The sequence below is a fragment of the Rhinoderma darwinii genome, chromosome 2 (genome assembly GCF_050947455.1).
Source record: "Rhinoderma darwinii isolate aRhiDar2 chromosome 2, aRhiDar2.hap1, whole genome shotgun sequence".
NCBI lineage: Eukaryota > Metazoa > Chordata > Amphibia > Anura > Rhinodermatidae > Rhinoderma > Rhinoderma darwinii.
Window position 1 is genome coordinate 84,508,146 of NC_134688.1, and position 121,193 is coordinate 84,629,338.

A 121,193-nucleotide genomic window follows, 5' to 3' on the forward strand; every position below is an offset into this window, starting at 1 on the left:
AATGCAAATTTTTCCAAAGTAGCGAAGAGAAAGGACCAATTCAGTCGGTCAAATGCTTTTTCAGCGACTAAACTAAGGAGAAAGCTCAATGAATCAGTTCTAGTAAGAACATCGACAAGGTCAACCGTATGTCTAGTGTTGTCCCCAGCTTGTCTATGCATTACAAATCCAACCTGATCTTTGTGTATTAAACTAGGAAGAAGTGAGCCAAGCCTATTGGCCAATATCTTGGTAAATATTTTGAGGTCATCTAAGATATCAGCCGATAGCTGGCACATTTAGACTGGTGTTTCCCAGGTTTAGGGATGACCGTGATTAAAGAATGAAGCATAGGAGGGGATCGGGGCTCCTAACAGGAAAGATTTAAACAGATCCAGCATGTGAGTTGATAATGAGTCCTGAAAGACTTTATAATAAAGATACGGAAACCCATTAGGACCTGGGGATTTACCATTATGAAGCTCTTTAAGCGCCAAAAAACCTCTAAAATCGTCTCCCATTGATTTCAATGGGAGGCAGAGGCATTAATTTATCAAGAGTGGAAAAAACGCTCAAGGGAAAAAGAAGCATTATGCTCTTCAGGCGTTCCGTCTTTGACCACCCATTGAGATTAATGGGAGGCAGAGAAAGCGGTTTTCGCTGCGTTTTTTTTTGCCTGTGGCGCCCAATTGCCCTTATCCCTGTGGTTGAACAGAGGCCAGGGAGATTTCCAATTGATATTGTTTAGCCGTCGGATTAGAGATTCGCCATAAATCATATAAATTATATTTACAAACGAGTCGACAAAATGTTGCTGTACGTCTACGTAGGTCTAATGGCGGGGAAATCGTACGGAGGGATTGTCTATCTAAATTATCGGATAGAGGAAGGTTAAAGTTACCTCCTACAAATAAAGTGGTAGATGGTAGGTGAGAAATTTTAGCCAAATCCCTCTCTAAGTAGGGAATTTGTGATTTGTGTATTTGGGGCATATATATTACATAAAGTGATCAAAGTACTTTTCAGAGTCCCTGCGAGAATGATATACCTTCCTTGTGGGTCAGAGACTTTCTTAGTGACTTGCAATGGGCAATGTGAGTGGCTGTATAAATAACAGGAAAGTGATGTAGAGCAAATCTGTCATGACACGTGTCTTGGAAAAAGGCAATATCACCCTAAGATTTTTAATTTCCCCGAGTGCCAGATGGCGTTTAACATTGGAATTAAAGGGGTTATCCGGGGACCAAAAATTGCATTGCATTAATATTTTTATGTGAAAATAAGTCACTTACTAAGGTACTTTAATTTAAAATTCGGTACTAATTCCTGCAGTTCAAACCCGGTGAATTGTTCCCGGAAGTCCTGTAGCTTTTCTAATATCGATTACGCGCCAACACGGCCCCACGTGACTGAGGGCTTGCTTCCTGTACTGTTCGTGTCGGCGTGTTATCAAGCTCATGACCGCAAGGGGCTGTCACCTTGCCTATTGCTGGAGTCCCCAAGCAGAGTATCAGCTAGCGTTTTGCTCGGGACTCCAGCGCTGCTGCCGACATCCCTGTCCATATTTGGTCAGTGACTTCAGGGGTTTCCTATTGCTGGAGTTCCTGAGCACAGCAATAGCTGATGCTCTATACGGGGACGCCAGTACTGCGGCCAACGTCACTCTCCATATATGGACAGTGATAGTGACTTTGGCAGCAGTGATGGAGTCCCTGGGCAGAGCATCAGCTCATGCTCTGCTCGGAAACTCCAGCTATAGGAAATCCCTGAAGTTACTGACCATGTATGGACAGTGACGTCGGGAGCAGTACTGAAACCCCCATTCTCTGCCCGGGGACTCCAGCACTGCTCCCGACGTCACTGTCTATATATGGAAAGTGACAGTGACGTTGACAGCAGTGTTGGAGTCCCAGGCAGAACATGAGCTGAAGCTCTGCTCGGAGACTTTAGTACTGCTGCCAACATCACTGTCCATATATGATGATCAGCTGAAGCTCTGCTCGTAAACTCCAGCGATAGGAAACCCCGGAATATGGACAGTGACATCGGAAGCAGTGCTGGAGTCCCGAGCAAAGCACTAGCAATGTGACAGCCACTTGCAGTCATGAGCTTTATAACACGCCAACACGAACAGCACAGGAAGAAAGTCCTCAGTCACGTGGGGCTGTGTTGGCGCGTCATCAATATTACAAAAGCTACAGGACTTCCAGGAACAATTCACCGGTTTTGAGCTGCACGATTTATTATCGAATTTTAAAATAAAGTACATTAGTAAGTGACTTCTTTTCACATAAAAATGTTAATGCAAAGCAATTTTTGGTCCCCGTATAACCCCTTTAAGTCCTTTAACATTCAATGATACTATACTGTTACAGCTGCAGGCGCGGACCGCAACCGCTCAACTCCGTTGGAGGTCCACAACCGCAGACTCCTGGCCGCATGCCAGCATCTCCCTCCTACTAGACACGAGCTCATGCGGCCGTCCTGCCCTGCACTGTCCGATAGGGTGCACGCTTGCGCTCGTACCTGGCCTAAAAATTCCCTATCCAATCCCCAGATCACCCTGGATTATTAAAATGGCTCCGTCTTTCATTCCTTGCCTGAGCATTGTTGTTATCTACCCATGTTCGTATTGCAAATGATCCCTTAGCTGTATCCTGCTCCCAGTGTTGCCGTATCTCGTATTTAATTAACCAATGTACCATCCATTTTAGACTGCATGCTCATCTATTCCTCTCTGATGAGGCCAATGTAGCATTCATCATCTCCCTTCTAGCTGACAAGGCCATGGCATTGGCGAACCCCATCTTTGAACGGGAGAGCTCGGAATTCTTGGACTTAGCATTATTCTTAGAGACTTTTCATACTATGTTCGGGGAACAGGGTCAAACATCCTCTGTGGTGGCCACTCTGCTAACTCTCAAGCAAAGAGGGTCCACGGTAGGGGAGTATGCTATCTCTTTCCATACACTGACAGCGGAGTTGGAACAATGAGGCGTTGGTGGCGACCTTTTGGCAGGGACTGTCCACGCACACATTAAAAACGAGCTAGCAGCCCGCGATCTTCCTTCTACCCTGGATGCTCTTATCCTGTTGGCTACCCGGGTCGACATGAGTATTCAGGAAAGTGCTCAGGAGGTTCGGCAGGAGAGATGTTTTCACAGGCTGGCACCCTCGTTCCAGAGACCCCTATTGACTCCTCCTGTTGTTTTACCTGAAGAACCTATACAGGTAGACAGAACCAAGTTGTCCGAGCAGGAGAAACAGCGCAGACGCTCTTCAGGTCTGTGTCTGTATTGTGGCTTTAAAAGCCATACTGTGCGCCAATGTCCACAAAAGCCAGGAAACTCCAGCACCTAGGGATAGTTGGGGAGACACCTCTAGGTGGGATGACGCCAAACATCAAAGCCTCTCCCAAGTTATCTATTCCTGTGACCATCATCTATGGAGAGACATCTCAGTCCTCCTCTGCCTATCTGGATTCCAGAGAAGCTGCAAATTTCATCCAGCAGGAGCTAGTGGATTGCCTACATCTACTCACAGTTCTCCTAGAGAGACCCCTGGCTGTTGCCTCTGTGAGTGGACTACCTTGCCCGATCCTATTGTTTCCGTCACTAAACCACTGACGCTACAAATCGGAGTTCTTCACTCGGAACAGATAATTTTCCTGCCTAAAGCTACCAACTCTATTCTGCTTGGCTTCATCTACACGCTCCTCGCTCTCGACTGGAGTTCCAGAGAAGTCCTTCAATGGGGGTCCAAATGCCTTCACCGCTGCCTGATACAAGTCACTCTCCCATCTACCCTCACATTATGCTAGTTTTGTGGATGTCTTCAGTAAGAAGGAAGCTGAGACTCTTCCTCCTCATCGCATCTATGAGTTACTTCCAGATGCCTTACCACTTTGAGGGCGAGTTTATCCTCTCTCCCTGCCAGAGACCCTAGCCATGACTGCCTACATTAAGGGGGACCTTGAGAGAGGGCTCATATGTCAGTCTTCCTCCCCGACCAGAGCTGGATTGTTCTTCGTAAAGAAGGACGGATCTCTTCGTCCATGTATGGACAACCGGGGTCTGAACCAAATCATGGTCAAGAATAAGTACCCCCTGCCGCTCATCTCTAAACTTTTCGATAGAATTCATGGGGCCAAGGTGTTCACAAAGCTGGATATACGCAGAGCTTATAACTTGATCCGTATGTTCAAAGGTGATGAGTGGAAAACCGCATTTAACACTGAGACGAACATTACGAATATCTTGTGATGCCCTTTGGACTATGTAACGCTCCAGCTGTGTTCCAGGAGTTTGAAAATTACATTTTCCGAGACCTGCTGTATGTCTGTGTGGTGGTCTATTTGGACGACATCCCGATCTACTCACCTGATTTGATGACACATCGGAAGCATGTTCGACCAAGTTCTGTCGCGGTTAAGGGGGAATCGCCTATATGCTAAACATCATATCTGACCATGGACTCAAGATGGACCCAGAGAAGGTGAAATGCGTTTTAGAGTGGCCACGTCCACAGGGAAATCATACGATTTCTGTGATTCGCAAACTTCTATTGGCAATCTATCCCGAACTTCTCATCTCTTACTGCTCCAAACTTGGCCCTCAGCAAGAAGGGGGTGAACGCCAAGGTTTGGCCTCTGGTGGCAGAATCAGTATTTACTAACCTCAAGAGCGCTTTCACCTCAGCCTCCGTTCTCCATCACCCTGATGCTTCTCGGCAGTTCTTTCTGGAGGTGGAGAATCTTCTGTTGGTGGTGGAGCACTACTATGCCAAAAGAACTCTAAAGGCAAGAAGGTGGCTCGTTGCTTCTTTTCAAAATTATTCTCTCCAGCAGAACGCAACTATTCCATCAAGGATCGAGAGTTGCTGGCAGTCAAGTTGGCCTTAGAAGAGAGGAGACACTTGCTGGAGGGTGCTATCCATCCTATTATCATCTATACAGGTCACAATGACTAAATCCTCGCAAAGCCAGATGGTCGCTAATCTTCGCCGATTGCAATTCCTGCTTCACTTCCGTTCTGCAGACAAGAACTTGAAGGCTGATGCTCTGTCTCGATCGTCTGAAACCAATGACTCTGAGGAAACTCCTCAATATAGCATAGATCTTTCTAGGATTATTGCTGCTAACCCTCTGCAAATTAGAGACATTCCTCCTAGAAAAACTTTTGTTCGTCTTGCAGACAGGAAGAGAATTCTCCGCTGGGGACGCAACTCTAAACTGGCTGGGCACTCTGGCGTCCGTAAGACACAGGACTTGATAGCTCGGTACTATTGGTGGCCCACTCTTGCCCACAGATGTTGCAGACTATGTCTCCCCATGTATGAACTGTGCCTCAAACAAGTCTACCCGCTCCAAACCTGCTGGTCTGCTACTACTCCTGCCTGTCCCTGATACCCCTTGGCAGCATATCGCTATGGACTTTATTACTGACCTACCCCCTTCAGCTGGATGTACTACGATCTGGGTAGTAGTGGATCGTTTCACTAAAACGGCCCATTTTATTCAGTTGACTGGGCTCCCGTCTGCTCATCACCTGGCAAATTTGTTTATTCTACACATCTTCTGTTTGCACGGACTTCCTCTGCATATTGTCTTGGACTGGGGTGTTCAGTTTACATCCAAGTTTTGGAGAGCCCTGTGCAACCTGCTAGACGTAAAGCTGGACTTCTCTTCTGCCTATCACCCACACTCCAATGGTCAAGTGGAGAGGACCAATCAAATTTTGGAGAATTATCTTCATCATTTCGTTTCCGCCCAACATAACAATTGGGTGGAATTCTCTTACAACAATCACACAAGTGAGTCTAAGGCTTCGTCTCCTTTCTACATTGTGTACAGCCAGCATCCTTGAGTTCCTCTTCCTGTACCAGCCGTGACTCAAGTACCAGCAGCAAATTCTTCATTTGGGACTTTTATTCACATCTGGCAGCAAACTAATTCTGCAATCCTCCAGGCAGTGGACCGCATGAAAAAGCATGCCGATAAAAAAAGTTAAAAGTTCCTCCGAAGGTCTCTCAGTTCTCTCCTGGCGTAACTAGGAAAGACTGGGCCCCATAGCAAACTTTTGACTGGGGCCCCCCCTCCCCTGGGTATCCCCTTGTAGATAGTGCCTTTTTTACAGCCCCCCCTGTAGATAGCGCCATACAGCCCCCCTGTAGATAACGCCATACAGCCCTCCTGTAGATAGCGCCATACAGCCCCCCCTGTAGATAACGCCATACAGCTCCCTCTGTAGATAACCTCTTACAGCCCCCCTGTAGGTAACGCCATGCAGCCCCCTGTAGATAACTCCATACAGCCCTCCTGTAGGTAACGCTATACAGCCCCCCTGTAGGTAACGCTATACAGCCCCCCCTGTAGGTAACGCTATACAGCCCCCACTGTAGGTAACGCTATACAGCCCCCCCTGTAGGTAACGCTATACAGCCCCCCCTGTAGTTAACGCTATACAGCCCCCCCTGTAGGTAATGCTATACAGCCCCCCCTGTAGGTAATGCTATACAGCCCCCCCTGTAGGTAACGCCATACAGCCCCCTGTAGGTAATGCCATACAGCCCCCTGTAGGTAACGCCATACAGCCCCCCTGTAGGTAACGCCATACAGCCCCCCTGTAGGTAACGCTATACAGCCCCCTGTAAGTTACGCTATACAGACCCCCCTGTAGGTAATGCTATACAGCCCGCCCTGTAGGTAACGCCATACAGCCCCCTGTAGGTAACGCCATGCAGCCCCAACCCCCCAAAAAAATCCGACCTACAGTGTGTCCTACAAAAGACATGTATCCCCTCTCCACAGGACAGGGGATACATGTGTGATCGCTGGCAGCGATAGGGAGAAAGGGGGACTGAAAGTACCCTGATGTTCTCCATGACTAACCTCGGACTTCCGGCGTCTGCGCAGCTCAATAAAAATGAAAGGAGAGCTGGTCACGCATGCGCACAAGCACGACCGGCGCTCCATTCATTTCTACGAAGCTGCCGACACAGACCCCGGAAGTCCGAGGTTTGTGATGGAGAACTTCAGGGGACTTTCAGTCCCCCGTTCTCCCTATCAATGCCAGCGATCACACATGTATCCCCTGTCCTGTGGATAGGGGATACATGTCTTTTGTTTAATGGCAGAGCGGGGAGATACCTCCCTGCTCTGCCGTAGTGTTCAGTGGCGTCGCGCTGTAGCAGCCATAGCGGCAGCTAGCGGAGCCTCCGGCCATGGTGGGGGCCTGTGCCGGCGGGCGACACGGGCCCCCTCATGCCGTGGGCCCCATAGCAGCCGCTACGGCTGCTACAGCGGTAGTTACGCCACTGGCTGCTACGTACATGTACGTGGCATGTTGTTAGGGTGTTAAAGGGGTCCTTTGGACATTTCTTATTGATGGTCTATCTTTATGATAGGTTATCAATATTAGATCGGCGGGGGTCCAACTCCCGGAACTCCCGCCGATCAGCTTTTTTGAAGGGGCCGTAGTACTTGTCGCCTTGGCCTCTTCAGTGTTTACCAGGCACAACGCCGTACACATCGGTAGCAGCTGCACCTGGGATTGCAGCTCAGTCCCGTTCACTTGAATGCAATCCCAGGCACAGTCGCCCCGTGTGTGTATGGTGTTGTGCTTGTTAACTGGGAAAAGTCCGACGAACGCTATGGTCCCATCAATCACGGACCCCCACTGATCTGATATTGATGGTCTATCCTAAGGATGGGCCATCAATATAAAATGCCCAGAGGACCCCTTTCTTTAATGTAATGTGTGTGAAGTTTGAAGTTATATAACGTGGCAGAGGGCAGGCATCAGTATATGTGTTAGGGGGAATTCACACTGAGTTTTTCAGCATGCTTTTTGACGCAGAAAAACGTGTAAAAAAACAGACGAAAACTGATGCGTTTTTTCCAGCGAGCGCTAAAACTGCTCACGGGAACAAGCGACTTGCTCCTATCTTCGTGCGTTTACGTCTCTGACCTCCCCTTGACAATAAGAGGCAGAGAAATTTGCCTGCGGCGCTCAATGTCCGCAGCCAAAAAACGCAGCAAAAAACACAGCAAACGGCGTGCAGGCATGTGAAAATCTGCCTCAAAATTACAGAAGGAATTTTGAGGCAGATTTTTCTGCCTGCAAAAAACTCTGTGTGAACAGGACCTGCTGTGTTCACACAGAGTTTTTTGCAGGAGGAAAATTCCTCTTGCAAAAACTGCTCCAGACGGTTTTTGCACAGAGGTTTGACAAAAAGTCGTCAAACACACTCGTCGAGGCGTTTTTTTCCTCTTTCTGACTGATTGAAATGGGGTTTTCGAGGCGGAAACCGCCTCAAGATGGGTCATGGCGTGACGCGTTTTTTTTACTCGCGGTAAAAAAACTCGTCCAACTCCCATTGAAATCAATGGGAGGCATTTTCAGGCGGTTTTTGAGGAGTTTTGCGGCGCAGTTTCTGCGTCAAAAAACTCGTCAAAAAACTCAGTGTGAATAGGGCCTAAGGCTTCAGTATAGGTGTTAGGGGGAGTTCACACTGAGTATTTTGACGCGGAAATCGTGGCAAAAAACGTCCGAAAGTGCCTCCCATTGAAATCCATGAAATTTTTCCTGCGAGCAGTAAAAAACGCCTGCGGGAAAAAGAAGCGTAAGGCTATGTTCACACTGAGTTTTTTGCAGGAGGAATATCTGCCTCAAAATTCCGTTTGGAAGTTGAGCGCCGCGGGCATAAAACACCGCGAAATACGCTTTCTCTGCCTCCCATTGAAGTCAATGGGAGGTCAGAGGCGTAAACGTCCGAAGATAGGGCATGTCGCTACTTTTTCCCGCGAGGCAGTTTTACTGCTCCCGGGAAAACGACACGGCGACGCCTCCCATTGAAATCAATGGGAGGCATTTTCGGGCCGTTTTTGACAAGTTTTGCGACGCGGTTTCCGCGTCAAAAAACTACGTGTGAACATAGCCTAAGGCCCTTTCTTCGGGCGTTTCTGTCTCCGACTTCCCATTGACAACAATGGCAGGCAGAAAATGCGTTTTTTTCTGCGTTTTTCTGCCCACGGCCCGATGGCTGAAAAGCGTCACAAAAAAACGCAACGAAAAACACGGGAAGTGTTCAAAATATGCCTCAAAATTCTGGAAGGAATTATGAGGCAGATTTTTGTACCTAAAAACTTTTCCCTTCTCCCATGAAGTTTTTAACTTCATGTATCTGCAGTCTGCACGCCCTCCACCCGTCCTGTGAGATACCTAGTACTCCGGCAGTCCTGACTGTACTGTCCTCCGCCCGAAATCTCGCGTCGTTCGTTCCCTTTAGCTCCGCCCCTGTCCTCTCCCCTGCCTGAGCGCTCCTCCTACCACCTATCGCCGTCCTATTCAACTGTGTGGCAGACTATCAGTGTGCAGAGCAGCGGCTATCACCCGGCCCCCGGACCCCCCCCCCCCGCGGCTATCACCCGGACCCCCCCCCCGCGGCTATCACCCGGCCCCTGGACCCCCCACCGCGGCTATCACCAGGCCCCCGCCCCCCCCCCCGGGATGCCTAGTGTAACGTTAGTGATGCTACTACTAGGCATTAGGGGGCCCGTGCCTCCAGGCCTGGCACATAATGTAATGTGCCTGTCAGGGCGACACGGGCCCCCCATGCCGTGGGCCCCGTAGCAGCTACTACGGCTGCTATGCTACTGTGGTAGTTACGCCACTGATGCACACGTCTGTAGCTGTGGGCACGGTCTGTGATTTTTGGCACGAATCGGCCGTCCACAATCACAGATTGTGCACACACAAAATGTGCATTGATTTCAATGAGCCCGGACCGCAAATGTGGACCGTATAATGACTTGTCCAACTTATTTTGCGTTCTGGGCTCCGAGCAATACACGGACCGTGGAAACCAGGGTCATGTGCTTTGGCCCATGACATGTTTTTTATACTATCCGCAATTACTGCTCCACAATTGCGGATAGTATACAGACGCAAATACACGGTCGTGTGTATGAGGCCTTAGGGGAAAATTTATTAGGACTGACATTGCCTACACATCTCTGGCATTTCATATGCATCTAGGCGCATCTCTGGTCATCTGTGCATCTGAAAGGGAAATCTACTCCTTCTTTGAGCTGGTGTAGATTTATGCTATAATTTATATTATACAAATTATATTAAATTTGTTGTTGGGCCACAACAGGCCACATCCCCTTTCATTAAGCCCCAATAACATTTTCGTAAGTCACAAACTGTTTGCGCAATACTTAGTTTTTCTGCAAATTCAAACTTTTCTATGCCAAAAATCTGGCGTAGAGTGCTTAAAAAATTCCCCCATAGTACTTTTGGCTAAGGCCCCCCTGCACAAGGTAGTCGCCGTGTGCACGGCCCTTGATTACAGGCACGGCCGGCCGCGAACAGTCACCCGTATTTGCGGGCCATCCTCCCTCTATAAAGTATAGGAGCACGGTCCGTAAAATCCAAAAATAGGACATGTATTATTTTTTACGGATGCTTTCTACGGCCCGGACACCTTCCGGTAAATATACGGGAAGGTGTCCGTTGGCCATAGAAATGAATGGATCAGTATCTTGATCAGCAATTACGGTCAGTCATTGCGGATCAAAATTATGGTTGTGTGCATGGGGCCTTAGGAAAGTGATTCTGCCATTATAATCTTTCTGTGCAAGCATGACAGAGCTTGGTTTGAATAACGATAGCTTCCGATAAACACACTGCACATTTCCTGTTATTGGTCTTAGCTTACTTAGCAGCCTTTTCCTTAGTGAGCCTGAAGAAATCATATGGTAAGAAAATAACAATGGGGGAAAGGATTTATTTTTTTAATTAAATCAATGTGTTGTGTTTTTAATTAACTTTAAAATTACATTTTTATTATCCTGTATACATAGAAGCTGTATCGTTCTCTCTCAGGCGAATCCGTAATTTCAGCTGAACTGACGGCTCGGCTAAGAGCACGTCCTGCTTCTCTCTGACACACAGGACCCAGCTAATACGATCACATCTAAGTTCATAACTGAAGTGACAGACTCGACTAAGACAAAACGAAACAGATTATATGTATACAGGATTCATAGAAGCTGTATTGTAAAAAGTTATTGTAAAAGTCAATTTGAAAATTGCTTAAAAACACATACCACATTGAGTTAATAAAAAAAATAAAATAAATTCCTTTCAAAGGTAAACATAGCCTTTAAGCAAAAAACTTGCCACGGGCTAGTGGACCAACAATCTTGTAGAACCAGTTCCACAAATAGTACCCAAATGTAAAACCATCACACATATTACAAATGGACACTTCTGCACCATAGACACCTATGGTTACTGTACACACCTTTCCCCTTTGACTATAACAAATATTATATCAGGGAACATGGCGGACGTCTTCTTGCCAGGCTCCGCACCTCGTGAAGGCATATATACCGCTAACAGCAGGCATTGGACCCCATACACGACGGGAGAAGTAGCTCGGATGCCCGGACACTCACCTATCGCCAGAGGGAGCGGCAGACGGGGTAAGCAAACCCAGGCACAGAGATCCGTGGCAGACATGCTAATGGCGGCGCCGAACATGGCGGAGCTGGGGCAGCAGCAGCAGGAGACACAGGCACAGCCCGGCCCATCGGCGCTTTCACAGGACTATCCTGTACTCCTCAGGGAGCAACAGAGCGCGGTGCCATCACCGGCACCGGGGGGGTTCGAAGGCAGAGGGCCCGATCCTGGACCTGGGAGCACCACAATCCTCGCCCCCTCATGTGGTACAGTACTCGCTTCAGCCGGCGGCCATTACTTCCGTCCTGTTAGAGGACGCCATTTTTTCCTGCATCTCTAGAGCCATGCAAGCTCAGATGGGAGAGATCAGCTCCAAAATTGCTGCAGTCCACCATGATCTTCACAAAGTGGGTGCTCATATGGAGGCCATAGAAACCAAATTGATCTCCACAACGACAAGGGTTAACCAGAATACTAGATTTCTGGAGGATCTGCAGGATGAGGCGAATACTAGAATCGAGGACCCGGAAAATAGGTCTCGATGCTATAACTTCAGGATCAGAGGTGTCCCGGAATCTCAAACGGATGTGCCGACGGTGGTTCGTATGCTACTCACTACCTTAATACCCGATATATCAGACTCTCATATGGAAATTGACCGAGCCCACAGAGCCTTGACGGCGATGAGACGGGATGGACTTGCTAGAGATATTATAGTGAAACTCCAGTATTATTCGGTTAATGAGAAGGTGATGCAAAGGGCTCGGAAACTTCCGGTGATCACCATTTGTAACACCACGATCCAGATATTTGCAGATTTGGCTCCCCAAACCATACAAAAAAGGCGGATACTGCGCCCTGTTCTGCAGACCCTCAAACATCATGCTATTCCATATAGGTGGGCATTCCCATTTCGCCTTCTCTTTATGCGTAATAACAGGCAATATGGCTTTTCCACGCTACATGAAGGAGAAGATCTTCTGAGGGACTTAAATATCTTATCTTCGCCAGAAACATCCAACCCATCTCTCTTATCTACGCGAGATCCACCGTTGTCACCGCTTTGGCGTACACAGAGAGCTCGACAGGACGCACCCCGGGAACAGCGAGTGTACTCTCGCCGCCTACAGCCTAACCCTCCTTGAAGTGTGGAGAGCCACAGATGGATCCTCCGTTTTGGATTATAACATCTTCAGAAAGTGTCGACGTTGAGTTAAATCTCTGTGCCCCACAGTTATTGTCTGTTGCGGTCCTCAGGTTGATGGTCCGCTTTGCGAATCTCCACATATGTTCTCGGACCATGTTTGTCTGTTGGCCCGGGCGCTACATTGATGGAATTTGATATGCAGGGGTCGCAGTGATTTGGTAATCCGGTAATATATATGCACAGTACCGGGTGTGATGTCTACTTTACTTTCAGTATGTGAATGCATATTATTTGTTTATGTTTGCCCATTTCCCATGTCATCACTCTCATTTAGTCTCTGTTTTGGGGGCAGAATGTGTGGTACTTGGGGGGGAATCCACTCGAGGTATAGTTGGGTGTATGGGAAGTCTTCTCCTTCAAGCACGCTCAGGGACGCTATGTGTTACTGGTCCAAATGTCTATATTTGCAATTATGGATATGCTTTGCCTTCTCGACGGTCTGCTGCCCCCATTTTACAGTCCTTCTTGACTGTCTAGTCAGTAGACTATGTCCAGTACTACTAGTTTCTTGTGTCTGTTCTGTTTTTGTTTTGTTTTCTACTCCCTTTCCCTCCCCTTTTTTCCTATTCTTGACCTTCGTCTCTATGGATGGCTCTTAATAACCGCATGGATCGATCTCCTGCTCTATGATGGCGGCCACAGAATCAACTAATGCTTACAGTATACTTACCCACAATGTGCAGGTCCTTAACTCTCCGATCAAACGTCGAAAAGCCTTTCTGTATTATAAATCTACTCACGTTGATATACTATTCTTACAGGAAACGCATTTGTCAACCTCCTCTGTTCCATCTTACTTTCATAGACATTACTCACAAAACTTTTTGGCTAGTGCCTCTACTTAGCGCAGGGGGGTCGGCGTATGGATGGCTCGGTCTGTTCCTTCACATCTCATAAGACAATCTCTGATCCGGATGGCAGGTACATCTTGGTCACAGGTTTGTTACATGACTCTCCGATAACTTTTATCACCTACTATGCTCCGAATTCCAACCAACCGGCGTTCTTCCACCGAATGTGGCGTAAGCTCCACTCATGGATAGAGGGCCCGATAATAATGGGGGGGATTCTAATATTGCTTTGGACGCGTCCATGGAAAAATCCCATGCATCCCGGGTGCGATATATTACTCCTACGTCAACTAGCACACAGGTAGCACGCTTCTTTCAATCTGCGGATGTTATAGATGTCTGGCGGGATTTCAATCCCACAGCGAAGGATTATACCTTTTTCTCCTCAGCTCATAATATCCACACTCGCATTGATCATGTTCTGCTTTCTACTAGTTTGTTCCCTAAGGTCACTGATGCTAGAATTTTGGCTACCCCCTGGTCTGATCATGATCCGATTGTGGTTAGGTTGTCTGATTTTTGTGGGAGACCTCCCATCTCATCTTGGAGATTGAATGAGTCGTTGTTATTAGACCAGGAGGTAGTCAAAGAAATTCAACAGGAATTGGACACATATTTCTTACTTAATAAGACACAGGACACTTCGGTGATATCCAATTTGGCGGCTCATAAGGCCGTGATCAGGGGAAAGCTTATTCAGATAGCCTCGCGAAATAAGAAACGGTCTAAAGGGATATTAGCATCAAAGGAAAAAAGTTTGCGGACCTGTCTAGTCTATTTAAAAAGGATCCATTGGCCGCTATAAAAGCTCAACTTGCGGAAGCTCGACCTGAACTGAATCTGTGTCTGACGAGCTGGGCGCAAAAAAGTCTACGATGGTCACAACATAAGTTTTTTTCACAGGGAGACAAGTCAGGGACTTTACTCTCCAGACGCCTTACGCCTAGATTTGCCACCTCCACACCGCCGAAATTGCGCTTGGCAGATGGATCTCTTTCGCAGAATCCCACAAAGGTTTTGAAAGCCTTTCATGCTTTTTATACAGCATTGTATTCGGCACCATCTCAGTTTGATGCTAATAAAGCTAGAGCACTTCTGGAAACAGCTAGCCCTACTAAACTTTCCCAACGGGATAGAGAGGTATTGGATGCTGAATTTAGTTTGGAGGAAGTGCTGGATGTTGTTAAAAATCTGAAGGCTCACAAAGCTCCAGGACCAGATGGGTTTTCTTCAGGCTACTATAAACAATTTAGGGAGGTCCTGGCCCCACATATGGTGGAATTGTTTAACGCCTATCGGGGAGGCAATAGCTTGCCTCCTTTCTCAAATCTAGCTTATATACATCTTATTCCCAAACCTCATAAGAACCATACAGATCAGGCCAATTACCATCCAATATCCCTTCTTGATGTGGATCTTACGATTATGACAAAAATATTGGCGATTCGATTGAATTCTTTCCTCCCTTCCTAGATCCAAAAGGATCAAGCGGGTTTTATCCCCTTTCCCCAGGCGGAGGACCAGACGAGACGGGCTGTAGATATTATCTCAGCAGTCCGCTCGGGATGGGATGGTACTTCTGGACGTCAAAGTATGTTATTAAGCCTTGACCTTCAGAAAGCTTTTGATTAGTTATACTGGGAATATTTGTTCTTTGTCCTTGATAGGATGGATTTCGGTTCCAGCTTTTTGTCTATTCTTAAGATCTTATATCGCCTACCTACAGCAAAAATAAACTCTAGAGGATATTTGACAGGAGCTTTTCCTATACACAGAGGAACGCGTCAGGGATGCCCGCTCTCGCCCTCCCTGTTTGCGCTGGCTATTGAGCCATTGGCCAATCTCATCAGGAATTCTCCCGACATTCGGGGAGTGAAGGTGGTGGGAGTTGAACATAAATGTGCATTATTTGCAGATGACATTCTATTATTTGTGTCGACTCCCCTTACCTCCTTGCCGAATCTTTTTTATATCCTTGACCAGTTTGACACGTTATCTGGGCTTAAGGTTAACCGTACCAAGTCGGTGGCAATGAATCTTACATTACCGGATAGGGTAGTTAAACTACTACAACTTAATTTTGATTTTCATTGGGATGCGCGTAGATTGGCGTATTTAGGTATCAAATTAACACCCACTATAGAGTCCCTCTACAATGACAATTTCCCACCACTGTTCAAACAAATAGCTACAGATCTAACTAGATGGTCCCCTCGTAATCTCTCATGGTTTGGTCGCATTGCCTCAATTAAAATGACGATTCTGCCCAGATTGCTGTACTATTTTCGCACGCTCCCTAGAAGTCCCACAGAAGTCACTTAGAATGATCCAAGCACTCATTATGTCTTTCATTTGGGGTTCTAAACGTCCGAGAATACAGAGGAAAACTTTATTCACTCCAAAAATAGCGGGGGCCTGGGTGTTCCTAATATTCAGCATTATTACCATGCGGCGCGACTGGCGCAATTTACAGATATATATGTGCGGCCCTACTGCCCTCAATGGACACAAATAGAAACAATGGCATGTGTTTTTTTCCCAATAGAAACGTTATTGTGGAGGGAGTCATCGGATAGGCCTCCGGTTCTCTGCCCTGTTCTTTCTCAGATGTTACAGCTATGGGACTCGCTTAGAAAGAAATTACATATCAAATCACCCCATAATCCTCTTATGACTGTCACGGGTAATCCTGCCTTTCCTCCAGGTCTGCGCAGTATAGAATTTCGCTGGTGGCTTAATAAGGGGTTTTACAGGATCAAAGATTTCTTTGTAGGGGGGGGGATATTAGAACTTTGGATTACTTTAAGGACTCACACTCGATGACCCCATCGTAGCATTTTAGATATATGCAGATACACCATTTCTTGTTCGCCTGGAAATCCAAGTTGGGGGAAATCAGTACATTGACCACCTTTGAAAGGCTTTGTTGGCTCCCTGGTACAAGGCGGAAGATATCTACGATATATTCTGATCTTGTCACTCCAGTAGGTAAACTCCCTTACATGACCCGATGGGAGCATGATTTAGACTCTGTGATGGACTTGGAGCAGTGGAGGGAGATGGCGTGTTTGACCTCGAAATTATCTATTAACACATCCCTGGTTGAGGCGGGTTATAAGGTATTGATGAGATGGTATATGGTTCCCACTCGTATAGCTCGATTTAATTCGTCTGCTGATTCGCATTGCTTTCGGTAGTGTGGTGCGGAGGGCACGCTAATGCATATCCTATGGGAATGTCCAATTTCTGTCGCCTTTTGGAACCAGGTCTACCAGCTTATTAACACGGTTGTTCAAGTCAAACCACCCAATGATGTAACTACGGCACTGTTGTGTGGTCCCATCCCAGCAGTTCGTGTCTGCACACGTAAATTTGTCCAATATGTATTTTTAGCAGCTAAAATTACTATCGCCAGGGCTTGGCGATCATCTACATTGTCTATGGATAAGATCGCTAAAATCTCATGGATAATGGTCAATGACCGCCTATCACATATATTATCTGGTACGTTAGACAAATTTGATGCCATTTGGGCCCCCTGGAGGAATTGTACACTTTTGTAATACATAGAGATGGTTACGACCCCCTTCTTTCCTGTGCCTCCCCCCCCCCCCTCCATCTATTTGTTATTATGTGTTTTTCTTTTCCAAAGATCATATAATGGGCCTCTATAAAGCAATGTGATGTCAATGATAGTTAGCTATGTTTGCTACAATTACATTTATATGATCTACATTTTATAGGAGTTTTGACATCAGGACAGCCATGTAATGTGGGTTTGAACACGGGCCATGTTGGTCTAAGGCCTCATTCACACGACAGGGTCCGAGTGTCGGCCGGGAAAATCGGCCGTTTTTCCCGGCCGGTTTGCATCCGTTCCGATTCCGTTCCGTGTTGCCGTTTTTACCGGCCGATTTGCATCCGTTTTTTCCCCTGACCGTTTTTTAATCGGATGAATTTTTTGCACTTTACTATTTTTTTATTACTATGGTCTGTCCCTCAAAAGGTCAAAAAAGACCTTTTTGGAACTTTTAATATTTTTTTTCTTTCTTTTACACCATGTTTTTCCACTGTAACTGGAGCTACACAGCAGCCCCAGTTACAGGGGAAATCAGCCCTCTCATAGTGACGATTGTCACTAACTGGGCTGTGCTGGGTCTTGTAAGACCCAGCAGCAGTCTGTCAGTAACGGCACCCGGCGATCATGTGACCAGTCACATGATCACCGGGAGGAATAGAGACAGTGCCGCTGCTGCTGTCTCTATTCCTATACACAGCGCTCATTGAGCGCTGTGTAAAAAGACATCGGAGAAGACAGAAGCAGTGAAAGCTGCTTCTATCTTCTCCTCAGGGTCCCCGGCAGTCACGGACAGCCGGAGACCCGACATTCAGCTGCCCGATCGCGCGGGCAGCAAGTTAAAACCCGAGCCGTAAAAAATCTATGGCTCGGGTTTTAAGGACCCTGACCGCTGGCCGTAAAAATACAGCCAGCGGTCGGGAACCGTAGCAAGCAGGGGAAGCGAGCCAGCGCAGCGCTCCCTTCCACCTGCTGTACACCCCGGCCCTGCCACACAGTATCTCCAGCGTAGCCATTCGTCCAAATGGCATCAACTCCTCCTCCTCACATGCACTCTGCGCTGTGAGGAGGAGAGAGTGCGCGAGCGACGGTAGACCCCGGCCATCAGTCGGGACACATTCCAGTGATGGCCGTGTATTACCCGGCCCCATAGACTTATATGGGGGCCGGGTACCCGGCCGAAAATAGGACATGTCCCATTTTTTGACGGCCGGTCTTCCCGGCCCGTCAAAAAATCGGTCGTGTGAATAGCCCCATTAGGGGTCTATTATTCCTAATGCAGCCGGGTGCCGGCCGATTTATCAACGGCCGGCACCTGGCCGGGAAACCCTGTCGTGTGAATCCCGCCTAATAATTTCTTTGATTGTATTGCAGTTATTCAAATGCTGAGACTCTGCGAGTCTGTGTTATTGCTATATTACAAAAATGTTCAATAAAAAAAACTATTGAAAACAAATATCAGGATGTCTTATTATGAGGATTTTTTGGTTGTGAACACTGCATGTTTGAGGCTTTGGTGAATCCTATCAAGCATTACTTCATTCACTTTCAGGGTATGTTCACACGGCGGGGGTCCGTAACGGCTGAAATTACAGGGATGTTTCAGCCTGAAAACATCCCCGTAATTTCAGCCGTACCGGCATGTGCAGGCGCTTGAACGCCGCGTCAATTACGGCCGTAATTAGCGCTGCTATTCATTGGAGTCAATGAATAGCGGCTCCAATTACGGCCAAAGAAGTGACAGGTCACTTCTTCTACGCGGGCGTCTATTTACGCGCCGTCATTTGACAGCGGCGCGTAAATATACGCCTCGTGTGAACAGACAAACGTCTGCCCATTGCTTTCAATGGGCAGATGTTTGTCAGCGCTATTGAGGCGCTATTTTCGGGCGTAATTCGGGGCAAAAACGCCCGATTTACGTCCGTAAATAGGCTGTGTGAACATACCCTCATTGAATCGTGATACTGAACAGCCCCCGGTCGATACCAAATATGTATAGTTTTTTTTTTTTAATGTTTTACTACGTTTGCACAATAAAAACCCTTTAAAAATGCACATTCCCAGAGCCGTAACTTACTTATTTTTCTGTCGATGTAGCCATATGTGGGCTTGTTTTATGTGGCATGAGGTGTAGTTTTCATTGGTACTATTTTGGGGTACATAGGACCCATCAATTAACTATTTTTTATATTTTTTTTGGGGGGGGGGGGGGGGAATATAAAAAAAAAAAAAGGAATTTTGCTCTTATTTTCTGCACGCCATTCAATTAATTTGTTATATTGATTGTTCGGGGCGTTACGATCGCGGCAATGACATATATGTGTGTTTTTATTATCTTTTTACACTTTTACTAAATAAAACCAGCAAAAAGGTAGTTTTATTTTTACTGCAATCTGATTTTTTTTCTTTTGTCATAAACTTTAACAGTTTTTTTTTTTTTTAATGCTTTGGTATATTTAGCCCTATTTCCTGTCAGTGTAAAACTGACAGGTAATCTAGTAGGCCTTACCTCTAGCAAGGCCCTATAGGCAATTACTGATGGCAGACCTGGGGGCCTTTGTTAGGCCCCCGGCAGCCATGGTAACCCATCGACGCCCCAGGGTTAAACTGACGGAATTGGAGTTCTCCCCAATTCCAGCAGTTGCGGCAGGAGCCAGGCTTTGTACAAGTTCACATCTAGGTCAGAGCATTACGTTGTTCTGCTCCATCAGAGAAGCAGAACAAGGGAATTCCAGATGCAACGGTTTCTTTGCAACACAGACAACCCCAGCAGCCATTGAAACCCATTGACTTTAATGGGTTCCATCGGCTTTCTGTTGGGGTGTCCAAGGATTTTACCAGAAACAATAGCACAACATGTTGCGCTATTGTTTCCAGTAATCTCTGCCAAATCTGGACGGAAGCCCCTAACAGAACCTCCAACGCAGATGTGAACAGGCTCTAACAGCCGTGCTCCTTTCTAAAGGAAAGCAATCAAGGAAAACCTCTTAACAAGCGACAGATATATTCGTCACAAGCGAGTGCTAATGCCCGCATCGTGACGGATATATCGGTCACTTGGATCTGGTGGGTATAATATGCCAATCTAGATCTGGTCCACAGGATAGGTTACATTTGCCTGATCACTCGGGGCCCCACTGCTTGCGAGACCAGTAGTCTCGATCCCCCTATTCCCCCTCACTGCTCAACTACAGAGAGGAAACCATTGGAGCGGCGGTCAAGCATGCACTCTTTCACAGTCTATGGGAATGACGTAAACGGCTGAGTACAGTGCTCGACTGTTTTAGTCAGTCCCATAGACATTGACTGAAGCAGCAGGCAAATGCTCGACGACTACCACCCCCATTCAAGCTGCTCCTCGCCCCACGGTGGTGCAGTGAGGAGGATCTGGCCATTCAGGATCCCCGTTCTTGCAATCAGAGAATTGTACAATCTGGAACAACCCCTTTAAGGCATGTGAATGCTAATTGTAATTAGGTGAGAGTCTGGTTTGTGGATTTTAGATCAGCTTTCAATACGGTTGTGCCAGTCGGTGGCGACGCTTGGAAGACTTCGGGTATGTTCACACAGCTTATTTTCGGCCATTCGTCCCGAAGAACGGCTGAACAATCGGAAGCAGAACGCCTACAAACATCTGGCCATCGATTTCAATGGGAAATACGGCGTTTCTTTTCCAATGGGGCGTTTTTTTTCTACAGCTCGTTTTCCGAAAACAGCGCGTGAAAAGATGCGCATGTCACTTCTTGGGTCATTTTTGGAGCAATTTTTCATTGACTATTGAAAAACAGCTCCAAAAACGGCAGTGAAAAACACGAGTTGCTCAAACATCTGAAAATCAGGAGCCGTTTTCCCTTGAAAGCTGCTCCGTATTTTCAGACGTTTTTGAGTTTGCGTGTGAACATACTCTTAGGGTTAGTTCACACGTTGCCTAAATACTGTGTATTTTCCGCAACGGATTTAGTTGCGGAAAATACGCAGCATAATGGAGGAGATAGAACAAATATCATCCAAACTCTGCGCAAATGCGGTTCGGAAAAAATTCTCAGAACTGGACATGCAGTGGAGTTTTTTTAATCTGCATCAATTGTATCTGAGTAAACGCCGATTATCCGTTGCGGGATTACCCCATTGAATTCAATAGGGAGGTAAAACCCGCAACAAAATAGAAAACAGATTCCGCCGCAAAAAAACACAACTACGGAAAAAAATATCATACTTACCCAGAAGTCTGTTTTTTTTCCTCCAGGCCAGCCTCCTGGGATGACGTGTTATCCCAGGTGACCACAGCAGCCAATGACAGGCTGCAGTGGTCACATGGGATGAAACATCATTCCATGAGGCCAGGCTGCAGAACAGCAGAGGGACTCATCACCATGGATACACAAGTATGAAGGTTTTGTTATTTTCAGGTGCAGTTTTCCACAGCAGACTTTCCGGTCGAAAAACTGCACCACAATTTGGTATTGTTTTTTGGCTGGAATTCTTTGCGGCACATACACTGCATGCTTTTACGCAGCCTATCCGCCCTGTGTGAACATCCCCCTAGACGGTCATTGGAATTATGAAACCGGTTGTTGGTTGAGTTTTCAGACTAATTGTGAAACATGTCAAAGGTGCCATTCTAATAAAATATGCAGATGATAGGACACGGATTGGTCCAATAACACGTGGCCGAAACCCTATTAATCTCAGAATCAGTGTTGAATGGTGGTCTTGGGAAAATAATCTCATCCTAAATGTAGACAAAAAAAAAGGCTCATTGATTTCAGGAAAAATTGGAACGTTCCAGGAGTACAATGGATGGGAATCCGTAAAGTTGTTTTTTTAGGCATTAATATTTCTCGTGTTCGGATGGGGTCTTTTACAGTATATGCTGTAGTGAAGGGCCAGCAGTTTTGTTTTTTAAGTCACAAAAAAGACAAAGTGGTTTTAGCAGTAATGCCCTTCAAAGTTTCAGGCAACAATTGATAGCATTTTAACATACAGAATTAGTTTTGTACGGTAACAAGGAATGCTGGATCCGTATCTGGTTGTGACGCTTGTGCACCGACAAGTATTTTTGCGAAAATGTGAGGTACGGCAAACAGAATCTTTAAGGACCAGTCACATCCATCACACGCTCTGTTTGAATTGAATAGGAGACAGTCGGTGCTTAAGGCACGCGTGTAGGTATAGGAAAAGTTTATCCAACCGCAGGGAGTCTTTTATACATCTGTGATTGTATATGGGCTAATCCCAGTGTTAAAGTTTTCCAATATGAGGATTGCCAGCTATAGAATTGTCATACTTTAAACTTGTATTCTATGCAGTGGACATACAGGTCATCCAAATACACTGACCCTTCCACTGGCTGCCCAATTTGAGATATATATATATCTCAAATTCATCCCTAATGCCTCTTGGAAGGATCTCTAGGCATTTGTGTGCCTCAACCCTCTTTCTATGTCTCTTAAGGCTTGCATGCCATCTCCAGACCTTCCAGGTTTTAAACACACACTTTCACTGCTGGGGTGGGAGACCGTAATATTCCCCAAAACAAAAGACCTGGCTGTTAACAAAAGATATGACACAGAAAGTAGACCAAACAAAAGATTAAACCCTCATCAGGCATGTTGACTTCAGTAAAATACCTTCTAGGCTTGTCCATAGAAAACATTATGGATGTCCTCCGTAAAGCACCCTGTTATCTTCCAGCTGCCTCCTATTGGTGCAAGGCACTCAAGTTACCCACAGGGTGTATATTTCACTGATACAGAGTTACCTTATGCATACACTCCCTCTCTGCTTGCCCTAGTTGTGAAGAATTGAATGCTAATCTTTCCCATGGTTTTTGGATGTCCCCCAGATGCAGAATATCTGCAAGCAAGGGGTCACTTCTGCTCTACACTCACTTTCCTGGACCATCTTGACACAAGTACTGATTCACACTTTCCAAGTGGAGGGGGGGGGGGGGTTAATCATCTTCAGTGAAAACACCATCCTACAGAAATTAAACTTACCATGGCATTAAATTGTTTCTATAAGAAATTATTCCTACATACAGGATGGATTGTGGGGACAGTTACAAAAAAATAAACTCAAAGTTTTGTTGTGGGAAGCTTCTTGATTCCACCAAAATATGAACAAATTGTATATTTGTTTCCAGTATACAACCTGGCACCTAGAATAGCCCATAACATCAGTCGTCACCTGCGCAAATTTTTTTTCCCGGAGTTCTTTAAACTCGAGTCTTCCCCTCTTTAGACTGCCTACCTTCCCCCTCCTATCCGTCTTGATTGATTTTGGTTTGTTGCACTCATTTTTTGTGCCACCACAGGTGAAGCACACAACTTCACCCCCACGGTTGATTCTAAGCCTGTTTGACTGGTTTGAACATTGTTTAAAGCAAGACTAGGAGATCTGTTGGCCCCGGCTGGACATTGCTTCGCACCCCAATTATTTAGAGTGTTTTCTGTATTGATTTACAGCGTAATTGAGGCTCATGGCATGTGGTGCCCAACATGGAGCTTTTGACACTCCTATGTACCCTAAATACAGTCCTTGATGCATAACCGTTACCTCATCAGTACTGTTGCAGATGGTGACATCATACCACTGATTGAAGACTACAGGATATCAGAACTCCAGATTGTACAATGTATGTCATATCTTCCTGCCCCATCCTCCCCTTACAAAAAAGTTTTTAAATAAAGACACAAGAAGACATGTTAAAGTAAAAATGATTTTATGGTTCACACAAAAACAAGTGAAATATATAAAATAGACAAACCTAACCTTGAATTAAAAAAAACAGACAGAAGGCAAAGAACAAATGCAGTACTTCCATCTGACCTCTTCTACTGTTAATCTTCATCACTCTCCTCACCATTTCTTTTGCGCAAGCTGGAAAGGGAGGGTAGAAAAATGAAAATATATTTTCTAAAAACGAAAATTATAATTTATTTTTTTTTTTAACAAAACCAACTCATTTTAACCCCTTTATGGTCCCCTCTTTAGGTCAGATTACAAGTAACTGGTAACACTCCACGTTTTTGTTTAAACGGAATACAGAAAAAAAAAATATTACCTGCTAAGATAGGAATGAACATCACTGTAGCCATGATAACGCGCCAGAGGAAAAAGTATGCCAGTAGCACAGCGTCCATCCCGATGGCGACAAAAACTACAGTTACAAATGTCTCTGCATGGTGGACAAGTCCAGTTCTAGAGAAGATAAAACCACATCTCATTTTAGGTAGGCCTGCAGTTAGTTCATACCAAATATAATAAACTGTGGGTTCGTTTCATCATCGTGACAACACTGAAGTGATCATTTTCAACATCCTACTATAGGTGCTGTGAATCATTTATCAAACAGACCTTTCCTTTGAAGTCTAAGGCTGGACCCACATGTATTTCGTGCAGATTTGACCCAGGGCAAGAACTGAATCAAGGAGAAAGGAGAAGTGAAAGGCTTAGTTCATATATCCCGTTCAGGCTCTATTCGAACGTTCCGTCTGAGGTTTCCATCAGAATAGAGCCCTGACTGAAACGGAAAACATAGGTTTCCATCACCATTGATTTCAACTACGGATCTGGTGCCAATGGTTTGTCTCAGTTGTGAAAGGGTTCTGTCGTTTTGACATAATCAATAGCTTAGTCGACGAGGCTATTGATTCAGTCAAAATGACGGAACCCTTGCACAACAGAGACAAACGGAATCCATTGGCACCAGATCCATCACCATTGAAAGTCAATGGTGATGGAAGCTTTTGGTTTCCGTTTGTGTCAGTCAGGTCTCTATTCTGAATAGAGCCCGAACGGGATATGTGAATGAAGCCCAAGTTCTACCTTTATTTCCTATTCCTTTGTATAAAACTTCTGTCTTTGGTGCAGTAAGTCTGGATTGACATATTGCGTATTTGTTGCAGACTTGAGCCAAAGACAATGGAATCTAGTCTCTTGGGCTGTTACTTGCATACATTTAACATTTGGGAAGATTTAGCTGTAATTTACATGACTGGCGCTTGAAAGATCTGGTCTAAAGCTTTGGTCCATTTTATAACATTTGGACACACTAAGTCAACCCATTAGGTCCAACCCATTCAGGACTAGGTTATTTAGAGCCTTCAGGGCCAGCCAGTTTAAATTTTTAGCATGCGTTAGTTAGGCTAAAACTATTTTATTTGTTGGGCTAGCGACATTTTTGCGTTTTTTTTTTTTTTTTTGTAGACCATGCAGGTTTTTATACACCTTTTTGCTACTTTAGAATTTTCAGGCTTCTAGTTTGAAAATAGTACAAGGCTTTCACTTTTCAGCAAATTTTTTCTGGTAATAGTTTAACCATAAAAATAGACCTTTTATTTGTGATAGTCATGGTCTACCGTAAATTGATATATTACATGTCCATTTTAGGGTAATTAGGTCAGGGCTAGTGTTACGACAATGGCGTGTGGAACTTTTTCGGGTGGGTATTGTGTATTTAGTTTATTTTTACTTTTGGATAATGGTCTGACCCTCAAGTCAGGTATGTCCTAAAAACTGCCTGTGAACTATCAGCACACAGGCTAATGTACTGGCATATACAGTGCCCACCAAAAGTTCCGGAAAACCCTCAACTTTTGAACGGCCTGAGGTAGGGTGTTAAAATTTGGTAGAAATGAATAGGGTCATAAAATCTACTGGTTAACGCCAAAAAAAACAAAAACACCCCACCCCCTTGGGGGCAGTGGGGTGGGCGGCTCATTTGAAAGCGATTTTCAATATGAAAACAATGCCGTACTCTATTTTGAGATGGTTTTTGTTTTTTCGCTGAGATATTTAACGTTAAAGTTATCTTCATTATCAGCTACCGCCGGTGTTAGCCTTACCCAAAATGTACCTCACGGAGGGCACATTTACGTCTCATCGGGGTGCTAGAGTAACGCGAGTCCCCTTGCCGTGTGTGTGTGTACACAGGCTGAGATAAGGACCCCGGGGTTAGTCATTCCCCCAGTATTTAACAACTCCAAACCCTGTGTGTTGTCCAAATTAATTAGTCTGAGTAAAAGGACAACCCCTTTAATGTATGGTCCTGGGCCTGTGTCTAAATTGGTGTGCTTCTGTAGTGGCTGGAAATGGTCTGCGTCAGATGAAGAAAAGAAAATTGCTCCCATCAGAGAAGTCACTTGTGAGTCACTGGATCTATAGGGGGGATCCGTCACCTATCCTGACATGTCTGTTGCAGGTAATCCTTGTATTCTACTTATCTGTGTAACCAGGACATAGACAAATTAGTGTTACCATTCCCATTGTCAAGAGGAAGTGTCCCTACACAGTGTGATACGGTCAGCGATGGTTGGAGACTGTCAGTATGTAGGGACACAGCCCTTTGACAAGGGTAATCGTAAGAACCATTTGTCAATGCTCACACAAAAAGGTGGTGTTCACTATAGACACAGCAGAGTGGTGGTGGGGGAAGGGGGGGGCCCAAGTTTGTGGAACAGCCAAGGGCCTATGGTCCACTTAATCCACCACTGCTTGCGCCTTATGTATTTTTGAGAATTATATATCTCAATCTATATCTATCTTGAAGTGCATGCTCACCATGACTAATTTGCATGGCTTTTTGTTTTAGCTGTTATACTGTAAATACATTAAACGTAGAGGAGATCACATTCAACCTGCATTAGGCCACTATAATAGATCAAACGCAGAATCCAAAGTTTGTTTTCTCTACTCACAGGATCTAGAAGAGCCTTCCGCACATCCTCCCCATATCTGTTCCTGAGGCAAGGCCCACAGAACTGTCCTTGGACTCCTCGACACTCCTTATTGCGACAGTTTGTCTTGGTGTCTATAGTTTTCTGTCTGCACTGATGACATGTGGAACCCTAGAGGTATAAAAAAATAAAAATAAATACAGCCAAGTGCATTGAGCACACAAGTCACAGAATAGGCTAAGGATGGAACGGAGGACTGAAGCAGCTACGCTGGTTGAGTAATGTCTTATTTGTGGGAGTTCCCCTTTATCCTGGACATTTATGGCATATGCACAGTCAGCTTGGGATTTTTTTAACCCCTTAATGACCAGCCTATTTTAGACCTTAATGACAAGCCATTTTTTAAGTTTTTCCATCGTCTCATTCAATGATCTATAACCTTTTTATTTTTGCGTCGACAGTTGTATAAGGTCTTGTTTTTTGCGGGACAAGTTGTAATTTTTAATAGAACAATTTTGGGGTACTTAGAATTTGATTAACTTTTAACTTTTTGGGGGGGGGGGGGAGAAATAGAAAAAAAACCCCACGCAATTTTGCCACTTTTTTGCGTTGTAAATCTACACCGTTAACGTGTGGTATAACCAACTTTATTCAGTTGGTTGTTGCAACGATACCAAATTTGTATAGTTTTTGTACGTTTTACTACTTTTACACAGTGAAAACACTTTTTTCAAAATTTTTTTGTGTCTCCATATTTGAAGAGCCGTAACGTTTTTATTTTTTCGCCGATGCAATTGTAGGAGGGCTATTTTTTTGCGGGACAAGTTGTAGTTTTGATTGGTACCATTTTGGGGTAGATTCGACTTCTTGATCACTTTTTTTTTTTTTTTTCGGCTGGATTCAAAGAAAACAGCAATTTTGGCATGGTTTTTTATTTTATTTTTTTTACGACGTTCACCGTGCGGGTTAAGATATGTAATGAGTTTATATTTGGGGTCGTTACGGACGCGGCGATGCCAAATGTGACTTTACTTTATTTTGTTTGTTAACCCCTTCCCGCAATTTCACGTACACTTACGTGATGGGAGCTAGTGTTTTCCCGCAATTCCACGTAACTGTACGTGAAAGATGGAGCTGGCTCAGGAGCTGAGCCAGCGACATCACTGCCGGGTGACAGCTGTATATTACAGCTGGCACCCTAAGGTATCGGCCAGGACCGGAGCTAGCCTCGGATCCGACCGATTAACCTCTCACATGCTGCGTTCAAGAGACATCGCAGCATGTGAGGAGTTTATAGCCACCAGCACCCCAGCAACGTGATTGCTGGGTTGCCGGTGGCTGCAAAAGCAATCAGAGGGCTTATACTTACCTCCCGGTCTGCCAGCAATTAAATCCTCCTATGCCCCGTCGTTGGCGGGGCCCAAAAGGCTTCCGGTACCATCGGCAAGATGGCGCCGGCTCAGAAGCTTAGCCGGCGTCATCAGCAGTGGGTGTCCGCTGTGTTACAGCGGACATCCCACTGTAAAGGCAGGAACCGGCGCTAGCCCCGATTCCTGCCATTAACCCCTTCAATGCAGCGATCCAATGCAATCGCTGCATCAAAGTGGTTTGTATGAAATCAGCAGCTTGCCATGCGATGGCAAGGCTGGCGACTGCTACTATGGCTACAGGAGGCCTAACAATGGCTTCCTTTGCCATTATGGAAGCAGATTAGGCCCTAAATTTTCTTTGAAAGAATGTCGATTTTCATTTTCACAGCCTACTTCCAATAATTTCTGCAAAAAACCTGCGGGGTCAAAATGCTCACAATTTCCTCAAGGGGTATAGTTTCCAAAATAGGGTCACTTTTGGGGGATTTCCACTGTTCTGGCACTGCAAGAGCCTTTCAAACCTGACATGGTGCCTAAAATATTTTCTAATAAAAAGGAGGCCCCAAAATCCTCTAGGTGCTCCTTTGCTTCTGAGGCCTGTGCTTCAGTCAATAATGGCACTAGGGCCACATGTGGGGTATTTCTAAAGACTGCAGAATCCGGGCAATATATATGGAGTTGCATTTCTCTGGTAAAACTTTGTGTTACAAAAAAATGAACATTTCACATCTACTTTGCCTTCATTCCTGTGAAACGTCTAAAGGGTTAAGAAACTTTCTAAATGCTGTTTTGAATATTTTGAGGGGGTAACGTTTTTAAAATGGGGTGACTTATCTGAGTTTTGAATATATAAGGCCCTAAAATCCACTTCACAACTGAACTGGTCACTGTAAAAATAGCCTTTTGAAATTTTCTTGAAAATGTGAGAAATTGCTGCTAAAGTTCTAAGCTTTGTAACGTCCTACATAGCAGATACATATAAATTTTGAAAAATGCTAATTTTTTTACATTTTTCGCTAAATTGGAGTTTTTCACAATTAAATACTTAATGTAATGTATCGAGCAAATTTTGCCAGTAACATGAAGTCCAATGTGTCATGAGAAAACAATCTCAGAATCGCTTGGATAGGTAAAAGCATTCCGAAGTTATTACCACATAAAGTGAAACATGTCAGCTTTGAAAAAAATTGTCTGTGTCCTGAAGGCCAAAACAGGCTGCGTCCTTAAGGGGTTAATAAAGCAGTTTGTAAGGGGTTTTTCATTTTTTTTTTCTCACTTAAGCTTTTTTTTTTTTTACTTTTTTACTGGTCCCACTAGGGGACTTCAATATGCAATTATCCGATCGCCATTATAATACACTGCAATACTTTTGTATTGCAGTGTATTATGCCTGTCCGTGTAAAGTGGACAGGCCTCTGCTAGGCCTCCGGCATGACCTAGCAGGCATTCACTACAGGCAGACCTGGGGGCCTTTATTAGGCCCCCGGCTGCTATCGGAGACAGACCCTCGGTGATCTCATCACCGGGTGTCGGTGGGAGGAGAGGGAGCTCCCTCCCTCTCCCCAAGGCCACTCCGATGTTGCGCACGCTATTGAGCACCGCATCTGAGGGGTTAAACGGGCGAGAGCGATACGAATATCAATCTCACCCGGTCAAGCAGGAACGCCCCCAGCCCTCAGCTACCTCTGGCAGCTGAGAGCAGGGAGGTTTAACAGCTCCCTGCTCTGTTTACTTATTCCAATGCAGTGCCGTAAAAAGTCTATGGCATCGGAATAAGGCCCATTAGTGACAGACGTAAAAACACTATGGGGCAGTCACTAACTGGTTAAAGAATGGTTGTATTTATGTATGTGAAAGTGTACATTTTTCCAAACAGTTTACAGCAATAGGGTTAAAAATATAGGATTGTTAAGCAGCCAGATCCTTTCCTAAAAACCTAATGGCGTGAGCAGACAGACGTTTAGTGGTTCTCACATTCACAGCGTCGTACACCTTCTCCTTCACATTATCAGCAACGTTATTCAATTCATCTACTGTTATATCCTCCGCTGGTCGCACAACATGGGGAACGGTGTGAATGCTGAGCCGACTGGAACGCCTTTTTCTTGGGGTCCTTTTCTGTTAGAAGAAAAGCAACATTTAATATATTAGAGCTTCACTTTAAGCCTGCTTGAATCTTTCATGGATGTTTTAAGATCTTTGACAAAGTGTAATACACTAGGCCCGGTTGACATTTGCATCGGAGGTTCAGTTATTTTGTCCAGCAAAGTGACAGAAACCATTAAAGTCAATGGGTTCCGTCAGGCACGGTTGTCCATCATGCGACATATCTGACACTTGTTTGTTATTTTGTGGACAAGAACAAAAAAATAATATCTTTTTAAGTTTGACCAAGTGGGTGTTGTAAAGAGAAGTGTAGGATGCTGACCAATCAGCGTCATACACTTTTTCAATCCAGCCTAGCTTGTTTCACTGCACAGAGTGATCTCGCAAGAGCACGCTGTGACAGGACTTCCTCCCACAGGTCCCTCACCGGAGCGATGGAAGGGTCAGACATCACCTCCAGCAGAGGTGATGTCTGTTCAGTCTTCCATGGCTCCGATGAAGAACCTGTGGGAGGAAGTCCCATCACAGAGTCAACTCACGAGATCACGCTGTGCAGTGAAACAAGCTGGGCATGAACGAAGAGAAGTGTATGACGCCGATTGGTCAAACTTAAAAAACGCCCAGTTGGTCATTAAGAACTAATTAGCATAAACCTAGAATGGTTCATAAACTTTTATTTTGAAAAACGATCATTTTTGAGCAAAAACACTTGTCTACATTACGACACCTATCAGATTAGGTAGGAGATAGGGCACATATATGTGTGTGTTTTAAAGAGGCTCTGTCACCAGTTTATATCTATATATCCCTCAATCAGGCTCAAAAATAATCCAAGCTTAGAGCAAGATTATTAAAGGAGTTGTGTGGACCATAAAGTATTATTGTACTCACTGCAGCACGTGAGTACACTCGCTAATATACATTCTGATCCCTGGTCACACGGATCCAGAGATTAATAGTTTAGAACCCTGGCAGGGAACCAGAAGTCTAGTTGCAGTCTTCCTTCATGACAACACAACTCTTCATGTGACTGGCCCCGTTGTACAGGCAGGAGCATTAGTACAGCATTCAGATTACAGCGGGGCCGGTCACGTGAAAGAGTCATGAAGGAAGACTGCAGCTAGACTTCTGTTTCCCTGCCATGGCTAAAATTATATATATATATATATATATATATATAAATAAAAATTAAAAAAAAACACAAATCTCACAATCAGCATGACTGAAATGTATATTAGCGAGTGCACTCACATACTGCAGTGACGGCACTGCTAATAATTTTTCATCTCCACATAGCCCCTTTAACAGTAGCGTATAGAACTAGCAGAAGCTTGTCAGCACTGAGTAGGTTCTTACTTCCTCCAATAATTGATTCTCAAGACTCTGCTGTTTTTCTTCTTTTTCCGGAGATTGAGGCGGCACACCTCCCATAGAGCGGGTCATACGTCGAGTGGCTCTCTCTGGATTTCTCCTAGGTTCAACGTTAGGAAGAGATTCACGAAGACGTCTTTTGTACTTCTAAGTAAAAATGTCAAAGTTCAGGCACGTTACCATACAATGAAGAGTGAATGTTGCAGAACTACCACCAGTGATTTCCTCAACACACTACCTGAATCCCTGTATTTCTCACCCCCTAAGGCCATGCACTAGGCACAACAAGGGCCGCCATTAAGGCAGTGCAGCAGTATGGGGCCTAACCATTTCACAAAATCAAGGGGCCCCACATATTTAAGCTGTAGTTGGACCTATTTTAGTCAGGTCTTAGTAGGGATGCCAAAGTACAAAAATGAGGGAGAAACCCCTCCCCCCACACCCCCCAAAAGAAACCTACCACACTTTGGAAGAGCTTTCATTAGTATAATTAGAGCACATTAATGTACATACTCCTGCCTCTGGTTGTCTCTTCATGCTGTACTGCAATGCTCTTCCACAGACCGGCACGTTAGTAAACAGCAGGGCTGGGCAAATATTTACACTCTGTAGCCGCTTTGTCAGCCCTCATGGCCCCTCAACATCCCTCGTGCACGAGTCAGTCTTTAAAGGGTAACTAAACTGCTCAAATAAACTTTTGACGTGTCAGAAGTTTTGATCTGTGGGGGTCAGAGCACTGAGACCCCCCACTGATCGCTAAAACGAAGGTGCGAGTGGCGTGCTGCCTAGTTTCTGATCGGCTTCTCTCGGAAAGCCGAGTAAGTGGTGTAGGAGGGGGGGGGGGTGGCTCAATAAAAAGTGTACACCACTAAGCTTTTCTGGAAAGCCAATACGCAACTAAGCAGCACAGCGCTCACCCGAGCACTTCTGCCGCTTTGTTTTAGCGATTGGTGGGAGTCTTAGTGCTTGGATGCCCACTGATCAGAACTTCTGACATGTTAAAAAAATCCAACCCATATTTACTGCAGGATCCACAGCAGAAATGTGAGGCTTGTCTCGGATTTGCAGTTTGAGGTACGTCAGATCCGTACATGAATGAGCCCTATAAAACAGGGATAATGGTAAATTGAATTCCTCGAAAAGGTCTACGACATCTAAACATACAGATTGCCTATTGAATCAATGGGAGGTGGTGGTCAGCACAGAAGTCAGGAGGCTTAACCCTTATCCCGCAGTAAGTGATTTCAGGAAGACAGGGTAAGGGTTAAACCTCCTGAATGGCTATAATGACACAAGTCTGTGATAAGGAGACACCAGCAGCAGTCAGAAAGGAGGACAAGGTCACTAGAACTCTGCACAAAGTCTCCTCTGCCTGTCCTGCAGAATTTGGATCACACAGAGCCCTGCTAAATATTACATGTAAAATAAGTTACATTGTGTATAATCCACACAGCTGTAATGCTTCATTATAACAAACACAACAGGATCAGGAAGGGGGTCAGAAGTTGTGGGCAGTGATACTGAAGAGTAGTGACCCTAGGAATGGCTTCCGGCTGCTCAAGTTTTTCAAGCCGCAGGTACACAAACGAATACATTTTTCTGTATTTAAAAAAAAAAAAGCCTGCCAACGTTAGAAGATGCCACAGGGCCATGGCATTTTGTTTGATATGTGCCAGAAATTGTTGGCAATCTGGGCATAACTGCATAGGTTTTGCCTGGAGTATTTATTTACTTCTTAGCAGCCTCCGACAGATTTTAGAACTCAATTGGTGGACAGTCTTACCCTCGTGTTGTTGCCATTCTGCTCAGTAGACTCTGGCTCCAGATGTCCTGGGAGCTTTTCCAATTCTGCCATAAGTTTGGCAAGCTGCAGAATGCCAAGGATAGAAGCGGACGTTACATCTATTGAGCAATGCATACCTAGAAGACAATTTCTCTACAGAAGACAATTCCATCTTTTATAAGGACGGTGACTTGCCTACTTTTGTATATATAGAGATAATACTTATTTTAGGAGAATATCCAGTTACGTAGGAGTGGGTTTAAGTGTTCATATGGTTAGAGAACATGTGAAGTGAAGGCTCACTGAGATTAAATCCCCCTCCCTCCACCATTCTGTGGATCAGGAAAATTAAAGCATAACCACAGGACTTGCCACAAGTACCTTATATGTGGGATCTACACCCATAAGGAGAATGGGGTCCGCATGACCCTTGCTCACCAATTCGAAGCGGCTACTTTCCCACTGAATTTAATGGAGAGATGTTGGCGCAAGGCCCTGTCTTTAGTACCAGCCCCCAAAAGGCATATCCTGTGTTGATGCCATTAATGTACAAGATACACAAAAAAAAAAAAAAAGTTGCTGACAGCCTTCTGTCACATGGAACTACTTTTCTTTTGCAACTGGGAGAAACGAGAAGGTGAAACGAGGTCAGAATAGCCAGATTAATAGTCGACATATTAGTAGCAATACAACTCAATATGCTAGGACAAACCATGGCCTTGTTATCCTTGATGTTCTTGGCTCTTCTTTGTAAAAATTCATTTGGAGGTTCTTCTTCAGAATCATTTTGGGGCACTGCTGGCGGTTGCTCTGCTTCGGAGTCTGAAGATGAAGAGCTGCTTTTGTACTCTTCAGACTCGCTGGTTTCAGAGAGATAGTCCGCTTTCTTAAGAGTCACCCTGAGAGAGTACCTGTGACTCCTTTGAGGAACGGAAACTTCAGATTTTCTAGGCATGGTGTCCTAAAAACAAGGGATAAAGAATATCAAATAGTTGGGGGTGGGGAGGACTTCTGTAGTCCATGTTTCATGAAGCTTCTTTTAGTAATGCTCAGTTAGAATGCATATAGCACAAGTTCAGACTTACTTAAAATCAGTGATAATTATTATTAGGTACTGGCACATTACAAAATTACTGAGCCTGTAAAAAGGTATAGCAACCAAATCTGTAGACTGGGCATCATAACCCCTTTAATGTGAACCAGTCAAATTAAAATGCTGCCCACAGACTGGTCTTCATTTATATAGAGCACAAAGAGCTGAGCAGATGGATATATATCCTTGGGAGTAAAGACAGTAGAATTTGTAATTTTAGAGGTTAAATCCCTGCTCTTTCTAAGCTTAAGTGTCCAATGGGCGGTCCTACTCTATTCACATTTACACAGGGAAGTTATTCACAGATTAGAATTCGGATTCCCATTCCACATCGCCATGAATTCGGTCAGTAACATAGCTCCCATTGAGGTCAATAGAAAACCAAGCCATTGTCACTTCTGGACACGGTTTACGCAGCGTATCCCACCTCAAAAACAGCATCGGAAGCCACAAGCAGGTTATCCCCAGTGGGATTATCGGTGTGCAAAAAAAAAACAACACATCTGTAAACGGCCAAACCACAGTAGAACCCCAAGGCTCAACCTCGGATTTTGGACGCAGAATACACTTCAGATTTGTCCACTGAAGAATCTGGCGTGTGCTGAAGTCTTAAGGGTGTGTTCTCATGCTGAGGCAACCAGATGGGGCTAAAACTACATGCAATGGCTACACAATTTTGCCAGTAACACTGTAAGGCCCTGTTCACACAGTTTTTTGATATGGAGACAGCATCGTAAAACATGCCAAACGACGGCTGAAAATGCCTCCCATTGATTTCAATGGGAGGAGTTTTTTTTCCCCACAAGCAGAAAAAACATCTCACGGGAAAAAGCAGCAACATGCCCCATCTTCGGGCTTTTAACGTCTCTGACCTCAAATGGGAGGCAGAGAAAGCGTATTTCGTGGCTTTTTTTGCCCATGGCCATAGGCGAAAAACACAGCAAGCAGATAAAAATCTGCCTCAAAACTTGTGCCTGCAAAAAAAAAAAAAAAAAAAAAAAACTCAGTGTGAACAGAGCCTAAAACTACCAACAAAACTGCGCCGCCATCGGCCTCTGCACGTGGGACTGTTCTCAGCCACTGCAGCACGAGAACGCAGTTTGTTTAATGCGCGGTCTGTAGCACCTTAGTTATGGCAATGAAGGGGGGGGGGGGGGGGAGGAGTGGAAGGACATATCTGCCCTCAAACACGTCTCCAAATCTAGGGTTATCATACAAACATGTGTATGACATTAGCAGCGCTGGTTAGAAGATACAGAGGATTAGACAAGTCACCAAAAATGCAGAAAACGCACTTATTAGGGTATGTGCACACAACCTATTTTCAGACGTAATCCAGCCATCACTTCTTGGGACGTTTTTGGAGCAATTTTTCTCCAATGAAAAACAGCTCCAATTACGTCCGTAAAAGACGCGAGTACTTTCAAAAGCGTCTGAAATTCAGGAGATGTTTTCGACCGTAATTTCAGACATATTTTGCATTTGAACATACCCCAAGAATCAGCAAATTTTAATTTGCCTTTACTATAAGAGCTCACATACAACTTGTGGCTTCATACATATTCTACCTGGCGTTTCCCCAAGCAAAAACAAACCTAAAGAATAAATTTAGTAGTCTACATGACCCTCCAGATGAGATTTCAACAGAACTCACCATCATACACTACATTATATGAGACACAGACCTGCACAATGAGCCCTATATGATCTATGGAAACACCACAATTACTCATGTTTATACTTACAGGAAACTTTCACTAGATACTAATATTCTACATCATAAAGCAATCCTTGTACACATACAAAAAAAACACAGGCGTGGACATCAAAAGGGTGGGGCACATACAGTTAAAGGGCACCTATAGATTGTCTCTGCGTCACTCTCGTACTCCTGGCTTTGGAAAACCCACATACTATACGATAAGCCGCCTGATCTTCTTATACACATGTGCTGACTCTACCCAATTATGAGGATCCACCTTATTGTCAACAGCTGGGTCACAAATTTCCAGCTACCCAAGTTTGCATTTTCCAGGTAAGACACTAGGTGGCACTATTTCCTACTTGGTTGAGAAAACGGACAAAAGACAAGGTATGATTTGCTAAGGCTGGGTTCACACAACCTATTTTCAGGCGTAATGGGGGCGTTTTACGCCTCGAATTACGCCTGAAAACACGGCTCCAATAAGTCGGCAAACATCTGCCCATTCATTTCAATGCATTTGCCGATGTACTGTGCCGACGACCTGTAATTTTACGCGTCGCTGTCAAAAGACGGCGCGTAAAATAACAGCCTCGTCAGAGAAGTGCAGGACACTTCTTGGTACGTAAATGGAGCCGTTTTTCATTGAATCCAATGAAGAACAGCTCCAAATTACGGCCGTAATTGACGCCTCGCAAAACGTGAGTACGAGCAATTACGTCTGAAATGCAGGAGCTGTTTTCTCCTGAAAACAGCTCCGCAATTTCAGCCGTAATTGACGTTATCGTGTGCACATACCCTAAGGCTTTATTCACACGAACGAGTATTACGTCCGTGATACGTGCGTGAAAATCAAGCGCGTCACACGGATCTATGTTAGTGAATGGGGCCATTCAGGCAGTCCGTGATTTTCACGCAGCCTATCTCCGCTGCGTAAAACTCACGACATTTCCTATACTTGGCCGTTTTTCCCGCATCACACACCCATTGAAGTCAATGGGTGCGTGAAAATTGCGCACGGCACACGGAAGCAATTCCGTGTGACGGGCGTTATTCGCGCAATAGTAGATAAAGGAATGAAGGAAAAAATAAAAGCACTTCCTTCATTTCTTTGTCTAAACTTCAAAACTGAGTGTCATAAGCATGGCATATGCGTGAAAATCACGCGGCCACGCAGCACATACTGATGACACAAGCAACTGCAACGTGCAAAAAACGCAGCGGTTTTTGCTCGCACAATACGCACACGTTCGTGTGAATAAGGCCTAAGGGCTTGTCCACACGTAACAGAATTGCTGCAGAAAATTTCTGCAGCATTTCCGTTACACCTAGCAGACATTCCACCGCGGAAAAACCGCACCATTTCCTGCATTTTTTACTGCAGAAAATGGTGCAGATTTTGCTGCGTTTTTCTCAATGCTGTGAGATGGTGACATCTCGTCTGAAAAACGCAGCGATCCTGTCCACTTTTGCAGCAGGAATTGACATGCTGCCATCCGAAAAATACGCCATTTCTGCAGAAATTCTGTTATGTGTGAACAAGCCCTAAGAGTGCAGATTTTGTTGCAGATTTTATGCTTGCTGCAGAAACAACCACATTCAAATGAATGGAACTGATTTTCAGTGGCAAAAATTTCAGCAACAAAATATGCAGCGTGTGCGTGTGCAGGAGGCCTTAGGGTATGTTCACACGCTTAACCAAAAACATCTTAAAATACGGAGCTGTTTTCAAGGGACAATAGCTCCTGATTTTCCGAAGTTTTTTTTTAGCAACTCGCGTTTTTTCGTGGCGTTTTTTTACGTACGATTTGGGAGTCAATGAAAAACGGCTCCAAAAACGGCTCAAGAAGTGACATGAACTTCTTATTCGCAGCCGTTTTTTTCAGACCGTTTTTCACGGCCCGAACTCGGTCGTGTGCAAGAGGTGTAAAGGACACATGCTACTTCTCTTGTTGGAATCAACTTCTGGTTTTGGCTTTAAAAACTGCATAAAAAACCTGAACAAAACCTGATCAATACCTGCACGAGCGAATACACCCTCAGGCCTCATCACACATCTGTGAAGTATTTACGGTCAGTAAATCCTCCACGGATGGGCCGCGGACTGTCACCTGTATTTGCGGGCCGTGCTCACTTTATAAGGTATAAGAGAACAGTCCGTAAATGCAAAAAATAGGACATGCCCTATTTTTTGCGGGTCATTTCTACGGCCCGAGAAACACACCTGAAAAAATACGGGAAGGTGTGCGTGGTCCAAAGAAATAAATGGATCAGTATTTTTATCCGCAATTGTGGATACAAATTACGGTCATGTGCATGAGGCCTAAGTGACATTTCACCCACCCCCTTCGACTTTAAGTTTGAAGATTTTCATATCTTGGAATTCCTGTCAATGAAACTTTTTATACACACTTTTTTTGCGCATACTTTTTTTTTTTTTTTTCAATATGCAGCATATTCCAACGAATCCATAATGGGACCATTCTTTGCCCATAGAAGTCAATGGGTTGATTTTAAAAATGTATGTTCCGTTTTTGCATAGTGCACATGTCCATATTTGTTCCATTTTTTTACATCCGTATTTCAGCAAGCTTACAAAAACAGCAAAAAAATGGTTGAACCTTTAACAAAAAACAGAACAAAAAAACAGAACAAATACAGATGTAAAACAGACAATGCATAACAACATATGGAAACAAAAACAAAACAAATTGTCAAAGAACAGATCCGTATTGCGCATCCGTATATGATCCGTATTTTCATACTGAAGTGTGAAGGAGGCCGAATTCAAAACAGACCCTCATCCATTTTCTTAAAGTGACAGTAACATAACTTTAGATATTATATCATACATGGCAATAGCAATGAAAACAACGCAACAATCGACAAATCTGGACTTGGGCAACATCCCAAATGTTTGGTAGAAGGAAAAGTCCCAATTTATAGTCCCCCATTCATTACGATTTTGCCTTCTATACCTCTGTAAGAAGGCTGTAACATATCCCACTGTATGGCATACAGTGGTATACATCGCCTGGGGACTCCAGCCCTGGGAAATCTTATGATGTCACTGTTCATATATGTTCCCAGGCAGAGCGGATGTGCAGAAAGCTCCCGCACCATAACTGTCCATACAGTTAGGTCCAGAATTATTTGGACAGTCTCACAATCTTCATGATTTGGGATCTGCTGCCACCACATTGGATTTGAAATGAAACAACTGAGATGCAATTGAAGTGTCGACTTTCAGGTTTAATTCAAGGGGTTGAACAAAAATATCCTGTGAAACGTTTAGGAATTGCAACCATTTTTCTACACAGCCTCCTCATTTCAGGGGCTCAAGAGTAATTGGACAAATTAAAACATTACCATAAATAAAATGTGTTTTTTTAATACTTTGTAGAGAATCCTTTGCAGGCAATGACTGCCTGAAGTCTGGAACCCATGGACATCACCAAACCCTGGGTTTCCTCCTTTGTGATGCTTTGCCAGGTCTTTACTACGGCTGTCTTCAGTTGTTGCTTGTTTGTGGGTCTTTCTGCCTTAAGTTTTGTCTTAAGCAAGTGAAATGCAGCTCGATCGGGTTGAGATCTGGTGATTGACTCGGCCATTGCAGAATATTCCACTTCTTTGCCTTAAAAAACTCCTGGGTTGCTTTCGCAGTATGTTTTGGGTCGTTGTCCATCTGTACTGTGAAGCGACGTCCAATCAACCTTGCTGCATTTGGTTGAATCTGAGCAGAAAGTAAATCCCTGAACACTTCAGAATTCATCCGGCTGCTTCTGTCTTCAGTCAGATCATCAATAAACACCAGTGACCCAGTACCCTTGGCAGCCATGCATGCCCATGCCATCACACTGCCTCCACCATGTTTTACAGAGGATGGGGTGTGCTTTGGATCATGAGCCGTTCCAAGCCTTCTCCATACTTTCTTCCTCCCATCATTCTGGTACAGGTTGATCTTAGTTTCATCTGTCCATAGAATGTTGTTCCAGAAATGGGCGGCTTCTTTACATGTTATTGGGCAAAGTCTAATCTGGCCATTCTATTTTTGAGGCTGATTAATGGTTTGCACCTTGTGGTGAACCCTCTGTATTTGCTCTCATGAAGTCTTCTCTTTATGGTAGACTTAGATACTGATGCACCTACTTCCAGGAGATTGTTCTTCACTTGGGTAGATGTTATGAAGGGGTTTTTCTTCACCATGGAAAGGATTCTGCGATCATCCACCACTGTTGTCTTCCGTGGACGTCCAGGCCTTTTGGGGTTCACAAGATCACAGTGCGCTTTTTTTTTCAAGAATGTAGCAAACTGTTGATTTGGCCACTTCTGACATTTGTTCTATCTCTCTGATCGATTTCTTCATTTTTTTTTTCAGCCTAACGATGGTCTGTTTCACTTGCATTGAAAGCTCCTTTGACCTCATGTTGTGGGTTCACAGCAGCAGCTTCCAAATTCAAATGTCACACATGGAATCAACTCCAGACCTTTTACCTGCTTAATGCATAATAGATTAACGAGGGAATAACCCATGCAGCCCATTAAATAGCTTTTGAGATAATTACCTTTGGACCCTTGAAAAAGAGGCAGCTACATGTTAAAGAGCTGTAATTCCTAAACCCTTCCTCAAATTAGGATGTGAATACCCTCAAATTAAAGCTGAGTCTGCACTTTAAGCCCATATTGATTATAGAACTGAATATTCAATATGTTTTGGTAAACCACTAAAATGCCAAAACTTGTGTCACTGTCCAAATAATTCTGGACCTAACTGTATATGGATGGATACCTGTGACGAATGCCCAACAGTGGCATCCATCACCCATAGGCTCCCATGTTAAAAAAAAGTATACCACACAGTATACGTTTTTTGCGGGAACCCTCGGGATGGAATAGCGTAGTCTACAATAGATATAACAACCCAATAGAAGACAAAATGACACTTTTTTGCCCTACGTCAGGCTAATAGAGTTCTATGGACACGTTTATCATGTTTGTCGGGAGCTTTCCTGGCATACACCATTAACGTAGTTTATAAACGTGATGTGAAGGGGAACTAATGGGCTAGATGCAATTATGCAAGTGTGATATCACATGCCCCTACAAGAACAAATTAGAAGCAATAACGTGAGATTTCACTCTGCAATCTGGCATAATCACTGGACACTAACCCCTTTGACACTGTGCCACATTAAGCCATTTCTGCACTAGGATGTGCAGAATAAGTACATCAAAAGCAGGAGGTAGTTGCTGCATTTGGACATGTGCCTGTATAACAGAGCCAATGTCACATTGAGAGAGTGTCCAATAAGCAGTGTCACCCATAGATGACAAGACAAATAATGCCCTATAAAAAGTGCCAGCAAGAAAGGGCATACTTAAAAATTGCCGTTCAAATATTTGAATGTGTATAGTCCAGATAACAGCACCAATGTCCGCGAGATGTTACCTCCCATAAGCAGTGCCTATCGGAAAGTGGCCACATATGTAGTGCACCCATAAAGAGTGTCATTCACTTAGTGGCTCAAACCAGGAACGGAACATAAACAGTAAAAAAAATATAAAGGAAGGCCTAAAAGTGTCTCCTTACCTGGATCCAAATCTGGGTTTGGCTTAAAAAATTCAAGCAGAATCTGCGTCAAATCTGCACCGTGTGAACAAGACCTGAACAGGTGGTTTCTGTTGGAGAAAGTAGGTGGCGTCATGTTTAATGGTGAGTAGGTGTCCTGTGTTCTAGTAGGGAGGAGGAAGATAGATTACCTGTTGTTTAGTGAGGAGGGTAGTTATCTTCAGGCTCGGACTGGCCAACCAGAGAACCAGAGGATCCTCTGGTGGGCCCAGGCTCCGACACAATAATGGGCCCTAGAGGTCCAGACGAAGACAATCCCATTTGGAGGTCACTTTGGAGCCAATCACATGTCACGAGGGTCTATTTCTTTTGGGATCAAGACAAATTACCTATTAGACCTTATTGATGAAATGTCCTGTGTATACAATGATAACAACTAGGACTGTAACGTCTATGGCCACGGTCCGTCGTTCGGTCGTTAACCTCGACGGCCGAGGCCATGGACATCTTACCTCGCTGCAGCGTCGTCCTCCTGTGACCTTGAATGTGAATGTCTCCGGCGGGCCTCAAAGGGCCAGTGCGCGCATTTTTGCAGGAAGTCTGCAATCTAGCCCAGGATGCCATGGGCTATAAAAAGGGCTCTGTCCTCTTGCTCTTTGCCAGAGCGTTGTTCGTTTCCCTTAGTTTGTCGTGCTTATGGTCTCCCAGTGTCTTCCAGTTTCCCAGTGTACCTTGCTCCTGTATCCCGTATCCTGTTTCCGTGCTACCTAGTGCTATTGCCGTGCTGTGCTGTTGCCGTGCTGTGCTACAGTCTACGCTTGATCTGCTACGCCTCACCTGATGACTTCCCGCCGCCTGGTCCTGGACGTGCCTGCCTCTCTACTGCCTACGATTGCCTCAGTTACCCTTTCTAAACTAATTGAACTCTGTACTTACCTGTTTGGCCAGCTGCCATTCCGCTACGCGGTACGGCCCAGTGGGTCCACACCCCGCATTGTGACAAGGACTATGATCAAATTAAAAGTGGACATGTACATGTTCCATATAGATGGAGGGTGGACCCTCAGATTATTTCCTCTGATGGACCCAAGGAACCACAGTCCGACACTGGTTATCCTATATAGAGACTATGGTGGGCTAGGTGTCGAAAGTGTCTGGTGTCGAGGATGAAGACATTTATTGCTCCCACCAGGTAAATGAATGTTTAGGATAATTTTAACAAAATATGTTAAGATAATTCAATGATAAATAAAGGCCAAAGCGCTGAGACAAGCAGTTCTGACGGTATAAAAATCCATTCTTCCATATTCTTCAATAAGATTAACTATTGTCGTGTATTGCTCCATACATAGGGTTATAGGTGTATCAATGTGTCTAATTCTTAATGATCTGTTCCTGTCTTCATGCTGTTACTGCTTCTATAACAATTGCATTACCCAAATACATTCTCTGAATGGGTTTCCAGCTCCATCAAAAATTGCCAGAATTTTCCTTCGCAGATGCATAAAATATTCGCCAAGTGTGGGTATGACTCAAATATACCTCGTGCTATTGAAGAGCGCAAGGTTGAATTGCATGCATTCTATGGGCCACCCTTGGTCATGTGTACTATACAGTGCCCAAATAACACTGCCCAATCAATAAACTAGGCAATACAACTGCCTTTCTATAGGTTCAGGCACCTAGTGTGGTATAGGGATTCAAGATGTGGGTTCCCAGGACTTCAGGGATTGTCAAATGATGCACCCTATGCCCACTGTGTCCGCCCCTGGTGCAATAACATCTGTTGAATATGCTTGCAGAGGTAACAATCACTACAACGGGACTGTGGGCTGTGGTGTAGGCTGCATTATGTTCATCAATGACCTGTGGCACCTCCCACTAACACCTACCACTGACTACTTACTGTTTTTTGGGACTCATGTACACGTGCTATGCACACACTGACCCCGTACAGCGGCACACAGAATCCCTACGGGTCTGTATTACGGACCAATAAGGACTGCATTGCTGCCATTTTCTCCCCACGTGTCTCAAGGGGAGAAAACCTCCGTAATATGGTTTGCGATGGAGAATGCCACATTTACTTTTTTACAGGTTCTCATGGGACTCTGTGCGCTTCCATTTACAATTGAGTACAGTATAGGCCCATGGAATTCAATGGACACCGTATTCGTACCACACGGATGAATAATATGTTCATGTGTGTGAGTCCGAACACCATTATCAATGCATTCTTGTTTGTGTAAAATGCCCAGATGGTTTGTAGTTGTGCTGATATATTGCCTAGCTCCCTATCACTACCAAAGCGTGGCATTATTACCCGCATAACATGTATATATATAAATATATATATATAATATGTTAACGTGATATACTATATATTCTAGTATTTTATTTGACTTTCACCTCTCTATGTATGTTATACATATTAGCACATTATGTTTTTTTCTTCTAATCATCACTTGTTTGTATTCTTGTGCCCACTGACTGTAGGGTCCTTTCCTCCTTCACAATGTTCCCAGAACAACACTCCCCCAGCATATCGCAATGGCCAAGATACGCCTCTTGTTTGGTATCCTTGAGATTTCTATCCTCCCATCCCAGACCTGCTGGCTAAGGTTTAGAAAGGAGCTAAGTGAGGAACAAAATCTACAGGAATCAATGATGAGAGAAGGAAGTTAGAAATCAAATAAATATAGACGAAACAATAAGAGAATAGGTATTTTTGAAGGAAAATTTGGACAGTAAGGACCATTACCAATGATCTGGAATACTGAGAAACTTTCGTAGAACCTACATTACCTCTGATAGGAATGCCTCATACAGAATTGAACTTCATCATTCACTTGATCCTCTTCTGTGCTTTCCTGCAAGGTAAGGATTATCATTGGGCATAGGAAGATAATGCATGCCAACACTTTAATCTTGCGATTTTTGCATTTCCCCAGATGTTCATCTTAAAGGCATATCCTGTGCCATACTTGATAATGCATCCTATTCTGTTGGGTTACCTATGGCTCGATTTGGAGACATAACAGAACCAGGAAAGATACACTGCAATGAAAGCAACTGTTGTATGGGAATGTGGATTATCAGCAATGGAGAGATTCAGCTTGCTGTATTAGGTAAGAATATGAAACAAGATATGAGAAAAACATTGCTTCCAGTGAAAATGGGCCTATTAATATGGGCCTGTAATGGCCTATTAACCAAATGTATAACCAATGTTATTTCAGCTAATTATGTGATGGAATTATTGGAGGCTTCTAATGTTAAAATACACTACATAACATTTATATTGTATATATCCTTTTTGTTATCATTTTTTGTGTGTTCAGAATGGACTGACAAGTCAAAGCGGAAAAAGGAACACATAATAAATATAAAATAACAGCATTGTAAAAATTCCCTGGCACAATTATATACTCTACCAAGCCTGATAACACTGTGATATATATATTCAGTGTTTAGTCTTTGGTGTCCTAGTGAAGATTTTGAGTCTTTGATGACCCACTAGTCCAATGTCCCCTACCTGGTGACTAAGCAACATTTTGATTGGTCCTTGGTAACTCTATGGCATTGTGAGAGATACTAATTGCTATACACACCAGGTCCTCTTGATTCAGTGGTTTAGCCTGCTGTGCATACCTGGTGATACAGTTGTGTAGTATAAATGGTGATCCTCCAGTTTAGCAGTCATGTCTGGTGACCTAGTAGCTACTTATATGCCTGCCAAGAGCCCATCTCAAATGTGTTTTTACTAATTAACTAATACTAGTTTATAGCAATTTACAAGGTGCCTATTGTATGGTTCATATAATTAAAGGGAATGTCTTATCTGGACAACCATTTTTCATTTTTCAGCTACCTCGTCGATAAGATCATTGTCAGGCTACGATGGCAGTTATCACAAGGGGAAAAAGTATTTATTTCAAGGAATGGGCAACCATGTAATTCATGGTCGCTCAGAGTCCTCCAAAGCGCTTTGGCTAATAGAGGGAGGTCCCGAGCAAGGGACCCTTCTCTGTTATGCCCATATGCTTTACGAGAGTATATGGACAGGGGCTGTCAATACTATTAGTAGCTTTTGTAAAGGATCTGCCAGACACAACTTCTGTGTCGACGCCCATAGGTAATCAGTCTGCACCTGCTTCTATGTCTGTGAGACTGACTCCATCTTCCACCACCCAGGATGGCAGGCTTAGGAGTGGGAGAGCCTATCACAGCCTGGCCAGACGGAGCTAGCTCCCGCCCTCTGTCTATTTATACCTGCCTTTCCTGTTCCTCCTTTGCTTGTGATTCTTCTCTGTTGGTTTCCTGGCCCTGCTGCAGCTTCTTGAACTACTGATCCTCTGCTTGTGATTGACCTTGGCTATTCTGACCACTCTTCTGCTCTGTGTTTTTGTACCTCGCTCATCTCCTGGTTTGACTCGGCTCGTTCACCTCGCTTCTTGCTCACGGTATTCCCGTGGGCAACTTCCCCATTTCCCTGACTTCTTTGTACCCTTGTCTGTTTGTCTGTCGTGCACCTATTGAGTGCAGGGGCCGTCGCCCAGTTGTACCCCGTCGCCTAGGGCGGGTCGTTGCAAGTAGGCAGGGACTGAGTGGCGGGTAGATTAGGGCTCACTTGTCTGTTTCCTTACCCCGACATTACATAATCACAAGCCCATATACCTAGTCTACCCTGGTCCCTGACACTACTATGGACCCCCTTGAGACCCTGGCTCAGCAAATGCAGGGCCTCTCCCTACAGGTCCAGGCCCTGGCTCAGAGGGACAACCAGCCTGATGCTACCCTGGTAGTGCCCCTCACCTCACCTCTTGAACCCCACCTCAAGTTGCCTGACCGGTTCTCAGGGGACCGGAGGACTTTTTTCTCCTTTCGGGAGAGTTGTAGGCTCTATTTTCGCTTAAAGCCCCACTCCTCTGGTTCTGAGAGCCAGCGGGTGGGTATAATTATGTCCCGGCTCCAGGACGGGCCCCAAGAATGGGCCTTCTCCTTGGCTCCTGACGCCCCTGAACTTTCCTCCGTTGATCTCTTCTTTTCTGCTCTCGGGCTAATTTATGACGAGACTGACAAGACTGCCTTTGCCGAGAGTCAGCTGGTGACCTTACGTCAGGGTAAGAGACCTGTTGAGGAGTATTGTTCTGACTTTAGGAAGTGGTGCGTAGCTTCTCGGTGGAATGACCCTGCCTTAAGGTGCCAGTTTAGGTTGGGTCTGTCGAACGCCCTGAAAGACCTGCTAGTTAGCTATCCCTCTTCTGACTCCCTAGATCAGGTTATGGCTTTAGCGGTACGACTTGACCGACGTCTCAGGGAACGACTACTTGTACGTGTTGGTGTTTTCTCCTCTGACTTCCCCATGATGCCTCCCGAGGTTCCGTTGCTTCGTTCTTCCACGGAAGACTCGGAGGTACCTATGCAACTCGGGGCCTTCATGTCCCCCCAACATAGAGAGTTCCACAGGAAGAATGGTCTCTGCTTCTACTGTGGGGATGACAAGCATCAAGTGAACAACTGTCCTAGGCATAAGAATAAGCAGCCGGAAGAACAGCCGCGCCTAAGTGACCATCGGGGAGGTCACTTGGGCGCACAGGTATTTCCCGTAAATATGAAACGTAATAAAATCTTGCTTCCCTTTCAGGTCTCTTTTGGTGGTAGGTCTGCTACCGGCAGTGCCTTCCTGGATTCAGGGTCTTCTGCTAATATTATGTCTGTGGAATTTGCTATGTCTCTAGCTATGCCATTGATTGATTTGCCTAAACCTGTCCCGGTAGTGGGTATCGACTCCACTCCTCTTGCTAATGGTTATTTTACACAGCATACCCCTGTTTTTGAACTCCATGTGGGCTCCATGCATTTGGAGCAGTGCTCTGTACTGGTGATGCAGGGATTATCGTCTGATTTGGTTTTAGGCCTTCCCTGGTTGCAGTTGCATAATCCCACTTTTGACTGGAATACTGGGGATCTTACCAAATGGGGTAATGAATGCATGACGTCATGTTTTCCTGTTAATTCTATTTCTCTCCCTGAGGAGGTGAACACTCTACCTGAGTTTGTTCAGGACTTCGCTGATGTTTTCTCTAAAGAGGCCTCCGAAGTGTTACCACCTCATAGAGAATACAATTGCGCAATTGATTTGGTACCAGGAACTAAACTCCCTAAGGGTAGGATATTTAATCTCTCTTGTCCCGAACGTGAAGCCATGAGAGATTATATCCAGGAATGCCTGGCCAAGGGTTACATTCGCCCCTCTACTTCTCTGGTAGGTGCTGGCTTCTTCTTCGTAGGGAAGAAGGATGGTGGTCTTAGGCCATGCATTGACTACTGAAACTTGAATAAGGTCACTGTAAGGAACCAGTATCCCCTTCCTTTGATTCCTGATCTCTTCAATCAGGTTCAGGGGGCCCAATGGTTCTCTAAGTTTGATCTACGGGGGGCTTATAACCTTATCCGCATCAAAGAGGGGGATGAGTGGAAGACTGCGTTTAACACGCCCAAAGGTCATTTAGAATACCTCGTCATGCCCTTTGGGTTGCGTAATGCTCCCGCGGTCTTCCAGAATTTCATAAATGAGATTTTAAGAGACTACCTGGGGGTATTTCTTGTAGTGTACCTTGATGACATACTTGTGTTTTCCAAGGACTGGTCCTCCCACATTGAGCATGTCAGGAAGGTGCTCCATGCCCTTCGGGAAAACAAACTGTTTGCTAAGACCGAAAAATGTGTGTTTGGGGTGCAGGAGATACAGTTTTTGGGTCAAATCCTCCCTCCTCATGAATTCCGCATGGACCCCGCCAAGGTCCAGGCTGTGGCGGAATGGGTCCAACCTGCCTCCCTGAAGGCGTTACAGTGCTTCCTGGGGTTCGCTAATTATTACAGGAGATTTATTGCTAACTTCTCGGTCATCGCTTAGCCTCTTACGGATCTCACTCGCAAAGGTGCTGATCTCCTCCTCTCCTCCACTAGCCTCCTGAGGCTGTCCAGGCTTTTGAGGTCCTTAAAGGAAAAGTGTCACCAACATTTTTTTCTTTATATCAGTTTTATGTTAGGGTTTTATTAAAAACGTTTATATTTATTTGTGTGTTTGTATGTTACTTTTTTCTATTTTTATACTTTTTCTTCCCTATGGGGGCTGCCATTTTTTTTTCCATTTATGTATGTGTCGATTAACGACACATACAGACATGGAATACGGCAGCTCCAGTCCCATAGGGACTGCGAACGGGGCCCGTTCCATCCACTATGGTGTACGCCGTGTGTGTGTGAACGGCGCATGCGCCGCTCCTACACAGTCCGATTTGAAATGCACGCCGTCCGGCACCATTTTCCTGTGGACCGGAAGTCGCGGCCGGGCAGTAAGATTACTACTTCCGGTCGCGGCTTCCGGACTTGTGCACATGGAGCAGCGGCAGCAGACGGAGCGGACGGACCGGAGGGAGCGGCGGCGACTGGAGCAGGTAAGTGATTTCTATGTATGTTCGTGTTTCAGTGTGTGTTTACTAGTGTATGTAAACCTACCACACGGTGTGTTAGCTCAAAAAATGGCGACACACAGTGTAGGAGGTTAGACCGTTCAAACCCCTCGTTTCTCCCGGCACTAGCCAGGATAAAGGAGGGGGGGATTCTGAGAGCTCACTAGAGCGAGGGATTTTTTCCCAATTTTACAGCATAAAGCAATGTGGTTGCTTTACCACATGTAATGCTGCAATTTTGGGAATTGCTCCATCTATTGACCAGTGCTGGGAAATATTATAAATTGAATCCAATTTATAATATTTCCTGACTCGTGAAAAAAAAATAACAAATTAGAACAATGTTTAATCACCTACACACTAATTGTTTAACAACAAAAAAAAAACATGTTTTGCTGGCAACACATTACCTTTAAGAAGTGCTTTATCTTGGCCTCAGTGCTGGTTCAACCCATCCAAATGGAGCCATTTATCGTGGAGGTTGACGCGTCCGAGGTGGGAGTGGGGGCTGTCTTGTCCCAGGGTACCAGGTCCCTCACCCTTCTCCGCCCCTGTGCTTACTTCTCCAGGAAGTTTTCGCCCACTGAGAGTAACTATGATATTGGCAACCGCAAACTCTTAGCCATTAAATGGGCATTTTAAGAGTGGCGCCACTTCCTGGAGGGGGCTAGGCACCAGGTAACGGTCCTTACCGACCACAAGAATCTGGTTTTCCTAGAATCTGCCCGGAGGCTAAACCCGAGACAAGCTCGATGGGCGTCATTTTTTACCAGATTCAACTTTTTGGTCACCTATAGGGCTGGGTGTAAAATTTTAAGGCTGATGCACTGTCGCGTAGCTTCATGGCCAGCCCTCCTTCGGAGGAAGATCCTGCTTGTGTTTTGCCTCCAGGTATAATCATTTCCTCTATTGATTCTGATTTAGTCTCTGAAATTGCGGCTGATCAAGGTTCAGCTCCCGGGAACCTTCCTGAGAACAAGCTGTTTGTTCCCCTGCAATTCCGGCTAAGGGTACTTAGGGAAAATCATGACTCTGCACTATCTGGCCATCCAGGCATCCTGGGTACCAAGCACCTCATTGCCAGAAACTATTGGTGGCCTGGGTTGCTCAAAGACGTTAAGGCCTACGTCGCCGCTTGTGAAGTTTGTGCTAGGTCCAAGACTCCCAGGTCCCGACCAGCGGGCCTACTATGTTCTTTGCCCGTTCCCCAGAGACCTTGGACCCATATCTCCATGGATTTCATCACCGATTTGCCTCCATCTCAAGGCAAGTCGGTGGTGTGGGTTGTAGTAGACCGCTTCAGTAACATGTGCCACTTTGTGCCCCTCAAGAAACGACCCAATGCTAAGACGTTAGCTACCTTGTTTGTCAAACACATCCTGCGTCTCCATGGGGTCCCTGTCAATATTGTTTCTGACAGAGGGATACAATTTGTTTCATTGTTTTGGAGAGCCTTCTGTAAAAAGTTGGAGATTGATCTGTCCTTCTCCTCTGCCTTCCATCCTGAAACTAATGGCCAAACTGAGAGGACTAATCAGTCTCTTGAACAATATTTAAGGTGTTTTATCTCTGACTGTCAATATGATTGGGTCTTATTCATTCCCCTCGCCGACTTTTCCCTTAATAACCGGGTCAGTAACTCGTCAGGGGTCTCCCCCTTTTTCTGTAATTTTGGGTTTAATCCACGGCTCTCCTCCGTTTCACCTTGTAGTTCCAACAATCCCGAGGTAGATGTCGTTCACCGGGAACTGTGCACAGTCTGGGCCCAGGTTCAGAAGAACCTAGAGGCGTCCCAGAGCATACAAAAGACTCAGGCAGATAGAAGACGTTCTGCTAACCCCTTGTTTGTGGTCGGGGATCTGGTGTGGCTATCGTCAAAAAATTTGCGCCTTAAAGTCCCGTCCAAGAAGTTTGCTCCCCGGTTTATAGGGCCATACAGGGTCATTGAAGTCCTTAATCCTGTCTCCTTCCGACTGGAGTTGCCCCCGTCTTTTCGAGTACACGACGTGTTTCATGCCTCCCTCCTTAAACGCTGCTCCCCGTCCTTGGCTCCCTCGAGGAAACCTCCGGTCCCTGTTCTCACCCCTGAGGGGGTAGAATTCGAGGTGGCCAAGATTGTGGACAGCAGGATGGTCCAAGGCTCCCTCCAGTACCTGGTCCATTGGAGGGGATACGGGCCTGAGGAGAGGACTTGGGTACCCGCCCGGGATGTTCACGCTGGGGTATTGCTCGGAGGTTCCACCTTCATTTCCCCAATAAACCAGGTCCACCTAGAAAGGGTCCGGTGGCCTCTCATAAAAGGGGGGTACTGTAAAGGATCTGCCAGACACACCTTCTGTGTCGATGCCCATAGGTAATCAGTCTGCACCTGCTTCTATGTCTGTGAGACTGACTCCATCTTCACCACCCAGGATGGCAGGCTTAGGAGTGGGAGAGCCTATCACAGCCTGGCCAGACGGAGCTAGCTCCCGCCCTCTGTCTATTTATACCTGCCTTTCCTGTTCCTCCTTTGCTTGTGATTCTTCTCTGTTGGTTTCCTGGCCCTGCTGCAGCTTCTTGAACTACTGATCCTCTGCTTGTGATTGACCTTGGCTATTCTGACCACTCTTCTGCTCTGCGTTTTTGTACCTCGCTCATCTCCTGGTTTGACTCGGCTCGTTCACCTCGCTTGTTGCGCACGGTGTTCTCGTGGGCAACTTCCCCATTTCCCTGGCTTCTTTGTACCCTTGTCTGTTTGTCTGTCGTGCACCTATTGAGTGTATGGACCGTCGCCCAGTTGTACCCCGTCGCCTAGTGCGGGTCGTTGCAAGTAGGCAGGGACTGAGTGGCGGGTAGATTAGGGCTCACTTGTCTGTTTCCCTACCCCGACATTACAGCTTTGTATAGAAAGATAGTCCCATGGTTGCCTTGAGGATGGTCTGTCAGTGTTCTTGAGCTACTCTTCTCAGTTGTCTTGTATCTTAGGGTTTTTGTTATTGACCTATTTATGTGTCATTTTGCAGGCTGTTTCCCTTCCCATGCAGTTTGCAGATCTGACATCTGCGTTCCTGTCTACAGGCATGGTAAATACCATTGTTTATGTTCTTCAGATATGTGTAATTCCAACATCAACTTTTCTCATCACCACATTTCTTGTGAGTATATTACTGAATATTTAATGTAGTGATAGAAGTATGTCAATTGGAATTATTATTTTCCTGCTTGGTATTATATTGTTTCTACTTTAAAGCCAAACTCTTTACAAGACCTAAAAATTTCGATAAGACTATCCTTAAACCCACTCCATCTCACCTTCCCCTACCTCATACTCACTAGAGCCAAAGAAGCTGACACACGGGGAGTTGTTTCCATGGTCTCTGCACCAGAGGTATACTTTAGAGGTAGGTCCCCTGTACACGGCTGTAGCTGTGTACACGGACCGTGATTACAGCACGCACGAGCCGTGGAGTGTCATCTGTGGGCCATCTGCAATCACGGACCGTGCACACTCAAGATGTGCATTCATTTCAATGAGGCCGGATCGCAAATGCAGACCATAAGATGGCATGTCCTATTTTTCTTGCGGTCCGGGCAATGTACGTACCACCGTTGTGTGCATTGGCCCATAGGAAAGCATGTATTGTATACTGTCCGCAATTGCGGTTCCACAATTACGGATAGTATATGGCCGCAAACCTACGGTCGTGTGCATGAAGTCTAGCTGGGGGGATTAAAGAATGACACTAAAGTTGTATATGAAAAAGCAAATAGAGTGCACTACATTGGAGAATCAGAACTTTTTTTTTTAGCTTTTTATTTTTAAAATAGTTCTGTGTGGTCATGTGATGATTTCACAGGTGTAGGACTGATGGTATGTTCACACTGAGTAAACGGCCCGAAAATTGGCCGAAAAATCGGAAGCAGAACGGCTCCAAACATCTGCCCATTGATTTCAATGGGAAAACGGCGTTCTGTTCCAACGGGGCATTTTTTACGTGGCCGTGAAAAAGAAGTGCATGTCACTTATTTACCCCTTTTTTGGAGCCGTTTTTCATTGACTCTAGAAAAACAGCTCCAAAAATGGCCGTTAAAAACGCAGCGAAAATCGCAAGTGTTTTGAAAAACGTCTGAAAATTAGGAGCTGTTTTCGTTTTTTAGTAAGCGTGTGAACATGCTCTCATAACACAGTGCAGTTATCAGAGGTCGGTCTTGTAACAAGCCGAGCATCTGTGTGTAAATAATGAAGGTTCCTATTAAATTACAGCAAACAGAAATCTAGAAAACTGTAAGAAATTGTTACAAAAAGTATATCAAAACATTCTCATTATTATTATACAAAGAATAACGTTAATTTGCTGAAACACCCCTTAAATACCCCTTTAAGTTACACCTCTGACGTTAACCACTGAATTTCTTTTAATGACTAACAGAAAATAACCGTGCTATGGAGTTAAAAAAAATAAAAATAAACCTAGAAATGAATGAGAAATACAAAACAAACTAAAAACAAACAAATGCATATTTGTTAGTAAGTTCCAAAAACAAACATTTTGGCGCAATTTGGCACATTTCATCAGTTAAAAAAAATTGTCTGTCTGATAGCTATAATACTGAATTTCAAGAATCGAGTTTCGGGTGGTCGCTTTCTGGTCCCCATTATCATAACATTGGTGGGGGAAATTGGCTTAGCTGCAGTTACACCTGAATCTTTGGATTTTGAGTTAGGGTGCGTTCACATATATCAGTTGTATCAGGATCAGTTTTTTTGTCTCTCAAGTGATTACAACTAATGCAAAAACTGATGCAAAAATGTATCAGTTGTCATCAGGCTTTTTCACAATTTTTAATACAAAACCATCAGTTGTCATCAGTTGTCATTAGTTGTCATTTGTTGTCATTAGTTTTTACCATCCGTTTTTAGCATCAGTTTTTACCACAATGGTCCACAATATAGTAGTCTAGGCTCTGAAAATGTGCCCCTGTATATAGTGCCACACACCCCATGTAGATAATACTGCAGTGCCTCTGTAGATAGTGCCACCCCCCCTGTATATAGTGCCACAGACCCCCTGTAGCTTATGCCACAGTGCCCTCTGTATATAGTGCCACACAACCACTGTAGATAATGCTGAAGTGCCCTCTTTAGATAGTGCCACCCCCTGTATATAGTGCCACACTCCCTGTATATAGTACCACACACCCCTGTATATAGTGCCACACACGCCCCTGTAGATAATGCCACAGTGCCCTCTGTATATAATGCCACAGTACCCCCTGTAGATAATGTCACACAGCCCCCCTGTAGATAGCGCCACACAGCATCCCCTTTAGCTGGCACCACACACACGCCCCAGTAATAATGCCACATAATGCCGCAGTGCCCTCTGTATATAATGCCACAGTATCTCCTGTGTATAATGCCACTGTACTCCCTGTAGATAATGTCACACAGCCCCCCTGTAGATCGCACCACACAGCGCCCCCTGTAGATAGGGCTACACAGCGCCCCATGTAGATGGTGCCACATTGCGCCCCATGTAGATGGTGCCACATTGCGCCCCATGTAAATTGTGCCACATAGTGCCCTCCCGTAGATAGCAGATATTCAAGAAAACAGCAGCACAGGCATAAACATTTTTTATTGGCAATGGACAACTCCCCAAACATGGGTGGTGTACGCAGTAAAGAAACCCAGGTCCAAGGGAGACAATCAATATGCAATCGAAGAAAGGAAATGCAACACTCAAGATAATCCAATTAAGTTTTTTTTTTATTTATTCACCAAGCATAATAACATTTGGGTCTTTATCCATATATGGACAGTGATGTCAAGGGCTTCCCCGAGCGCTGTGCCCGGGGAATTATCGGCGAGCGGAGGAGCTCCCTCTGCTCCTCTGCTATGAACTCATTCTGAAGCATGGACCTAATCGTTCCCTGCTTCAGTATTAAGTTCAACTGTGTCTGCGTCCTGAGGACACAAACACAGTTGACAGCGGGACATACCCCCGGCCGCATGGAGCAGCGGGACACCGCCCGGAATCCGGGACTGTCCCGCTGAATCCGGGACAGGTGGGAGGGTAGTTGTCAGGGTCTCCGCCTGGAGTGGAATGCCTGGCAATGCTATGACCCGGGATTCCGCTCCTAGCTCACATCCACCTTCCCGTCGGGTGCTGCCGGAAGGTGGATGCGGCACCACCCGGTGTTCATCCGGCCACAATTAAAATATATAGGATACGGCGCCGGACCTCCCTGGGAGCTGGAACCAAAAACACTACAGGTAATCTTTTTGGATCCGGCGCCATACGTCCCCATATGTCCCCTGTGCCAGAACAGATCCCATAGAAAGCTATGGGATCCGTTCCAGCATCGGTTTGCCTCCGGCTTTTCTTCAACACGCCGGAGGTAAACTGAAGCGGACGCCAGACATATGTGATCGGCCCCTACATTAGACTTAAAATAATTTCACCATGGAAATAGCAACTGAAGGTAGCTGTGAGTCCTCAGTCATGCATACTATAAAAACAATCAATTGTCTAGATTTAAACCAGAAACTCCTTTCTCCCAAGCAGCAGCTGTTCTCCCTGAACTAATTGGTGCTGCTCGATAGCTCCACTGCTGGATCTGATTTCTAGTTTTTCTTGATTCCTGTCTCTCTTGATTCCTTGCATCAGTGACGGATTAAGTAGACCATAGGCCCTGGGCTGTTCCACAAACTTGTGCCCCCCCTTCCCCACCGCCGCTCTACCGTGTCTATAGTGAACACCACTTTTCTGTGCGAGCATTGACAAAAGGGTGTTACGATTCCCCTTGGCAAAGGGCTGTGTCCCTACATACTGACAGTCTCCAACCATCGCTGACTATATCACACTGTGCAGGGACACATGCTCTTGACCAGGGGCGTGACTAGGGTCTTAAAATATCAGGGGCACAAGCCCAGAGACATATATTTTCACCCACCCCCACCGAAAAATAATTAATTTTTTACATATATATCGGAGATAGCATATATATATAAGACTAAAGCTCCTATAGCTACACCACTGGATAGAATTGGATGCATTGTCTCAGCAGACAGTATCACACATGATAGGCTTAGATACATGGCCCCACCAGACAGTATCATACATGATAGGCTTAGATACATGGCCCCAGCATACAGTATCTTACATGATAGGCTTAGATACATGGCCCCAGCAGACAGTATCACACATGATAGACTTAGGGCTCATTCAGATGATAGTGAATCTCGTCTGTGTGTTGTGCGTTGAAATAACGCACAGCACACGGCACTATTGATTTCAATGGGGCTATTCACACATGCGTGAGTTTTCATGCAGCGTGTGTCCGTTGTGTGAAACTCACACATATATTAGTGCGTTTTCATGCACCTAGTCGCCATTTGATGTCAATGGGTGCGTGAAAAACACGGACAGCACATGGACGACATTTCACGCATCAATTACATTGAAAAAAAAGTGCTTGCAAGTGCGTGAAAAACACATGCCACACGCAAAGCACACTGATGCAAAACGCAACGCACTCGACCAGATTTACGCGCGTTTTTTACGTGCGTAAATCTGTCACGCTCGTGTGAATGTAGCCTTAGATACAGGCCCCCAGCAGTAAGTATCCTTGTGCTAAACCTCAGGGGCAAATTTGGCATTTCTGGGGCCCCGAGCAAAGTTATGTCTCGGGTCTATAATCAAAGACACCTGTCTAGAGGTCCCCACACAATGCCCCCTGTATATAGAGTCACAACCCCCCTGTATGGTTCCACACACAGTCCCTCTGCGATACATCCCCTTTGTAGACAGCGCCATGCAGTCCCCTGTAGTTAGTCCTACATACCCTCCTTGTCTCAGCAGACAGTATCATACATTATAGGCTTAGATACATGGCCCAGCAGACAGAATCACACATGATAAGCTTAGATGCATGGCCCGGCAGACAGTGTCACACATGATAGACTTAGATACAGTGCCCCAGAAGTCAGTATCACCCATGATAGACTTAGATGCAGGGCCCCAGCAATAAGTATCCTTGTACTACTTGTACTAACATACAGGGCCGCCATCAGGGGGGTATTAGGGGTAGTGGTGTGAGGGGCCCGGCCAAACCTAACTGAAAGGGGGGCCCGGCAACTTCCGCGACATTCTTTTGGTAGGAAAAAAACGGGCCCCTGCAATGGGGCCCATTTTTTTCACCAAAAGAATGTCGTGAGCTGCTGCTGCTGCTGCGGGCCCCCTCCCCTCGTCATGGGGGGCCGTCAAACCGTCCGCCCACGCGCGCGCACCCGATCGCGCGCACAAGGAAACTCCCGCGCGTGCGCACTCGCGAGCGCGCACCCACGAACGCCCGCACTGGAGACCGCCCACGCGCGCACCCGCGATCGGCCGCGCGCGCACCCGCGAACGAAGCGCGCGCAGCCGCGGACACACATGGACAAAACTTACCTGGAGCCTGGCTGGAGGTGAAGGACTGGACGTCTGGACCGAAGACCTCGCCTGGAAGACATCGCCGGAAGAGGACTGGAGTGGGAGCATCTCTTCTGACACGGTGAGTAAATTATCTCAAAGTGCTGTTTATGTATGGCCCTGTTCACACAGTATTTTGCAGGCAAAAAAAAATCTGCCTCAAAATTCCTTAAAGAATTTTGAGGCAGATTTTGACCTGCCCACACTATCTTGCCGCGTTTTTTTGCTGCGTTTTTTGCTCGTGGCGATTGAGGACAGCAGACAAAAAACGCAGCGAAAAATGCATTTTCTGCCTCCCATTGATTTCGATGGGAGGTCAGAGGCGGAACCGCGGCAAGAAAGGACGTGCTGCTTTTTCTTTTTTCCGCAACTGGCTCCCATTGATTTCAGATTAACTCTGTGAACTGGGCCTTATTGTTGGGGCTTATTCAGACGAACGTGTAATACATCCGTGCAACGTGCGTGATTTTCACGCGCCTCGCATGGACCTATGTTACTCTATGGGGCCGTGCAGACTGTCAGTGATTTTCACGCAGCGTGTGTCCGCTGCGTAAAACTCACGACATGTCCTATATTTGTGCATTGTTTGCGCATCACGCACCCATTGAAGTCAATGGGTGCGTGAAAATCACGCCCAGCACTTCCGCAGCCGTATAAACTATGAATGAAAACAGAAAAGCACCACGTGCTACAAACATACAAACAGAGTGTCATAATGATGGCGGCTGCGCGAAAATCACGCAACCGCGCATCATACGCTGCTGACACACGGAGCTGTTATGGACCTTTTGCATGCGCAAAACGCCACGTTTTTTGCGCGTGCAAAAAGCACACGCTTGTGTAAATCCGGCCTTAGGGTAGGAACACACTAGGCATGAACACTGCAGATTTTATGCAACACATTTTATTGTGGAAAATCCGCAGCGTATTACAGTCGCAGCCGAGTGGATGAGGTTTGAACAAATCTCATTCACACGCTGCAAAAATAATGGACCTGCAGTGTGGTTTTTGGCTTTTTAAGCCGCAGCATGTCAATTTATTCTGCAGAATCGCTGCTCCTTTGTTGCGGAAATGCTGCGGTTCTGCCGCAAAAATCACACATGAGAAGAAAAAAAAGGTACTTTTTTAAATTGATAAAGTTTAGACTTACCCCGGCCGTAGTCCTGGTGACGCGATCCTCTATTCTTAGCGCAGCCCGGCCTCCTGTCATGACGTTTCATCCCATGTGACTGCTGCAGCGGTCACATGGTCTACAGCGTCATCCCAGGAGGCGGGGCTACGTTCAGAAGAGAGAGATGCGTCACCTAAACTACAGCCGGGGTAAGTCTAAACTTTTATTTCCCTGCAGGATTCCCGCAGCGGACACGCCTCACCAAACCTGCGCCACTATTTGGTGCGGTTTTGCTGGCGGAATTCCCTGCGGCTACCGGGGCGGATAAGCTGTGGAGTTTTACTCAGCATATTCGCCTAGTGTGTCCCTTATGATGTCGCTCCTGGAGCTGCTGCCGGTCTCTAAATAGGCAGTTGGTTCAGTAGAATTTGGAATTATTTTTTTTTGTGAACCAGCTTAAAAAAATACAAAACTTTTGTGTTAGGGCCTGTTCACATCACTGTTCGCTTCCGCTCCGGGGTTCCTTCTGAGGTTTCTGTCGGGTGAACCCCGCAACGGAAAGTGAAAGTGATAGCACAGCTTCCGTTTCCATCACCATTAGCGCAGTCGACTGCGCTATTGATTCCGTCCGAAAACCAGCCGGAATGGTGACGAACGGAAACCATTAGCGATGTTTCCGTCACCATTGAGATCAATGGTGACTGAAACGGAAGCTGTGCTGTCACTTTCACTTTCCGTTGCGGAGTTCACCCGAAAGAAACCTCAGACGGAACCCCGGAGCGGTGGTTCGTCACCATTTCGGCTGGTTTTCGGACGGAATCAATAGCGCAGTCGACTGCGCTAATGGTGATGGAAACGGAAGCTGTGCTATCACTTTCCGTTACGGGGTTCACCCGACAGAAACCTCAGATGGAACCCCGGAGCGGAAGCGAACAGTGATGTGAACAGGCCCTAACACAAAAGTTTTGTATTTTTTTAAGCTGGTTCACAAAAAAAAATAATTCCAAATTCTACTGAACCAACTGCCTATTTAGAGAGCGGCAGCAGCTCCAGGAGCGACATCATAAGGGACACACTAGGCGGATATGCTGAGTAAAACTACACAGCTTATCCGCCCCGGTAGCCGCAGGGAATTCTGCCAGCAAAACCGCACCAAATAGTGGCGCAGGTTTCGTGAGGCGTGTCCGCTGCGGGAATCCTGCAGGGAAAAAAAAGTTTAGACTTGCCCCAGCCGTAGTTTAGGGCGACGCGTCTCTCTCTTCTGAACGTAGCCCCGCCTCCTGGGATGACGCTGTAAACCGTGTGACCGCTGCAGCAGTCACATGGGATGAAACGTCATGACAGGAGGCCGGGCTGCGCTAAGAATAGAGGATCGCGTCACCAGGACTACAGCCGGGGCAAGTCTAAACTTTTTTATAAATTTAAAAAAGTGCCTTTTTTTTTTTTTCTCATTTGTGATTTTTGCGGCAGAACCGCATCATTTCTGCAACAGAGGAGCGGCGATTCCACAGAATACATTGACATGCTGCGGCTTAAAAAGCCAAAAAGCCACACTGCAGGTCCATTATTTTTGCAGCGTGTGGGTGAGATTTGTTCATATCTCATCCACTTGGCTGCGACTGTAATACGCTGCGGATTATCCACAATAAAATGTGTTGCATAAAATCTGCAGTGTTCATGCCTAGTGTGTTCCTACCCTAAGGCCGGATTTACACAAGCGTGTGCTTTTTGCGCGCGCAAAAACGTGGCGTTTTGCGCTTGCAAAAGGTCCATAACAGCTCCGTGTGTCAGCAGCGTATGATGCGTGGCTGCGTGATTTTCGCGCAGCCGCCATCATTATGACACTCTGTTTGTATGTTTGTAGCACGTGGTGCTTTTCTGTTTTCATTCATAGTTTATACGGCTGCGGAAGTGCTGGGCGGGATTTTCACGCACCCATTGACTTCAATGGGTGCGTGATGCGCGGACAATGCACAAATATCGGACATGTCCTGAGTTTTACGCAGCGGACTCACGCTGCGTGAAAATCACTGACAGTCTGCACGGCCCCATAGAGTAACATAGGTCCGTGCGAGGTGCGTGAAAATCACTGACAGTCTGCACGGCCCCATAGAGTAACATAGGTCCGTGCGAGGCGCGTGAAAATCACGCACGTTGCACGGATGTATTACACGTTCGTCTGAATAAGCCCTAACAATAAGGCCCAGTTCACAGAGTTTTTGGGCCTTGATATTGACTCGGACACTGCGTCAGAATCAGCACCAAACAACTTCCAAAACCGCCTCCCATTGATTTAATCTGAAATCAATGGGAGCCAGTCGCGGAAAAAAGAAAAAGCAGCACGTCCTTTCTTGCCGTGGTTCCGCCTCTGACCTGCCATCGAAATCAATGGGAGGCAGAAAATTCATTTTTCGCTGCATTTTCTGTCTGCTGTCCTCAATCGCCGCAGGCAAAAAACGCGGCAAGATAGTGTGGGCAGGTCAAAATCTGCCTCAAAATTCGGTGCGCGGTTCCAGGCGGTCGCCGGTGCGCATGCGCGGGAGTTTGCGGGTGCGCGTGATCGGTCGCACGGGCGGCGGTGTTTGACGGCCCCCATGCTACCCAGGGCCGCCATCAGGGGGGGTATTAGGGGTACTGATGTGAGAGGCCCGGCCAAACCTAATTGAAAGGGGGGCCCGCAGCTCATGACATTCTTTTGGTGAAAAAAACAGGCCCCATTGCAGGGGCCTGTTTTTTTTCTACCAAAGGCAAATCGCGGCAGTTTGCCGGGCCCCCCTTTCAATTAGGTTTGGCCGGGCCTCTCACATCAGTACCCCTAATACCCCCCCTGATGGCGGCCCTGGGTACCATGATATAGTACTGGACGGAGTACCGTTAACAGGCGGTGCCACGGTAGGGGGGCCCACAAAATTTTATCTGTAGGGGGCCCTGAAATTCCTGATGGCGGCCCTGCTAACATATGTCCACCCCCCAAAAAAATGTGTGTGCGCGTATGTTTATGTGTGTATGTGTGTGTGTGTGTGTGTGTGTGTGTGAGTGTGAATATATATATATATATATATATATATATGAGACAGCATATCTGTAGCACTCTGACCCTATAGCTATGGAAAGGATTAGATACAGTGGTTCAGCAGACAGTATCACACATGATAGGATTAGATACAGGGCCCAGCTCACTGACGTTGCGGCTACAGCACTGGACCCAGGAAAGGTAAGAATAATAACTGTTTTGCTTTTTTATGTGTTACAATTTTTTTTTGTGTGTTTGTGTTTTATTACAGGTTTGGTCGTTGGACTACGTTGGATTCGAGGACTATCTCGATGACAGCTTTTTTTATTCTCAATAAAATGTTTAATGAGGGTTCTGTGGATTTTTTTATTTCAATAAAATATTTTTTTTACGTGCTTGTATTTTTTTAAACTTTATTACTACCTCCTTATTAATAGCTGCTGGCTAATTGACAGCGTCCATTATTAAGGCGAGGCTTAATGTTAGCCAGTGCAGAGGCTAACCCTAACCCTCATTATTACCCCAGTACTCACCGCCACCAGGAGTGTCGGGAAGAGCCAGGTATGATCCAGTACCCGATCATCTGTAGTTATGAACGGGTACTGTGGTGACCGCAGGCTGGTGTTATTTGGCTGGGAAAGGCCCAGAACAGTGGGTCATCTCACCCTTGTAATCCTAGGCTGCTGCTGCTGCTGTGTTGTATCTGGCTGGTTATGAAAAAGGGGGATGGGATGTCATATTTTTTCCAATTATTTATTTAAAGAACGATCAACTTTTTTTTTTTAAATGACGTGGGGTCCCCCCCAATTTTCATAACCAGCTTGATACAACACAGCAGCAGCAGGCTAGCATAACCAGAGTGGGAAGGGCCGCTGTTTTTGGCCTTTCCCAGCCTTATAATACCAGCCTGCGGCCTCCCCAGTGCCTGACCATCGGTACAGATAGTCAGGTACTGGATCTTACCCGGGTACCGGGCAATAATGGAGGTTAGTGTTAGCCTTTGCACCGGCTAACACTAAGCCCCGCCTTAGTAATTGACACTGTCAATCAACCAGCGGCCATTACTAAAGCGGTAGTAATAAAGTTTAAAAGAAAATACAAAGACATAGATAAAATATTTTATTTAAATAAAAACCTTCCCACACAACCCTCATTAACCATTTTATTGAAAATAAAAAAAGCCGTCATCGAAGTAGTTCTCGAATCCGACGTAGTCCAGCAACCGATCCTGTAAAAAATCACAAACACATAAAAAAACATTGGTAACACATGTGGTAGGCTTAGATACAGGGCCCATGTGTGATACTGTCTGTTAGACCATGTATCTAAGCCTACCACTGTATAAGATTATGGTCCGCTGGGGCCCTGTATCTAAGCCTACTATGTGGTAAGCTTAGATACAGAGCCCATCAGACATGGGCCATGTATCTAAGAATATCATGTGGTACGCTTAGATACAGGGTCCATGTGTGAAACGGTCTGGTAGACCCTGTATCTAAGCTTACCACAAGGTAGGCTTAGATACAGGAGCCCAGCAGACCGTAGCGTTACACTTACATGTCATGACGCGAGAAGACGTCAGAACTTCTGCTATGCTCGGAAGAAATATGGGTAAGTATGTGTCGTTACTATAGTAACAGGGGTATTTTATTACATAGGCCCCAGTTATTATAGTAACTTTTATAGATGCGATGTGGGTTAAATTGCGCACTCAAATATGGCAGTCGCCGGGGATCCGGGGCACCGGGCCAAAGATCCAGGGCCCCGAAGGCCCGGTGCTAGCGACGCCCCTGCTCTTGACAACGGGAATGGTAATACGTATTTGGCTACTAGTCCTGGGTACACAAAGACCTTATGTGGAATACAAGGATTTCCTACAACAGACATGTCAGGAGAGGGGACAGATCCTCTATAGATCCAGTGACTCGCAAGTGACGTCTTCTCTGATGGGAGTCCTTCTCTTTTCTTCTCCATCTGACCCCGACCGGTATGGCGACTTCTCCTGATGAGACATCTTTGTTCCTTGCTTCTGCAGCCTTTTCCAGCTTCTATAGAAACACAAAAATTCAGATGCCAAGGCCCAGGACCATACATTAAAGGGGTTGTCTGGGCACAGACCGGTTTTTCATAATGATGACCTATTGATGTGCCCAGACAATACCCTTTTACTCAGACTAATAAATTAGAATACATACAGACCCCAGACATTCTAAACTATTGCAATCCCCAGACCATACCCCCCCTAAAAAATACAGATCCCAGAACAAGCACCCTAAATAAATACAGACCCGCAGAACAAGCACCCTAAATAAATACAGATCCCAGAACAAGCACCCTAAATACAGACCAAAGATCTGACCCCCTAAACTAATAATGAACCCAGACCTGACTCCCTAACTAATACAGCACCCAGACCCCTATATAAATACCCCTAATCTAATACAGACCCCAGACCAGGCACCCTAAATATAGACCCCCATAAACTATTACAGACCCCAGACCTGACTCTTTAAACTAATACAGAAACCAGACCCCCTAAATACAGACCCCTAAACTAATACAGAGCCCAGACCAGGCCCCTTAAATACAGACCCCATAAACTAATACAGACCCCAGACCTGACTCTCTAAACTAATACAGAACCCATACCACCTAAATACAGACCCCAAAATAAAGACCCCTAAACTAATACAGACCCCAGACCAGACCCCCTAAATACAGACCCCAGACTGCTTAAACTAATACAAACCCCAGACCAGACCCCCTAAATATAGACCACCTAAATACAGACCCCAGACCACCTAAATACACACCCCAGACCCCTTAAACTAATACAGACCCCCAGACCTCCTAATTACAGACCCTTTAAACTAACAGACTCCAGACCAGACCCCCTAAGTACAGACCCCAAACCCCTTAAACCAGGGGTGGGGAACGCCCGGCCCGCGTGATCATTTGGTCTGGCCCAGCCTTAAACCACGCTGCCGCCGCATCATTCACTGCTTGGCTCTGTCCACCCTACTCACTCATTTAGGAGCAGGAGAAGGGCGGACGGGGCTAAGCATGGCTGTGGCAGCGGCGGTTTGAGTGAGGTCGGTGCTTGCCAGCCCAAGAGTGGACCAGTCCGGTCACCTGACCTGAGACAGTGACATGAGATCAGGTGACTGGACTGGTCCACTCCCATCACAGCACGCAAAGTGAGGTCCAAGTAACTTAAAGTTGTTTTTTTTCATCAACGGGATATGTCATAAATGTCCGATAGATGCCGTCCCACCTCTGGGTCTCAGATCTATCTCTAGAACGGGGTCCCCTACCTTTTTGTGTTGTGGCTGAAGCTTGTGATTTCCGACCATGAAGAAGAAAACAGCGTAGTTCGCGGAGCTACGCTGTTTCCTAAGTCCCATAGAACTGAATGGTAGTTACGGAAACAGCTTAACTCGCATGCTGTGCTGCTTCAGTAACTGCCATTCACTATTATGGGAGTTACCGAAACAGCGCAGCTCAGCTAGTTATGCTATTTTCTTCTTCATGGTCGGAAATCAGCAGGAACACAGAGAGGTAGAACGGGATTTAGGGGGCCCGTTCTAGAGATAGGCGGGTCCCGCATTTATTTGACATTTATGACCTATCGTGTGGGTAGGTCATAAAAGTCCCTGATGGGAAAAACCCTTTAAGTAAGTAAGTCGAAACAACTTACTGCTGCGAGTTCTTTTCTACACTTACCAAAGAGAAGACTGCGCTGCAGACTGACTGACGCAGTAGCAACATCATCAATACCGGCTAACATCACACGCCTCACCACAGAGAAGCAGTTTATGCCATCACATTAGGGGTGAGTTAATTAAATATTTTACCAAATATAGCAGCCTAATTTTTAAGTTGATAATTTTGTATGGCCCGCGAATGATGTTATAAATATCCAAATAGCCCTCGGCAAAAAAAATGTTCCCCACCCCCGCCTTAAACTAATATAGACCCCAGACCAGACCCTCTAAATACAGACCCCAGACCCCTTAAACAAATCCATACCCTCAGGGCGGATTTACACAAACGTGATATACGTCCGTGCAACGCGCGTGATTTTCACACGCCTCGCAAGGACCTATATTAGTCTATGGGGCCGTGCAGACAGTCCGTGATTTTTACGCAGCGGGTGTCCGTTGCGTAAAACTCACGACATGTCCTATATTTCTACGTTTTTCGCGCATCAAGCACACATTGAAGTCAATGGTTGCGTGAAAATCACGCACACCACACGGAAGCACTTCTGTGGGATGCGTGTGATTCGCGCAACAGCAGTCAAAAGTATGATTGAAAACAGAAAAGCACCACGTGCTTTTCTGTTTACAAACATACAAACAGAGTGTCATAATGATGGCGTCTGCGCGAAAATCACGCAGCCGCGCATCATATGGGGATGACACAAGGAGCTGTTAAGTGCCTTTTGCGCGCGCAAATTGCACACGCACATGTAAATCCGCTCTTATACTTACCTAGCAGCTCACCTCACGGTCTTCTCTCTTGCTGCTCTTCTAGGACCTGCGGTCATGTGACCAGCAAGTCTCTAAACAGTAACAAGAACTCCAGACATATGGTCATGTGACCTTTAGGGTATGTTCACACGCTGAGAGGCAGTTACGTGTGAAAAGACAGACTGTTAACAGCTGCCTCGTTTCACACGTAAATGCTCCTCCTCGTAATTTACGAGGCGTCTGAGACGCTCGTAAATCTTGAGCCGTGCTTCATTGAGTTCAATGAAGAACGGCTCAAATTACGTGGCAAAGAAGTGCCCTGCACTTCTTTGCCGAGGCAGTCAATTTACGCGTCGTCGTTTGACAGCTGTCAAACGACGACGCGTAAATTACAGGTCGTCTGCACAATACGTCGGCAAACCCATTCAAATGAATGGGCAGATGTTTGCCGACGTATTGCAACCCTATTTTCAGACGTAAAACGAGGCATAATACGCCTCGTTTACATCTGAAAATAGGTCGTGTGAACCCAGCCTTATGTTTGCAGGTCCTTTTGCAGGACATACACAATGCTGTTTTGTCACATTTTTTTGCAGAGATTCGCGGAAAAATCGTGGCAAAAATGTGACCAAACTGCATTGTACTTTGGGTGGCTGCCCAAAACGCCCTAATGATGATCGGCTATTACCTTGCATTGATTGTCTGATTGGATTCACCCTTTTGGCTTCCTATAAAAGTCTGCCACTTGCCCTGACTCCTTGCCAGAATATTGCACTTTGTGCCTGAAGTCTAGTTCCTTGCTGCCTTACTCAACAAACTATTGCTGCTTATCTGTGTACCGAACTTATAAAGTTTCCTGACCACGTCTCTGCCTCACACTACAACTTGTTTCTGCTAATCTTTGTACTAAACTTGTATTTTTTCTGACCATGTCTCTGCTTCATGCTACAATTTTTTGCCGCTTATCTGTGTAGTGAAATTGAATTGTTTTCTGACCACATCTCTGCCTTATGCTACAACCGGTTGCCACTTATCTGTGTACCAAACCTGGACTGTTACTTGACTGCACTGGCTATTACAACCCCCCACCAGATTGTGTCCATCACTGGACTCCGAATCTGCTACAGACCTTGACACCAATATAGCTATAATGGGACCTAGGAGAAGGGGCCAATCTCAGGCTAGCCCTATCCCCCTTTCCTATGATCTGTGAAAACCTTCACAGAGCTCCCCCTATCCAGAATCAGAGCAACTATAGTTAAGAAAAAAGGGGGTTAACAGCAAAAGAGTCATGTTACCCTTCTCTTCTTCAAGGGCATCATATGTGATAGTCTAAACCAGTAATGGCAGGGGGGCAATTTTGATTTTTTGTAATGGAACTGCTCCTGCACTATATATACCTTGACTAGCACAATACAGAGTTTGAGGGTGCCTAAATTACTTCAATCCATATTCTGAAGGTGCAGCAACAACAATAATATTCTGCTTCAATAATCTATGACTTTTCCAGCAGAATCAGTGAATGTTTGATAAATGCAATCAATGAAGAATTTAGACTTTGATCTGTTTTATCAAATTGAAGAGGAAACAAAACCTAGCAGAATTTGAAATATTATTTCTAGACATTCAGGCTAGCCAGGAAATCATACCCTGTAGTCCTTTACGGGGCTCAGATGAACAAATGATATAATAAGACAATGTCCCTAACAAGATGGCCTGTGCCCACTGGAAATATTGCCCAGCAACGTCCAACACTGATTGCAGTGTTTGGGTATGTTCACACACAGTGAGCAAAAACGTCTGAAAAGAATATTTCAATATTAAAGATTTTTACCTATCTATCTATCTATCTATCTATCTATCTATCTATCTATCTATCTATCTATCTATCTATCATCTATCTATCTATCTATCTATCTATCTATCTATCTATCTATCTATCTATCTATCTATCTATCTATCTATCTATCATCTATCTATCTATCTATCTATCTATCTATCTATCTATCTATCTATCTATCTATCTATCTATCTATCTATCACCTATAAAAAAATAATAATTGAGGTTTTAACACTGATCTACAGAAAATGTTTCTTTATGGGGTTTGTGTCATAATGAAAACCTGTCCATACGCTTTTGTTAGTAGGTTTGTCACTTCGGTCAATTTTGTTTGTATTCACAATCCCTCCAGTGTCCTTGCTACTCATCAGAAGCGTATACATAATGTTTTAGGATTTTGTCGTTTGGATACCATTTGCAAGGTTTCGGATTCTTTAATTTCTTCTCATCCTTTGCTAGCAAAAGAACATAAGAATGGGGTTTCTCAGAATTTATCCCATCCCATTTCTAAAATAGGCTTTGAAGGATTCCAGGGCTTTGATTTTATAGAACCAATAATTTTTAGAGTGGTCTGATCTTAACTTGATGCTCAGGCAAAATCTTTAACAGGGACCCCAACTCTAATGTGTAATTTACAGTATTGGTCACTTCATATGGGTCAGAGGAACCTTTTGGGTGCCCTTAGGATGAGGGGCCCAGTTGCAACAGCAACACCCTAAAGTTACCTCCTTGTGTCTGTCTACCTTGCTCATATACTGAAGCACCCTAGTGGAGGAAAGATGCATAGTTCTCTGGTGGAAATATAAGAGAAAGACTAAATAAATAAATAAAAAATTGAAAGGTATATTCCAGCCTCCAGCATTTTTCACCTATTCACTTGATAGGTGAAAAATTCTAGATTGGTGGGTGTCCAATTTATGGGACCCCCACCGTTCCCCCCCCCCCAACCGTTAGATCCCCCCATACTGGCGATCGGTGGGGGGCCAAGCGGTCAGACCCCCACCAATCTAACATTTTTGAAAATGCTGGAAGCTGGAATACTCCTTTAATTCCCAAATATGATGAATAATAGAATACAATGACTACTGCAGGTAAGGAAGGCATTATAGAAGTATGGTTAATCAGATCCACACAAATCTCTAATCTCTTCTATTTTATTGTGCCTTGAAGCTATTAATGTCTGTATATACGTAATGTCATAATGCGTGCAGTCCACTTTATAAATCTCAGTTTCAGAATGAATGATATTTTCTCTTGCCCTGAGTATGATCACACAGGCTGGGAAGCTGGGAAATACAGGTGCTGTTGGGGGAGGACATATGTTTCTCTGACTGGATTTCTTATCAGCTGAACTAGAGAGATGTGCGCACTGGAACGCCTCCTGTGATTGGGTGAAAGCTGCGAGGGAGCAACCGTGGAATGCAAGCAGTTTCAGTAAGGGAATGACCACAGACTTTGATGTCCATCAAAGAAACATGTGACAAAGGGAGTGTTCGCAAACAGTCCATGACTTAAAAGCGTAGAACTAGTGACTCAGAAAGGTGACATAATATACTAGCATGTCTTTATATTTAGATCTGAGCCTAGAATCTATAGATGCCAAACACACATACATTTCACAGTTTAAATAATGTCTTCCTATATTTATATGTGGATATTTTCTGTACATGATTTATACAATAAATATATATATATATATATATGTATATATATATATATATATATATATGTATATATATATATATATATATATATTAATATATATACACATCACCAAAAATACCTACTAAAGTGTAGACAAAAGCTGTTGAAAAACTATTAATTCTCAATAATTTGCCTATTCTATTATCAGTAAGCTCTTGTAAGGCCGGTTTTAACACAAGCGTAATACAGGCGCAAATCCCTGCCTGACTATAGGCCTAATGACCCGAACTAACAGCACCATAGATAAGTATGATGCTGTTTGTTTGAGTCATTAGACCCAAGCTTGGGCCGGTATTTGCGCTAGTAATATGGCCACAGAGATGCGCCCGTATTACGCTTTTTGAAACTGGCCTATAAATGGGATTACTGTTTATGAAATCCCTAATACAGGGGTGTAGGCAACTTCACTTTTTTTTTTTGCAGATCACCAGATATATGAAATATAAGATGACATACAGTATACACCTCACATTTTAAATACATAGAAAATGATTTCAAGATGCCATGTATGACATATGTATGCAGGGACATGTGAGTCGTGGGATAAGTTAACTAATCTTTAGCTGTTTCTAATGTAAAAACGGAAAAGTATACTGACGAACCCTGTGTAATTTTCAGGGAACCGTGTGGCTGTATTCGTGGCTATCATTACCATCTTTTTGTTATTAAGCATTTTGGGGTTCATCATAGGTAAGAAAAAATAATAATCCTGTGTATCTATAAGTAACTATAGACATTAAATCTGTTTATTGAGAAATCCTTGTGTTGATCTGCGTCCATTGTAATTCTTTTATTCTCACTAGTGAGGAGAGCAAAACATTGTCTGCTGGTCAGAGGTGAGAGTTTGCTGGAAAACCAGGAGGGAGTCCTACAAGAGAAGAGCAGCCCTCCAACACAGCCAGTGGACGGACTTATTCTACTACAGGTTTGCTCTTTGCCAATATGAAGTGACATTGAAGGGGTTTTTCCATCTCATAAAGTGATGGCATATTGCTAAGATGTGCCATCACTTTTTGATCGGTGGAGGTTTAACCTTCAGGATCCTGAGAATGAAGGGGCTACAGCACTGCTGATGGCTTATCTTAGCGTTAAAATGGTAAAAACCCTTTAATTCAGTTGGTTATGGCCTCCCACCTCCAAACTGAAGCAGAACTGAGCAATTTATGCTAATTGTCAAACACCAGGATTTTATTGGATAACATGGGTACATGGAAGTTTCTTTCTCCATCCTGGAACTGCATCTCTCAACATCCCAATAAAAAAGTTGGGACTTCATCCACACATTCCGCCAGCCCAATCAGACTCATCTTAGCTGTAACCATGCCCAGAGATTAAAGTGTAGCTAAACGTTTGACAAACTTCTGGCATGTCATAGTGACATGTCAGAAGATTGGATTGGTAGGGGTCCAAGCACTGAGACCCCCCACCAATCGCTAGAACGAATAGGTTGAAGCACTCGTGTGGGCGCTCAGCCACTTCGTGTGTGTTCGGCTTTTTCCAAAAATCAATGTATCGGAGTACAGGCTCATAGGCTTTCTGTTGAGCCCGTACACTATATATTTATTTCCGGAAAAAGCCGAAATAGACACGAAGCGGATGAGCGCTCACACGAGCACCTCAGCTGCTTCGTTCTATCGATTGGTGGGGGTCTCAGTGCTCGGACCCCCACCAATCCAGTCTTCTGACATGTCACTATGACATGTCAGAAGTTTGTCAAACATTTAGCTACACTTTAAGTGATTATGCTCTTTTGTTCACATGGCTCCTGACTACATTTTGCTGTTGACATTGCAGTGTAACGCAGAATATATTTTATGAATGCATGGTCTACTACTCTTGTGTGATCTCTTCACACTCTACCCTTGTAATGCCCCCATTTTGCCAGCCGGAGTGCGCAATAAATGCTTCCCAAAGAGTTTACACAAGTGGTGCCAGCCAGAGCGCCCATAAATTTCCGTCACTGTTCCCACAAATGCCAAAAACAGTCTCCCAGACTGCAGTTATTCCCGTCTCCATAACTCTTAGCCACTGTACCACCAGAGACCCATAAAACAGTAGAAACAGCATTTCACTAAGGCTATGTTCACACTGGCATCATGGTTGCAGTTTATAACTATGCTGGATCCTGCTGGATCCACCATACAATAGATCCAATTAACTTATGTTGGGGTTCCGTAATTCTGCGCTAATATTGGCATCAAATGTGAGGAAACTCCTGATGGAGGCACATTTGTGAACAGAGTCTAACGTACTTCATGCTATTACACTGTGTGGTAATGATGCCTTAAAGTGAATGTCTACCTTTTAACACCATGTCGTTTTTTTACTCCAATATTGATTACATTTTTAATAAACTTTCTGTGGATTTCCCATAAATCAAATAATTGGACAAAAACAACAAAAGATTTTGAGAGCACATTATGACATCTGCAATTACATCATTATAGTGCCAATATAACAGGTCTTCTTTGTGTTTCAGGTGCTTCGAGAAGAGAGTTTGGCTGCAAATCTGTGGCTTGGTGCTCTGTATGGTAAGGGTGTTATCATAAAATGTTTCCCACCCCCACTGAAGACGCTTTATGGCCAAGAGTGGAGGATACTGAGCCTTCTGACTCCTCTACAGCATGAGAACATTGTCTGCCTCATAGCAGCTGGATCTGGTACTGAGGGGATGCTGGAGCATCACAAGCTTTTAGTCTTTCAGCATTATCCTGAAGTGAGTGTTTAATACCTTCCATTATAGTAACATCTTTGATGCATGTAATGTGGCGTTTTCTCTAGTAGTGCCACTCTAAAAAAAACACAGTCACAGACCAATATATGTAGAACAAGACTTTTACTGAACATGACTGATTTTACAGTGGCACAAAATCATACTGCGACTTTCTCTTTTAAGAGGCACAGCAAGCATAATGGTTCTTCCACTTTTAGTGCCACAGAAACTTGAACAATAACTTTCAATCACATATCCTTGAGTGGGTCTCTCCCTACCTAAGACCAGATCCCCGCCACACAGCTTCCCGCCTTATCCTCAATTCCTGCCCTTTTCTTCAGGTGGTTTTCCATGCTCCCAAGTGCCTACTTATTCCTTTCCAGAACTTGTCATACAGGCCCAAGCAATCTAATAGCTTTCGTCCCACCATTCAGGGACTATCCTTTCTAGGACCCAACTGTCCATTCCTCTACAATACACGCTAGACAGGCACTACTTCTGCTCGCCACCAGACCTCACTCAGGTCTCTTTACTACCACCTCCAGTCACTCCAGGATTCGGGTAGCCATCACACAGGGCTCTACTCTAAAGGGACTCCCACCACCACCACCTACTCCAATGGATTCCAGTAACACAGCCTGTTCCAGGACTACCAAGCCATGTTTCAAGCTCCCAGGGCAAGCAGACCCACAGCAGGTTCCTTTTCCAGCCTACCTAAAGGGAACTCCTAGTCCTCCTTTCCAGGCACCACTACAAACATCCCCTACTGGTGCCCTGCCCTGGTTGACTTTTCCCACAGCATGAGCAGACTTTTCCAGAGCTACCATGCCAGTAAGACACTTTACACCACAGCAGTCCATGTATCAGCTCTGCACAGACTTTGGGCAACCTCCGGCATCCACCTCTATCCACAGCCTCCAGTTTTATATTGCCCTGCAGCAAGACAAGCCATCTCGTTCACCAGATCCTCTCTTTCTCTCACAATAGGCACTCACTCCTCCTCACTGAGCTCCGCTTTCCCTTCTCAATTTGGGCACCAAATCCCCTTCTTTTTATTTGCTCCTGCACTCTCCCCTCCTACCAGCGACGTGGCGCAGCATACCAGGATCTTCCAGGGCCTGTCAGCTATTCCCCTCTTCCCTGTCACCACTTCATCCACCTCACCCCTGATGGAGCATCACTGATCACAGCACCGCAGAATATTGCGCCTGCGCCTCCAGGGACCTGCAAAAACAAGACAATAGCACAACTACATATTTAGGCCCCATGCACACGAACGTAAAAACGCCCGTAATTATGGGCTGTAATTACGGCACGTTTTTACGGGCCCATGGACTTCTATTGGCCACGGGTACCTCCCCGTATGCTTACGGGAAGGTGCCCGTGCCATTGAAACTTATAGAACATGTCCTATTTCAGGCCGTAATTATGAAAACCAATAAATACCCACGGAGGGATTTTAGTTCAAATAGTGCAAAAATGTAAACATCTAACTATAATACAATGTTACAGATTGTATAGATGGCACTATGCAAGAATCCTTAGTAATGACCAAGTTAACCTTGGTGCATTGATCAAGTGATGCTATAAGACACTATAATGGAAGAATGATCAACTTAGGTACACAACAATATAGAAATGTGAAAATATATAAATTTTATTACATAAAAACATGAACAAGTTTAAAAGATGGATAAAAAGATGAGTCACACAATGATATAGGCGTCAACCTGTGTTAGACCAAGAATAAATAATTAACATTTGTTATGAGCAGATTACAGACATGATGTACAGAAAAATCTAGTAGAAACAGTCAAACAGGGTATCAGACAATATTAGCGACTGCTAAGTATGAGATGGCAATTAGTAAATATAATGAGGACAAAGTCCAATAGTTATGCCAAATACGTCACAGTAAGGACACTGATAATGAAGTGCTGCAAACAGGCTCAGTAGAGTCTGAAATACCAGAATAAGGTTACTGACCGGTGAAAGATAGATTTACATACCAATGGACATGGTTGCACACAGAGGAGACGCACGCACCCGACGCGCGTTTCGGCAAATGCCTTCGTCTGGGGGTCACCCACACTGTTTGCAGCACTTCATTATCAGTGTCCTTACTGTGACGTATTTGGCATAACTATCCTGCACTGATAGATAGAAGGGCTGCCGATTACTGCAGTGTAATTTTGCAGCGAAAACGTGCCTGTAAATAAGGGTGGAATACGGGTGACACCGGACCCATATTTACAGGCACGGGTCCGTAAATACTGGTGCAATACGGGTCGAATACATGTGACCAAGGACCCGTATTTACGCCAGTATTTACGGGAGGACAAAAATACGTTCGTGTGCATGAGGCCTTACACCTGGGATTCAAACAGTCATCTAAAGGGTGAGGTAACCTATTTACAAAAGGATAGATGTCTCAGTTTATAGGCTGTAGTGAGGGGTGGGGGTAAGGGTTGCACTTATTTCATCCTCCTTAAATGCACACTAAATGACTGGCTTGACAACTGGACCATGCAGGTCTACTGAACAAAACATAGTTTACCTATAGGTTCTACGTGTAAAACTGGCCTAAGAGTATTTATAAAAAGTAGTACAAAGAAAAAGTGGATGTGTTTCTCAAAGCACAAGTAACTGGGCACGACTTTTTCTTTGCCATAGTTTTCATAAACCACAGGTGGTTAAATCATTTTGTGGTGTGAACCACTATTCATTGCACTGCAGTACTATTTTTTTTCCTGGGACTCCATAGAGACATATTTTGCAGAGCAATTTTCCAATTGAAGAATACTTTGAGTGGCTTACAACACAGTGCGCTGCTGTGGACTGCAGCTGCCGTCCTATAGTTAAATTGGACTGCTAGACTACAAAAGGTCTCCATGCAGCCTCACTATAAATGATACAAAATATTAGGAATCACTATGGAGTTCCATGACCTGTAGAAATGCACTTTTCTCGTGACTTTGTGCTATTATATGGTTAGGGAAATCTCTGGTGACTTCTAAAAACATACACCGATCAGTCATAACATTACAATCACCTGCCTAATATTGTGTAGATCCCCCTCGTGCCACCAAAAAAGAGATGACCCATCGAGGCATTGACTCCACAAGACATCTGTAGGATGTGGTATCTGGTACCAAGATATTAGCAGCAGATCCTTTCAATTTTGAAAGTTACAAGATCGGGCCTCCATGGATTAGACTTTTTTTTTCCTACACATTCCTAAGATGCTCGATTGGACTAAGATCTGGGGAATCTGGAGGCCACGTCAACACCTTGAACTCTTTGTCATGTTCCTCAAACCATTCCTGAACAATTTTTGCAGATGGCAGGGCGCATTATCCTGCTGAAAGAGGCCACTGCCATTCGGGAATATCATTGCCATTGTCACGTAAGGTTCATGGACCCACTGGGCCGTACCGCCTCGGTATGGCAGCTGGCCAACAGGGCGCCGGTCAGAGTCTATAGTTCATATAGGGTACCTGTGGCAGCTCAGACAGTAGCAAGGCAGGCTAGGCAGGAACTAGGCAGCAGGTAGTCGTCAGGCGTGGAGAAACAGGACAGGCGTGGTATACAGCAGAGCACGGCACTAGATCAGGATACAGGTTACAGGATACAGGAACAGGGAACACTGGGAGCAGGAAACACTAGTGGACCATTTACAAGACAAACTAGGAATACCACAACAACGCTCAGGCGTGGGATGATGGGGCTGGGACCTTCTTATAGCCCAGGGTGCTCTGGGAACAATTAGCTCAATCTCCAATATGCGTGCGCGCTGGCTTCTTAAGTCTGGACTGAGCTCGTGAGCGCACCCTGTTGGTCACTGTGGAGCAGGACGGCCACATGTGCAGACATCTCTGGAGAGAAGGGCGTCGACTGGATGGAAGGAATTTGTGTTCAGCGACCACGGACGTTACAGTATCCCCCCTCTCATGCCCCCTCCTCTTGGGACCAGAACGAGAGAGAAACCTCTTAATAAGGGTATGAGTGTTGAGATTCTCCTCTGGCTCCCAGGACCTCTCTTCTGGACCAAACCCCCTCCAATCCACCAAATAAAAAGTTTTTCCTCTCACTCTCTTGGTGTCCAAGATCTCCTTAACCTTCAAGGTTTCTAAAGGACCACTGGAGGCAACCGCAGGGCTAGGAGTCTTGGTAAAGCGGTTCAGAACCACTGGTTTTAGGATAGAAACATGGAAGGAGTTTGGGATCCTGAGGGTAGGAGGCAGCCAAAGCATGTAGGCGACAGGTTTGATCTGCTGCAGGATCTCGAAGGGACTGAGGAACCTGGGAGCAAATTTGTACGACGGCACCCTCAGTCGAATATTCCTGGAGGACAGCCAGACCTTTGTGCCAGGAAGAAACTGAGGAGATTATCTTCTCCTTGTGTCTGCCTTCCGCTTCATGCGGTCGACCACCAGCAGGATGGAGGATCGAGTCTGCTGCAAGATCTGCAGAAAGTCCCCAAAAGCCGTGTCAGCAGCTCGCACCTCGGACGTAACAGGGACCGGGAGAGGAATTAGTGGGTGCTGGCCATAGACAATAAGGAACGTGTCTTCTGTGTGGACTCGCTGGTATGATTGTTGTAAGACAGTGGTTCTTAACCTTATTGGAGGTACTGAACCCCACCAGTTTCATATGCGCATTCGCCGAACCCTTCTTAATTGGAAAAATAAAATATGATTTTTTCAAATTCAAAACATAGGTTTATATTTTACTGGTGCACAAAATGAACCGTGCATCAACATCACTGTGTTCAAAGACCAAAACCATCAAAACATGATTTTCACACAAAAACATAATAATGAATATTTACTGCAAATCAGTGTGACTTCTGCTGCTGCCATTCAGAGACCAGTTCAGAAATGCGCAGCTTCACCTTGGCAAGTGCCACTCTCATGTCATTTTCGCAAAAACAAAGTCTGCTCCTTTTCTTCGTTTTTAAGTCCAGCATCCTCGAAAAGGATTGCTCGCAAAGATATGTTGTAACAAACGGTATGAAAATCCCTAGAGCTTTCTTAGCAATAACAGGGCACGTTACCATTTGTTGACAAAACGTTGGGAGCGTTGTTGTTCACCCATGCTGGATATGACTCTCTTGTAGGGAAGTATCCGTCGAGAGACTTTGCAAGCTCATCTAAGTGCGTGGCTATTGCTTGCTTCAGTTCCGCGGGTACAGAAATGTCTCCGATTCCAGATACATCTTCGATCTTACTTACACAGTCGTCCAGCAGGGGAAAGTTTGCGAAGTTATCATTCTCTGTTCGTCGTTTCCATAACGGTAGCTTTTTTTTAAAAAGCCTTCAGGTTTTCTTCCGCTTCGATGATGTTGACTCCACCGCCCTGCATCTGTTGATTGAGATGATTGAGAGCTGCGAAGATATCAGCCATGTACGCTAAAATGAGACTGAACTCAGAATTTTTGAAGCAATCTGCATGACAATGTTGGTGCTCTTGCAAAAACAGGGCTAATTCAACACGTACGGCAAAAACACGATTCAGCACCTGTCCCCGGGATTACCACCGAACGTTAGAATGGTACAGAAGTACCTCGAATTCAGAGCCTATTTCTTTACACAGCTCACTGAAGATGCGGTGCCTCAGAGCACTATTTCGCACATAGCTCACGCATTCCACTACAATTTTTAATACTTCAGCCAGTTTTGGAGGCAAGGTTTTTGTTGCCAACGCATGCCTGTGCAGAATACAATGCGTAACAATGATGTGTGGTGCATCGGCTTTCACTAGCGCACCAAAACCAGACTTTCTTCCCAGCATGACTGGAGCTCCGTCCGAACAAACTGCAGAAACCATATCCCACGAAAGTTTGTTGTCTTTGAAAAAGTCATCCACAAGTTTCGGCTGCCTTAGTTGTTATTGTAAGAGGCTTACAAAATAAAAAATCTTCCTTTATCACGTCGTCTTTCACATAGCGGACAAATACAGCAAGCTGGCTTAGATTTGAAATGTCTGTGGTCTCGTCGAGTTGAAGGCTGAATTTTGCCGGGCTTGAAATCAGATATGCAACTACTTGAGTCAAGATGTCTTTGCTCATGTCCTCTATTCTGTCGGTGATGGTGTCATTTGAAAGAGGAATTTGGGAAAACGTAACTTCAGAATCTTTTCCCAGCATGATATTCGCCATCTTCGCCATGGTTTTATGAGTGTTTCACCAATGGTGTGTGGTTTGCCCTGCTTTGCGATCAGGTAAGCAACTTCGTACGATGCTGTGAGGATCGGTTTGTTGATGGGTACGAAGCCAAGAACAGACAGAGTAGCCTTTTCATCGACTCTGGCTCTCTTCACCTTGAATTCAGCGAGTGTTGTATTTCTTGTATTTTCCATCTCCATGCAGCTTAAGGAAGTGTTCTCTTAGTTTTTCCGGTGCTAGACTAGAATTGCTCAACTTGGCATTGGAAATCATGCAGTTAGGACACTGACTCCCATCACGTTCCATTATACATCTGAATCCATATTGTACATATTCGTCCGACCACTTTCTTTTTGTGCTTGACATAGTTAGTATGAAGGGATTAAAATTTTAAGAAAGAAATCACACGACGTACCATCACGACAGTCACAAGTCAACTACTAAGCGTACCAAATTCCCTGCAGCACAGATAGGCCAAGCGATGTAGCGTGATCACCTGCAGCCAATGATGGCCAAGCAGGGCGTGTCATCACGAATCATATGAGTCGGATATGTGTCTTGACCTCCGCCGAACCCCTGAGACTGACTCACCGAACCCTTGGGGTTCGATCGAACCCAGGTTAAGAACCACTGTTGTAAGAGAACTCAGCCCACGGAAGCAACTGCACCCAGTCATCATGCTGCTTGGAGATGAAGTGGCGTAGGTAGTTCTCCAAGATCTAATTGATGCTCTCGACCTGACCATTGAACTGAGGATGCTAGGCCGAGGAAAAGTCCAACTTTATACCTAGGAGTCCGCAGAGGGCTCTCCAGAACTTCGAGGTGAACTGAACCCCCTGATCAGACACAATATGCTGCAGCAAGCCATGCAGGCGGAAGATGTGTTGGATGAGCAGCTTGGCCAGCAGAGGAACGAAGTGGGCCATCTTTGAAAATCGATCCACCACCACCCAGACAGTACTGCATCCGGCAGAGAGAGGCAGGTCCATAATAAAGTCCATAGCGATATGCTGCCAGGGGGCATTGGGCACAGGCAATGGCTGGAGCAGACCAGCAGGTCTGGAGTGAGCGACCTTGTTGGCTGCACATACTGAACAGGAAGAAACAAAGTCCATAACGTCCTTGGGCAGCGTGGGCCACCAGAAATGATGAGCAATCAGATCCCGAGTCTTAAGGGTCCCCGCGTGACCTGCCAGTCTAGAGGAGTGTCCCCAGCGGAGGATTCTTCCACGGTCAGAGGGGCGCACAAAAGTCCTCCATGGAGGAATGTCCCCAACTTGCAGGGGATTGACAGAGACAATGCAAGACGGATCAATGATGTTCTGTGGAATCTCCATGGTGTGTTATGTCTCGAAAGACCTGGACAAGGCATCGGCCCTCACATTCTTGTCAGCCGGGTGATAATGGAGCTCAAACTGGAACCTGGTAAAGAACAGTGACCACCTGGCCTGACGAGGGTTCAGCCGTTGGGCCGTCTGAAGATAGGTGAGGTTCTTATGGTCCGTAAAAATCAGGATGGGATGAGCTGCACCCTCTAGTAGATGTCTCCACTCTTCCAGAGCCAATTTGATGGCCAGTGACTCCTGTTACCCAATCGAGTAGTTGTGTTCTGCAGAAGAGTAGAGCTTAGAAAAATATCCACATACCATTGACTTGCCCTTGGAGCCACTCTGGAACAGGAGTGCACCAGCACCGACAGAGGATGCATCCACCTCCAACGAGAACTGTAGAGACACTTCTGGATGATGGAGGATAGAGGCTGACGTGAAGGCACTCTTCAGGCTATTGAATGTGGACTCTGCTTCAGGAGTCCACGCCTTAGCGTTCATGCCCTTCTTAGTGAGGTTAGAGATAGGAGAAGTCAGTGAGGAGAAGTTTGAAATAAACTGTCTGTAAAAATTGGCGAATCCCAGAAAGCGCTGTATGGCCCTCAAGCCTTGGGGGCGTGGCCATTCCAGGACAGACTTTACCTTTTCAGGATCCATCTCGAGACCTCTATTCGAGACAATGTAACCGAGGAGGGGTAGAGCATCCTTTTCAAACACGCACTTCTCCAATTTAGCGTACAGATGATTCTCCCTTAACCGCATCAAAACTTAACGCACATTTCTCTGATGCGTCATAGGATCTGGAGAAAAAATCAAGATATCATCAAGGTAGACTACTACACAAACATAGAGGTCAAGAAAAATGTCATTAACAAACTCCTGGAAGACCGCGGGAGCATTACACAGGCCGAAGGGCATTACTAGATATTCATAGTGTCCATCACGGGTGTTAAATGCAGTCTTCCATTCATCACCTTGGCGAATCCGGACTAGATTGTAAGCCCCACGCAGGTCTAGTTTGGAAAAAATCTTGGCACCACGTATACGATCAAACAGTTCTGAAATCAGTGGCAACGGATATTTATTTTTCACCGTGATCTGGTTGTATCTAGTCAATACAAGGACGAAGAGAACCATCCTTCTTTTTGACGAAGAAGAACCCGGCTCCTGCCGGAGAGGAAGACTTCCGTATGAAGCCCCTCTCCAAGTTCTCTTTCACATAAGCGGACAAGGACAGAGTCTTTGGCGAGGAGAGAGGATATACCCTACCACGGGGAAGGGATGCATCAGGAATCAGCTCGATAGGGAAGTCATACGCCCGGTGTGGAGGCAATGTCTCCGCCTCCCTCTTGCTGAAGACGTCCGAAAATGCAGCATAATGACCCGGGAATCCTGCCAATGACCGAAGGCTGAGCCGAACTAATCTGCACCAGGCATCGGCTTTAACACTCAGGGCCCCACTGGAGAACCTCTCCAGAATTCCAGTGCAGGACTGGGGCATGTAGTCGGAGCCAAGGCAGGCCCAGCAACACAGGGTTAACGGCTTTGGATAGGACATAGAACGACAGAAGTTCGGAGTGAAGAGCTCTCACTTGGAGCCTCAGCGGCTTGGTCACAGATATAACTGGGTCTGGCAGAGGTAGTCCATTTACAGATGCAACCGTCAACGGCCTCTCCAGGAGGGTAGTGGGTAATTGTAGAAGATCCACCAGGACTCTACGGATGAAATTAGCAGCGGATCCAGAGTCCAGATACGCAGAGACCTGATGCGTTCTCTCACCGCACACTATGGTCACTGGTATGGACAATTTAGAAAGAAGTCCTTTCTTACCCAAGGTTGTCTCTCCTAGCAACCCTAGGCTTTGGGATTGTTGGGGACACAGGTGGACAAGATGGCCACCGGGGCCGCAATATAGACAGAGTACCGAAGTGCGTCTGCGTTGTCTCTCCTGGGTGGATCGCTTACACTGGTCCATCATCACAGACTCCTTAGGAGAATCGACATCTGAGGACAGCAGAGGTTGCTGCAAAGTAGGGACCAGACTAGGGAGGCCTCCCTCCCGACGAACCTCTTGGAGGTGTTCTCGGATCCGCATATCAATCCGGGCGGACAGAAGTATAAGGTCATCCAGGATAGATGGCAGGTCTCGAGCGGCAAGTTCGTCCTTAATTTTAGGAGACAGTCCATGCCAGAATGCAGCCACCAGGGCCTCATTGTTCCATAACAGTTCTCCCGCCAGGGTGCGAAAGCGGATGGCGTACTCGCTCACAGAGGTGTCTCCTTGGCGTAGGTTAATCAAATAAGCCGCTGCAGATGAGACCCGTCCAGGCTCCTCAAACACCATGCGAAAAGTCCGGAGGAAGCCCTGAAAGTCACGGGTCTCTGGTCCTTGTCTCTCCCAGATAGGGTTCATCCATGCAAGAGCCTTGCCAGTGAAGAGAGAGATGATGAAAGCGACCCTTGCGCCGTCAGACGAAAATGTCCTAGTATACAGGCTGAAGTGGATCTGGCACTGATTCAAAAATCCACGACAGGTACCTGAATCTCCATCATAGCGGTCCGGAAGTGGCAAAGAAAAACGTGGGTCAACACTGCCAGGAGGTGTAGTCTGAGGATCAACACTGCCAGGAGGTGTAGCAGGAGGAACGTCAGCTCGTGCCTCCTGCCGACGTGCGAGAATGTTCAAGGCCTGGAGGAGTTGGTCCTGTCGAGACCGGAGGTCTAGCATATCTGCCCGCATCTCTTGTGACGTCGTCATGGTCTTGGATCGACCAGCGGGGTCCATGGCCTGAGTGTACTGTCACGTTGGGTTTGTGGACCCACTGAGTCTATAGTTCATATAGGTTACCTGTGGCAGCTCGGACAGTAGCAAGGCAGGCTAGGCAGGAACTAGGCAGCAGGTAGACGTCAGGCGTGAAGAAGCAGGACAAGCGTGGTATACAGCTCAGCATGGCACTAGATCAGGATACAGGTTACAGGACAATGAACGTTACAGCCATAAAGGTGTAAACTTGGTCTGCAACAATGTTTAGGTAGGTGGTACGTGTCAAAGTAAAATTCATATATACTGTATGCCAAGAACCAAGTTTTTACAGCATAACATTAACCAGAGCATCACATTGCCTCCACCAGTTTGCTTTCTTCCTGTAGTGCGTTCTGGTGCTATCTCTTACCCAGGTAAGCGACGTAAATGCACCTGACAACCCATATAATGCTTACATGCCCATTGTAGGCGCTTTCGACTGTCAGCATGAGCCCTCTGACTGGTCTTCGGCTACGCAGCCCCAAATGCAGTAAGCTGTGATACACTGTATGTCCTGACACCTTTCTATTATAGCCAGAATTAAATTTTTCAGCAACATGTGCTACAGTAGCTCTTTTGCTGGATCGGACCAGATGGAGTAGCCTTCGCTCCTAACAAGCATCAATGAGCCTTAAGTGCCATGATCGTGTTGCTGATTCAATGGTTTTCCTTCCATGGACAATTTTTGATAGGTACTAACCACTGCATACTGGGAACACCCCACAAGACCTGCTGTTTTGGAGATGCTCTGACCCAGTCGTCTAGCCATCACAATTTGGCTCTTGTCAAAGTCGCTCAGATCCTTACACTTGCCTTTTTTTCCTGCTTCCAACATATCAACTTCAAAAACTGAAATCAATGTTATTCACTTCACCTGTTAGCGATTTTAATGTTGTGTCTGATAGGTGTATATACTAGTATACTGTGTATATATATTGTTTGCAACTTTTTGTTTACCAATAGGGCTCTTTGAGGAGCTACTTGACGGGTCAAACAGCAAATTGGAACACAGCTTGTCGAATGGCCATATCCCTAGCTAGAGGTCTGGCTTTCCTCCATAGTGACATATGGAAAGGGGGTTAGTAGAATTGCTTCAGTAATAGATGTCATGTAATACTTCCATTCTATAAATCACTAAATATAGTGCACTTTGAATATGAGGTACAACGTAAAGATACTGTATGTGTAATATAATATATGAGATACAAACCTTTAGGGGGGGGCTTGTATTCTGATGATCGTTCTGTCAACTTGGGTTACATAAGATGTTTCAAGACACTTGTGGTAGTTCATCTGTTACTATCAACACAATTGATGGTGTCTATCTCCATCCAGGATCTTCAGACGGATTATCTGCTGGAAGTTACCCAATTGATTATCTGCTTGTAGATCCAATTCATTGGATCGAGTGTCCAAAACATATCTAATGTCCCTTATTTGTCCTAGATGTCACCGATTTCTCCTCAACCTTTATCTTTTCTCTACTACATGGAATCAATGTCCAAGGTTCTAAGCCACTTTTGCCAATGTTTTATAAAGATGTCCATTGACTTTCTCTGGAGACCAGGCTGATTTATTATAACAGAATATTTGCCCATCTTGATTCCACTTCAGTTTGGCTTTGACATTACCCACAAGCTCTTTGTTTTAAGCAGTTGGTAACAGAGTCCTTGGATACCTATTCATGAGTATCTGCACTGGAATTTCTAGGCCTTGCATATGTGTGTGATATGAACTAGCATGGTCAGATCAGTATCCAAACCTGTTTTACATTCTGCATGTGTCTTTCCGCTGTTTGTACTGCTGACTTTCTTTTCCATTATGTTGAGGAAGTTTGAACACTGAAGAAGTAAATTGAGCAGCATTGTCAGACAATACAATATTTGAAATTCCATACCTGGCAAAATGGGCCTTGAGCGTTTGGTTGACTGTGTGTTAGAAATTGTCCCCTTCTTAGAATTTGTAAAAATAGTCCATAGTTATCATGTACTCTTTGTTTTCCAAGGGACAAATCTGTCCCTATTTTATAAACCCTAAAAATGTTAGAATTTGGAACTTATGTTGTTGTTTTAGGAGTTGGCGGACTAAATAATTTTAAGTAATAATATCATATTAATATACTGTTAGCGTTAGAACATGAGGAAGTTTAGGTCATGTAAATGCCTTATACAGTGTGTGATAAATATTTTCTGCCATTGACAGATATCTGCAAGCCTGCAATTGCTCATCGAGACTTGAGCAGTGACAACATCTTGGTGACTGCAGATTCTTCTTGTGTGATAACAGACTTTGGTTTATCTTTGGTTCTGGAGGAATGCAAAACAAAAAAGAAGACACGGGATCCAGCGATATTAAACATGGTATGTGTGAGTTATTACAGGAGGCAGGAATACTATTAAATCTCCAGATTATTCTCATTCTCGAATCTGAATGGAACATGCTAAAAGGAGAAAGGAATTTGTGGAAAGGCGATCATTTCTGGTAGATTAGAGAGGGTTTGGTAATCAGAAATACTTGGGTCTCGGGGAAAAGTGGTTTTCATTTTTGTATTTGATATGCCTCTTTTGCGTATTCTACAGTATGTAGAATCCCTGTTTTCTGCCAATGACCCAAAATAGCTTAAGGTGCACATACATATTAAATGCGAGGCAGCCGGAGGCACCGATTTTGGTTGGACCAGCCAACTATCAAATGTGTATGGCAGATGTCGAGTGAATGAAGGATCCGTCATGTTGGATTTCAAGCAGCGGCTTATTCCTATCTCCCCATTAAGAACACATGCACTCTAGGCCAAGTGAGCATGTGTATGGTGGGTTCAGGAGGAATAGCTGTCTGCTGAATTAGGGTTTTAACATTCCATTGCTCAGACTGAGGATTAAGATGTTGAAGTCAGTGTGGAGAAGGTCCATGGGTTTTTTTGGGCTCAGCTGCCCTTGGTGCTAAACGCAAGTTTAATCACCACCAAACGCTACATAAGTTCAAAGTGGGAGATAGAGTGTGGTTGTCCACCAAAAACATCTGGTTAAGACAAATATGTGGCAAGTCAGGGTCTAGATTTATTGGCCCCTTTAAGATTTTAAGTCTAAGCTTTATGTTGTATTTACTACAAGGCATGAGACTACCCAGGTATTTTCACTATTCTCTTTTTAAGCCTGTCCCTACTTTCAGAAGGGCCATCCGTAGACCTCCTCCTGTTTTGGTCCAAGGTCAGCCGGAGTTTGTTGTGCAGAGGATCCTTGACTCTAAGTGGTGTGGCAGACATCTCCAGTACCTTGTTGATTGGTGGGGCTATGACCCAGAGGAAAGGTCCTGGGAACCGGCTAGAAACATCCATGCTGATAGATGGATAATAGCCTTTCATGCAGCCAATTCAGATAAAGCCAGGATTAAGGTCTCTTCAGCCCTCCTTGAAGGGGGGGGGGGGTGATAATGTTACGATTATTAGCAGGACTGCTGCTAATCAACGGTTCTGTTAACTCTGTGTATTGCTAGACAATGCCTTTGGTCTGAATCTGGATTTGGTCATCATTTAGCTTTGCTGGTAGATTAGCGCGGAGTACTTTTCTTGGGCCTATATATATATATATATATATATATATATATATATATATATATATACTTCAGGCCTGGATTACTCAGGTGCGGGTTGTAATGTTTCTGGCATGTGCTACCTCCAGATTCTTGTTTGTGACTTTGTTTTTGTCTAGTGTTTGTTTGTACTGTGGGACATGTGCTGGGGTCCACTACCATTCGGGGGGTCCACTAGACCGCAGGGTGCTGACGCTGCCAGCATGGCTCCTCCAGGAGTGGAACCCCCGGCCAGTGTTGCCAACAGGATTCCGCTTCTAGAGGGAGCCCTTGTCTAGGAGGTGGCGTAACTAACTCTGTAGCAGCCATAGTGGCTGCTACGTGGACCACGGCATAAGGGGGCTCGTGCCGCGCGCCGTCACAGACCCCCCATGCCAGTGGCCCCTTTGGCTGCAGATACTATTAAGCACTATGGCAGAGCAGGGAGGTAGCTTCCTTCTCTGTCATTTACTAGGCTACAGACTCCCAGGCAGAGTGCTTGTAGCGCTCTGCCTGGGACTTCGGCTCTGGGGTTTCCCCTGACATCACTGTCCATATATGGACAATGATGTCAGGGGGAGCAAAAGAGTTCCAGGCAGAGCGCTAGAAGCGGCTCTGTTCTGGGACTCCGTCTCTGGGGAAGCCCCTGACATCACTGACCATATATGGACAGTGATGTCAGAAGCAGTGCAGTGTCCCAGGCAGACTGCTAGTAGCATGCAGATACTATTGAACGCTATTGCAGAGCAGGGAGGTAGCTGCCTCCTCTGCCATTTACTATGCTACAGACTCCCAAGCTGAGTGCTTGTAGCACTCTGACTGGGACTTTGGTTCTGTGATTGCCACTGACATCACTGTCCATATATTGTCAGTGATATCAGGGACTTCCCCAGAGTCAAAGTAGAATCTTTACTAGCGCTCTGCCCGGGATTTAAGCTCTGCGCCGGACATCACTTTCTATATATGGACAGTGATGTCAGGAGCAGAGCAGAAGTCCCAGGCAGAATGCTAGTAGCGCTAAGCCCGAGACTATGGCTCTGGGGTTGCCCCTGAGATCACTATCCATATATGGACAGTGACATCAGGGGCTCCTCCTGAAGCGGAATCCCCGGCCAGAGCATTGGGATTCCACTCCTAGAGGAAGCCCCAAAGGCACTACCTACAGGGAGGGGGGCTGTGTGGCACTACCAGGGAGGGAGGCTGTGTGGCACTACCTGGGAGGGGGGCTGTGTGGCACTACCTGGGAGGGGGGCTGTGTGGCACTACCTGTGAGGGGGGCTGTGTGGCACTACCTGTGAGGGGGGCTGTGTGGCATTGCCTGGAAGGGCTGTGTGACACTACATGGGAGGAGGGGCTGTGTGGCACTACCTGGGAGAGGGGGCTGTGTGGCACTACCAGGGATGGGGGCTGTGTGGCGCTACCAGGGAGGAGGGCTGTGTGGCACTACCAGGGAGGCAGGCTTAGTATCACTTCCTGGGAGAGGGGCTGTGTGCCACTATCTACAGTGGGCACTAAATTTATGGGGGCATAAACAGGGCCTAACTTCTAAATAGGGGCACAAAGTGACGCTTTCTGTCTGTTATTTTACTGCCGCCGTGAGTTCCTCTGCAATGGAGCCGACTAAGTCTGTATCGCCCAAGGGCCCACATAAACCTGGAGCTGGCCCTGATCCTGGGATCAGTAGTTCCACTGGTTTGTTTACCTTTCCTGTGAGTTTAGTCTGCTGCCAAACTGTAGTCTTACCCCAAAGTGGGATAGTATTAACATAGGGTCAGTGAGTGCTGTAAATTCTTCTCCACTGTCTATTTGTCTGTTAACTGCTTGCATGCTATTCATCTGCCATCCACTCCATTTATGCATCGTTCGGTTCTGCTCGTCCACTGGTGAGTTACTTGTGCTTCTTGTTTTCTGTCAGAGTTAATACATGCAGGGCAGGCCTTAGGGGTTTGCGACATGTGCGGATGTATATACAGTGAAGGAAATAAGTATTTGATCCCTTGCTGATTTTGTAAGTTTGCCCACTGTCAAAGACATGAACGGTCTAGAATTTTTAGGCTAGGTTAATTTTACCAGTGAGAGATAGATTATATTTAAAAAAAAACTGAAAATCACATTGTCAAAATTATATATATTTATTTGCATTGTGCACAGAGAAATAAGTATTTGATCCCTTTGGCAAACAAGACTTAATACTTGGTGGCAAAACCCTTGTTGGCAAGCACAGCAGTCAGACTTTTTTTGTAGTTGATGATGAGGTTTGCACACGTTAGATGGAATTTTGGCCCACTCCTCTTTGCAGATCATCTGTAAATCATTAAGATTTCGAGGCTTTTGCTTGGCAACTCGGATCTTCAGCTCCCTCCATAAGTTTTCGATGGGATTAAGGTCTGGAGACTGGCTAGGCCACTTCATGACCTTAATGTGCTCCTTTTTGAGCCACTCCTTTGTTGCCTTGGCTGTATGTTTCGGGTCATTGTCGTTCTGGAAGACCCAGCCACGAGCCATTTTTAATGTCCTGGTGGAGGGAAGGAGGTTGTCACTCAGGATTTGACGGTACAGGGCTCCATCCATTCTCCCATTGATGCGGTGAAGTAGTCCTGTGCCCTTAGCAGAAAAACACCCCCAAAACATAATGTTTCCACCTCCATGCTTGACAGTGGGGACGGTGTTCTTTGGGTCATAGGCAGCATTTCTCTTCCTCCAAACACGGCGAGTTGAGTTAATGCCAAAGAGCTCAATTTTAGTCTCATCTGACCACAGCACCTTCTCCCAATCACTCCCAGAATCATCCAGATGTTCATTTGCAAACTTCAGACGGGCTTGTACATGTGCCTTCTTGAGCACGGGGACCTTGCGGGCACTGCAGGATTTTAATCCATTACGCCGTAATGTGTTACCAATGGTTTTCTTGGTGACTGTGGTTCCAGCTGCCTTGAGATCATTAACAAGTTCCCCCCGTGTAGTTTTCGGCTGAGCTCTCACCTTCCTCAGGATCAAGGATACCCCACGAGGTGAGATTTTGCATGGAGCCCCAGATCAATGTCGATTGACAGTCATTTTGTATGTCTTCCATTTTCTTACTATTGCACCAACAGTTGTTTCCTTCTCACCCAGCATCTTACTTATGGTTTTGTAGCCCATTCCAGCCTTGTGCAGGTCTATGATCTTGTCCCTGACATCCTTAGAAAGCTCTTTGGTCTTGCCCATGTTGTAGAGGTTAGAGTCAGACTGATTAATTGAGTCTGTGGACAGGAGTCTTTTATACAGGTGACCATTTAAGACAGCTGTCTTTAATGCAGGCACCAAGTTGATTTGGAGCGTGTAACTGGTCTGGAGGAGGCTGAACTCTTAATGGTTGGTAGGGGATCAAATACTTATTTCTCTGTGCACAATGCAAATAAACATATATAATTTTGACCATGTGATTTTCTTTTTTTTATATATATATATATATATATATATATATATATATATATATATATATATATTTTATTTTATTTTTTTTAAAAAACCTTCTCTCACTGGTAAAATTAACCTAGCCTAAAAATTCTAGACTGTTCATGTCTTTGACAGTGGGCAAACTTACAAAATCAGCAAGGGATCAAATACTTATTTCCTTCACTGTATGTGTGTGTGTGTGTGTGTGTGTGTGTGTGTGTGTGTGTGTGTGTGTGTGTGTGTGTGGTTATCACTGTGTGTTATTTGTGGTGTTAGGACTACAGGTAACATCTACAGTATGTGTGTGTGTGTGTGTGTGTGTGTGTGTGTGTTAGGCTGGGTTCACACGACCTATTTTCAGGCCTAAACGAGGCGTATTATGCCTCGATTTACGCCTGAAAATACGGCTTCAATACGTCGGCAAACATCTGCTCATTCATTTGAATGGGTTTGCCGACGTACTGTGCCGACGACCTGTAATTTACGCGTCGTCGTTTGACAGCTGTCAAACGACGACACGTAAAATTACTGCCTCGTCAAAGAAGTGCAGGACACTTCTTTGGACGTTTTTGGAGCCGTTTTCTCATAGACTCCAATGAAAGCAGCTCCAAAAACGGACGTAAAAAACGGCGCGAAAAACACCGCGAAAAACGCGAGTTGCTCAAAAAACGTCTGAAAATCAGGGGCTGTTTTCCCTTGAAAACAGCTCCGTATTTTCATACGTTTTTGGTCACTACGTGTGCACATACCCTAAAAGATACTTCATCTGACCGGATAGAAGAGACATATTACTCAGCAGTAATCAATTAAGGAATTAGGAGGTCCCAGATAACCTTAAATGGAGCCCAAATCCCTTCAGAAAGCGTAACGTATGCAGCAGTATATATATAGGGTGGGAAACTTGTGCTGCCTACGGACTCCAGGAAATGAAAATTTCAGGTAAATTTTCCACTTCCTGATCGTCCTACGGCAGCACACTTAAAGAGGCTCTGTCACCAGATTTTGCAACCCCTATCTCCTATTGCAGCAGATCGGCGCTGCAATGTAGATAAGAGTAACGTTGTTTTTTTTTAAAAAACGAGCATTTTTTGCCAAGTTATGACCATTTTTATATTTATGCAAATGAGGCTTTCTAAAGTACAACTGGGCGTGTTTAAAGTTATGTACAAGTGGGCATGTATTGTGTATGTACATCTGGGCGTTTTTACTTCTTTTACTAGCTGGGCGTTGTGAATAGAAGCGTATGATGCTGACGAATTGGCATCATCCACTTCTCTTCACAACGCCCAGCTTCTGGCAGTTCAGACACACAGCGTGTTCTCGAGAGATCACGCTGTGACGTCACTCACTTCCTGCCCCAGGTCCTGCATCATGTCGGACGAGCGAGGACGCATCGACACCAGAGGCTACAGTTGATTCTGCAGCAGCATCAGCGTTTGCAGGTAAGTAGCTACATCGACTTACCTGCAAACGCCGATGCTGCTGCAGAATCAAATGTAGCCTCTGGTGCCGATGTGTCCTCGCTCGTCCGACACGATGCAGGACCTGGGGCAGGAAGTGAGTGACGTCACAGCGTGATCTCTCGAGAACACGCTTTGTGTCTGAACTGCCAGAAGCTGGGCGTTGTGAAGAGAAGTGGATGATGCTGATTCGTCAGCATCATACGCTTCTATTCACAACGCCCAGCTAGTAAAAGAAGTAAACACACCCAGATGTACATACACAATACACGCCCACTTGTACATAACTTTAAACACGCCCAGTTGTACTTTAGAAAGCTTCATTTGCATAAATATAAAAATTGTCATAACTTGGCCAAAAATGCTCGTTTAAAAAAAAACAAAAAACGTTACTCTTATCTACATTGCAGCGCCGATCTGCTGCAATAGGAGATAGGGGTTGCAAAATCTGGTGACAGAGCCTCTTTAAGGGACTTAACAAGCAATAAGAATTTGGGGGGGGGGTTTAGGCTTTGGATGCTCACGCTAGTAGTCGTGCCTATAGTGTTTAATGAAGGTCGAGGAAGAAGACCAAGTGGCTGCTTTGCAGAACTGGTCTAAGGGGGCATGGCATCTTTCTGCCCACGATATGGATGTGGACCTGGTTGAGTGGGCCCGAATATCTAAAGGGGACTCTAGGCCTTACAAGGAGTAGCAGTCCTTGATGATTTCTTTGAGCCATCTAGCTAGTGAGGCTTTGCTGGCTTTTTTCCCCTTATTTGGCCCCTGAAATTGGAGAAACAGCCCTTTGGATTGTCTAAAGGGGGCCGTTATTTCTAGATAAGCAAGTAGGGACCTACTTACATCTAAGCATTGAGAATCAATAGGGGTATCAGAGGCTGAGTCTACTGATAGGACCGGCAAAACTATCTCTTGATTTAAGTTGGAGCTGGATGGTACTTTTGGCAAGAACCCTGGCATTGTTCTAAGGATAACGCACTCGAGCAAAATCCTAAGATAAGGCTCTTTACAGGACAGAGCTTGCAACTCGCCAACCCACCTTGCGGAGGTAATAGCTATCAAGAATAAGGTTTTATACGAGAGAAGCTTAAGGTTTATACTATAAGCGGCTCAAATGGGGCACGGCTGACGTGCTTCAAAACAATGGTCAATTCCCAAGAGGGCAGAGGATTATGATAGTTTGGTCTGGTTATCAGTGGCTGGTTGGAGAACCTCTCCTCTGAATTAGCATTAATGGCTGTTAAATGCACTTTTAATGTATTGGGCTTGAGGCCTTTCTAGTATCCTTCTTGCAGAAACTGCAATACTGTGGACACTGTATCTGGTGACCTGTCATTATCCTGACACCATTTTGAAAATATAAGCCATATTCGAGAATATATTTTGGTCATGCTGGGTTTCCTTAAGGCTAATAGGGTATTAACTACTTCATCAGAGAAGCCCTTATTTTTTAGAGACTGTCGTTCATTTTCCATGCCATCAACTGTAACCTGTCTAACCTGGGATGAAACCAATTCTCCTGTAGCAGGAGATCTTGATGTAATGGGAGTCTCCAGAAGTTGCCGTTCAAGAGTTTTAACACGAGCGGAAACCATGCCCTTCTGGGCAAATGAGGAATGATCGCTATGGCCTTCACTTTCTCGTCCCTTATTTTCCTCAACACCCGAGGAATTAGAGGGATGGGGGGAAAGACATATATATGAAGGTCGTCTAAAGATTGTTTGCCTATCTTCCTGGTGATTTGGCAGAAAACTTCCGGATTCAAGCTCCACTCTCCTGGGTGTATCCGTTTCCTTCTCCGCCAATCCGCTTTCAGATTCAATACTCCTCGAATGTGGACTGCGGAGACTGATCTCAGATTGCGTTCTGCCGACCGCATAATCTGACTGCATTTCCTTCTGAGGGAATTGCTTCTGGTGCCCCACCTGCTTGTTTACATAAAACACTGCAGGGAAGTTGTCCGATTTAATTTGTACATCATGATAATGGGGTACAGCCTGAAAGTGCAATAGGGCCAGTTTGATCGCCCTGAGCTCCTTCATGTTGGATGAAAGGCAGCTGTCGTGTTTGGACCATTTCTTTTGCACCCATGATGTTCCCACATGTGCACCCCAGCCTGAGGCATCTGTAGTGAGGAGTATCCGATGAACTGGTTTCAGAGATCTGCCTCGATCAAGATGGTAGGGAACCAGCCACCACTGGAGGTCCCGTTTCACATCCGGAGGCACTGATATTAAGGTGTCAAGTGACACTAATCTCTTGTCCCAGCTTTTTAGTATGTTGCATTGCAACATTCGGATGTGCCCTTGCCCAGGGTACCGCCTCGATAGCCGATGTTAGAAGGCCTAACACTCTCATGGCCTGACGGATGGAGCAGTGACTCAATGAAGTTAGTCGCTGAACACCCTGACAGATAGAACACATCCGGTCGCTGGAAAAATTCAGTGACATTTTCTGTGTGTCTATCATGAAGCCTAAGTACTTTAACTGGTTCCCGACCGCTGACTTTATATTTACGGCCAGCTGTCAGGGTCCTTAAAACCCGAGCCATAGACTTTTTACGGCTCGGGTTTTAACTTGCTGCCCGCGCGATCGGGCAGCTGAATGTCGGGTCTCCGGCTGTCAGTGACTGCCGGGGACCCTGAGGAGAGGATAGAAGCAGCTTTCGTTGCTTCTGTCTTCTCTGATGTCTTTTTACACAGCGCTCAATGAACGCTGTGTATAGGAATAGAGACAGCAGCACCGGTGCTGTCTCCATTCCTCCCGGTGATCATGTGACTGGTCAGACTGCTGCTGGGTCTTACTAGACCCAGCACAGCCCTATTAGTGTCAATAGTCACTATGAGAGGGCTGATTTCCCCTGTAACTGGGGCTGCTGTGCAGCCCCAGTTACAGTGGAAAAATATGGTGTAAAAGAAAGAAAAAAAATATATAAAGTTCCCCAAAGGTTTTTTTTGGCCTTTGAGGGACAGACCATAGTAATAAAAAAATAGTAAAGTAAAGTGCAAAAAAAAATTAAATAATAAATACACATAAAATACCCACCCCAAAAAAAAAACTTTCCCCCCCGCCAATCATTGTTGTAACGCTAGCGCTGACCCAATTACCCTAATATAGACATGTAATATATTAAAATTTACGGTAGACAATGACGATCACAAATAAAAGGTCTATTTTAGGGTAAAACTATGTTATTACCAAAAAAAATAGCTGAAATGTAAAAAAGCTTATTTTTTTACTATTATTTTCAAACATTATGAAGAAAAATTCTAAAATAGCAAGAAAGGTGTGTATAAAAAAGATACAAAAAGAAACCTGCATTGTCTACGGAAAAAATGTCGCAAAAATCACGTCGTTAGCCCAACAAATAAAAAAGTTATAGCCATTTAACTAACAAGTGCTAAAAAGGGCTAAACGGTGTCTGGTCCTGAAGGCGCAAAATATCCCGGTCCTGAACTGGTTAACTTGGTGCATGGTGTTAGATGAGACTTCTGGAGGTTTATGATGAAACGGTGCGATCTGAGCATGTCTAGAGTGACCTTCAGGTGGTTTATGAGCATGTATTCTGAGCTCTCACCGGCCAATCGTCCAGGTATGAACATACAAAGATCCCTTTCATGCGCAGTACTGCAGACAGTATCACCGCTACCTTCGTAAACACTCGGGGTGCTGATGTTATCATAAAGGGTAAGCAGGTGAACTGAAGATGTAGGACTTGATGATGAACAAGAACTGCTGCCTGAAGAAACTTCCTGTGTTTCTTCAGGACCGGGATATAAAGGTATGAATCTTGCAGATCGATAGTGGCTAGACAATCTCCTTACTGATTGTATAGATTCCATTTTGAACTTTTTCTTTACAAAGAACTGGTTCAGATATGTTAAATCTATCACTAACCGCCACTTGTCTTCTTTTTTTGGAATGTCAAAGATAGAGGAGTACAAGTCCTGAATAAGCCTGAGAACAATAGGATTTCTTCCCCTGTTTACACAGAATCTGTTCCTTGGAACGGTGTTTAGTACCAGTGAGTAGCCATTCCGGATGGTGGATCTGACCCAAGCATCTGTGGACGTTTTTAGCCATAGGTGAACAAACTTTCCCAGTCTTCCACCTACTGGATACTCCTCTCTCTTGGCGTCATAAGTTAGGATGTTTTTGAAAGGGGGATTTCTTCCTAACGGAGGGGTTACCCTCTTGCTTGCGTTTGAATCTACGCTGCCTGTCACCCCGCCCCCAACCCCGAAAAAAAAATATTTCTGACCCTTAGGGGACCATCTGGAACAGTTTTGAAAGGTTCTAAATGGCGGCCTCATTGGAGGACATGGGAAGGAAACCCCTTTTTCATCATTAATTAATTTACGGATGTCTTCCAGCTGAGGGCCGAAGAGAGAGGAGGAATGGAATGGTAGGGAACAGAAATGATTTTTAGATGGCACGTCCCCTGTCCATTGTTTGATCCAGAGGGTTCTATGCACCATATTAGAGAGAGCCAGGGATCTGGAAGAAAACTTCAAGACATCCAGCGGCTCGTCACACAAAAATTCTGCAGCTGCTTTCATGAGAGGGATATTTTGCAAGATCTTCCCTCTCAGTGCGGCTTCCTCCAGATCTTGAGAGAGCTGACTAAGCCATTTATGAAGGGTTCTGGCAACCGGGATGGAAGCTGATGCCACTTTACACGCCGCAGCCGACGATGAGTAGGCTTTTTTTAATATGGAATCCGCTCTGCGATCCATTGGATCCTTTAAGAGCGAGGACTCCTCTGAAGGAAACAGATTTCTTTGACAATCTGGCGACAGCAAGATCAACTTTGGGCGGAACATCCCAGTTAAGTACACAAAGAATAAAGGGGAGACCCCAGGTAGTTGGCAGGCACACTATTAATAGACAAGAGAGAAGGAATCGCCCTAGGCGACGAGCCAAATTTCCCAACTACCAAAATTGTAAAATAAATTAATCTTTATTCGCTACTTGTAGCAAGACAGACAACACAGACAATTTTAAAATTCTCACTACCATAGAACCGGACGGCAAGGATTTGCCTGTATGTACAAGCAATGGATAGATACCAATCAGGTATGTGTGAATAAGTTCTGCAAGTTAGATTTTAATATCAACTGGGTAAATAGTAAGTCCGGTCAGTGATAGGAACTAAAAAACGATTAGAAGCCCCCCCGACATGTTTCGCTACAGAGTAGCGTCCTCAGGGGTACACGGGGCTAATGGCGACGCGGCGAGACGGAAGCTACTAATATGGGCAGATAGATTGACATGTCATGAGGGTGTGTCAGGAAAGACAACCATTCACGCCATAGAAGACATATTAATGGCGTGGAGGCGGAGTGTCAACCAATAGGAATCAAGGTAAGTTTAGCAAATGGCAGGCAAGCCGGAGCGCAAGCGCAGAACAACAAATCTGAACATAGTGTATTTTTTGCAAGCCGAGTTCATAGGAACTCATTGGCGCATGCGCAGATCTGAAGTTTTATAACTTAGATCGGGATGATAGTTTCCCATCAGATTCCCAACAAAGAGGGCGCAGGCGCAACAGCGCAATATGCGCCCTCTGAGGAGAAATGTAAATAAATAAAATAAGCCGGTGGAAGCGCAGGCGCAAAGGCACAGGGTCTGGACTTAGCATGTATATAACATGCCAAGTCAAAAAAGCACACAGTAGCGCATGCGCTGAAATGCTATATTAGGACTTAGAAACAACGTGGCAAGTCTACAGTGGCGCATGCGCAATTGTGCTGCATAGTGACTTAAGCAAAAAGGGGGGGGTCCAAGAGACACAAGTCACAGTCAGTGACCACATTAGTGAAGTGTAGGGAATAACGTTTCCCATTCCCTACACTTCACTAATGTGGTCACTGACTGTGACTTGTGTCTCTTGGACCCCCCCTTTTTGCTTAAGTCACTATGCAGCACAATTGCGCATGCGCCACTGTAGACTTGCCACGTTGTTTCTAAGTCCTAATATAGCATTTCAGCGCATGCGCTACTGTGTGCTTTTTTGACTTGGCATGTTATATACATGCTAAGTCCAGACCCTGTGCCTTTGCGCCTGCGCTTCCACCGGCTTATTTTATTTATTTACATTTCTCCTCAGAGGGCGCATATTGCGCTGTTGCGCCTGCGCCCTCTTTGTTGGGAATCTGATGGGAAACTATCATCCCGATCTAAGTTATAAAACTTCAGATCTGCGCATGCGCCAATGAGTTCCTATGAACTCGGCTTGCAAAAAATACACTATGTTCAGATTTGTTGTTCTGCGCTTGCGCTCCGGCTTGCCTGCCATTTGCTAAACTTACCTTGATTCCTATTGGTTGACACTCCGCCTCCACGCCATTAATATGTCTTCTATGGCGTGAATGGTTGTCTTTCCTGACACACCCTCATGACATGTCAATCTATCTGCCCATATTAGTAGCTTCCGTCTCGCCGCGTCGCCATTAGCCACGTGTACCCCTGAGGACGCTACTCTGTAGCGAAACATGTCGGGGGGGCTTCTAATCGTTTTTTAGTTCCTATCACTGACCGGACTTACTATTTACCCAGTTGATATTAAAATCTAACTTGCAGAACTTATTCACACATACCTGATTGGTATCTATCCATTGCTTGTACATACAGGCAAATCCTTGCCGTCCGGTTCTATGGTAGTGAGAATTTTAAAATTGTCTGTGTTGTCTGTCTTGCTACAAGTAGCGAATAAAGATTAATTTATTTTACAATTTTGGTAGTTGGGAAATTTGGCTCGTCGCCTAGGGCGATTCCTTCTCTCTTGAACATCCCAGTTAGAACTGAACTTGGGATCTGTTTTGCAGGTGTGTTTAAACCTCGCCCCTTGATCGATGCGTCTCTCTGGCTTATCCCAATCTTTCTGGACCCAGTCTGTAATAACATGATGGGAGGGGAGGACTCTGTCTTTATTGACCGGAAAATAATAAAGTTGTTCCTTTTTAGGTTTATGAGAGATATCTTTATCAGTCTCCACGGTCAGTTTAACTGCTTTCAGCAAGTGCAGGACCTTGTCTTTATCTAACAGATAAATATTATCTGAAGGTTCCCCATCAGAGTCCTCTGAATCCAGATCCTCCTCCGATAGATCATATTCGGAAGGAGATTGCGGAAAGGGCGACGGCTTTCTACCTTTAGATTTTTTTCGGCATAGCAGCCAACTTTATCTCCTGAAAGGTATCTGTAAACTGATCTTTAAACCAGGACAGAAACCCCACGGCTTCAGTATGGAAGGATTGTTCAGGAGGTCTGCAAGATGAGCAGAAACTCTGGTCCCAATCCCCTGGCAACGGTTGCTGACAACCTTTACACATATTGTGCTCGGATTTCCTTTTATGTTTCCCTTGAGATGCAGGACTTGCCATCTGGGAAAAAAGGCATGCAATTACAATCTTATCTGTAAGGGGCCTTACGGAAGCAGAAAACCCTTCTCACATTACACAATGAAAGTTTTGGATACCTTAATCTCCAGGGTCGAGCAGCTGCACCAGCGCCGTACCCCCGGATTAGTGGTCCTTTATTGAACCGCTGGGATCCCGCGAGACTTCCGTTCTGCGCCGGAATCCAGCGTACACCTTACCTTGGCGGCGGCCATCTTGGGACACCTGTCCGGAGGTATATGGGATCCACGTCTAGGAGCCGAGGGACAGGTAAGACCTGCATGCCGCTCCAGACTGGAAGCATGGCTTCTTATTACCTCCAGGTACGATTTTTAGAAGCAAGGCCGAGGGACTGAGGAAACCCCCAGTATACAGCCCCCCATGTCCTCATGGGTCGCAGCTTAGGGACAGAGGAACCCCCTCTGTATAAACCATTTTAGTATAGGTGTCTTCTGTCTTCAACTATCCATGTTCATAGAAGAAAAAAATACGCTTTCTGAAGGGATTTGGGCTCTATTTAAGGTTACCTGGGACCTCCTTATTGTTTAATTGATTACTGCTGGGTAATATGTCTCTTCTATCCGGTCAGATGAAGTATCTTAACCCTTAAGTGTGCTGCCTTAGGACGATATGCCCTATAGGAGGATATGTATGTATATATATATATATATATATATATGTATATATATATATATATATATATATGTATATGTATAGATGGCTCGTGTGTGTGTGTGTGTGTGTGTGTGTGTGTGTGTGTGTGTGTGTGTGTGTGTTTGCCTGTATGTCTAAATATATCTTTATGTACAGTATATTTGTGGTTAATTCTTTATTTGCGCAGGGCAGCAATAGAGAGTCCTGCACAGGGCGCCATCCAACCTAAGGCCGGCCCTGAATACCCTCAATGTATTGTATTTACTACAATCCCCATATTGGGAACCTGCCTAACTATTAATATATTATTATCAGAATCCTTAGCTTTAGGAGTGATCCAATAATAATATAACTACACATGCATAACATGTAAGGCTGCAAAGGAAATTTAAAGGTACAGGTATAGGTTAGTGGCTGAGGCAGCATATAGGGAAAGGGGTATTCGTGATATGATTGATTCCTGACCTGCACTGGGAGTGGTGGGGTTGGTGGGGATATGTTTATTTCGAAATTACACCCCTCCCCTCTTTTAACAATCCCAGAAAAATTGTTAGCGTAATTTTCAGTTTACACATAAATCCTGAATCCGGCTGTTATGGCAGGAAGGAGGTGAAGGGAACAAGTGAGCCCTAATCTACCCACCGCCCTGTCCCTGCCTACTTGCAACGACCCGCCCTAGGCGACGGGGTACAACTTGGCGGCGGTCCCTACGCTGACTAAGTGCAAGGGGATACAAACAGGGAACAAGCAAGGGAAGGGGCAGTAGCCCACGGAACACCGTGAGGAAACGGAGTGGTGAACGAGCCAGTCAGGATCAGGATGTAGTGGAGTATACAAACGCAGAGCACGGAGCAGGAAGCAAGCCAGGGGCAGAGCGAAGCAGGATAAGCGGGAACTGAAGCAAGGCAGAAGCACGGCAGAAGCAGGCTGGAGCAAGGCAGCAGTGGGGCCAGGAATCCAAGAAGAATAACAAGCAATGAGGAAGAGAAAACGGCAGGTATAAATGGAAAGGGGGCGGAGCTAACTCCGACTGACCAGGCCGCGATAGGCTCTCCCACTCCTGAGCCTGCCACCCTGATTGGTGGGAGCCGGTGTCAGTCTAAGAGGTCTGGCCTCAGGTGTCGACTGATTAATCCTGGGAGTATCCACAGACGTAGTGCCTGGCAGATCCTTTACAGTACTCCCCCTTTTATGAGGGGCCACCGGACCCTTACTAAGAGGACCCGGTTTAGTGGGGAAGAGAAGGTGGAACCTCCTGACCAATACCCCAGCGTGAACATCTCGAGCAGGTACCCAAGTCCTCTCCTCCGGCCCGTATCCTCTCCAATGGACCAGGTACTGGAAGGAGCCCTGGATCATCCTACTGTCCACAATCTTGGCCACCTCGAATTCCACCCCCTCAGGGGTGAGAACGGGAACAGGAGGTTTCCTCGAGGGGGACCAGGATGGGGAGCAGCGTTTAAGGAGGGAGGCATAAAAGACGTCGTGTATGCGAAAGGATGGGGGCAGCTCCAGACGGAAGGATACAGGGTTGAGGACTTCAATGATCTTATAAGGCCCAATAAATCGGGGAGCAAACTTCCTGGACGGGACCTTAAGGCGCAAGTTCCTAGACGACAACCACACCAGATCCCCGACGACAAACCGGGGGTTAGCAGAACGTCTTCTATCAGCCTGAATCTTTTGTACGCTCTGGGACGCCTCTAGGTTCTTCTGAACCTGGGCCCAGACTGTGCACAGTTCCCGATGAACGTCCTCTACCTCGGGATTATTGGAACAACCAGGAAAAACGGAGGAGAACCTTGGATTAAACCCGAAATTACAGAAAAACGGGGAGACCCCTGACGAGTTACTGACCCGGTTATTCAGGGAAAATTCGGCGAGGGGAAGGAATGAGATCCAATCAAATTGACAGTCAGAGATGAAACACCTTAAATATTGTTCCAGGGATTGATTAGTCCTTTCCGTTTGGCCATTAGTTTCGGGATGGAAGGCGGAGGAGAAGGACAGATCAATCTCCAACTTTTTACAAAAAGCTCTCCAAAATAAGGAAACAAATTGTACCCCTCTGTCAGAAACGATATTGACTGGGGCCCCATGGAGACGCAAAATGTGTTTAACAAACAAAGAAGCTAACGTCTTGGCGTTAGGTAGTTTCTTAAGGGGCACAAAGTGGCACATCTTGCTGAAGCGGTCTACTACCACCCACACCACCGACTTGCCCTGAGATGGAGGCAAATCGGTGATAAAATCCATGGAGATATGGGTCCAAGGTCTCTGGGGAATGGGCAAAGAACGTAGTAAGCCCGCAGGTCGGGACCTAGGGGTCTTGGACCTAGCACAAACCTCACAAGCGGCGACGTAAGCCCTAACGTCTTTAGGCAACCCAGGCCACCAATAGTTTCTGGTAATGAGGTGTTTGGTACCCAAGACGCCAGGATGACCAGATAGTGCGGAGTCATGGTTTTCCCTGAGTACCCTTAGCCGGTATTGCAGGGGGACAAACAGCTTGTCCCCAGGGAGGTTCCCGGGAGCTGAACCTTGATCAGCCGCAATGTCAGAGGCTAAATCAGAATCAGTGGCAGAAACGATTATACCAGGGGGTAAAATACAAGCAGGATCCTCCTCAGAAGGAGGATTGGCCATGAAACTACGTGACAGTACATCAGCCTTAATATTTTTGGACCCAGCCCTATAGGTAACCAAGAAGTTAAATCTGGTAAAGAATAGCGCCCATCGAGCTTGTCTAGGATTAAGCCTCCGGGCAGATTCTAGGAAAACCAGATTCTTGTGGTCAGTAAGGACCGTTACCTGGTGTCTGGCCCCCTCCAGGAAGTGACGCCACTCTTCAAAAGCCCATTTAATGGCTAAAAGTTCGCGGTTGCCAATATCATAGTTACTCTCCGTGGGCGAAAACTTCCTAGAGAAGTAAGCACAGGGGCGGAGATGGGTGAGGGAGCTGGTACCCTGGGACAAGACGGCCCCCACTCCCACCTCGGACGCGTCAACCTCCACAATAAATGGCTCCCTTTGGTTGGGCTGAACCAGCACGGGGGCCGAGATAAAGCACTTCTTGAGGGTCTCAAAAGCCTGGACGGCCTCAGGAGGCCAGTGGAGGACATCAGCACCCTTGCGAGTGAGGTCCGTAAGAGGCTTAGCGACGACCTAGAAGTTGGCAATAAATCTCCTGTAATAGTTAGCGAACCCCAAAAAACACTGTAGCGCCTTCAGGGAGGCAGGTTGGACCCATTCCGCCACAGCCTGAACCTTGGCAGGGTCCATGCGGAATTCATGAGGAGTGAGGATTTGACCCAAAAATGGTATCTCCTGTACCCCAAACACACATTTTTCGGTTTTCGCAAACAGATTATTTTCCCGAAGGACCTGGAGGACCTTCCTGACATGCTCCACGTGGGAGGACCAGTCCTTGAAAAACACCAGTATGTCATCAAGGTACACTACAAGAAAATTTCCCAGGTAATCTCTCAGAATTTCATTAATAAAATTCTGGAAGACGGCAGGGGCATTACACAACCCAAAGGGCATGACCAGGTATTCGAAATGACCTTCGGGCGTGTTGAACGCAGTCTTCCACTCATCCCCCTCTTTGATGCGGATAAGGTTATATGCCCCCCGTAGATCGAACTTAGAGAACCATTGGGCCCCCTGAACCTGATTAAAAAGATCCGGAATCAAAGGAAGGGGATACTGGTTCCTTACTGTGACCTTATTCAAGTTCCGATAGTCAATGCACGGCCTAAGACCACCATCCTTCTTCCCCACGAAGAAGAAGCCAGCACCTACAGGAGAAGTCGAGGGGCGAATGAAACCCTTGGCCAGGCATTCTTGGATATACTCCCTCATAGCTTCACGTTCAGGACATGAAAGATTAAATATCCTACCCTTAGGAAGCTTAGCACCAGGTACCAAATCGATGGCGCAATCATAATCTCTATGAGGGGGCAACACCTCGGAGGCCTCCTTAGAAAACACATCAGCGAAGTCCTGAACAAACTCAGGTAGCGTGTTTACCTCCTCACGGGGAGAAATAGAGTTAACCGAAAGACATGACGTCAGGCATTCACTACCCCATTTGGTGAGATCCCCAGTATTCCAATCAAACGTGGGATTATGCAGCTGCAACCAGGGAAGACCTAATACCAGATCGGACGATAATCCCTGCATCACCAGTACAGAGCACTGCTCCAAATGCATGGAGCCAACAAGGAGTTCAAAAACAGGAGTATGCTGAGTAAAATAACCATTAGCAAGAGAAGTGGAGTCGATACCCACTACCGGGACAGGATAAGGCAAATCAATAAAAGGCATCTTTAAAGACATAGCAAATTCCACAGACATGATATTAGCAGATGAGCCAGAATCCACGAAGGCACTGCCAGTGGCAGACCGGCCAGCAAACGAGACCTGAAAGGGAAGCAAAATTTTATTGCGTTTCATATTAACGGGAAATACCTGTGCGCCCAAGTGACCTCCCCGATGATCACTTAGGCGCGGAAGTTTTCCGGCTGCTTATTCTTGCGCCTGGGACAGGTGTTCAGTAGATGCTTGTCACCCCCACAATAGAAGCAGAGACCATTCTTCCTGCGGAACTCTCTACGTTGTCGAGGGGACATGGAGGCCCCGAGTTGCATAGGTACCTCCGAGTCTTCCATGGAAGAGCGAGGAGACGGGACCTCGGGGGGAATCGCAGGGAAGTCAGAGGGGAAAACATTGAAACGTTCAAGCTGACGTTCCCTGAGACGTCGGTCAAGTCGTACTGCTAGGGCCATAACCTGGTCTAGGGAGTCAGAAGAGGGGTAGCTAACAAGCAGATCCTTCAGGGCGTCAGATAATCCTAACCTAAACTGGCACCTTAGGGCCGGGTCGTTCCACCGAAAAGCTACGCACCACTTTCTAAAATCAGAACAGTATTCCTCAACAGGTCTCCTACCCTGACGTAAGGTCACCAGCTGACTCTCGGCTAAGGCAGTCCTGTCAGTCTCGTCGTAAATGAGTCCGAGGGCAGAGAAAAAACGATCGACGGAGGAAAGTTCAGGGGCATCAGGAGCCAAGGAGAAGGCCCACTCTTGGGGCCCTTCCTGGAGTCGGGATATAATGATACCCACCCGCTGGTTCTCGGAACCTGAGGAGTGAGGTTTTAGACAGAAGTAAAGTCTGCAACTCTCCCGGAAGGAGAGAAAAGTCTTACGGTCCCCTGAGAACCGGTCAGGTAACTTGAGGTCGGGTTCTAGAGGTGAGGTGACTGCTATGGCAGCGTCAGACTGGTTGACCCTCTGAGCCAGGGCCTGGACCTGTAGGGAGAGGCCCTGCATCTGCTGGGTCAGGGTCTCAAGGGGGTCCATGATAGCGTCAGCGTAGGAGAAATGGTAGACTAGGTATGGGCTTGTTATTATGTTATGGCAGGAAGGAGGTGAAGGGAACAAGTGAGCCCTAATCTACCCACCGCCCTGTCCCTGCCTACTTGCAACGACCCGCCCTAGGCGACGGGGTACAACTTGGCGGCGGTCCCTACGCTGACTAAGTGCAAGGGGATACAAACAGGGAACAAGCAAGGGAAGGGGCAGTAGCCCACGGAACACCGTGAGGAAACGGAGTGGTGAACGAGCCAGTCAGGATCAGGATGTAGTGGAGTATACAAACGCAGAGCACGGAGCAGGAAGCAAGCCAGGGGCAGAGCGAAGCAGGATAAGCGGGAACTGAAGCAAGGCAGAAGCACGGGAGAAGCAGGCTGGAGCAAGGCAGCAGTGGGGCCAGGAATCCAAGAAGAATAACAAGCAATGAGGAAGAGAAAACGGCAGGTATAAATGGACAGGGGGCAGAGCTAACTCCGACTGACCAGGCCGCGATAGGCTCTCCCACTCCTGAGCCTGCCACCCTGATTGGTGGGAGCCGGTGTCAGTATAAGAGGTCTGGCCTCAGGTGTCGACTGATTAATCCTGGGAGTATCCACAGACGTAGTGCCTGGCAGATCCTTTACACCGGCTGAGTTCACACGTGGCAGATACACTGCGTAATAGCACACAGCGCATCCGCCCTGGCTGCCGCAGGGAATTCCATGCAAAAATGCGCACCAAACTGTGGTGCAGTTTTACGCCCGGAATGTCCGCTGCGAAAAACTGCAGAACTAAAGCCGGCCTCCTGGGATGAGACCAGTGATTGGCTGCAACGGCAGTCACATGGGATGAAGCTTCATCCCAGGAGGCCGGCCCTCTGACATCATCCAGGCCGGCTTCCTGGGATGACATTTCATCCATGTGACCACTGTTACAGCCTGTGATTGGCTGCAGCGGCGCTCACATGGGATGAAGCGTCATCCCAGGAGGATGAAACACAGACTCCTGGGTAAGTTTATTTATTTTTTCTAAGTTCTGTTTTTTGCGACGGGATCGCTGTGAATCCACCACAAAAAACGGAACAACTACTATTTGATGTGGGATTTACATCCCCATTGAATTCAATGGGGAAATCCCGCAACATATCAGCAGCGTTTACGTAAAGACAATTTACATGCTGCGGAATGAATTTCCGCACCAGTTTCTGAGCGGTATTTCCGCAGCGTGTGGATGATATTTGTTCAATCTCATCCACTTTGCTGCTACTGTATTTAATGTGGATTTTCCGCAACAAATTCCGTTGCGGAAAATCTGCAGTATTTATGCAATGTGTGAACTGGCCCTAAGAAAATATTATTAGAGATGTGTAAATAAAGCGTTATATGTGTTTCTGATCTGTGTGAAGCACACTTGTTTTGTGTGTGATATGTGTGTGATATGCAAAATATGTTCCCTTCCAAACTGCATGAAAATGTGCATATATTACTTTTTACAGCTGGAAACAGTTGTGTGCCTATAGATACAGCAACACGTGTCAGTAAATATTGTAAGTATGTGCCCTTGTGCACTAACCGCTTCAAACATTGCCTGCCAGTGTGGTCGGGCTCTTTAGAGTTATATACCGGCCGTCAGCGTCTTGGTCCTTCATTGGGTAGTTTAGTAAAATATATTGATGGATTCAGTAAAAGTGATATGATTCTGTTTTCTATTATCGACAGACAGGAACATTGCGCTATATGTCCCCAGAAATGTTGGATGGCTCCCTGAATCTTATGTCCTGGGGACAGGCCTTGACTCAGGCGGATGTATATTCACTTGGCCTCCTGCTGTGGGAAATATTTAGTCGCTGCAATGATTTATATGCAGGTATTTATAATAATTTATTTAAGAATTATTTCTATCCTGGCTATAGGGGTTGAAAACTTACATAGAAAACTGTAAGATCAGTCCTATTTGGGGGTATCCAGTGCTCCTGGTCTGATGTACTCCTGGTTTGGTGGTCCACTGTAAGGCCCCATGTGAAGCCAAAGAGGCTCCGTCGAGTGCCGTATGTATAGAGAAAGGGTGTCCTTTTGGCTATATGTGTCGGCATATTTTTTTATATTTGGCTGGTTTGCATCGGGGTAACTATTACTAGGCAACTAAGATTTTCAATACAAACACCTACCCCAAACATGCACCGCATACGCAGTATGAATTGAGTTTAAAACAAATGCCTGTTTTTCTTGTAATGGTTTAGCATTGCTGTGTGCACGAACCCAGTATGGTGGCCCATGAAGTCCCTGTGGGCAATCCATGTGCCACGTGATGTGGCACGAAGCTACAGTATGGGTGTGTATGTACAAGACATATACGTACATGTATCCGTACTAAGTTTGTGTGCATGAGGCCTAAGCCAACGTGTTAAAACAGGTTATTATAGACTCTTTGTGACATAGGCCAAATATATGAGATTATAAAACATACTTAATAGACCCCAAATAACAGAGAATTACTCCTATTTTTAGTAAAACTCTATTCTTTCTGGAGTTGGTAATGGACACTTAGATTTTTGTTAATCAACATTGCTTAACACCGCTACTATGGCTTCTAATTGACTCTCTGTGTCAGATCACTATTGTCCCCAATTTCGTGTGGCCTTTTTTGATGAGTTGGGACCAAACCCCACCCTAGATGAGTTGCAATCATTGGTGGTGGAGAACAAGCGACGGCCACAAGTACCCAGAAACTGGAGTAAGAATCTGCAGGTAATATCTGGGATGGTTCTCAGGATAAAGGGGTTTACATTTTTTTTTTGTTCAGCTATAAAATAAGTCAAGATGTTTTTATTATTAAAAAAATAAAAGACACAATTACAATAGAGATAAATCCCCATATGTCCCTGGATGTAGTCATGGCAACCTGAAAGATCTATTGTTTACACTGCTGACTGCACTCGGAGAAGTGAAAAAACGCGATACAGAAATATGTTTTATACTAGAAAGTTACTTTTATTTGGTGACCCTACAGCTTTAGGCCGGATTCACAGGAGTGTGTGCGTTTTGCGTGCGCAAAAGGTCCATAACAGCTCCGTGTGTCAGCAGCGTATGATGCGTGGCTGCGTGATTTTCTCGCAGCCGCCATCATTATGACACTCTGTTTGTATGTTTGTAAACAGAAAAGCACCTGGTGCTTTTCTGTTTTCATTCATACTTTTTACTGCTGTTGCGCGAATCACGCGCGTCACACGGAAGTGATTTTCACGCACCCATTGAATTCAATGGGTGCGTGATGCGCGAAAAACGCACAAATATAGGACATGTCGTGAGTTTTACGCAGCGGACACACACTGCGTGAAAATCACGGACTGTCTGAACGGCACCTTTGACTAACATAGGTCCGTGCGAGTTGCGTGAAAATCACGCGCGTTGCATGGACGTATTATATGTTCGTCTGAATAAGCCCTTAGGCCTTAGTCACACGAACGTGTATCAAATTAGCCATGAAAAACTACCGTTTTGCACAGCTGATTTGCGTCCGTGCAGTGCCCGTTTTCACAGATCCCTCATAAACTTAAGTTTATTGAGGGATCCGTGAAAACAGGCAAAATTATTTTTCATATTTTTTCACGGGCCGTTCACAGAAGTCCATTAGAAAAACAATCGTGTGAATAGCCCCGTTAAAAAAAACGACTGTCATATGAACTTTTTCAGCATTCCTGTGAATAAGGCCTAATCTATAAAAAGGTTTGGTACCACTTCAATCATATGAACGATAAGGACATGGCCCCACGTGGCGTATTTCTTCCGCAACTGTCCGCATCAATGCCGCACAGAATCTGCGTTGCAGATTCTGTGGCGGATCTGCCCAAAATGTGCAGTAAATTGATGCGGACTGGCCGTTGCGTATTGAGGTGAAAGTACTTCCCTTCTCTCTATCAGTGCAGGATAGAGAGAAGGGACAGCACTTTCCCTAGTGAAAGTAACAGAATTTCATACTTACCGGCCGTTGTCTTGGTGACGCGTCCCTCTTTCGGCATCCAGCCCGACCTCCCTGGATGACGCGGCAGTCCATGTGACCGCTGCAGCCTGTGATTGGCTGCAGCCGTCACTTGGACTGAAACGTAATCCTGGGAAGCCGGACTCGGTAAGTATGAACTTCTATTTTTTTTACAGGTTGCTGTATATTGTGATCGGTAGTCACTGTCCAGGGTGCAGAAACAGTTACTGCCGATCGCTTAACTCTTTCAGCACCCTGGACAGTGACTATTTACTGACGTCGCCTAGCAACGCTCCCGTAATTACGGGTGCACACACATAGTCACCCGTAATTACGGGAGCCCCATTGACTTCCTCAGTCTGGCTGTAGACCTAGAAATACATAGGTCCAGCCAGAATGAAGAAATGTCATGTTAAAAAACCAATAGGCTCCGCAGCACACATAACATGTACATGACATCTGCGGACTTCATTGCGGAATTTAGAATCTCCATTGAAGTCAATGGAGAACGTCCACAATGAGTCCGCAACCAGTCCGCCACTGGTCCGCAACATCCATTGTATGCTGTGGACACCAAATTCCGCACCGCAGCCTATGCTCCGCAGCGGAATTTTCCGCATCGTCTAAACGAACACTACTAAAAAGCAGTGGAAGGCAATGGAGAAACGGGTTCGCTGCGGATTAATGCTGCGGAGTGTCCGCAGCGGAATTCCAGAGTAATTCCGCCACATGGGGCTTTGCCCTTATAGGGCAGTGGCATCATGTGAAACATTATAGGTCAGTGCCAGATAAAACTAAACACTGCCAGGGAAGCCCCGGTCTGCTGTAGTCACAGCATGTATCATAGACTGTATGTTCTATAGCTGAAAACACAGTGTGACAAAAAGCCACGAGGGATGTGACACTTCGCTATTTCACAATGTTTGTACAAATTTTTTTTTAAACTACAAAAATGCAATGTGGGAAAATACATAATAAATACATAACAAATGGATCCCCATATCGACATACATAATATTGTCCATTTTATTCAGCTCTTGAAGACATTGTGGGAAACTCTAGAAGATTGCTGGGACCCTGACTCTGAGGCTCGTCTGACCGCCCAATGTGTGGAGGAGAGACTGTGTAACCTTCTTCTCGCACCTTTCAGCTTGATGCCAGGGGACAGTATGTGAAGCGATGGGAATGTCTAAATCTTGGTATTTCTTTTCTTCACAATAAAGTAAAAACACCTAAATTGTACAATTCCTGGATTTTCCAGTGCAATGATACTTTCATTTTCATGTACTGTAAATGAATGAAAAATGTTAGTCTCACCCATTTCTCATGTCACTAAATAGTAATTTAATTTTTCTCTGCTCTTCACGAGTTTAACATATTTGAAAATATATATTTTTTGCCATATTGTAATACAACTTAAGCACAAAAAAATACTTATGCTTTTCTGTTTACTGCTGTGTTGCCCCCATTGTTTACAGTGCTGAGCAGCTAGCAGGCTGTACTTCTACAGTATATTGCATGGTCCAAAGCATACAGTCCAACAACACCAAAGTTGTAAGTAGGCTATCACCTTTAAAGAGAACCTTTCACCATATTTGGTGCCTGATATTTAAATAACCCCCTGAACTGTCAATGGGGCGTGCAATGGCAAGGGGGCGTGTTACTATGGCTGTGACACTGTCCAATCAGCTACGGACAGTGCCACAGCAAGAGCTGGAGAGGGGAGATCGTGTGCGCGCACGCGCGCAGCTAGGAGCTGTGCGAGAGATCGCAGTCTTGTCCTTGTCTGCCGAGAGCTGAAGAGTGAATGAGAGCGCACGCGCACAGGCTCTCCTCTCTCCAGCTCTTGCTGCGGCACTGTCCGTAGCTGATTGGACAGTGTCACAGCCATAGTAACACGCCCCCTTACCATTACACGCTCCATTGACAGTTCAGGGGGTTATGGAAATATCTGGCGCCACATATAACCGCACCGATATCTAAATAATGGAGGAGGGTAGGGAAAAAATGTAAAGTGCCCCAGCCCATTACATGCTGCACTCTGCTACACATGTATGGGCAGGTGAAAGGTTCTCTTTAAAAGGTGATGGCCTAATTACAACCTTGGTGTTATTGGACTGTATGCTTTGGACCATGCAAAATACTTTCTTGGTTGCTAATACTAACCAAAGCAAGTTATGGCCAGTTTAAATCAGTTGTTGTATCTGTCACATGTTCTGCCAGAGATAATGAACATTCTTGTTTACTGATGACAATGATGCTTATCTTGGTGCCACATATGTACATTATTACAAAGAACACTATTGAACTATTTGTGGTACTCAGATCAGAATTCAGTTAATAATATAATACTGTAAAAGTCCAATAATCCAGAAACCAATGAATTAAAGGCATGGGACAAGATGACATAGCACATGCAGTAACAAGAAACTAGACTCCCCCATGTCATCGGCATCCCAGTATCAACAGTATCCCTACAGAGTTCCTACTTACTCTCTCTTTATTTTTTGGGGGGTGCATCACTTGCATGTCAGAAGTTCTTGCCAGGCGTATGGCGCAAAATGGCAAAAATATAATATGAATGAAGTCTGTAAATGTTTAATTTGTCATTTAGACTTGGACCTATTGTATATACTAGTTATGCAGGAGATATACTTCAACTTTAAAACGTGCAAAGTAGATGACCGCATCACAGGAACTTTTTGATGCAAAATGCAGTCTATGTAGCTATATCCATATAACAGCATAACATTTCAGCAGAATAAACAACCTGTTTAAGCATGTTACAATTAATAAAGTGCATATATATATATATATATATATATATATATATATATATATATAAAATGTCTCCTTCCCTAATCTCTCATTGGTTAAGGTGCATTTGTGCAGTATAATTAATCAATCGTCATAGTAACTGCCATCAACAGTGTCAAACATATATTATTCTATGTGCAGTAGCTATTCGCATCCGAAAACCCTATATAATACACAGCCCTACATAATACACAGGGCCAGTACAGGTTTACTTCTCCCTTGGTCGATAGAGATATAGTGGACCCCCTAATGCCTCAACTTCTTTCACCCACCCAATTTCTTATACGCCAATAATATCGCCAGTGACGTTTTTGTCATGGTTTGTGCTGCTTTTTTTTAATGTGTTTTTCAGTAAAAATTACATAAATATGTTTTGCTGTAATTTTTGGCATAACATTATAAAAAATATGTACATGTTAAAAAATCCTAAGAAGAGTCAAAGTTTGCAATTTACTCTTTTACTGATGGAAAATGTAGGCGCTCTACTTGCTCTAATAGCCAGAGAAATATATTTGTTTTTGCCCTCCCACATTCATAGCCATAACAGCCATTACAGTTTTTTTTATATGTTAGCATAGCTACATGAGGTCCTGTTTTTTTGCGAGACAATTTGCGGTTTCGCCGTGATTTTTTAGTTAAAAATAAATAAATAAGCGTTTAATTTATATTAACTTTAATTATTGAAAAAAGCCATTTTTACTCATGTCATTTACTGATCACAATTAATAATGTGTTCACTGTATTGTACAGGTTGTTCCAATTATGTGGATACCAAATATGTCTGTTATTTACTGTTTTATGATGTTTATTTAATAAAATGTATTAAAAAAAATATTTTTTGTAACTGTTTTTGCGCTGTTATTGTTTTAGTAACTTTACTTAAAAAAACCCTAACTTTTACTTTTAACCTTTTCTTTCTACCTATAATGTACTGCCATATAGAAATAAATATATACAATTACATTATGCCTGTAAAGAAGAATATTGAGGTTCTTAGGCAAAAGCTTCTCAAAGATAACAATACTGTAAGGGCAAAGCACCACGTGGCGGAATTGCTCTGGAATTCCGCTGCGGACACTCCGCAGCGTTAATCCGCAGCGGACCCGTTTCTCCATTGCCTTCCACTGCTTTTTAGTAGTGTTCGTTTAGACAATGCGGAAAATTTCGCTGCGGAGCATAGGCTGCGGTGCGGAATTTGGTGTCCGCAGCATACAATGGATGTTGCGGACGTGTGGCGGACTGGTTGCGGACTCATTGCGGAAGTTCTACATTGACTTTAATGGAGATTCTAAATTCCGCAATGAAGTCCGCAGATGTCATGTACATGTTATGTGTGCTGCGGAGCGTATTGGTTTTTTTAACATGACATTTCTTCATTCTGGCTGGACCTATGTATTTCTAGGTCTACAGCCAGACTGAGGAAGTCAATGGGGCTCCCGTAATTACGGGTGACTATGTGTGTGCACCCGTAATTACGGGAGCGTTGCTAGGCGACGTCGGTAAATAGTCACTGTCCAGGGTGCTGAAAGAGTTAAGCGATCGGCAGTAACTGTTTCAGCACCCTGGACAGTGACTACCGATCACAATATACAGCAACCTGTAAAAAAAATAGAAGTTCATACTTACCGAGAACTCCCTGCTTCTTTCTCCAGTCCGGCTTCCCAGGATGACGTTTCAGTCTAAGTGACGGCTGCAGCCAATCACAGGCTGCAGCGGTCACATGGACTGCCACGTCATCCAGGGAGGTCGGGCTGGATGCCGAAAGAGGGACGCCTCACCAAGACAACGGCCGGTAAGTATGAAATTCTTTTACTTTCACTAGGGAAAGTGCTGTCCCTTCTCTCTTATCCTGCACTGATAGAGAGAAGGGAAGTACTTTCACCTCAATACGCAATGGCCAGTCCGCATCAATTTACTGCACATTCTGTGTCGACGGCCGTGGTTAATCAGTCTGCACCTGCTCCTAAGTCTGATAGAGTGACTCGATCATCTACCACTCGGGCTGGGAGGCTGAGAAGTGGGAGAGCCTATCACAGCCTGGCCAGACGGAGCTAGCTCCCGCCCTCTGTCTATTTATACCTTCATTCCCTGCTCCTCCTTTGCCTGTGATTCTGCCTGTTTCCTGGCTCTGCTGCTGCTTGTACTATTGACCTCTGCTTCAAATTGACCCTGGCTTAACTGACTACTCTCCTGCTCTGCGTTTGGTACCTCGTACACTCCTGGTTTGACTCGGCTCGTTCACTACTCTTGTTGCTCACGGTGTTTCCGTGGGCAACTGCCCCATTTCCCTTAGCTTCTGTGTACCCTTGTCTGTTTGTCTGTCGTTTGACCCGTGAGTACCCTGGGCTATAAGAGGGGTCCAGCCCCCTAGTTCGATGCCTGAGCGTTGTTAGTTTTCCCAGTCTGTCTTGCAAATGGTACCTTAGTGTTTCCCGTTCCTGTTGTTACCCGTACCTTGTTCCCCGTTCCTGTTTCCCGTGCTTTGCCCTAGTATCAAGTCGTACCACGTCCTGTGTCATCTGCCACGTCCTGTGTCATATGCCACGTCTGGAGGAATCTGCCACGTCTGGAGGAATCTGCCACGTCCTGTGTCAACTGCCACGTCCAGAGGAATCTGCCACGTCCTGTGTCATCTGCCACGTCTGGAGGAATCCGCCACGTCCTGTGTCATCTGCCACGCCTGGAGGAATCCGCCAAGTCCTGTGTAATCTGCCACGTCCGGAGAAATCCGCCACGTCTGGCGCAACTTGCGGCTCCTGTGTCATCCGCCATGTTTGGCGCCATCTGCTGCACCCATCTCATCTGTGCCAGAGCTGCGGCCACCATCTGGACTATTCAGGTACCCTTGTGCGGGACATTGTATTTCTGGGGTGTCCTGTTGTTTGGCCAGCTGCCTCCCCGCTGCGGCGGTACGGCCTAGTGGGTCCACTAACCCGCTCCGTGACAGACCTGTTAGTTAGCTATCCCTCTTCTGACTCTCTAGATCAGGTTATGGCTTTAGCGGTACGTCTTGACCGATGTCTCAGGGAACGACGACTTGAACGTCTTGATGTTTTCTCCTCTGACTCCCCCATGATGCCTCCCGAGGTTCCGTTGCTTCGTTCCTCCCCGGAAGACTCGGAGGTACCTATGCAACTCGGGGCCTCCGTGTCCCCCCAACAACGTAGAGATTTCCGCAGGAAGAATGGTCTCTGCTTCTACTGTGGGGACGACAAGCATCAAGTGAACAACTGTCCTAAGCGTAAGAATGCAGCCGGAGAACTTCCGCGCCTAAGTGATCATCGGGGAGGTCACTTGGGCGCACAGGTATTTCCCGTAAATATGAAACGTAATAAAATCTTGCTTCCCTTTCTGCCATTGATTGATTTGCCTAAACCTGTCCCGGTAATGGGTATCGACTCCACTCCACTTGCTAATGGTTATTTTACACAGCATACCCCTGTTTTTGATCTCCTTGTTGGCTCCATGCATTTGGAGCAGTGCTCTGTACTGGTGATGCAGGGATTATCATCTGATTTGATTTTAGGCCTTCCCTGGTTGCAGATGCATAATCCCACGTTTAACTGGAATACTGGGGATCTTACCAAATGGGGTAATGAATGCATGACGTCATGTTTTTCTGTTAATTTTATTTCTCTCCCTGAGGAGGTGAACCAGGACTTCGCTGATGTTTTTTCTAAAAAGGCCTCCGAAGTGTTACCTCCTCATAGAGAATACGATTGCGCAATCGATTTGGTACCAGGAGCTAAGCTCCCTAAGGGTAGGATATTTAATCTCTCTTGTCCCGAACGTGAAGCCATGAGAGAGTATATCCAGGAATGCCTGGCCAAGGGTTACATTCGCCCCTCTACTTCTCCGGTAGGTGCTGGCTTCTTCTTCGTAGGGAAGAAGGATGGTGGTCTTAGGCCGTGCATCGATTAAAGAAACTTGAATAAGGTCACTGTAAGGAACCAGTATCCCCTTCCTTTGATTCCTGATCTCTTCAATCAGGTTCAGGGGGCCCAATGGTTCTCTAAGTTTGATCTACGGGGGGCTTATAACCTTATCCGCATCAGAGAGGGGGATGAGTGGAAGACTGCGTTTAACGAGCCTCTTTAATAAAAATTAAATAAATGTAAAAATAAATAAAGGAAAACGCAGTATGAAAAAATCAATTCACAATTCAAGCATTAAAACTACACCTTGCCGCGTAAAAAACAAGCCTTCACACCACTCAATCGACGGAAAAATAAAAAATGTACGGATCTCAGTATATGGCAATTTTTTTTTAACAAATAGGTTTTCTTTGTAAAAGTAGTAAAACATAAAAAAAATATATAAATTTGGTATCACTGTAAGGCCCTGTTTACACTGAGTTTTTTGGCGCTGATTTTAAAGTGGAAACCGCTTTATGAAGCGCCAAAAAACACCCGAAACCGCCTTTCATTGATTTCAATGGGATGTGGAGGCATTGTGACAAGCTCTTTCTTCCCATGGTTCCGTCTCTGACCTCCCATTGAAATCAATGGGAGGCAGAAAAACCCTTTTTCAATGTCTTTTTTGCCCGCTGTGCTCAATTGCCACGGATGAAAAATGCCACGAAAAACATGGTAAGAAAGTGCAGGCAGGTCAAAAATCTGCCTCAAAATTCCTGAAGGAATTACTCCGTGTGAACTGGGCCTAATTGTGTTGACCCGCAGAATAAAGTTGACATGCAGTTTTAACGCCTCATTCACACGACAGAGTCCGAGTGTCGGCCGATAAAATCTGCCATTTTGGGCCGATTTTCCCGGCCAGTTTGAAACTGTTTTGCATCCGTTCCGATTCCGTTCCGTGTTGCCGTTTTTAACGGACGATTTTGACCCGTTTTGCATCCGCTTTTTTCCCTGACCGTTTTTAAATCGAATGAATTTTATTTGTCAATTGTTTTTTTGATCTACGTGTAGTTTATAGTGGAATGAATATTCCATAGAAACAGATACGTAATTATTTTCCTGTGCTTTATAGAACAGGAATGAATAGGATATAAATACAGTTTGGAATGAACACATATTCCATAGAAACAGATGCCTAATTAAACTACACATAGATCCTGTTCATTCCAGGTCTATCAAGCACAGAAATTTCCAAAAACTTCCGTTTATATGGAATTTGTGTTTATTTCCTCGTTACCTCCAAAGAAAATCTGTTCATGCCAGGTCTACCAAACATAAAAAATCATTATGCCCTTTTTTATATTATCTTCACATTAGTAATAATGTTCATTCTTTTACTTCATTATTTTTCCTCATTCTTTAGTATGTCCCACTGGACAGAGCGCTTGATGACTCTGTCAATATCTGGACAGTGACATCAGGGGCAACTCCTGAAGTGGAATGTGGCCGGTGATTCCACTTCAGAAAAAGCACCTGTCGTCTGTGTCCATTTATGGACACTGAACGTTACTGGCTTCGCCTGGTGTGGAATCCCCGGTCACAGAGTGTTCAGGAGTTTCCCCTGATGTCACTGTCCATATATGGACAGAGAAATCAAGCGCTCTGTCCAGGAGCGGAATCCCCGAACACACGGGGATTCCGCTCTTTCAGGGAGCTAAAGTGGGGCTAGCACAGGGGTCTCAAACTCGGCCGGGTAAGTGGGCCGCATATAGAAAAAATGGGAAGTTGACGGGCCGCATTACTTTCAAATTTGATACAATACAAAATTATTGTTAATCAATTAGTTATTTGAACTACTATAACACTATATTACTAGAATAATAATACTACATTACTATAATAATACCGCTAGGTTTAAAATTTGAGATATTTCTCCACGTGCTTATTTCAACAATCCAGATTTCCAGTTTAAGTGTCGCTAAATGCAGTCCGGCGGCTCAGTTAGCACACATGTCAAGATTGGGCAGCCCCTTTTTAGATAGTGCCGCAGTGCCCTCTGTGGATGCTGCCACTGTGCCCTCTGTGGATGCTGCTGCAGTGCCCTCTGTGGATAATGCAACACAACCCTAGATAAGGCCACAGTGCCCTCTGTAGAGGCTGCCACAGTGCCCTCTGTAGAGGCTGCCACAGTGCCCTCTGTAGAGGCTGCCACAGTGCCCTCTGTAGAGGCTGCCCCAGTGATGTCAGGGGCTTGCCCAGAGCTGGAGTCCAAGGCAGAGCGCTAGTAGGCTCTTCCTGGGACTCCAGCTGTGCTCCTGACATCACGGGGACTCCTGCTCTGGGGAAGCCCCTGACATCATTGTCGATGTATGGACAGCGATGTCAGAGGCTTCCCCAGAGTCCCGGAGCAGAGCCGATAATAGCGCTCTGCCCGGGACTCCGCTCTGGGGAAGACCCTGACACACTGTCCATATATGGGCAGATATGTCAGGGAATTCCGCAGCGTCCCGGAGCAGAGCCTATACTAGCGCTCTGCCCGGGACTCCGCTATGGGGAAGACCCTGACACACTGTCCACATATGGGCAACGATGTCAGGGAATTCCACAGAGTCCCGGAGCAGAGCCTGTACTAGCGCTCTGCTCCGCTCTGGGCAAGACCCTGACACACTGTCCATATATGGGCAGCGATGTCAGGGAATTCCACAGAGTCCCGGAGCAGAGCCGACACCAGCGCTCTGCTCGGGACTCCGGCTCTGGGGAAGCCCCAGACATCGATGTTCATATGTGGACAGCGATGTCAGGGAATTCCACAGAGTCCAGGAGCAGAGCCGACACCAGCGCTCTGCTCCGCTCTGGACAAGACCCTGACACACTGTCCATATATGGGCAGCCATGTCAGGGAATTCCACAGAGTCCCGGAGCAGAGCCGACACCAGCGCTCTGCTCGGGACTCCGGCTCTGGGGAAGCCCCAGACATCGCTGTTCTTATGTGGACAGCGATGTCAGGGAATTCCACAGAGTCCAGGAGCAGAGCCGACACCAGCGCTCTGCTCCGCTCTGGGCAAGACCCTGACACACTGTCCATATATGGGCAGCGATGTCAGGGAATTCCACAGAGTCCCGGAGCAGACAGAGCCGACACCAGCGCTCTGCTCGGGACTCCGGGTCTGGGGAAGCCCCAGACACCGCTGTTCATATGTGGACAGCGATGTCAGGGAATTCCACAGAGTCCAGGAGCAGAGCCGACACCAGCGCTCTGCTCCGCTCTGGGCAAGACCATGACACACTGTCCATATATGGGCAACGATGTCAGGGAATTCCACAGAGTCCCGGAGCAGAGCCTGTACTAGCGCTCTGCTCCGCTCTGGGCAAGACCCTGACACACTGTCCATATATGGGCAGCGATGTCAGGGAATTCCACAGAGTCCCGGAGCAGAGCCGACACCAGCGCTCTGCTCGGGACTCCGGCTCTGGGGAAGCCCCAGACATCGATGTTCATATGTGGACAGCGATGTCAGGGAATTCCACAGAGTCCAGGAGCAGAGCCGACACCAGCGCTCTGCTCCGCTCTGGACAAGACCCTGACACACTGTCCATATATGGGCAGCCATGTCAGGGAATTCCACAGAGTCCCGGAGAAGAGCCGACACCAGCGCTCTGCTCGGGACTCCGGCTCTGGGGAAGCCCCAGACATCGCTGTTCTTATGTGGACAGCGATGTCAGGGAATTCCACAGAGTCCAGGAGCAGAGCCGACACCAGCGCTCTGCTCCGCTCTGGGCAAGACCCTGACACACTGTCCATATATGGGCAGCGATGTCAGGGAATTCCACAGAGTCCCGGAGCAGACAGAGCCGACACCAGCGCTCTGCTCGGGACTCCGGGTCTGGGGAAGCCCCAGACACCGCTGTTCATATGTGGACAGCGATGTCAGGGAATTCCACAGAGTCCAGGAGCAGAGCCGACACCAGCGCTCTGCTCCGCTCTGGGCAAGACCATGACACACTGTCCATATATGGGCAGCGATCTCAGGGAATTCCACAGAGTCCCGGAGCAGAGCCGACAACAGCGCTCTGCTCGGGACTCCGGCTCTGGGGAAGCCCCAGACATCGCTGTTCATATGTGGACAGCGATGTCAGGGAATTCCACAGAGTCCCGGAGCAGAGCCGACACCAGCGCTCTGCTCGGGACTCCGGCTCTGGGGAAGCCCCAGACATCGCTGTTCATATGTGGACAGCGATGTCAGGGAATTCCACAGAGTCCAGGAGCAGAGCCGACACCAGCGCTCTGCTCCACTCTGGGCAAGACCCTGACACACTGTCCATATATGGGTAGCGATGTCAGGGAATTCCGCAGAGTCCCGGAGCAGAGCCGACACCAGCGCTCTGCTCGGGACTCCGGCTCTGGGGAAGCTCCAGACATCGCTGTTCATATGTGGACAGCTATGTCAGGGAATTGCAGAGTCTCGGAGCAGAGCCGATACTAGCGGCTCTGTGTCCCGCGGGCCGCAGATGACAGCCCCAGGGGCCGCATGCGGCCCGCGTGCTTGAGACCCCTGGGCTAGCACATAGCAGAGCAGGGAGATACCTCCCTGCTCTGCTATAGTGGTGTCGCTACAGCAGTAGCAGCCTCAGCAGCTGCTAGCGGCGCCATCGGCCATGGGAGGTGTCGCCGCTACCAGCCGCTATAGCGGTAGCGATGCCTGGAGAAGCGCCCTGGCGGAAAGGCGGCTGCTGATTCGCCGTGCCAGGGCGCTTTTAAAACAAGCAGGGGAAGGGAGCAAGCGCAGCGCCCCCTTCCACCTGCTGTACAGTACCCCTGTATACAGCACCCCCACATTGCAGCGCTTCTTCTGAATGGCATAAACTCCTCCTCCTCACATGCACTCTGCGCTGTGAGGAGGAGAGAGTGACAGTAGAGACGGCCATCACTCGGGACACATTCGGGTGATGGCCGCGTATTACCCGGCCCCATAGACTTCTATGGGAGCCGGGCGGCCGAAAAATAGGGCATGCCCCATTTTTTGATGGCCGGTTTTCCCGGCCCGTCCAAAAATCGGATGTATGAATAGCCCCATTAGGGGTCTATTGTTCCTACTGCAGCCGGGTGATGGACGATTTATGAACGGCCGTCACCCGGCCGGGAAACCCTGTCGTGTGAATAAGGGCTTACCCCACGGTGAATGCCGTAAAAATCAAAACCCAAAAAAACAATGGAGGAATCGCTGTTTTTTTCTTATTTCATCACACAAAAACAGTTTTTTCAGTTTCCCAAAACTCGTCCAGCAAAGAACAAGTCCTCACACGACTATGTAGACGGGAAAATAAAAAGGTTATGGCTTTAAGAATGTGACAATGGAAAAAAAGAAAATGAAAAAAAGAAAATTGGCTGTCTCCAAGGGGTTAAATCCGGCAGCTTTGCTTCAATACATTTTACTTACAAAAAAATTTAAAATCGAATTGCATTACCAAACCCCTTTTTAAGTCAATGGAGAGAAATACAAAAACAAACAAAGCCCGAAAATTGAATGTTTTAAAAACGTAGAAAATTTTTTCTTGGCAAAATTTAATTTAGTGACCTCTATGGCTTTTTCACTGTCAGGGCTTGTTCACACGTAACGGAATTGCTGCAGAAAATTTCTGCAGCAATTCTATTGAAAGTAGCAGAAATTCCGCTGCGGCAAAAACGCACCATTTCCTGCGTTTTTACTGCAGAAAATGGTGCGGATTTTGCTGCGTTTTTCTCAATATTCGGAGATGGTGACGTCTCCTCTGAAAAACGCAGCAACTCAGTCCACTCTCCGCAGCAGGAATTCAAATACGGCATTCCGAAAAA

At 45.7% G+C, this 121,193-nt stretch overlaps 2 protein-coding genes across 5 annotated transcripts; one reads left to right on the forward strand and one right to left on the reverse strand.

The window, feature by feature from the left end:
- Positions 1 to 23,789: 23,789 nt before the first annotated feature.
- Positions 23,790 to 58,919, reverse strand: LOC142742281 (cell division cycle-associated protein 7-like). 2 transcript variants are annotated; one of them, XM_075851850.1, is made up of 10 exons: positions 58,838 to 58,919; positions 44,562 to 44,626; positions 41,778 to 41,866; positions 34,105 to 34,353; positions 33,393 to 33,476; positions 31,595 to 31,756; positions 30,107 to 30,250; positions 26,784 to 26,933; positions 24,149 to 24,285; positions 23,790 to 23,964 (listed from the first exon to the last, which is right to left on the reverse strand). In XM_075851850.1, exons 4-10 carry the CDS (start codon positions 34,345 to 34,347, stop codon positions 23,925 to 23,927), a joined length of 960 nt encoding a protein of 319 aa, XP_075707965.1. In that variant the 5' UTR covers positions 34,348 to 34,353; positions 41,778 to 41,866; positions 44,562 to 44,626; positions 58,838 to 58,919; the 3' UTR covers positions 23,790 to 23,924. The 2 variants fall into 2 exon arrangements, with proteins under 2 accessions (XP_075707965.1, XP_075707966.1); XM_075851851.1 differs by lacking the exons at positions 44,562 to 44,626; positions 58,838 to 58,919 and adding an exon at positions 41,948 to 42,118.
- AMHR2 (anti-Mullerian hormone receptor type 2) lies at positions 44,353 to 110,222 on the forward strand. Of its 3 annotated transcripts, XM_075851847.1 has the most exons (12): positions 44,353 to 44,633; positions 44,708 to 44,884; positions 52,237 to 52,368; positions 69,471 to 69,557; positions 70,446 to 70,517; positions 70,631 to 70,752; positions 72,307 to 72,543; positions 83,802 to 83,916; positions 85,041 to 85,198; positions 106,430 to 106,577; positions 107,322 to 107,458; positions 109,724 to 110,222. In XM_075851847.1, the coding sequence occupies exons 1-12, from the start codon at positions 44,573 to 44,575 to the stop codon at positions 109,862 to 109,864; spliced, it is 1,587 nt and encodes a 528-aa protein (XP_075707962.1). In that variant the 5' UTR covers positions 44,353 to 44,572; the 3' UTR covers positions 109,865 to 110,222. The 3 variants fall into 3 exon arrangements, with proteins under 3 accessions (XP_075707962.1, XP_075707963.1, XP_075707964.1); XM_075851848.1 differs by lacking the exon at positions 69,471 to 69,557; XM_075851849.1 differs by lacking the exon at positions 107,322 to 107,458 and having other exon boundaries at positions 109,724 to 109,861.
- Positions 110,223 to 121,193: the final 10,971 nt, after the last annotated feature.

Bases quoted from the DNA above. Each gene is read 5' to 3' on its own strand.
- LOC142742281 (XM_075851850.1), bottom strand. From the start codon at position 34,347: ATGCCTAGAAAATCTGAAGTTTCCGTTCCTCAAAGGAGTCACAGGTAC. The intron at 33,477-34,104 runs GTTTGTCCTAGC...GGCATTCTGCAG, and splicing joins TCAAGGATAACAAGGCCATG to CTTGCCAAACTTATGGCAGA. The intron at 31,757-33,392 runs GTAAGACTGTCC...ATTTTTACTTAG, and splicing joins AGAATGGCAACAACACGAGG to AAGTACAAAAGACGTCTTCG.
- AMHR2 (XM_075851847.1), top strand. From the start codon at position 44,573: ATGCCTCATACAGAATTGAACTTCATCATTCACTTGATCCTCTTCTGT. The intron at 69,558-70,445 runs GTAAGGGAATGA...TGTAATTTTCAG, and splicing joins GTGGAATGCAAGCAGTTTCA to GGAACCGTGTGGCTGTATTC. The intron at 106,578-107,321 runs GTATTTATAATA...TCTCTGTGTCAG, and splicing joins CTGCAATGATTTATATGCAG to ATCACTATTGTCCCCAATTT.